The sequence below is a fragment of the Hydra viridissima genome, unplaced genomic scaffold (assembly GCF_058129835.1).
Source record: "Hydra viridissima isolate aposymbiotic clone 2 unplaced genomic scaffold, HvirCarnegie_v1 scaffold_16, whole genome shotgun sequence".
In the NCBI taxonomy this organism is placed as follows: domain Eukaryota; kingdom Metazoa; phylum Cnidaria; class Hydrozoa; order Anthoathecata; family Hydridae; genus Hydra; species Hydra viridissima.
The window spans coordinates 5194601-5310284 of NW_028324315.1; the positions used below are offsets into that span (position 1 = coordinate 5194601).

A 115684-nucleotide genomic window follows, 5' to 3' on the forward strand; every position below is an offset into this window, starting at 1 on the left:
AGTTTGGAGGAAGTCTTAACATTAAAATTTTCAAATTTATTTCATATTTCTGTTTTTAAAGACCTAGTTAGTCTAAATAAAACGGGCTCTATTATAAAAAAAAAAAATTTCTAAAAACTGTTTTAAAAAACCTCAAAATCACAAAATAACAAAAACAAATATTTTTACGCTATACTTATACATTTTTTTTTAAATAAAATTTTAAATCTTTTCAGTAAATAATATGTTTTATTGAAATTTATGTTATATAAAACTTTGTTTTTCAGATTAAAAGTAAAAAAATTATTAAAATGTCACCGAAAAAAAAATGTTAGAAGTAATAGATTGGATGAAATATTTTTAGTTAAAAAATTTATCATAAAACTTCCAGCAAAGAAATTTGCAACTGCTAAAGAGGAAATTCAATATTATCTCTTTCTACGAAAATTAAAATGTGAAGCAAAATTAAAGTGCTTAGTAGGTTGTCCTAACAAAAGTTCTTCTTTCATACCTAACTGCCCAGTTAATCAGTCTGACTGCTGCATACTATCTAAACTAATGGATCCTTGGATACGTGGTGGATTTAAAGTGCTTACAATGCAAAAGCTAAGGCAAGTTTTTTCAAGCTAAGGCAAGTTTTATCAGTTTAATCCATAAACTTTTATACAAGCAAATATTTATTTTTTAAAGGAATAAAATTGAGAAATTGTTAAAGGAGTGGATGAAATTAAAAGAAAAAGAACAAATCTTGCTGAAGTAAAAAAACAAACATTTATTTGAAGAACAAATGAATAAAGTATTTCGGATTGGGAATAATGAATAATTGAAAATAAAAAGTATCATAATGAAGAGGATGTCAACAATTATCTATAAAAAAATTTTTAGATTTTAAATGCAAAAAACCTTTAAGGTGAAACTTTTAAAATTAGATGTGCTGAAATATTAAATATTATACATGAAATATTAAACATCGTTCAACTTTAATTGCGAAACATAGTAGAGCGAATTGCTTGCGTAAAATGGGTAAATACGAGTTAGCTATTGAAGTTGTCTCCGAAGTTGAAAAAACTCAAACGGAAGTTCTGGGGAGCATTCATCCGTCGACATTAGCTACAAAACTTAATTGAGCAAAATGCCACAATGTCATGGGTAAATACGATGATGCTTCTGAAATTAAATATAATACAGCCCATTGGTATGTGAGGGCGTATTGTTTTTTATTTTTATGTTACTAATTTACTGTCAGGTGGGGGGGGGGGGGGCTAATATCTTTTTATTACATATTTTAGTGTGATTTAGAGTGACGAAGATAGTGAGACACCAGCGATGCGAGTGTGATAGTAGCGCAATTGTAGTATATGATAAGGTAAGGTAGGAATGTCAGTGTGTAGCGCAGATGTTATAGGAGCGCAGTAGGAGCGTTAGACTTTTCAATAACAATTATTAACGCATATAATAATAATCATGATATTGCTTTAATCGAAGTGCAAACAAAAACAAAAATACCCACAACTGGTTTTTCTTCTCTTTCTTATTTTGCTTAATAAATATTCTGAACTATTTCTTATCAATAAATATTCTCTTAATATTAAGTTATACAAATGACAATACATTAATACAGATATAACGCATATTTTTTAAAGTCACTTAAATATCTTTTCATACCAACTCTTCTTATAAGATTCTCTTTAATATTTCCATAATATCTTCTCATAAAATTCTCTTTAAATCTTCAAAATCTCTTTTCTCAAAAGATTCCTTTTGAAATCTTCAAAATTGTTTTTTCATAAGATTGTAAGGAGAATTACTCATAATCTCTTGAAACTCTTTCTTAATACTCAGAAAATCTCAGAAAATAAGACTCTTCATAATATCTCCCCAAAAATCTCCCTCCAAAACTGTGAGATTTTCTCAACCGTTCCTCTTCTATCTGTCCGCAGATGTTATTTTGAATTCTCGCACAGACAATAGATTTTTTTTTCTTCAAGTTCGTTTAGCACTTTTGGTTCAACTTCTGAGTAATGGTTCTTTAAAACAGGTTTTACAAGTTTTCTTTTGATTTGTCTTTGTCTCAAAATGGCTACAGAACTTTCGAGAACTTAACTAATTAAACTCATGTCATTGTATTTCAAGTCGTGTTTGCAAAAACAGTTTTAAACATTAATGGTGGGACTTATTCATTTTTCATGTAGTTTTACATGTGTTTAACTATATGAAAAATGTTGAACTAGGTATTTTGGCTGACTCGCTCTTTCGTTCTATTAAATGTTACATGTTTGAGTTGGGTAAAAACTTAAAAATAATGTTTATAATTTTCTCATTTTCCCTCCTCACAGTATCATGAAGCAGTTGACTTTTTCTCTGAGGATGAAAAATTGAGAGCAAATGTTCTATGAAGCGATAACCTGTCAACTTTCACTACAAAACACTATAAAGCGCTTTGCAAGGATCACGTGTGTAAGTATGATCACGTGTGTAAGTATGATAAACATCGAACTGTTTTTTGAAATCAAAAGTTCTATAAACGTTTTGCTTAAAACCAACCACGTTAAGTTTAGAAGATTAATTCCTAAACACTGAAGCTCCCCTTCTTTTCTCCTTTTTTTAGATTCAATAAAGTTTAGCAAGAAAAGTTTAAAATTTTTGACATTTGAATCATTTTAAGACGAAGTTTTTGAATAATATGAAAAAAAATATAACAATCGGCTCATGAATCAAATATATGTTTTTTTATGACAAGCCCAAAGTTTGGGAAAAGCATTAACGAAATATACTTTTGGTAACTATTGCACAGTTATAAATGTCAGTTGCCATTTAAATACTAATTCAGCACATCACAATTAAAAAAAAATCCAACAGATCCAGAAGATCTATGCTGAATGTTTACAGAAAATATTTCGTGTAATCATAGTTTTCCTAATTGCTTTGAAGAAGAAGAGCTTAATCAAGAGATGAATAGTGATGAAAATGGGTTATTGAGTTTTATTAACACTTCAGTTTAAATATTTTAAAAGTTTAATAGTTGCTTCTCCAAGTGTCAGGGTTAGCAAATTCCAATTCTTTATAAAGCACTTCATAGCTGCAGATGAACTTACATCAGATGAACATACAACGTTTGATTTATCTTGACTTTGACTATCTAGAAAACCGGGCTTCCTATAACGCGTTGGGAATAAAAGAGCAGTTGAGAGTGGTTTTGTTGACAAAGTTGTAATAGTGTAACTTATGTTTGATGATTCTATAAAGAACATGATGCTTGCAATGTATTGTGGTCTATCAAAAACTATGCTGATCACTGCGTTACGTAGTTTTGTACGACTCCATTTAGCCGTCATCGATAGCTACACAAGAACACACAAATGCAGTTTTTTGAATTTAAAAAGACATTTTTTTGTGTAAATTCTAAGAAAATTTTTGTGTATTGCATTAATATTTTAAAATTTGCTGCATGTGTCTTTGAAAAAATTAAAAAATTGATTTTTGTTTATCATAGCCGATTATAACGTGTATCCAACCTATATATTATTAAGCTCTTTACCATATTCTTACAACCACCACCCCCACCACCCCCACCTCTGTCTTTTCGAAACCTTCATCGGTTTTTCTTATGCAAAATAAGATTTCAATTTCAAGTTAGAATAAATATTTTATTCATCTTTTTCTATTTTTCTCGTAATCTTTAATCGTAGCTTCGTTAGGTTTGACGTCATTGTGGTTTTGTCAAAAGCTATTGGAGCTCACTATTCTAAACATCATCACAGAAGCAGGATGTTTCGTCTTGAACTTTAACCAAACGGTTTCTGGAACTTCTTCTGGCTTTGAGGTGCTAATTTAGCAATCAGTCCTGCTATTTGAGATATCTATCGTAAAAAGTTTTTCATCTAAGAACAAAATTATTTGTTGACCTTTCTTAAGGATGGAGAAAATTTTCTTACTTCTCTAAACTCGTTTGGCTCAAGACTTAATCTTCAGCTCTTATTTAACAACATTTCTGGTTATGTGCCTACTCATAAAGAGTTTCTTGGCCATCTTCCCTATGGATTGGAGCTTCATCAAATTTACCCAGGTGATCCAAACAGACTACTCTATAGTAGTTTGTAGTTTAAGTCGACGGATGATTGCATCCCATAACTTCTGTTCTAATTTTTTCAATTTAGGAGCACCTTTCAATAGTAAGCCACGCATGCAACTTGCCATATTATGTTTTGTAGTTAGAATTAACGGATGGTTGCTTCCTAGAACTTCTGTTCTCCGTTTTTCAACTTCGGAGTAAATTTTTATGACATTGTTATACTTACCCATTTCATCCTGGTTTTAAAACTTGTTTTAAAAACTCTACTGTCGCAATAATCGCAATACAATAATCCTAAACATCTAATGAGAAGAACTCCTTGTTAGTTTGTAATTTATTTAAAACTGTTAACTGTTGTTACAACTGAAAAAGTTAAAGGATTGCTGGGAAATTATCGGATTAGAACGATATATTTCAATATACTCTTTTCAGGAAACATGCGAGAGGTTTTTCTAGATAATAGATTGATGAAGGGCGAAAGGGTATTATCTTAAATGTTTGGCGATTATTTTTTTATATTTTTTCGCTCTCTGTTTTGATGCTTTGGTTTATAAAGCATAATGCGTCTTGCGGAGAGGAAGTTTCTATATCTATATGTATTTACATATACTATATATAAATGTTCAATGAAGCAAATTATTCATAGAGTGACCAAATAAAAAGTAGGTGCGAAAGTGTGTTGATAGTTATGAAATTAACAAACTTTCATATTTTATTATTTAACAAACTCTCATATTTTATTATTTTTTATTATTTAGAACTTGATAACTGTACCTTCAATATTTCTGATTTCTTTTGTGAATAAAAATATCAAAAATATTGAAAACGTATTACTTTACCTTTAGGGCTTATTAAGGGTCTGCGTCTCGGAATCTTTTTCTCGATATGAACCGGAACAACCATAACGAGACGAGAAATGTCCCGGAAAAAATTGACGAATAAACTGTCCCGGAATAAAATTATAAACCGGGACATAAAATTTTCTTTCGGAATTTAAAAAGTGTGTCCCGGATATCATCGTCTCGTCTCGTCTCGAATAAAAAAATAACGAGACGCAGATGCTTAGGGCTTATTATTTTATACTTAGTGATTTTGTTTAAGAATATTGAAAATATAGAAGAAAATAAAGCATTATGAAAATAAAATGCATATTTTACTGCAGTCTGCCACTAGCCACACTAAGTTGTTAAAGGGTTTTTTCGGGGTTTATTGTTTGGGTTCATTTTTTGAGTTCATTTTTTAATTTCATTTTTTGGGTTCATTTTTTGAATCCATTTTTTTGGGTTCATATTTTGGGTTCATATTTTGGGTTCATATTTTGGGTTCATATTTTGAGTTCATATTTTGGGTTCATTTTTTGGTTTTATTCTCTGGATTCTTTATTTGGGTTTCTTAGGGTTACGACAAAAAAGTATTTTTCTTTTTAACTTTTACGTTTTCAGCGCTCACAAACGTTGAGCAATCATGCTAAGATTATCAAAAATAACTCACTTAAAAAAGTTCTTACAAAATCAAATGTACTTGTGCATTTCAGTTTACATACGCAAAATGGTTGAAATGCGTAAATACATGTAAAAATGTCTTTGAAGTGGTAATATATTATACTTTATATCTGAGCCATCTAAATTGACGTTGTTATCATTACTCTTATTTGATGAATTAGATTATTGATCGATACCATAAACTTAAGAAACATTAGAAGGATGAGCGAGATGAATGATGAATAAATAATCAACTTATTTTTTTATTGGAAGAGTTTAGTTTTCCAACTTTGTTATTTGTAGAATTTCAAAAAGTTTTCTGGTTTCTCGTTGAATTACACAGGCCTGCAAAATGAGATTCATAACTTCCTCTCTGGAATTTGATAGCTGATTCTAGGGTATTTTGGTGTGCTGATTACGAATATGTACTTAGTTTTTCTCTATCACCTCCAGATTTTTCAAAAAAGGCACAGATAGAAAATAGCAAAAAAACAGAAGATTTCACATAAAAAAATATATATTTAAAACAGAACATTATTTTTAACTTAAAAAACTACTAAAATATAATAACAACTTAACACTAGTCTAAATAACATTTAAATTTCATTTGTGGAACCTGGTCCTTTTCTCCTGGAAGCTTCGGTTGTGCGATTTTCGCTTAAATTTTCGGTTTGGATCGTCGCGCTTCAATAACCAACAATAGTCCGCCATCATGTTGGTATTCCATCTTCCTTGATACCGAACTTCAAGCTCTTTCAAATCTTGGTGAAATCTTTCGCCTTGTTCTTCGCTAACGGCTCCTAGATTTTCTGGGAAGTAATCAATATGAGAATTTAAGAAATGAAGTTTAATGCTCATATTACAACCCATTACACCCAAATTGGAAATCATTTTGGCCACTATTTCTTTATAGTCTGAGCTTTTATTGTTCCCCAAAAATTTTGTCACCACTTCCTTAAATGATTGCCATGCTTGCAACTCGATATCATTAAGTTTTTCATCAAACTTTTCATCCGACATTAATTTCCTAATATCAGGGCCGACGAAAATCCCTTCTTTTATCTTAGCTTCTGATAAAGATGGAAAAACTGAATGCAGATATTTGAAGCCTTCCCCCTCTTTATTTAAAGCCTTCATAAATTGCTTCATTATACCCAATTTGATGTGCAATGGTGGCAGTAAAACTTTTTCTCTGGGAACCAAACTTTGTTTAAGTACGTTTTTGAATCCTGGGGTTAGTTCAGTTCTTGGAGTCCATTCCTTTTTGGTTCAATGATGTTGTTTATCCCGGCTATCCCACTCGCAAAGAAAGCACGGGTATTTTGTATAACCACCTTGTTGGCCTAGTAGCATGCTTATGATTTTCAAATCTCCACACAACATCCAACCGTGTTGCTCATAAGCTATATTAGTCAAAAGCTTTTCCAAATTTTCATAACATTCCTTTAAATGGACAGAATGTGCAACAGGTAACGAGGCATATGTAGAATTATGCAGAAGAACTGCTTTCAAACTTCTTTTTGAGGAGTCAATAAACAATCTCCACTCGTTAGGATCGTATTCAATGTCGTACATTTTCTTCAAGCCTGGAATATCTTTACAGAACACTAAATCTTCATCTTCAGCGAAGAATGGAAGAAAATCTTTTTCTCTGTGACGGTACCATGAAAATGAAGTACCAGGTGCCAGCATATTTCTTTCTTTTAATCGTGATCCGAGGAGTTCCGCTGCATCTTTGGGAAGATTCAAATTTCTTGTCAAGTCGTTTAAATGTGACTGTGAAAAGAGCTGACAAGCGTCAGAATCTCCATGAAATTCAGGATCAGATTGGTGTACATCCTCTTCCTCTATATCACAGTCAGAATTTTCAATTTGTAGAGCTGGAACCGGGGGCTGCACCATTTTTGAATCGCCAAATATTGCAGGCGTAACTGATGACACGTTTGGATAGTTTATGTCCCTTTTATTTTTTGAATTGTATCCAGTTATGTCACAACAACAAAAGTAGCAATCTTTAACATGGTCGTTAGGCTCTCTCCATAGCACAGGCGAAACGATTTTGAAGCTATTTTTCTGTCCTTTTGACCACTTGCGAAGTTCTAATAAACAAGTCGTACAAATTTTATGAGGTGCCCAAGTTTTGTCTTGGTTACTTAAAACGAGTCCAAAATAACTTTTATAAATATTTTTTACGAAGTCTGTAATACTGTTTCGTTGTTTTATCACCATAAATTTCCCGCAAATATAACAGAAACAATTAGGAGAGTTTAAACAACTTCGCGATGCCATTTTAAAGTTTATGTTGCAAGATGCGCACTTCAACTGTTAAATTTCTAAATCAGTGCGGGTACTTATACAAAAATCCTTTGGTTTATCTTAATTACACCCTTTTCTAATAATATTCACAACAATTAGTTAATATTACCAAATCATTATGTAATAATGAGCTCATTACTAAATTAAGCCAAAATGACCCGTTTTTGACATGTTTAATGCGAATTACTAATACTTATTATGTAATCATTAACAAATTACTAATTGGCGTTAATTTCTATGTTCCCTTACACTAATTATATGAAATAAAAATTGAGCTGAAGTAAATTAATAACGTTTTAGACATTTCAAAAGGTAGGCGCTCAAACATTTTAAAGCAAAATCTTAAATATTCCATATCAAAAAATCCTGACGTGATGGATTTTTTTTATTATTTTTCTCGTAATCAGCACATCAGAAACTGTAAAAAACGTTACTCAGATTTTAAAGAGGAAAACCATTGCAGGCCTGTGTTATTTACTTGCTTTTCAAAGTGTGTAATGTCCAACCAGAAGTTACATGAGTTCATTAAAGCTAAAAAATAATTAGCATGCTTTGTTTTTTTTCGGCAGTCATTTTAATGAAGCACTTTTCATCAAGAAATTATCTTACTTTGTCAACGAAAAATACCGACGTATACACATTTATTTTGCCTGTTGTTGAAACCAATCAAAATTTTGATGTGAATTCAGAAAACTGTGTTTTATCCAATTTCAAAAAAATCTGGTTAACTTTGTTAATACTGAAAGATGAGAAAATTGCAACAAAACTTCAACAACAAAAAGTTAATCGAAGCAGTTTGTTAATCAAATAACATGATCGAGTTTATATAATAAAACAAGAAAGAAAACCCTTACAAAATAAAAGTTTGTCAATAAAAAAAAACGTATCAAATAAAACATAGAATGTCAAGGTGGTAGTCAACATATATGTGGAAATATAAATAGATAAGAAAATAAGCATGGTTTCTTAAAGTGTAAGTTTTTAATTTATTAATTCACTTTTATAAAAGTGTCTTCTTCTTAGTAACTAAATTGTGAACTTTGCTTAAAGCCTTTAAGGTTTTGCCATAATCATGAGTTGTTTAAGAAATTTAATGTTAATTCTCGTTCGGTGGTAAATGCTTTTCTTTCTCGTACGACCCCCACCAAAACTTATAAAGCTGGGAAAGATACAAGTCCTGGTCTGGCTGAAAAAGTTCCATTCACCGAAATATTTCCTTTTCACAAAAAATGTTTTTTTTTTTTAAATGTGATAAAACTGCATTTTTTCTTTAGAAGATTAAGGAAAAAGTTTGAGCTAAAACTTTTTCTTCGAGAAGTTTGAGCTTTTTAACCCTTCGGATATATACTCCCTTTCATATTCCGATTCTCTAACATCTGACATTGAGTATTTTAGGATTAAGGTAATTTTTATTCACCAAATATGTTAACCGAAAGGGACTTCGTCATTCGAACTTTAAGACGTTTAGTAATCTTCACCATGAATTTAACAGCTTTGAAACGTATTTGTAACTTGTTTACTTATTTTTGCGTTGCCCGTTGGTTTTACTCGGGAAATAACAGATGGAAAGCTGAAAGCATTTATTAATCGAAGAACTCTTGTAACTGTTCTTAATATCGTATCAATGGTTTCAGCATCATTTAGAAGTGGTCTTGTGTTATAAAGAAGTTTTGCATGGATTGAAATTATATTCTTTTGAGTTGTCTTTGGTGGTTGTTATTGAGATCTGGTGGTCTGAGTTTCTGATTGTAGAAAAGCTCATTTTAATGGTTTTGATGATCGTACGGACTTCTTTGGTAGCTACAGCATATGGTGTTAAAGCTTGGTCCATTAAACCCCAAAGTATGTTTATGGGATGTATTTGCTTTGTCTTAATTCGCCTAACTTGCCTGCTCATTATTAGCGTAGCAATTTTTTTTTCCCTAGAACTTTACCACTAATTCTCTTACTATATTTGCTCCTTTTCAGAGTTTGTTTATAAATTATTTCTGGGATTATAAATTATTTTTTTAAACTGATTTATTAGTATAAAATTATCACTTAAAAAATTATTTAATTTTCAATCTAAAATTTTTAAAAGCAAATTTAGACTTTTAAGAATTCAACTTTTTGAAAGAAGTTTCAAAAAGATAGTCTTGAGTCTTTTTCTCTTTGATAATTTAACTGAAATATATTTATATTATTGTTAAAACTTTAGTATTTCAATATTATTATTATATTACTTCTAAAACATCATTGTCATAATATTTTTGTTATTATACTTTTATTATTATGTTGTTATTAGAATATTGCTATTATAATGCTAATAATATTATATTATAATAATACTATTATTATATTTAATTATATTATATAAGAATATTATTATTTAAATATATTTTTATTGTATTACTATGATCATAGCGTTAGTTTTGTATCATTTATTAGAATATTGATATTATAACGTTATTGTTATAAGTGCTATAATTAAAATATTTATATCATTAATTTTGTAATGTTATCAGAATATTCTTAACAATATCATAAAAAAAGCAACTAATTTTCCAAAGTATGTTTACGGGATGAATTGGTTTCGGTTTAATTCGCTTACCTTTTCTGCTAAAAGTCGGTTATTTTTTTATTTTTTTCAGCAATTATTTTCTACTACTTTTATTATTGATTTCGCTCTAATTCAGAGTATGTTTAGAAGCTAATTTGTTTGTATTAAATTCTCGCTCAAAGAAGTAATTTACAGTACTTTTGTAAACTATCATTTATACAGCTTAACATGTTTAATAGCAAAGCTCTAAACTCTGATAGAGTCGTGATTTGTTTATTGTTAAAAATAATATATCGCATGTATCCTTCAGATTTTTCGCTTTTCGCCATTTATCCTTTGGATCTACAGCAGTTCCATCTTGTTCTACCATGCCTACTTATACCAACTCTAAACTACAAACTTAATTCATAAAACTAATTTATAACTAATTTATAAAATTTATGTTTAATTGTGAAGTTGAAATTTTTCTCCCATGATTTTTAATCTTTTAATAATTCCAAACGTTTGAAATTAAATTTTTAAAAGATTGTCAACAATTTTTTTTTAGATAATTTAACTGAAATATTTTTATAATATTAATTATAATATTATTATTAAAAATTAATTATTATACAATTTAATTACAGTATTATTACTAAATTATTGTTATTGTAATAATGCTATTATAAAATTATTATTGTAATATTGTCATTAGAATATTGTTGCTAAATCTTTATTATTCTTATGGTATTATTACGATATAATTTTTATATTAAAATATTGTTGTAAAAGCTTTTATTATAATATTATAAAACAAATATTTACATTATTAAATTAAATTTTTGATGTTTTTAGTACACTGATAATATTAATAAACAAAAAATATTGAAGACGTCATTCAATCAAGGCAAGAAAGCGTAGAAAATGTGACTAATGTGGAGAAGGCGCCAAAATAAAAGGAATAAACGAAGTAAGTTATTTGAATGGAAGAGAGAAAAACTCAGAGCCGTTTGTTCCATTTTTACAGTTCGAAATTATTTTTTTTTTATATTGTAAAAAGGCAGAAGGATATGGAGTTTCTAAACCTTTTATAGCAAGTAATTATCTTTGCAAGATCTTTAGACGATGTTCCTCAAGATAAGAACCTTAAAGTCCACCAGCAGATCTTACTTTTTCCTGACTAAACTCATTTCTTACTTCCTTTAATATCCAGGAGATATTTATATTGTAGGCAAGTTGGCCATAGAGAAAATAAAACTGACAAGGTTGACTTTTTATGAGACGTTTCTTTTTAAAAAACATCAAAATCTTTTCTTTTCACCTTATTCGCTTAAAGTTGAACGGTTGCTGAAAAAAGTTGTTTTTAGTTTTAACCTGTTATGTCAGGTATTGGAAAAACTCAACTTGCTCGAAAATATGCTTCGGTTAATCGCAAATGCTATAACAACTTAGTCTGGCTAGAGGCAGACAATAGTAATTTACATATCTCTATAATCTCAACGCCAAACTGGGGTTATCTACAATAAACTCCTAGGGAGATAAACTTAGCCTTAAAACGATAGCAGCCAAACTTCATAACTACTACAAAACAGGAAAAACATTCTTCAAACAGGAAAAACATTTCATTGACATTTCTTGACAACATCGACGACGGAAGTGCTAAAAGGTTTACGAAATACGTTTCTAAACTGCCGAACAAAGAACTTTTGGCACCTTTAAACTGTTTATTGTACTGCGACGGAAAACGCATAACATCTATTATCTACATAAACAACACGCAAGTCTCCTCAATATATCAATAAATATATCAATCTAGTCCGGTAACTTCATTTGAGGAGTTTACCGCCGAAGCGGAGACTAAGTCAGTTGTGACCACAATATACATAGCTTTGACTAAATTAAAAATAAATAAAGAAATCTTAACATTAGATATTTTGAATTGTTTGTCGGATTGCGACGGAAAAAGCATAACATCAGAGTTTGTAAAACAACTTTCAAATTTTACAAGCGAAAAAAATTCTTACCAAATAAAACATGCCATTGCAGTCATGATGAACTTTTCTCTTATTAACCAAGAGAGAGATCTCGATAGATATAAACATCGCAAGTTTTCCATGCACGAACTTACTCAGTTTTCCATGCACGAAATCACGCAGTTAGCATGTCAGACATTTCAAAAAAGCTAGAAAATTTCATTAAAGTATTTTAAAATTTTTATTGATTTTGTAAAAAAGGAATTATCAAGCCTTACAGAACACATTGATTTTGGATTCAATTGGTGCAAATATTTAGTTCAAATGTTTCTGAAAAAGAATAAGAGGTTTGTAAAGAATTTGAGAAATTTGCAAAAGAAGTTCATGACTTGTTGAACGCTAAATGACTTTTTCATTATGATGTCCGTTTTTTAAATGAAGTTGAAATTAACCGAACCAAAACTCTGGAAAGAAATCATCCGTCAACTTTACATAATTGAGCGAATTGTATTGAAAACATGGGTAAATTATGAAGAAGCTATTTAAATTTACTTCGAAGTTGAAAAAATTCAAACAGAAGTTCTTGGGAGCGATCATCCGTCAACTTTATCAACAAAACATAACAAAGCAAGTTGCGTGGCTAACATGGGTAAATATAACAAAGCTTTTAAAATTTACTCCGAAGTTGAAAAAGTTCAAACAAAGTTCATGAAAACAACCTGAGGTCTACTTTTACAACAAAACACAAGAGATCATTCTGCTTGGATCATATGGGTAAATATGATGAAGCTGCTAAAATTTACTAAGAAGTTGAAAAAATCAAAACAGAAGTTTTAGGGAGAAATCATTCGTCGACTCTAATTACAAAACATAATAGAGCATGTTGTATGGATAAAATGGGTAAATATGATGAAGCTATCAAAATTTACTCCGATAAAAGTTAAAAAAGCTATTACAGAAGTTCTGGGGAACATCATCCGTCGACTTTAACTACATAGGATTTTACAGCAGTCTGTTTGGATCACATGAGTAAATATGATGAAGCAATTGAAATTTTCTCCGAAGTTGAAAAATTTCGAATAGAAGTTCTAGGAAAGTTCTGGGTTCTGGGAAGTAACCAACCATTGACTTTAACTACAAAACAAAATAGAGCACTCTGCTTAGTTCGCATGGCTAAATATGATGAAGCTATTGAAATTAATTCTATAGTTGAAAATATTCAAGCTGAAGTTTTGGGTAGCCTTCACCCGTCAACTTTGATTTCAAAACGTAATAGAGAACTCTGCCTGGCTCACATGGGTAAATATGACGAAGCATTTGAAATCTACACCAAAGTTGAAATTATTCAAACTGAAGTTCTGGGTAAGGATCACGTTGGAAAGAGTGAAGAAGAAGTTTGAATTTAATTATAACATTGAACTTGTTTTAACAATTTGTTTAAAAATTGATAAAGAAACTCAAAGAGCAAAGGAGCTCAAGTTATCACTATTGTATATAGGAAGAGGAGAAAAGGGGGGAGCTCTTTTCTCCTCAATAAATTTATAACAACGTTTAGCAAAGTTCAAAAAAATATTGAATAATTTCTACCAATAACTTTTTAAATAATATTAAAGAACTTCAGATTTCATTGAATAATTTTAAAAAGTATATTTTTAAGACATTTTGGATGTGTCTTGTGGAAAAGTCTGTTTGTCTGACATTTTGGATGTGTCTTGTGGAGATATACATATTGTAATTATTGCACAGTTGTAAATGATGGTTTTCATCCTTTATATCACTCAACGGCTAATTCAGCACATCAGAATCAATAAAACTCCAACAGATTTAAAAGATCCAACCTGATAGTTTACCAAAAATATTCCATTAGAGTAAAGCTCTCTTTGTAGTTTGGTTGACGGTTCAGTTTAAATTTTTAACACTTGTTTCTCCAAGTTTGTTTACTTCAACAAGTATTTAAGTGATAATGTTTGAGTTTCGTTAAAGATACAAAATCTGTTATGTGCAATGTTTTGTAATTTTTAACAGTATTTTTAATTAAACACTTTTAATTAAGTTTTTATCTGACTCGGTCAACGGTAATATGGATATACACACATTTATCTTGCCTGTTAGGGAAATCAACAAACATTTTGGTTTCAGAAAAGTTTATTCAATCTCAAAAAGATATGTTGCAGGAATATAAAATAGGTTCATACTTCTGGCTTTTGCTAAAATCCACAGATACAGAAAATAAAAAAATATATATCATTACGCTCAAACCAAAAATGCATGTTAAATAAACTTAAGATTTTGATATTTTTAACTTTGAAACCCCGTGTTGATTTTTCCATTAAGTTGACCTCTCTGTACCAATATTTATACGTGGGATCGTGATACGTGAATGGGTTAGTATAAATTCAATTGAGTTGTAAACCAATTCATAGCTTTTTTCAACAGCGACTTAAATACTAGTTCTCGAATAACCAGAATTCGGATATGAATTGAGAATGAATTCAATCAGGTACAATCCAAATAGAAATTAAAAACCATTTTCCAAACTGAATTTTCAAAAGCTTTCTTTTCAGTTTCTGGGTTATAAAACTGCAGTAGTTTGTCGAAATATTTCACACCTGTTACTGGCTCTTCAGGTTTACATTTAAAAGTGGGTTTTTTGTTGACCAAGTTGGATAGCAATATTTGTTTGCAGTTAGAGCTATATTTTGGAAGTTATTTTCTGATTTTGAAATTGAAGTCTTGAAGAAACTAAAGTAAACTTTTTAACGAATCGCATAAGAGAAAGTGTATCAGGTGATGGAAATCAGAGGTGGAGGGTTTTACAGTCTTCTTTTCCGTAGATTTATATGCATTACATGATGTCAACTTTTGGATATGAAGCAGTAAAACCGCAAACACTACTAATTCATGCCTAATGATTCTATAAAGAACATGCTGTTGGCAAACAATGCACTGCAGTTTATCAAAAACTGATTATCGTTTTGGGTAATTTTACGCAACTCCATTTAGCCGTCTAATAATCACTGATGTTGTGACACATGATCCACCTTTCTATTTGAGACTGACGATTTTTTCTATTTGAAACTGACGATTTGCAATTTTTTCTTTCTTGCAGAATAGGTTTTATTGTATGCTTCGCTTCTTCACTTCTAATTGCTCATCTAACAAATTATTGTGTTGGTTTAGGAACATTCTAAAACTATCTTGATTAAAAGAGATATTTTTGTCTAAATTCAAAGTAAACTTTGTGTTTTGTTTTAATGTTTTGAAGCTTTTTTGGTGATGAAAAGAGCTAAAAATCAAAGCTTTCTGGTAAAATATTTGTTAGAAAAATTCGTCAAAAAAGGGCCATTGAAAGTGAAGAAAAACAACTACACCGAATAGTGCTGGGTAAGAAGAAAAAAACGTGGACAACTATGGGTTTTCCCCTGCAGTTTTCAATTGTCATTTAAACACTTGTTCTTAAAAAACCAAATTAAAACAAATCCTTTTGTGATGTTAACAGATTGACTTCCTCGCAACACTTTAAAATATAAATATAAACACTGAGTTCATAAATAAATTTATTAGATTTAATTTGTTCTGATTTGAAAACCTCTTTTTTACACCATTTTTTAAAATTTAACAAATAAATTAAAAAAACAATAAAAGTTTATTTTTGCTGCTAAAATAAATTAATGCTGAAGATCGAAGAGAAAAACAAAAGAAGTTTAGACTGCAATTAAAACCGAATTTCGTGTTGCAGAATACGATGATATGCTTGCAAATCTAAAACCTCATAGTGTCCAGTTCTCTGGTTGTTATAATACAAACGATCGTTGAGAATCTTTTTCGGATCGAACCCCTCTGCTTTTAATTGAATCTTTTTAAATTTGAAGGTACTAGTTTGAGAAATATTTTTTTCTGATGACAGCCTTATGAATTGAGGACGAGCATAGTTTGGTAGTTTATTTAAAAGTTCAGCCCTCAGAGCGTTTAAATCTACAGTGAAATCAGGATCAGCAATACAAGTCATCGCGGCTTTTCCTTCTATTCCTAAATAGTAATAAAATAGCACGTTGTTAACGAAGTAATCGTCTCTCATTTATTTCTTTCTATAAAAACATTCCGTAACTTATTCAATATAAATTTTTTGTTGTTGAAATGAAAAATTATATCAAAAAATGATAGTGTTAAAAGAAACCCGAATCTCCTTTCTCCTTCTCCCCCCCCCCCCCCCCAAACGTTTTTTAGGGAAAGAAAAAAGATTTGGTGAAAAATACTTAAAAAAAAAATGGAATGATAGAAAATCAAATAAAAACATTTTACTTCTATTTCAATCACTGCAGTTTTAATTCAGCAACTAAAAAAAGTTCACTTATAAACCTGGTATAGTTACGCCATACACAACAACATCTGCCAACCTCACAATCTTACTGATAGCTGCTTCTACTTCTGTTGTTCCAACATTTTCACCTTTCCATCTAAATGTATCTCCCCCCCTGTCCTAAAAACAAGAAATATCATCGATTGTCATCATCGACGCGAATCAAGAAAACTTTAAATTTCACTAAACCAAAAAAAAAAAATTACCTGGAAGTAGAAGTAACCCTCCTCATCTTGTACAAGGATATCACCTGAACGGAACACAGAATCTCCTTTTTCAAACACATCATGAGCAATCTTCTTTGCTGTAGCTTCTTTGTCAAGATAACCATCAAACTGATGAACAGGATCATCTCAAAGAATGAGAGGATTTACATTGTCTACACAATTAATCATCAGTTTTGTAATAAGCAGAGTAAGATTTAAGATAAAATACTTTAATTTACTTTTCCTGCATAAATTATTCAGTTTTGTCTATAATAGTTTAATCAGTTACTATTATTATTGCAATTATCATTTACATATTCAGCATAATTTATTCAGCATAGTTGTGATGTAAAACATGCTCTTGTACAAGTTTTTTTTCGTAATTAAATAATGTCCATAAGGAAATAAAAGACATTCAGGACAACTAAAAACAAAAATGTAATGTGTATGCTAATAATTATGCAAAAGTTATAAAGTTGCAATCCACTTCATCTGATTACTGAAGCTGTATTTGGCTGTAACTTTTCTTTGGTTGATATATAAGGAGCTAATTTTGTTCACAATTGGGCTCAATAGTAGTGTTGCTGTTGTAAAGATCTTTTTGCCAAGAGGATTGTTTTTAAAAGCTTTAATGAGATTCAAAAAGCAATTGAAACTTTCATCAATGATTATACTAATAATTATTTAAACTTTGGTTTTAAGTTCAAAACTATACCAATATCTGCCTCTAAAAAGTTGATGCATTTTATATTACTTTATATGTACAAATGCATATATTTTTTATGTACAAATTTAATAACATAAAAAAAACTTGAAATACATTTGAAAATCAAAACTTTACTTGTGAATTAATTGTGGCACAAAATTTTCTTTCAATCTGAACAGCTCAACAACAACAACAACAATCTGAACTAAAAATTCATCAGTTGATCTTTAGCTTTACTTCTAGTCACTAATTATGTTCTTAACTCAAGAAAACAACAAAGTGAACAATTATTTTTGGTTTGAAACTTGCTGCCTTAATATACTTTAAAATGTTCAGAACAAGTTTGAAAAGTGAAAGTTAAAATACATATTAATGCATGGTCAATTGATGTGAATCAAAAAAATATTTCTTATGCAACTACAGCAAATAATGTTAACAAAGGGGCAAAAAAAACAATGGTTAATAAAAGACTGGAGAATAAATCTAAAAGTATCTAAATGTAGATAATAAACTTAGAAAAAAGATTACATCAGGATCTGAAGATTCCTCTGTTGACTTAAATGAAATAAATCTATAACAGTTATAACTGATGTTAAATGATGATAATGTTAAATACAAGCAAGCAGGTTGGTTTATTTGTTTTGCCTCCTGGATGTTAAAAATATCTTGAACAATTAAAACATATTTATGTACTATTCAAGCCTTTTTGTGTATGCTTGAATATTATACAGAATTAAAAGTTTTATAAAAATGGAACCGTGTTTATGAAAGGGGATTTAGAGGAGGTTTTACAAGAAAGCTTTCCATTTACAGCAATATTTTAAAAAGTGCAAAAATAGCTAATTGTTGTTTAAGCAAGGTTATGTTTACTGATTTTGCTGACACATTTTCATCAAAGCCTGATGCAACTGACAACATGATTATTTGAGAAATTTCTCTCAAATCTAAAAAAAACAATGCTGCACAGTCATTAGAATTTCGCTAATAGCTTATAATTCAAATCTTTCATTTAACTACATTTAGTTTATTAATCCTTGTGATGTATTCTTTTACTTTTAAATGTACCGCTCAGTACACTTTGTGGTTAGACGGACCAACACAACTCTTGTTTACCTAAATTTCATTTCATTTTTGGTGTTTCAATGATTGCAATCTAATGTTGAGCATATATTTATAGACACCATAATTTTCTTAAACTATTTACTAATTAAATTATTGACTTCAAAAACTTTAGCTTTTTTAAAATGAAGATGGTTCATTGACTAAAAAAAAAAAGAAATATCTAAAATACTATCTGCTTACCTCTGAAAAGAGATTATTAGCAAACTTTTTTACTTGTTTGCATTTTTGTTGTGCTTATTTGAAAACTAAGATTTTTAAATATCTTATTTTTTAATTTGTTTTACCAAGTATAGACAACTGACAGATTTTTTATGACTTGCTTTTCACAAAGAATACATCCTAATACATAGTTTCAAATAAATTTGAGGCTAACAAGGATTCCATACCCATTTGATATTGAACCATTGCTTTCTTGGTTAAAAACAACTAAATGGCTTACTTCTCACTTTTCCAACAAGTTCCCCTTCTTCGCCTGGTGAACAAGCAATTGCCATACCATTTTCATCACGTAATATTTCCCCAGTTTCCTCATTTACTTTAACTAATTTTATAGGATAAAAACCAGGGGCAATAACTGAGTTAAAACCAACAGCTCCAGTCCTGTTATCAATGTTAATCATGTTGGCATTACCTATATAAAACAATCTGATAAAATAACAATGGAAAAGCTAAACACAAACTTAAAAAAACTTAATTTTGAAAAACAATCACACTTATTGACACCAAATGTTAATATGCACCTTCAGTAGATGCATAACATTCACCGATGACTTCTATGCCAAACCTTTCTTTAAACTCTTTCCATATCTGAGGCCTTAAACCATTTCCTATAGCTAAACGGATGTAGTGGGAGCGATCATTCTTAGAGGGGGGTTGAGCAAGAAGATAGCGACAAACTTCCCCAATGTAGTTAAACATCTAAAAAAAATTAATTTTTTATTTGTTTTAGCTTACTTAAAAGAAATGCCTCCTTCACTTTTTTTAATTTGATTTGGTTACTTAACTAAAAATTATCCTATTAAAAACTCAAGTCTTATGGGTAGAGTAATTTCCAAAAATTTGGAAATTACTCTACCCATATATACTTCAGTCATGTATTTTACAGTCATATGTACTAAATCATATATACTACAGTAATATATAATGCATTTATATGGACATTTCTCATATATTCTATAGTCATATATAATCTAGCATTATACACTACAACCATACATAATACATTCATATATACTATAGTCATATGTACTGCGGTTATATAACATGTTTTACACAAATACATCCCTTAATAACTGGTGTTTAAAATAGTAGTTATTACAAGTTCCCAAGATTACAAGTCAAAAAATATATACAAATAAAATTTCATGAAAAGTAATACAAAAATAAAACAACCTTCTAATTATTTTTTATCTAAAAGATACACATTCTTGATAAACCAGATTTAAGTTTAATTAACAGACATCTTGTGCCATACTTTTTTAGAACCAGTAGAACTTCTTCTTTCAAGTGAAAAAAAATAAAACTACTCTTTGAGAAAAACTTGCATTTATAAGTTTATAAGTTTATAAATATGGAACCTTATAGTATACCTTATATATAAAAGTTGGGCTTTAAAAAATGAAAATAATAGTATATCTAGTACATTTCTTTTGCAAAATAAAAAAAGTAAAATAAGTGTAAAAATAGTTTAGCGCTAAACACACTGCAACTCATCTTTTGTGTATTTTTAATCAAACTTCAATTATGTATAATTTCACATTTTTACAAACACTATTAATTACACTTCTTATTTTATCAGAAGTGTAATTAATAGTGTTTGTAAACAGATATTAAATGGCATTTTAAAAAAAATTTTCATAATATATTATTTATTTGTTTTTATTTGTTTATATTTGTTTGATTTTTTTTTTTTCTTATGAGGAAAATAATCTTCATGTCAAAATACTTCTTGATGGGCTCAGCTTGGATAAGATGAGCTTTATTTTTGAGGATCAAAGTCATTCAAGTTATATGTGGTTTGTCTTCAAGTTCCATGACAACTCATCCTTTCTATATTATAGATGGAAAAAAAAAGGATGTTTTTAAAAACAACTGTTCTGAATTAAGAACGCTTAGGTCACTTAACATTGAAAATTGTAAATTCAAATAGATCAAAAAAACTTCAAGTTAAAGAATATGCTAACTATATAGACAAAGTTCTTCTATTGGTAATTGATGATTTAGTTGTTAACCCTCTTTGAACTGTACCTAATGCAAGACACAACAAAACATATCTTCAAAAAATTACAAAACTAGCCAGGAATGGGTCATTTAACAGTAATGATTGCAGAAATACATTGAAAAATGGGTTGTAATAATGACTTATTTGAACAACATTAGGACAAGATATTGAGTTTTTTCATAATAACTGGTCAACCTTTATGGAAGATTATTGGATGACAGTTACAGTGATGTTACATATATATCAACATGTAGATCCTTTCTGCAAAGATAAGAACATTGGTTTGAATTTCTTCTGTGAACAAGCAGGGAGGGGGCAATTCAATACTTTTTTTTGTGTGTGTAATGATGTAAATACTTCTGGATATTTGCTGGATAATAAAAAACATTTGCCTTGAATTTTTTTTTTTTTATTACAAAAACAATAATCTGATGATAATTCATCAAAATGACATTTAACAAATCTTCGTCGTTTACACGTAAAATGCGGATCAACTTTCCACAAGTTTGCTAGCACTTTAGCTTCCATTTTAAATTCTTCATAAGTCTCGAAAAATTTTTAATATTTAAATTTTCTAATGCAGAAACTGCTGTACTTAAATCCACAATCTTTTTTTGTAAAATTTTAGATACATAATTGATTTCAGTCATGATTTTGAATTAAAATACAGTAATAAATACAAACTCAAAATTTTGAGTTATGTCGACGTTTGGGCCCTTTTTCGATGGGCCCTTAGGCTGTGCCTACTCTTGCTATAGGGTAGCTACGTGCCTGGTTTAAAGTCATATTTCCTTTTTTCATAGGTTTTGATATTTTTTTATGAAGATAGTTTATAGAGTAAATTATTTTCTTTTTAGCTAATGCCCCTGCCATAATTATTATAAATTCAAACTTTAATTTTTTAACATTTAATCTGGTTCAACAGGGGTGTGGATAGAAAAAATGTAACATTAAAATACCGTTGCTCCATGAAAAGCACATTCGCTAAAGAAGCGACTTGCTGAAAATTTCTTGGCTACAACAACAGTGGCACCTTTGTAAATCATCATTCCAATACCCCCAACACCACCATTAGAATGATACAAGGGGAGTGCAACATAATTCACATCTTTATTGGTCACTTTAAATGATATAGCCATACCATTCACCATGTAATAAAATCTTAAAAAATAGATTGACTTTACAAGAAACAACATCCAAATCAAATTTTACAAACATCAAATACTATTTAACAGCAAACAATCTTCTGGGAATAAACACAAAAAAAGTTAAATGTTGAGTTAATATAAAAGTTTATTTAAAAACTAAAATAAATTAATATAAAAGTTATTGTTGTGAAAAATAATTTTAAAAATATTTCACTGATTGTTTGTAGAAGCAGATGTTTTTTAAAACTTTATCATAATGAATTTCATTCTGTTATTAAAAAATCTATTAAACCTTTAAACATCTATGAAAAAACATGCTTTACCTGGTATGACGTATTACAGCTGGTTTGGGTAATCCGGTTGTTCCGGAAGTATACATATAAATAAGTTTATCTAAAGAAATTCCAAGTGTTTAAATTAGAGCTTAAAATTTGATTTGCTAAAATAATTTTGACATAGGGGTTTATTTAATACTCTGTTCACTTTTGCAGTGTAGATATCTGATAATATGGGTGTTACCATATTGGAGATTTATTTAGAAAGATTTAATTTACAAGGAAATTGATGAAAATAACACTTTTACACATTCAGGCAACAATTTACAAGAAGAGAATTATCACAAATAATATTTATTCAAAACTGGCATATAGGTAAACTAGGATATATATATATAGGGCTATATATATATAGGGCTATATATATATATATATATATATATATATATATATATATATATATATATATATATATATATATATATATATATATATATATATATATACATATATATATAGGGCTACCATAGTCCTGATTTTCATCAGGACTGTCCTGATTTGAAGGGTCTGTCCTGACTGTCCTGATCAGGTGCCAAAATGTCCTGATTTTAAAAAACCATAACAAAAAAGAAAAAAATATCATTTTGACAAAAACTAAAAAATAAAGCAAAGAGATATGTTGACTTGGCAACTCCAACTTCTCCATTCAATTTTTACTATTTTCTTGCAATTTTAGGCAGTGCTGGCAGAAATGGCAGTGGTAGCAGACATGATAAGGCAGTACTTTACTTTTGTTTTTGCTGGTTTGGTACTTTCCACTTTTACGAAGTTTCTACTTCGTGACAGAGGGTTTTTTAGTGTTAAACTTTTACTTTAACTTAAAGTAAAAAAAAATCCCTTATTAAAGTCAAAATGTCGAAAAGAAAGTGCCATTTTAATGAAACTCTGAAGAATGAATTTCCTTTTCTGAAGAAAGTTTATGAAAGTGGTGAAAAAAATAGATGCGGAGATTAAAAAGGACACTCTAGTGAAAAATATGACTGGTTTAAAAGCAAAGAAAAGAAATAATTCTTGTAGTCATTACAAAAATGTAAAATAAAGCTGGTTTTTAATGTTGTATTTTTTGTCATTTTCACTTTTAGTGTGACGAGCTTTTGTCCTGATTTAGACTTTCTGCTTATTTATATTTGTCCTGATTTGACAGGTTAAAAAAGACATGATGTCCTGATTTTTTCAAAATTTCATATGGTAGCCCTATATATATATATATATCAAACACACATCGTAAATAGTATGAGAAGTAGCAAAAGGTTTTTAAATAGAGGTTTTTGACCCCTCTTCCTGATCTTGTTTTATGTTTTTCATTACCTCCCCTCTCCTAAACCCTGTACTACACCACTTCACAAAATTTTATTTGTGCCAAAAAATAAAAAAGTGAAGAAATGCAGAACACTAATTTATGGTATATAAGTAAGCTAGGTAATAAAAAAACTTGGAAACAAATAAAGTTGATTGATATAATAATTTACCATAAAAAGAAATGTCATCTGGTCGAGGAGGGTGAGTTGTAACAGTTGATTCAATTAGCTTTACTAGATCAGTTGATTTAGATTTTTGCTTTTGTCTTCCAAAACAGAAGTGATCTAGTCTTTTTAACTGATCTTGCAAAGCCTCAAGAGCACCTGAAAAGATCTGGAAATTGATTCTCTTTAAAGAAAATTTTAAAGAAAAGAAGTCAATGTACTGATTTAAAAAAACAAAGTAGTAAATGAATGTGTATTTTATATATTAGTCACACGCTTACCTTGGGTTTCATTACTATATATAATTGCCTTAGCATCACAGACTTTTATGCAATGCAGTAAACTATCATTTGTTAAATTAAAGTTTATGAGAGATGTTATAACACCAATTTTTGATAGTCCTAACCAAAAAGCTACATATTCAGGTCTATTTTCCATAAATAAGGCAACAACATCTCCTTTCCGATAACCACTATTGTAAAATATATTTCCTATTTTGTTTACTAAATCACGTAATTCAGAAAAAGTGTACTTTATTAATCCGTCTGAAGAAACAACAGCAATCTTATTTGGTTTCTTTGAACAAGTTTCATCGAAGATGTCAGAAGTAATTTGTTCATTTCGAATAGCTTTGCGAATTCCTTTTTCAAGGCCAGCAACAATTCGAACCAATCTAAAAAAAACAAGACCTATGTATCATTTTTTGTTTCTTACTTACATATAAACTTACATTCCATTATAAGTTTGTAAAACTTAGATTTAAAGCTCTATATAAACTAAACTATACAGCAACAAGTTCTGCTTCTAATAATCTTAAGCTTACACTTTTACAGATGAGAATGCAAAAAAGTATATAAAATTCAATATTAATTTGACAAAACACATGGATTATCTAACAAGTGTTTATAAACTTTATATAAAATTTTATGTAAATTGCCCTCAATTATTTATACCCAGAAAAAACTTTATAGTTTGGGGAAATTTTTTTCTATATACATTTATTTTTAAAAATAAGCTAAAAACACATCAGTAAAAACAATTAGGGGGGTTGCATTTTCTTGACAAAAGTTTCAAAGTTTATTAGGATAAACATGGGTATTTTATGATTTTGTAATTTTAATTCAGCAAAAAACTGTTTACAAAAACCATTAGTTCCAATTAACATGTGCATAATTTCTTCTCTCGCATCTTCTTTTTTCATTTTTAAAACAAATTTTTATTTAATTAGAAAACTACAGCATTAATTTGAAATCATAACACTTTCTCAAAAGAAATCTGTAATTAATGTTATAAAAGAAGAAATTAAACAAGGAAACTTTTAATAGAAATAAATAAAAGAGAGGGAAAATATTTTAATGCAACTTTTTTCACCAAAAACTGTCTGATGTCTTCCCTCATTTCTTTAGACTTTGTCAACTCGCCTGACAGCACAGTAACAAACTCTTCTTGTGAAACAAAGTAATCACTAAGGGCTTTTGAAAAAATTTCGCTATTAGTATTGAACTTTGCCTTTGGTATTGTTTTTATCCTTTCATGTTTTTCAGCCTTTAAAATATAAAAATAAAAAAATAAAAGGTAAATAGTACTTTTTTACCTTAATTTTATGTCAGTTTTAAAATTGTATATTCTTACTTCAACAAAGGAATCACAAGAAGAAAGCCTCAATCATCTTCAAAGACTATATGACAGTCAAGCAGTTAGCGTTTTTGAAATTGCAGAGAGAGTTTTCAAAAGGTAGATTATTTCAGATTGTTGAAGTGAAATTTGGAGGTAGCTGTAATCTTTTTGTATTAAATTGCTTTTCTACCTTAGTTTTTAAAAATAAATTAAAAACACATCATTAAAAGCAATTAGGGGGTGCATATTCTTGGACTTTTTCCAATCCTAGAATAGTGGGGAATTTTGATACCATTTCAGGGAAAATTTTTTAAAAAGAGAATACACACAACTTTAAAATTTTTTAATTTCCTTTCTGTACTTTTTTGAATATTAGTATTACTTAGCTAATTAAAGTATTTATTTTTATCTTGATTGCACTCTAAAAGTTATTTTTGTGACATAAAGTAGCTTCTTAGGAAAACTATTGCATCTAAATTACAATGTGTCAAACCAGTTCTAGAATTTGTAAAAAAAAGTCCAGTTGAAATAAATGCACTTTCAGCCTCAATACTAGATGAACAAATAGTCAAAAGAGCATTATAAAGCATACTTAAAGATCTTTTGTAGGTACCTTCAAACAAGCTCAAATTCTTTTTGTAAGATTGAGTTATCCCAATCAACTTCAATGTTTTTCTTCTGTTTTTAAAAAAAACTTTTCTAACTATACAGCCATAGATTTTACTTTTTCTTGAAACAATTCATAAATATGATCAGATTTGATTCTTCTTATTGAAACTCCAGCTGCAAAACAAGCCAACTTTTCATTTAATGCTTTCTTTAATATAGAATCCAAATTTGATTGACTAAATAATTTCTTATTCAGTGGCTCATCTTCACATTCATTTTGCAAAATAATACTATGAACTTTTTCTTAATGTCTTTTCAATCCTACTATAGAACCACTTTTACGTAACAATAATTTAGGACAATGTCTACTTTTTGCTTTGTCTTTCAATGTTGTTTTGATCAAGATTCAATCAACATTCAAAAGTTAACAAAAATATTCAAGCAACTAATTTGTCAAATGCTTTAAAATTTTAAAAAATTAAGCAATAAAATTATTCTTTTCTGGCAACACCCTCTAAAAGCAATCAAGATTTGGGAGACCCTTAATGTTTAAAAGAACTTGTGAACAAAGTAAGTGGTCCAAAATTTCAATGGTGAAAAATAAAGGAACTGCTATTGCTTATGCAGTAAGATTATAATTGTAACCATGGATTGGTTTGTTGAAGTGTTAAAAAGAAACTGTTATTGCAATTAGTTTTGATTCTTAAGACAACATTTGTTGTACTATCTATGTTATACAAGTATACATGTTATACTGTTTTATTTTTTATCAATAGCTATAAGCCGCTAAATAAAAATTAACCATATAGTTTAGTATTTGAGTAAGAATGACTAAAGGCTTTATATTTAAAGATGCATAGTAAATCTTTGTTAATATCCATAGCTTGATTTGAAATCAAAAGCCAAACATTAATAACAATTATAACAACAGCAAAAACAACAATATCAAAAGTTATTGTTGCTAAAAATGCTTCAAAAACTTTTTAATAGCATCTCTTCTACTGACTGAAAACAAATAGAAAAAAAAAAGACATCAAAAAAAGGTTTTTAACAGAAATAAAAATGTGTAAACAGATATTATCATTTTTAAAATTTATATTGACAGACTTTAGTGCCTTTTTGTGCTGTATCATCTTAAAGCAGCTTCCTTACCAGCTGTAACAGAATCAGTTCTTAAAATTTGAAAAATTTATTATAAAGAATTATGTTGGGATTTTTACACCTGATACCTTTACTTCCAAAACAAATTATCTATTCCTTGTTTCCTCTAAGTTTGAAAAGCAATTATTGATGAAGGCAAACTAGAACTATTGAAAAGGTTCGACAATTAAGTGTAAAAGACAATAATCAACCAAAAAGATGTAATTCATTGTGTGATATGTATTGACAATTTTAACTATGACTAAAACAAGGAGCAAAAGGTAAAAATTTATAATATTGTTTTACATAAATCTTTTTATATGCCAATAAGAATATCTTCCAGAATCAAAAATTCATTAATGGTCATTTTACAAAATACTGCGAAAAAAATATAAATAATATGGACCAAAAATAATGAAAACATAAAAATTGAAACTTTTGATTAAATCACCTGATTGGAATTCAGCGAAACAACATGTTCGTGGTAAAATCTCTACTTTAATTTTTGTAGCAAAAAAAATTTTGGCTTCTTCAACAATCGACATTTTCTGTCATCGGAATCTTTCTTTGAGTATTCTAGTTCGAAATATTTCATACTAGAAATCTATAAAGCTAAAGGTTTCCTATCCTCTCTGTTAACAAATTTTATCCATGTTTTTTTGAATCTTCATTTGTTGAAAAAGTGAAAACAAGAGTAAATGATTTCCTTTATAAAACAAAAACTACTCGCATAGTTAAAAACTTAACAATCTTGTAAATATTTATTTATTTATTTATTTTTTTGTAATCTTTTAACCATTTTTATTATTTTTTATTTCATTCAAAAGGTAAAAATTTAAACTGGTTTTTTATTTTAAACAGATGTTAGTGCGTAATATCATCCCGTACATTTTAACACATTTTTGATTCAAAGAATTTTTTTAAAAATCATGAAAACCTGAGAATTTGTGACATCTTTGTTGCTGTTTTTTTCTATTTTTAAAACAAAGAAATAGAAACAAAATCATCATAATAGTTTTTTATTTTTCAAATAACGAAAAACCTTTGACACCGCTGTTTTTTTAGATTTTTATTCTTTTTGATCTCATTTTTATCTCATTTGACTTGCAAAATCTGACGTTAATTAGATTGTCGAAATTTTATTGCTCAAAATTATTGTACATTTTGAATTTCTCAATCATAATAGTTCGTGAAATAAAAAAACATTTTACAAATAAGTCTTTGTGATAACTTCTTAGGCGATTTTCGAGGATTATTTCATCGTTGTAAAAATGGATGCACAATCAGCATGGAAAAAGTCGATTTATTCAAAAATATTTACCGCTTCAATTAAAATTTAACCTCAAAATCCTAAATCTCTCCACTTCTTGCACTTAGGTTTTTTACTCAGAGATTTTAAAGCAAATTGTAGAAAAATATTGATTTAAATGATTAAATTTATGTTCATTCTAACATCTTGATGTTCATTTTAATATTAGATTATATTTTGTTGATATCTTTATATATTATATACTTAAACTATATAATATAATTTCTGGCGGTTATAAGCAACATATTTTTCCTTTGAATCATCCTTTTCAATTGCATTTTTAGTTTCGATTTGAGGCAAGGAACAAATATTAATTTCAATTTTAATCTATGAAAACAAACTGAGTTTTAAAAAGACAAGAGATCCTTATCAACAATTCGAGTTCTATACGAGCTTTGACACTCTCGAGTTCTTTGATTCAATTCGAGAGATTTGACACTCTCTTGTTATAGTAATAATATCATTGTTGTATGCAAATCTATTCGTCAACAATGACAAATATCATTTCTTTGGATTTGTTCTTCTCAAGATGGATTGCAAACTCAAATATTTGATTTCACAAGTGTTTTGTATAACTCCAGTTACTCTTATTTAACTGTCCAGGATTGAACAAGTCCATTCAAAAAGTTCCTCTATAAAACACATGCTTTAGAGAGGGATAAATACGACAAAGTACTTGTTGTAGTAACTTGCTCGCATTAGATTTCCACATGATGAGTTTTCTACCGTTGCAAGACATAAACGATTTAGACATCAATACTTTCTCAATGCAATTTTTTGTTGTAAAGAGGCGCAAAGTTTGGGTTAAGTTAAAAGTTTAGTGACTTTATCGTCGATTTAATTAAAAGATTTTAGTGATTAAATTTTTGGCAAGTTTGTACAAGGTGAGTGTGTTCAAGTGAGTGATCTGTTTGGTTTATCTTTACACGTTGAATCTCATAATTGTAACGAAAAACTAACTCACAGCTTTATGTAGTGAGACAGATTTCTGAACAAAGGTCACTAGTATAAGCAATCAGCTGTGTTTGCTATGGTGTCATATAAAAGTCTTCTTTGTCTAGAATGTTTGTATTACAGCCTTATTAATTTTTGTGAACTAAAAAGGATACAGTTATCTAATATTTTTGACGGTTGCTTCAAACAAAATTCATACGTCGATCTACTTGAAAACAATTTCATACCATTATTAAAAAGTTGCATCTTTGTTAATGGTCAAACAACTAATAAATGACAATTAACGGTTTTTGGGAGCAGGCTAAAGCAGGCCCGCCGTGAGCTTTTGTGATGCCCGATCTGAAAGTTTAATGGGTGCTCACTCCTCCTCCAATTATTTAACAAATTAAAATCGAACAAATAATTTCAAGCTATTTTATTTGTTTGTTTTTTTTTTTCATAGAAAAGCACAAATTAAATCTAATTGGTCCATTTGTAAAAATAAATTGCACCAACGTCAAAGTTTACAACACAAACACACTTTGCTTGCCTTCTATGTGGCAAAGTTTCAAATGAGTTCCCCATATGATACTTTATTGGCTAAATCAGATTCAAATATTAAATAGCATAATCGCTGATAATAGTCAGCTTGCCGAATTCATGCCTTTAGACCCAGAAACGGTTGATGTCAGAAAGATTTAAAGTGAAACATACAATCTTGGAAAAATTGAATGTAGCCTCTTCACATAAATATCGTTTAGAATGTCAAGAAGCTTCTCACTGATTAGTATATATCTTCTTATTAAAGAAAAATGCCAAACTTCCTTGGCAAACTCCTTTTTACTCAAATCTACTGGGAAGAGCTTGTTGAGATTATTGGCTTTTATACATAGTTTTTCTGTTCGAGATAAGACCCAGCAAACATTTAGTCTAAAAAAGACGTCTTAAATACGTCTTTTAGACGTATTAGACGTGTTTTATACATCTAAAAGACGTCTTTTTTAGACTCGATGTTTGCTGGGGAGCATCCCGCCATCGGAAATTGCGTAAATGCGTAAATTCCGATGTGAGAAATAGTTTATAAAGGTGACTCCGATGTGATGCGATGGTGAGGAATGGTATCACATCGGAGGTGCGATGTAGTCCGAGGCCGATGGGGAGAATTTCACGCACTCTCCGATATATTTCGAGATTTACGCATTATTGTACGATATTTTCGCGTAATTTCACAATAAATCGTATTTAAAGTGTAAACTCGTAATATTGTGGTATTTCCGATATATTTATTTATAATTACGAAGTTTTCGCAAAATTACAGCAAAATTTTGTAAGCCATCACAAACCATCGGAAAATATCGGAAAATAAAAAGATTAAATCACATCGGAGTCACCTTTATAAATTATTTCTCACATCGGAATTTACGCATTTACGCAATTTCCGATGGCGGGATGCTCTATTCGAGATTTCGGCTCTCACAATTTAAAAACTTCACAAAAGATAAATTTCTGTCGAATTATTAATGCCCGGACGAAATCCAAGCAAGTCGAGTACAAAAATAAAATAATTCGTGAGCACACAGTTGCGAAGTGTAAACAAACAAAAATAAGTCAGATTATAAGATCCGAATTTATCATAGAAAAAATGTGATTAATGATTTATTTGAAAGTTACCCACTATCATTTAAATAAATAAATAAAAAATTTATTGCATTTTTTGTGTGCTTTAAGTATGCATACTCATATGTTCGCATGCTTAAAACAAACGAAATTGACGGCAAATAAATTCGGTAACTCGTTAAATTTATGATTTCGCTTGTAAATTCACATTTACGATGTACTATCTCACAATGTTGCTGATTAATTGTTGATCTCTTTTTTTGTGATATGTGATGTCACTTTTAATGTGATGTCCGGTACAAACTACTTCAACTTTACTTCAACTTCACTCCCCTCACCCACCCCTACACATAGTATACTCATTGGCGTTGGGCTTAAGATTTTTGCTACAAATTAAAAGATTTGTTCTAAAGTAGGGTGAAAGATTTTTTTTTTTTTGCGCTATCTTCATTCATAGAAACTATGAGCACTTATAACTTTTGTGTCATATACTCTTTTAAAATGAAGCTTGCACAAAAAAATGTGCGGTAAAGAAAATATACACGTTACTATCCCGTTTTAATTGCATTTTAACGATCTTACTAAAAAAGGAATTTAACTTACAAATTTGTTTTTTGCGTTATGAAATCCGTATTTTGCGGTAAAAACTTTGTTTTTTGGAGTACTTTAAAATTGATCATAATAAAACTTTTATAAAAAAAAAAATGTGATAAGTTCAAGAAACATTGTTATCTTGCTTTTATTGTATTTTAGTTTATAAAAAGGAAAGAAATTTAGTTTAATTTAGTTTCTCTAAATATTCAAAATCTTACTAAAAACATAAAATTTACGTTTTTAGTAAGATTTTTTTTTAATTTAAAAAAAACAACATATTATTGAATACAAGCTGGTCTTCCACGCTTCTTCTTTTTAGCAACAGGTTCAGATGATCTTTTGATTTTAATTTCGCTTCTTTTAAGGAACGATTTTACCCAATATTCAGTTGGAAGCTCCTTTTAAAAACGGTGTCGGAAGATTTAAGAAGTTTTCATACGTCAGAAGCAGCCTTAATTAAATCATCCATATTAGGATCACCCTAAAAATTATATGATACACCAAGCTTTCGGAGGCAGCATAAACGATAAGGTTTCTTCGGAAACTTTTTGCAAGGCTGCCTTCAAAGAAAGAATTTCATACTTCTCATGTTTTTGAGTCGCAATTATTGCTTGTTCTAATTCAAAACTGTCACAATTTTCCATAATTAAATTGCTTAAACTACTTTAAATAAACAAAAAAATTACATTAAATCTGTTGTTTTTTTTACCGCAAAAAAACAGATTTAATGTTACATATTTTTAAAGTCGTTTAAATTTAAATTTTAAATTTCAGTCGGTTGAATTACCAAATAAATTCCAATTGACGAATCCAAAATACGAAAGAAAAGTTTGTTTTCTCAAATATTAATTGTCATCTTACAAGCTCATATCTATAAAGTGTAAAAATGGTAATCTTGAATGATTGCAAATTTCGTTTTATCGAAGGAAAATTTTAATCATTAGAATTTAATTATAGTTAAATGACAAATATTACATTTTTGTTCAGAATGATTTTGTATGGATTTTTTTAAAACATGTTTTCACACGATTTGAGAGCTTGTCAGAGCTTTCAAGTACCCTAAAGTATTTTTCCCATAAAAAAGTGAATACCGTAAAAAATCACCTTGCAAAAAATAAATCTTTTACTTTTGTTCACTGAAGATTTTTTTTTGTTAAAAGTTTTTTGTTTTTTTTAAAATTGAATAAGCAATAAATAAATAATAAACTACTTATTATATTATCATTTTTAAATTAAAAGATGAATTTTGTTCTAAAAAAATTACTAAAGATTTTCCAACTTCTTGACTATGTGACAATACAGTTTATACCGGTATTAAAAATATATATTAGAAATACTATACTAACAATATATATTAAGAATTCTTAAACAGTAATTTCAAATTAAAGTTGGACCCTTTACGATTTTTTTTTCTTACGGTTTATGAGTAAAATTTTAATAATGTCAACTGAGCCATACAATCATTTTCTTTTTCGATGAGGTCATTTTTCAATATGAGTTTAAACATTAAATAAATAATAGAGGTTATTTTTGTGGTATTTGCAATTTTTTTATTTAGCCGTCTTAAGAGTCGAACCTAGCATTACCTGTGCTTAATTTCTTTTGCACACTGTTAACATCTCAAATTACTTTTCGTGGGTAAAAAAAAGGCGAAGCTCCGTCCGTAACAAATAAAAATCATATTCGCTGCACCTTGAAAGCTCTTTCTCGATGCAATTCTTTTGTTATAAGAAGGTGAAAAGTATCAGATTTTTTCTAAAAAACTGTCAAATATACGAGGAAATGATTTTAATGGCGTTCACAACTAATTTAAAGAAAATCAAGAAAGTTATTTTAGGATTTTTCATCTGAGAATGCAACAGAGTTTGCTGATTACAGTTGCAAAATTTGCAATTTTTTCGTTATTTATTATATAAATCAAAAGTTGTGAAACTTGATTTAGATGGAATATCAGTTAAATTAGCTAATAAAGTCTTTAGGAAAAAATTTTGCTGGAAAAAACTCCCATCCGTTACGACAATCCAGCCATATTTAAATGTTTCTTTACGGAACGGTTTTTTAAACAAAAGAGAAAAGATGTTTAGTTTTTTATTAAGTTATATTTTCATACCTAATATTAACTATTTTACCAAAAATATTTTTACAAAGGCGAGAAAACAGTTTTGCTCTTGTGTTCCGTCCGTAACAATTTGTTATTGTGACAAATTTTGAAGACTCCTAATATTTAAATAAAATATCTCATCATGTTTTTGTAAAGAGCTCTTGGATGAATTATTTTCAAAGTATTTTTAATTTTAGCTCGCTTCTAGGATCAGTTGCCAAATGATTCTGATTCGCCGTCCATACCTAAAACCACTTTTCAATTTTACACTTTTTAAAAGTACCAATCGTCTATTGACAAGTAAAACTCATTAAGTGACACTGCAGTTAATTATACTTAATGAGTTTCACTTGTCAATAGACCCAATGAAAGCATTCATTTTATTTTTCATTGAAAGTAAAAATTATTCTTAGATTTTAGATGTTGTTCATTAGTAAAGCGTTTCTCACAGATATTAAATCAGTACATTTTTCATGGTTTTAAATTTTTCGTAGAATTTTTTACTTGACCGAGATATACGAACGTTTGTCCGTTTGGCGTTCATTATCGGCCTTCTGATAAATGAATGGAGGCCTCTTGCCTCGTCATGAGTTTTGAAAGTATTTCTGACGTAATTTTTAAAAAACTTTTAGCTTTTTCTCAATTGTTAAGAGTAAACCCATGATCACTCAAATGATCTGCTACTTTAATGTTTCTCTTGCTGCTTTTCGACCCTTTTTTTTCTATTTTAACTATCAAAACCTTTGGAAACCTCTTAAAACCTCTTAAACGTGGCTAAATTCGTCCCCATTGACGTTTTTTATACTTTGTCATGAGTTTTGAGAAGGGAATTAATCTAAAATTTCCGGAATGTTTTAAAAGTGAAAAAATATAAGTTTAAAAGTGCGCTAAAAAAAGTCAATAAATAAGTGAATTTCAGAGCATTAGTTGCAAAAAAAAGCTGGTTGTCTCATTCATTACCTTCTCGGAATGTTTTAAAGAAATAATTGAAAAAAAAAACCCTTAAGCGTTTTTCTAACTATACAGACTTTACACATAAACTGCGGGCGCCTGTCTCAATTCTAGGGGCGTCAATAAAAAGAACTAATTATTAATAACTATAAAAATTGGTTTTATCGATTAATTGAAAATTCATTGTGTTTCCTCATGAATCATTTCATGATGGTTTTAAATGACATCAATGTGGTTTTTTTAGTTGCGAATAAATGGACTGGCGACATACAAACCTTAGTTAGGAAATTGGTAGAATTTTCTAAAATAGTAGCGGTATTTGTAATTTGAAAAAAGCTATTTTTGAAGTAAACTCATTTTATTTTATGGGGTTTTGAACTTGGCCCCAGGTCACACAAAGTTTAATTGCAATTCACAAAGGCTAATTTTTCAAAAAAAAACTTTTTGTTTATTAATTTTTTAATTTGAAAATTTAAATGGCCAGCAACTTTTAACAAAGATTAAAAAATACTGAGAAGAAAAAGACAAGTTTGCAGTCTGCAGCAAACTTAATCTGCCTTCCTAAAAATATCAAAAATGACTCATTGGGTAAACAGATATAAATAAGCGATTTTCTGCAATTAGATAGATATAGCATATTTAATTTTTTATAACTTATGAAATTAGCCATAAAATCTTTTGCGAGTAACATGTTTTCAAGTGCATAAAAGAATTCAATTTTCTGGGAACTTATAAAAACTCGAATATTTTCAGGGAGGTTGTTAATAGGTTCTATTGATTGTTAATAGGTTGGTAAGATTGATGTCATTTGTTCTTCAATACTCTTTATCAACGACAAATCTTTGAATATTTAGTACTAACTTCCATCAGTTTACCTAAGTTTATTGGAAACTTAACAGATAACTAAATTAGCACTTAAACTAAAGTTAGCTCTTAAGCAGTAAAAATGAAATACAAAGTTTTACTTTATATCTCTTGGTAGAGTCTTCCTGTAAATTCTCCATTGCTCACAACAGCCACACGACATTTTTCAACTGGATTCGCTTTATCCAAATACTAATGTAAAATTATCCAATATCTCGTTATATCATTCAGAACAATCCAAATTTTTATCATATTAATTTGTAATTCAGGATTTAATTTCCGAATCGTCATTACATATCGTCGGTTATTAATGAGTAATTGTTAATTAACATTTGACACTTGTGAATAATTATTTCTCCTTTCATTTTCCCAATCGAATTGTTTTCACTTAAATGTTAAATGTTTTCAAATTAATGAGTTTTTAGGTAGGACGAAAAAATATATGTTAAATAAACATATCCAAAACTAAACACAATCAATCCGAAAAGTTTACTGGGTCAATAATCTCTTCTCCGCTCATCTTTTTTTTTTAAAGCAAATGGAAACGTTTTTTTTTTTTTTTTTGCTTTTTTGTTTTTAATTTGGTGCAAATCTTTAAAAAGGCTTGAAAAAAACCAGAAACTGAAAAATGGGTTTAAAATACTATTTAAGAACAAAATTGCTAATAAAATTCGAAATAAGCTTTCAATTTTCGAACGCTACAAACTAAAGTAGTGAAACGTGTTTTCTTGGTCCTAAGGAGCGAGTTTTTACTAAAATGACGAAAATTGTAGCTAATAAGCAAGGAAAATAGTTAAATGAATTCTTGATATAGAAATGATCAATAAATAAAAAAAGAGCTCTAAATCTTGTTTAAGATTCAATTTCTTTTCAAGTTTTAGTTGTTATTTCATTCCAAAAAACGTGTTCTACGACATATGTGAAAAACTAAAAATTTTATCTGAGATGAAGTGACGGCAAAATCAATATTTTTCGTGGAGAAGAAGCCTTGAGCTAAGCATAATAAACACTACTCACGATGTCACAGTTCGCAGTTGTACTTTAAAAAGATTGTTTTTAATTAAAACAAGGAAGAACACAAAATTGATTTACGAAGAGATTTTATTATTTATTGAAGTTTGTATTTCTGCAACCGCCAGTACCTAACTTATCATTCCCCTAAATATGATATATGAATAAGTCACGCTTCTTCTAGACGAACAATTTTATTATTTCAAATATTCTTTATTCTTTGTTAAAACAATCAGCAGATACCTATCTATTTAGTGCACATGTAGTTAAACTTATTCCCCAGACAATAAACTAAAGGTAAGAAAATTAGGCGTGAAATATCTATTTAAATCATGATGACCAACAATCTTAGTCAAGGAGGAACGATCTAGGAGGGACTTCTCAATCCTTTATCAGGGAATCCGTCAAAGATCGAGAACAAATTATCTCCCCGAGAATTTTATACTTTGTAAAATTTCCACTTGCTCAACCTTTGCATCAGGAACAAAGCAAGTAATTGATCGTCAGTTAAGGATCAGTTGAACATTTATATTAACATGTTAAAAGTTTATCTTGAATAGTAGTTTTTCAGTCAATGAGTAAAATTAAGAGGAGAATTCGGAAGGATCAAAATCAATAAAATTGATTTATACATAATGCACTTCTTGTGGGGGAAATAAAAGGCTGGGAAACCAGGTCGTACTTCAATTTAGAGAGTGTCACCATGAATAAACCACATGTATTGAGCATGCGTTATGCTACTGGAAAATAACTTTTTCTAAGATAAACCAAGTCTTTTAAAATTTATTGATCAAGTTATTATTGATTGACCATTTGCAAAGTAATCAATTGACAGTATCCCTTTATTTAGGTTAATGGGTAAAATAAACTATTTGACATTTAATTGCAGACTTAAAAATGAAGTAAAAGTTCACAATCCTCATTGTAAGGCCATTTAAATCTTTTAGATTTGTTTGACCAATACTTAAAGACTTTAATGCTAATTTTAAAGCAGATGGAAACGTTTTCTAATGTACGTAATTCTATTGTAATCCAGAACTCAATACTTATCTTAAAAAAATTTCTCGATTCAATGTCGAGGTTATTTACAAAACATGTCAACCAAAGGCTCTTAACAAACGATCTCAACCAAACGTTCCTAACAAATATCTGCCGCAATGGTAACTGGAACAGTTTTATTTTCGAACTCTAAAATCTAAAGAGTCTGAAGAAATTAAATCTATTGCTAATGGCGCATTTATAACAATTAAAAGTAAGCAATAACAATTAGTAACATACATTTGCTTTAACTCATAATCAAACACACTTAAGTTAAGCATGTTTTGTTGACCGTGTTTAATGATACTACAGAAAAATTTTTATTTAACAAGAGAAGTGCAAGAAACGGATTTTATAAAGGCCCTACAATCTCTAATATATAAATCCCACACTCTAAAAAAAACTCCGTTAAAAATTCTAATGAGTAACTCTGTTAAAAGGTACCACATCAGGATTGATAATTGAGCTTCAAATTTTTATTTCATTTATCGTACTCTTTTATTATGTTATGTTTGCGCCATATGTAGCAGGATGTCCCGTAAAAAATCATATTCCAAATTTTCTGGCTCCCCCCCATGAAACATTTTCTTACTAGTTATTTATACAACCACAAAGAATTAAGGCTTATTTCGAGGTACTTTAGAGGTCCCCAGAGTACCTGAATTTTAGCGTGGTAAAAAATAATATAAAGTCAGTATACGAAAATCTACTGAAATCACTATTTTCAACACAAAATTTCAAACACACAGTTCACTACCGACAACTTGTTAACACTAAAAAATACAGTTGTTTCTATTTGTGTACACATCAGTATCAGATAGTTATTGCAGGTAGAGAGACAAGCATCCAAAGTATGAGCAAAATAGCATTTTTGCAACATTTCGCGAAGTCAAAATGGAAAAGGTTTTCTCGACTGTTTTTTTTCATTACCTACAATTTATATAATATTAATAATGTTATATAATATTCTGTAGTTCATTAGTTGTCAGCTTGACAAGATGGCTAACAATTTTTTTCAACCACCTGAACCGCGGTTCAGGTGGTTGACACTACTTAAAAAATTTAGAAAACTGTTTCTGTGTTTCGTAAGTGCCACGATTGTTGCTATTCTCAACCGAGGCAATTCCACGTTTAGCACAATCATTGATGCAGGCAGATTATTGAATGTAAGCAGAGCTTGCTTTTAAGTTTCTGTTTGGCACCACTGTTTGATAGGGACAGACAAAAAGCTGTCATCAAGTCCAACTGTGTTGAAGATTATGCGAGAGGTATGTAAAGCAGTATTAGCAGAGGACAGCTCTGTCAGGAAATCATTCCCACATTCTACTATTATGTTATTCACAAGTATTTACTTCTCACTGCATAATTAGCATAATTATAATGCTATCTGCATTATTTTTTTGTGTAGAGAATATGGCAAGAGTTTTTCTCCATGAGGTTTTCGACCTTCGTTTTAGCCTTCGCTGAATTTCTGTTGGAATCTCCCAGGAAGTTTCTGCATCTTGTATGTCTTGTAGACTTCTTGAATTATTGACTAGGGAACACCAATTTTTTTCGATATCTTGAAGTACTTTGGCTTTGCATCGATCCCCTTGATTACTTTTTGATCAAGTTTTAAACTTGACGGACGTCTTTCTTTCCAATACGCGACCTAACTTTAACTTCACGGTTTTGTGACAAAATTTTTCTATTGAACTGTTTTTGCTTGCGAATTTATAATTTTTAAACCGCTCGTCTAAAATGAATTTTCTTATATCTACTTGTGAATACATGTTCTTTGTTTACAATCAACTTTTTTCAAGTTATCTCTACATTATTTAAAGGGGAGATAAATTTGCTTTAAATTAATAAAAGAAAAATGATCAAAATTGATTAAGTGGCTCTCGAAATATTTAGCAATATGGGGTCGTAAGTAATCATACATATTTTGAGTATGTAAGTAATCATATATGCGTGTGGAGTCATACACTATTCACGTTTTTGACTTCGCATAAATAATATATATATATATATATATATATATATATATATATATATATATATATATATATATATATATATATATATATGATGATATAGTAATACACAAAACCATAAAAGTAAATAAAGTTCGTAATATATCGTCATAATCCTTAGAGATTAAATAGCGACGGTATGTATTATAATCGTCATATCGAAATTAGGAATGGTATTGGTTGTTTGTTATTGAGCCCCTGATAATGATTAATTGTATCATAAAGTGGTATAAGATGTTGCGCTTAATGCATTCACTCCAGAACAGCGATAGTTGCAACTACTTATACTACCTATAATCCTTTAAGTCTATATCAGGGGTGAAAATAATCAACTACCAATCATATTTTGAATTTCGATATACGCGTAATATAATTCACACGGGGGTATTATAATACATACCGTCGCTATTTAATCCTTACGGATTATGACGATTTTTTACGAACTTTATTTATTTTTATGGTTTTGTGTATTACTATATCATCATATATATATATATATATATATATATATATATATATATATATATATATATATATATATATATATATATATATTAGATATCAAATCATTTATTAACTTTCTTTACAACTGACAATGATTTTGTCGATTGTTGTGAATGCACGTTGAATGCAGGGCGTTCTGCATTTCAAAAATTCAACGACCGTCAGAGAAAAAAACATGGATATATTTTGTGGATGTTTTCAAAAAAATTCGGGAGGTGGGGGGGGGGGGGGGTGGTTTGCAAAAGCAGAAAATTGCAAGTATCTTGGGACATGAGTAATGAGCAAATTGAGTTATTAGGGTTATCAAGGCCGATCAAATTTAAATATGTTTTCAGATTACTGTTGGGTATTAAAAAAGATAGTCTAGACATGAAGCACTCCAGATGTTACCGCAAACGAATCCATGAATCTTTCAATGTTATTCTTGTTAAAAATGTTAATCTTTCAAATGTTTATTTTTACTGTTTTACTTCAGACTTTTGTCTTGTCATCATTAAAAATATCATAGTTCTTTTATATATTTCTTAGTTCTTATATAAGTTCTCAGATATAATTGATATAATTAACTCTTTTTCCATGCTTTACACTTTAAAAAAAGGGGTATTCTTTATAGAAATACAAAAATAAATAAAAAATAGTAGTAAATAATAACACGTGTTCGTGTATTAAAACATTTAGGTTTTAGAACGTCAGTTTTTGATGCGTAACCAACAAGTAATCTCAAAACTAGATTTTACTACGTGGTTCGTGTTTTTTCATTTCTTAATCTATAATAGAGTTCGCTAGATAATATTTACCACTTTATGTAAAACTGGTGTACATTTTACGCAAAAAGTTCGTTTTATTTGATTCTTGCCATACTTCATTAGAATGAAGAATGATGAGGTATTGAACTTTTGGTCATTGTCTCACCTACCACAAATAAGTGTATCACCTGTGTTATGACCTAAGTTTTATTAAAAATTTCGTCTCGTATTGCTTTATACCGACAAAGTTCGCTAAATGTAATAGATGGAGTAATATTCTTTAAAGCAAGCTCAAGGTCCTCATTTAACACAATCACTTTGCCGGAATCTAATGAGTTGGCTGAGTGCATATTTTGTTCATAGTTATTTATTAACCTGCGATAACAATTCATCTGAGCATCGGCAGCTAGGGCGTAGAAATCAGCACCAGTTAAGTTCAATGGACATTTACTTAAAAAATTTTCTAAGTCAACTTTAGCGCACAATTTCATCTTTCGAGTCACTGCCTTTAAAATACGCAGGCGCTCTTCTTTAGATTCGGCTAAACCAATGTAAATTAATTTATCAAAACGTCCAGGGCGTAGAAGAGCTGGATCCAGGAGATCTGGTCGATTTGTTGCTCCAATTACAAATATATCATTATTGCTATGAATACCGTCAAGCTCTGACAGTAACTGAGACACAATGCGATCCATTACACCCCCAGAATCACCGGAACGACCACGGTTTGGGGCCAAAGAGTCTAATTCGTCAAAGAATATTATGCACGGAGAAACGTCTCGAGCTTTTTTAAAGACGTTGCGTACGTTTTCCTCGCTCTGCCCTACATACATGTTAATAAGCTCCGGACCTTTGACGCTGAAAAAATTTATTGTGAACTCAGTAGCAATCGCTTTTGCAAGAAGGGTTTTACCACAACCTGGCGGCCCATAGAATAACAAACCGGATCGTTTTAAACCGGAAGAAAACAAATGTGGAAACTTCAAAGGCAACTCAATTGTGTCAAGAATGTCTTGTTTAACGTCATTGAGACCACCAACATCACTCCATGTTACTTTAGGTACATTTATCGACGGACCTGCTTTTCGTTTTCTAATACTCTCTAAAACCGCATTTGAAACCTCTAATACAGTAGCAGAGTCATCTTTCAATAAACTGAGTTCTTTTATAAACGCAAGTAAATCGGACAAAACAAATCCTGCAGTTTTTCTGGAAAGGTCAACAACTACACTATCTTCCAAAAGCCAACTTTGAGTAAGCATTTTTAATATATGATAACGCTGTAATTCATCAGGCATTCCTACAGTCACATGATATACAAACTCTGAAAATAAGCGAATACCCATGTCCTTACTATCGTAGGTACTTCCGATTAGAAACAACGTAGTTTTTTCTGATTCATGAAGATTCTTGATAAATGTCTGAATGATCCTTCGCTCCTCATGAAATCCTTCCTTGTCTTTTGCCAACAAATGAATATTTTTAAGATAAAGAACACAAGGAGAATTTTGCCTAGCAAGAAAAAACATTTTTTCGATGCGTTTTTCAGCAGCACCTAATGAATCACTCCCCAGTTCAAAGCAGTTTTCTTCAATAAAGTGCCAACAATATTTTTGACAAATGCTTCGAACAAGTAAACTTTTTCCAACACCCTGGGGACCTTCTAATAGCAAAGTTACATCTTTACATGAAAATTGATTTATGCTTAAAAGAGTCAATATTTTTGAGAGTTCTTTTATTGGTTCAGCAAATGCCTGTAGGTAATGAGAATCACAAAAGTATAATGATGGATAACGGTTATTTTTATGGCTACAAGAACACAAAGGTACATAACTATTGATTGGGGTGCTTTCTGAAACACTGGTATGGGTTGAGTCAACAAAAACCAAATTGGTTTCCCTCCCAGAATGGTTGCAACCTTGAATAGATTTAACAACAAACCATAAAAGTGACGGGGCATATGCTTCTTTATCAGTTAACACTTGTATAGAAAATATTTCCTTTTCACTGACTAGTCTTGGATACTTAAAGTACTCTTTCACTAGAGCATCAACAGTTTCTGTACTAATTGTACCAAATGGGCATCTTACTGGAGAAAAAATGCATTCATTTGCATACCGAGTGCTGTCTGATTCATTGAAATTTTGCAACACAACTACATTCACCTGAAATTCTCCATTTTCTCGTTTTTCATTGTAAAGCTTAACATTTCTTTGACATAAGTTGAAAAAACCTCCTGGAGAGAGGTAAATAACATTATCAGCATATTGATTTGAGCAGCAAGAATATTCACTTTCGAAAAAGTTTAACAAATTATGCTTATCACATCCAATATGTTGAGAAATCTTTACAATAAAAGCATTTTCGTTCTCTTTGGAATGATCAAATTGATTTTTTACTGGACAATTGTTAGGCAAAGCCAATTGATTCTCTATCTTTTGTGTAAGAAAGGATACATGATTATCATTTTCTAGTTTTACCCATGACTTATTTAATAACTTCAAATGAAGTAATGTAGCTGAAGTTACAAAGGCCTCACGAGAATTAACTAGTCCTGTATCTTCTCGAACGGTTACCATATTAAGATATCAGAGTCCAAAAGCAATATGAGAACTTGAGCTAAAAATATATCATTATACATAAACATGCATCAATATCATTTTACAAGTAAACATATGAGCAGTAATGTAAGCATGCATGAATGCATGGCTGCATGTGTGTGTGTGTGTGTGTGTGTGTGTGTGTGTGTGTGTGTGTGTGTGTGTGTGTGTGTGTGTGTGTGTGTGTGTGTGTGTGTGTGTGTGTGAAATACTTGTAAATATTAAAATATTTGCATATATTTTAATATGAAACAGGATGTAAAAACATACAAGATTTAGTTATCCATCAATAATGGGTGAAAATTGAAGGCAACTGCAACTGTTTAGTAATAACAAACACATAAAAATATATGACACTGACTTAAAAATTTAGGCCATATGCAAAAAATTGGTTCTACAATTTTACTTAGCTGACTTACTAAGCTGATGACATCTTTCTCCATTTACCAATTATTAAACTTTTAAATCAGATACTGAGAAATAGGAATAATATTGAGTTCACAGAATGTTCTGCATAATTTCAAACCTTGTTTGGTCTTTTAAAAACAGTCTAGTTTATAACAATAAAGATTGTATTTCAAACTCTTCTTTTCCATTTGTACTGCAATAACATTATAGAATATATAGATCATCTAAACTGATGGAAAGTCTATTAAATAATGAAAAGAAAAAATGAAAAAGTTAACAAAAGCAAAAAATTCTAAAATGCATGTAAAAATATAGAAATAACAAAAATAAAAGATGCTTGTATGATAGAAATTCTCTGAGTAACTTAAAAACTTGAACTCATAATCATTTTTCTGGTAATCATTGTAATACTAATATATACAAAGTTATAAAGTATTGGGGGTCAAAATTAATATTTCAATCTATCTGATCATATTCTATGCCATAAGTTGTTAATGACATTATCTTGAAAAAAATGGTATAAGCTTATTTATGAATTAGTGGTTTTATATTTATTGTATATTTGTGACATTTTTAAAATGTAATCACTTAAGATTATATTTAAAAAACATACTAGTGCATACACAGCTTGGCATATACTAATAATTAGATATATATTTAAAGTTAAGCTGTGAATACATTTATATATATCTTTAAATGGAAATAAAATAGTAATTTAATGACAATCCAAATATATTTCATTTTGTATGCCATCTTCATTTATTAAAAAATAAAGCACAATTTATTTGACAATGCTCAAGAGCACATCTAAAACTATCCTCAAATATGCCTAGTAAAAAGAACTAGTAAAAATAAATAAAAAAGACAATGAATTATTATAAAAACCTCTTCTGATAAACATTTGTATCATGTGTAAATTATTTATTAAACAATGCTTCAACTGCCTTTTCTACTGACCACCCATGTGTTGATAAAGCTATTCTGCTACTTTCTGCATCAAAACCCATATCCATTAACTGCTGAAGTTTCAACTGACAATCGGTATCTAATTCATTACTCCCATTTGCATATGTAATTGTCCAGTGCTTTGCAGTCTTTAAAAATACTTCTGGTTGCTCTTTATATTGTTGAGCAACAACTGCATCTTGGGGATCATCAGGCTCAGGGGAAGCAAGCAATGACTGAATTGATAGCAAAACTGTTCTTAATGTCATGGCAGCAGCCCATTGATCTTTTAAAACATCTAAACAAATAGCACCAGTAACTGAACTAATATTAGGATGCCAGATTTTTGTTAAGAACTTGATCTTTGGAGGATTAAATGGATAAGTCTCTGGAATGTTTATGTCCAGCTTAAACCTTCCATTTTCATATGGTGTGTCAGGAGGACCAACAATTTCACCTTTCAGTCTGGTAAAGTTTGTACCTTCTACTAACTCTACTTTGATGTTATTTTTTGAAACTTCTTCACTGCGTATAACCTCTTTAAACTCTCGTTGAATTCTTGCAATCGCAATATTTGACATTTTAAATATATATGTAAATGTATATATAAAAATTATGATTAAAGTACATATATTTCTATCTAGAAAAAAAGTTATTATATACATATATTGCATAACATACAGATAATCTACTTTGTAAGATGGTAAAAAATTTAATATAGCATTAAATATCTGGGGGTTAGTGCTGGAAGGGCACATGTCATAGTTAGTCATATGTTATATATGGCTAGTAGATATCTTAAGCTAAAACTAAATAACGCAAAGACATAAAATAAAGCAAATCAAACTAAACATTCTAAAAATAAAAGCAGTGATATCACTCAGCCCACCGCCCCAACCAATAAATAGATGATATATAGTAAGAGAATTAGAGTTCATGATTTACTTGGAGAAATTAACCTAATAATTAACAGATTTATTTCATACAACATAAAACACCTGGTTCATTATAAAGACTTTATTATTTACATTTACATCTCAGATCTGTCAACCTTATGTCTTTAGTATTTTTTTTCGGCGCAGACTCAAAGATTATTTTTAAGAATAGAGGTAAGTAAAGTTTAGTCACAATTAAGCAATCATTTGCACGGTAAGCGAAAAGTTAATTCGAAAGCTTTTAATATATGTTAGAGTCTGGATCCAGATCCAAAACCTGATCCAGACCGCGGAAAACGCGCGAAAAAATAAACGGATCAAATCCAAAATATAAAAATGCGAGATTGGTGCTAGATTAAAACAGCTTGCTTGAATGTGTCGTAGATATTGTTATGTTAAAAAAAATTGATATTGAAAAATACCATAGATCAAACTGATTAATAAAACAAAATATATGTAGAAATAATTGAAACTTAGAGTAAAAAGATTCTATAGCGTGTGTTTAATCATATGAAACACACATCTTCGTAACGTTACGAATTTTCTTAAAGAAATTGTTTAACAATTTTAGAAACACTTTTGATTTTTTTTGTAAAGTACGAAAATAAAACCAACTTAACAATATAAAACAAATATTAAACTTAAGAATGTATGTTTTCATAATTTTCATCTCAAGACTGTGTTTAGGATTTAATTGTCTAAATACAGTCTTCAAGTAAACCTAGATAAATCTTACGATTTTCAAGACCAATGTTTATGTTAAGGTTACAGACGATAAAAAACATATCCATTTAACTATTTTTTTTGTATTTTGTATTTCAAAAGGTTAAGTTACTGTATAGTTTTGCCTGAGAGGAAGATTTGATGATATTTGTAATTTTGTTATATTCATTAACGTTTATATTTTTGAATAAAAAATGGCAAGAGATCCAAACTATCAGTAGAAACATGATTGGAAATTTTTACGTTGTGGCAAGAAACATATTCAACGAGAATAGTTGCAAAAAAAATTCAAACTTCTACTGATAGGTTCGAAGAGAAGTTGGTAAACGGATGACGAAATGGCGTGTGACGTCAACTGTAATACACGGTGGAGGTATTATCATGGTGTGTGGCTTTTTGTTTGTGATAGCACTGGTGATATTGTTAAAATAGACGGAATAATGACGAATGAAGTGTATTTGAGCATTTTTAAAAATGATGCCATTTCTTCAGGAAGTTGAATCATTGGAAAGCCATTCATTTTTTGAGAAGATATAAAGCATTCCTCAAAACGTTGGAGGAGTAAGAAAATGATAAAGTAATTGAAAGAATGATTTATCCTCCCCAATCACCCGGTCTTTCCTCATATTCAACTTTTATGAGATGAATTTGATAGGTCAAAAATTAATGCCTAAGAGAAAGAGAGAGACAGAGAGAGAGAGACAGAGGGACAGAGAGATAGAGAGACAGAGAGAGACAGAAAGACAGAGAGAGTGAGAGAGACAAAGATAGAGACAGAGAGAGTGAGTGATATGTAGCAGATTTTCAAAAATACGAAAGTTTGTTTTGTAAAATTTCACGAATATGTAAAGCGGTTTTTGCCGTTTAAGGTGGCTACATAGATGAGAGCAAGTTATAAGTGTAACTAAGTCATTTTTTTAATTTATATTTAACTAATAATAATAATTTATGCTATACAGTGATGATCATAGAAATGGCACAGCCCATAAGATCTCCTTTTAATTGCATTTTATATCGTGTTTCAACGTATTTAATTATAGTAGTATTGAATTATTGTTTGGGCGTGAATACGAATATGTGATAATAAAAACTTTTATTGTCAAATTTCATTGTGTGGGTGTTATATGAAATAACACATGCGTGTGGAGAATCCCATTTATTGTTAAAAATTTAAGTTATTCAATAAAATTTTTAAGTGAGAACTAGGAAAAGATTAAATGTACATTAGAAATGTTTTTTGTAATGTACATTTAGTTTTCTAGTTGTAACTGAACATGGGGAGAAACAAACGATTGCTCTGCAGCAAAAAGGAAACTTTGTATATGGTATTTTTTGTGTCAACTAGGGTGCTTTAGTAAATTAGTTCAAAACTGTCGTAAACATGTTAAAAAATACAATACCGCTGATAATAAAGTTCGAAAGCCACTTCCAAGAAAAACTTCAACCAATAGGAATCGCCAAATTTTTAGAATGTCTAAAAAAGATCCTTTATAAACTTCTAACGAAATAAAACCGAAACTGAAGAACATTATCACGTGGTTGTGTCCAAACCAATCGTTGTTATTTACAAGAAGCCGGCCTTTGAAGCTGTATAGCAAAGAAGAGGCCCCTTCTTTCAAAACAAATTTAGCTAAAATGATGAAAGCTTATAAAAATGGTCCTAAATAAAAATGTTTTCTTATGTAAAAACGTTTTATGGATTGATCTACTTTAATTGCTTCCAGTCTGATGGGAAGGTATATGTTAGGCGTCCTATGAAGCAAGAAAACAATCCATTGTATACTCTAGAGACGGTGAAGCACGGTGAGGAAATATTAAGGTTCGGGGAGCTATATCCTGGCATGGTATTGGTCCGCTTCTCAAAATTGAAGGAAATTTGGATCAATACAAATACAAAGATATATAACAAAACGTAATGGAGTTGTATACTGGTGATACCTTTCAACTGGATTTTGATGTACGACGACGACCCCTAACATACTCTGAGGTGGGTTAAGTTAAAAAAGACAATCAGAAAAGACGTACACAAGATGACTCGTCAACCCTTCATCCTTCATGTAAATAAATGACAAAGCAAAAAGTAGAAAAGTTAAAAAAAAAACACAAAAAAAAAAAAAATAGGAAAAGACGTAAACACGAAGAATTCTCAATCGGCCATATGAGTAAATAATGAATAGGTATCGCAACGGAAAACAAACAAAAACTATAAAAGCTCAAAAAAAAAAGAGTTTTACAGGTCGGAGATGGATAAAAGGAGACTGAGTTCTAAAGAGAAGTAAAAGAGAGTTTTAAGAAAGTTTTTTATGAAGACATTTAAAGAGACAGAATTTTTTGTGATTGAAAAATATTTGGATAATTTTATGAGTAAATAAAAGAGAAAAAGAAGTAATTAAAAAGAAGCCAGAGGAAATATAAATCAAAGAAAAATAACCAGAAGTTTTTGGCCGCTTCAAATAAAGAAGAGATATTCGTTTAAAAAAATAAAAATAAAAAGAGGAGAACTTGATGAAAAATAAAGAACACTACAAGTAGAGTAAGAGAGTATTATTTGTATTTTATAAGTGCTAACCATTAGATGCTAAAAAAAAACGCTTATTAAGTTATATTTTATAATAAAATATACTGAGGGCGGTAAACACAATATTAATCTTTTAACGATTAAACCTTATCCTTATCCATTCCTAACCAAACAATAACCCACACCATCAACCTTGATCCTAACCTACACATAACCTTTGAACCCATACTTCCCTAAATCCTATGCCTTACTACAACTACATAATACAAACGACTAACAAATAAAACACTCCATTTTTAAAAACACCGCCCTCACAATACTATAAAATCTTTAAAATCTTGACTTGAGAAAAATAAAATTATTATTCTAGAATAGGCAACCTAGATTCCAAATCTGAATCCAATTGAGAACGTATGAATCCCCTTGAGAACGTATGGCACAATATTTGAGTTGACTTGAGAGAGAAGTAAACCTAAAGTAACAAACAAAAAATAAATAAACCGAAACAAACCACTAACTTTAATGAATTTTGGGAGAAAATGAAAAGGTCTGGACTCTACTGTCGAATGATTTCAAAGGCTTGTTAGCAGTAAGCCATCAAGATGTGTTGCAGTTATAAAGAATAAAGACTCAACAAAATGTTAATGTTAGCTTTCATCTTTTGATGTCGACTTTTAAACAGCACATTTTTTTTGTTTGATAAGCTGTTTTTATGATCACAACTTTTCGTTGTATTTTGTAAACTTTTTCAATATTTATCGTTATCAGTTCAGTTAAAAATGATTTTTAAATTAACTTCAGTTAAAAATGATTTTTTTAAATGATTTATAGCAAATAAATGGAAATAAATAATTCAATATTTTTTATATTTTTTATTTCCCTAACAAACAATGAAATTATATTAACTCCATGGCCTACTTTATTTATACGGCCGGATATTTTGCATTTTGAAAAAAAAAATAGAAGGCCAGTTTTTTCATAAGGCGCTTTTAAAGGAGCAACTGGAGTTTCAAAGAATATGGTTAACAAATGTTGTATTGTGAATTGTCGTTCAAATTATGATGGTGAAGTATCTACAGTAGTATTTTCGTTTCCAAAAAATGAAGAGTTGAAAAAAAATTGGATTAAATTTGTAAATAGAAAAGATTGGACACCTACAAATACTTCCGTAATATGCATCAAACATTTTGAAAAAAAATATTATAAGAAAGGTAATCAACGTTTTCGATTAATAAAAAAACTAAAGCCTATTCCAACTATTTTGGATTGCACAAATTTCCCTGAAGAAGGTCCATCACAACTTATAAAATCTTCTAATTCGTTAAGAAAATCACCAACTAAAAGAATATTTCAGCCAGATCAATATGGACAGTTTTTATTGAGTGATTTGATTAATAACTTTGATGATATTACTGAAAGTCTTGCTCCAGATGGTTTTTCATTCTTGAAGTATGATGATCATGTAATTTTTTATAAATTGAGTCATAGTACTTTATCTATTCCTGAAGTTACAGAGTGCATTCGCATAAACAATGAGATGCATGTTAAACTATTTTACAAAGGTTCACCCCTGCCATTGCCTCAGTGGTTTCGTCATGGAAGAGATTGTTGTTTATCTCGTAAAAGTATGCTTTATAATTTTCCTACCTACATTAAATCACAAGCTGAACAATTTTCATCTATATTGACTGAATTACAGCAAATTAAGTATATGAAGAAACCTATTTTTTCAGCCAATATTATAAAGTATTCACTGATGTTACGATATACTTCTACACAGTCATACCAACTTTTGCGTGAAGAATTGCCTTTACCATCAATATCTTTACTTAAAAAAACTAGTGGAAATATTGATGCTCTAAGTTGTGCAAAACATTTGAAATTAGAAGGGAAGATATCTCAAGACATTTGCTTGATTTTTGATGAAATGTACTTGCAAAAATGTGAAGAGTATTTTGGTGGAGAGATGATTGGTAGTGATGAGTCTGGAGAATTGTATAATGGAATAGTTTGTTTTATGATAGTTGGCCTGAAACAAAACATTCCATATGTGATTAAATCATCACCTAAAAAAACAATCAATGCTAAATGGTTGAAAGAAGAAATTTTTGAATGTCTTCGTATTCTTACTGAATGTGAATTTAATATTAGAGTTATTGTGTGTGACAACCATTCCTCTAATGTTTCTTGTTTTAAAAAAATCCTTTGTGCATCAAATCAACAAGCTGAAGATTTGTTTTTTATTTACAATCTAAAAAAGATTTACCTTTGTTTTGATGTTGTACATCTTGTTAAAAATATCAGAAATAATTTGTTAAATTGTAAAAGATTTTTATTTCCAGATTTTAAGTTTGATGGATTTAAAGATCCTATAATTGTATGTGGTGGAGAAATAAAATGGAGCACCTTCCACAATATTTATGAAAAAGACCTTTCTCTTGATGCTGGTTTGCGTAAAGCACCAAAAATAACAATGAAAGTATTACATCCTGGCAATTTTAAACAAAACGTTTCTTTAGCACTTGCAGTTTTTGATGAAACTACTTCTGCAGCAATTCACTCATATTTCCCTGATCTTAAAAGTAGTGCAGATTTTTTGACATTGTTTTACAAGTGGTGGGTTTTATCAAATTCAAAAAGTCAGTATTCAACGTGTAATATTTTAGGTAATGCAGTTGTTTCTGGAGATAAAAAACCTGAGTTTCTTAGGGAAATGGCACACTGGATTGAAGCTTGGCAATTGCAAAAGGTACCAAACTGTGAGAAGTTTACTTTAAGTGCTCAAACAGCTGCAGCATTGATAAGAACACTTAATTGTCATGCCTCATTGATTGAGGACTTACTTAATGACGGATATAACTTTGTTTTAACTGGGAGGTTTCAAAGTGACCCATTAGAACGGAGATTTGGACAATATAGACAAATGAGTGGTGGAAGATTTTTGGTTGGTTTAAAAGATGTCACTTTCTGAAAAAATATTAAAAATCAAAAGTATAGTTAAAGAAAGTATTAACTTTGATGATAGTTTGAAAGTACCACTCGAGTCAGAAAATAATTTAACAGATTTGAAAAACTTTCTTCTTGATATCGATACAACTCAGTGTATTAAGAAGTAGGTGCTCATATTGCTGGATATATAGCAAAGAAACTAAAAAAACGCTTTGGTACATGTTGCCAAGAATTTTTATGTCGTGCTAATATTGATGAAAGCAATCCTGATCATACTTATTTAACAATTATTTCTAGGGGTGGTCTCACTATTCCTTCACCATCACTTTTGGATTATGTTTGCACATCGTTTGCTATAATTGACTACTCTTATAACAAAATAAAGAAATTTAATTTACATGCACGACAAGCTTTAGAATATTTGTTAAATCACTTTTGTGACTCTTTTCAGACTTTTTCTTGTCCCATGCATGAGAAAACTGGGATAAAACTTGCTGGAAGAATTGTTATCAACATTTTTCTTAATAATAAAAGAATTATCTCTACCAGCGAAGTAGCTGTTGATCATGTAAAATCTTTTAAAAAGAGAAAATTTATAAAAACTAAATAAATTATATATAATACAATTATTTTTTATTTTGATGAAAAAAGAAAAAGATTTAAAGATTTTATATAAATATTCTTGTTTTTTAAATTGTGTCTGTTTACTTAAATTCTAAGTTTTAAAATAAAGGCTTGTTTTGATATCTTTTTATTTATTTATTTCTTATATAATATGCGTTTAGTATCTAAATTTATGAATATAAACTACTTTTGTTGACTTTTTAAATTTAGAAAGTAAAATACATTTGCAAATATTCAAAAAGTCTTAAGTTTTCGAAACATTACTGTTTTGAAAACTGGCCTTCTATTTTTTTTTTCAAAATGCAAAATATCCGGCCGTATAAATAAAGTAGGCCATGTTAACTCTAAAGAAGAAAACGTTAGGTGTGCTATTTCTGTGATAATAATAATAACAATAATAATAATAATAATAATAATAATAATAATAATAATAATAATAATAATAATGATGATGATAATGATAATAAGAATAATAGTAACAATAATAATAATAATAACAATAATAATAATAATAATAACAATAATAATAATAATAATAATAATAATAATTTTTACTTTACTTCAAGTGATTTCCTTATTTAATTTTTCTCCTCACTTATGAGACATTGAAAATGCTAAAAGCTAGTGTCATTCGAATAATGATGTCATTCGAATAATTATGGGTAAGTGTACAAAATATGTTTTATAACAATTATCGCTAACGATGTTTGTTATTTACGAAAATAAATATCATAATCGATATCGTTTACATGACACTGTTTTCTTTTCGATCAGTTCTCTAAACAGTAATTTTGATAAAAATTTCCATAAAGTATTTGAAATGATCTATTAAGAAAATTTATAGGCTGAATGTAATTTTAATGTTTTCTTATCTAAGTGGAAAAAATTCTTAAACTAATTCTTCGCAACGGAAAGACACGATAAAACTTTTAAATACTTTAATATAAATAAATACCTTAATATAAATAATTTAACCAGGTGAATTTAACTAGGTACATTTAACAAAATATAGTACATCCGCAGCGACGGCTTGCGCTGCGTACATCTTAACCAATTACCACCAAAAACCTAAACCTAATCATGGACATATAAAAGATGGACGTACAACTTATTGTTTAACATCAAAGAGGCCGCAGAGCTTAGCGAACCGTGAGAGTTTCCGACTAATTTTAAATTTTCCGCCGTCAACAGAAAACCAATTAAAAATGGCTGCCAACAGATTTAAATTCGAAACTCTTTTCACATTGTATTACTTTCATAACTTTTGTTTAATAAGACTTTTTAGGCTAAAGTAACTACTTTCACGTATAAACAAGTTGCTAAACAAACTACACCAAGGTAAAGGAAACTAGTTCTCGGTACGAACAGGTTTTATCATTTTTTCAAAATGAACATTTGTAAATTTAAGAACTTTTTTCGTGTAAACAAAGTCTGTCAATCATTAAATAAAAATTGTAAGGATAATTTGTGACTCGAAAAAGTTAACAAAATATAAAAAAGCGAAAATAGAATTTTTTTTTGCCCAGATCTGATTTCATTAAATACCTTTGTCTTTCATTCACCAGTCTTCATTGTGTATTTATTTGCCTCAAGTACTCTAGAAGTTAAATATATATTCCACTATGCATTATCTTTTTAGTAGGTTTGTCTTCTAATGAGCTTTTTTGATGAATAATGATGATGATATATCATCATCATTTTGAGGAGCTTTTTTGTAATTCATTAGAAAAAGAAATACTTTTTAAAAAGTTGTTCAAATTTGCAATCATCTTGCAAAATATCCACAGATATTTCATGTTTTCGTTTTTCATATTTTATATATTTCATTTTCATAAAAAACCCATTAGTATTTGTCAAATAAAATTAAGTTTATATATAGCTGGTAAATCATATTATGTTAATATTAAATAGCTATTCTTGCAGTTTTTACCAAGTTCTTTATAACTGTGAAAAATGGTATGGTGTTTAAACCGGTTGTGGTTTGGAATGCTACATATTTTCCCCATTACTTTGGATACCAACAAGGACATTGGCTAATTTAAAAAACTTTAAGAAATTACAAAATTCTCATAAAATTCTTGAGCATCAGCTGTTGGGTATGGTTTATAAAGTTTTTAATTCAGACCCCTTATTTCTTTTTCAATGATGACAGACCTATATCTAGTAAGTTCAGGTAGATTTTGAAAAATCCACTATTCCAATAAAAACTTTGGTAAGACTTAACTATTGCTAGTTTTCTTGCACATAGTACAATTTAAAACTGTGAAAAGTCTTGGCTTTTTTTATTTGATAAAATAAAAATTAAGGGGTTTATTCTTTTGAAAATTAACTGGAAAATTAGCAGGTTTTACAGAGATGAGATCAATTAATGATGCTCTAAATGAAATTTGTTCCTATAAAATTAAGCTTAAAATTTTGTTCCATTATTTTCATCTAATAAAAGGAGGTTGATGTGACTGATTAGATGAGACCAAAGTTTTTGACGAATCCGTCAGACTTTAAGAGAATTAAATTTCTATTGTTTAAAACATGCATGGTTCCCAAAAAAGGAAAAAAAAACAATAACGTTGCACGTCCATCTCTTACGCCCATAGCCAAATCTAAGAGCGTTTTTTCAAAAGGACGTCACAATTATGACGCTCCCTTTAAAGAAAAGCTTTTAAATTCCCAGAAGTAGAAAAATTATCCAAACACCGCTAACACAATTTATGTGACAAAAACGAAACACTACACTCACATACAATAGATACATAATATATGTATTTATGATGTAATTATGCATATATTACTGTACAAAATTAGCACCTTTATCATCTAGAAAATTTATTAAAATTTGGAGAAATTATTAAGCTATGCCTTGCTTTAAGCGACTTTAGAATTGAAAAAAATGAGGTAAAAATACAATAAAAAAAACTGCATAGTTGTGACAAAATAGAAGCACAGAAGCAAAAATTAGAAAAAGAAGAATTTTTAAAATAAGGAACTTAAATTATTTATTTACATTTTTATTTGAAAAGTGAGGATTTTTCGGAAACATCAATCTGAACAGCTATATATAAAAAAAAAAAAAAAAAAATCCACAGAATTTTAACGGGTTCTGCTCTGTACGAAAAAAAAAACACCGTTTTTCGCATTCGACAAAATTTTTTTTCCTTATCGCTATCTTGATTAACCAACTTGGTTAACCGGTCGAAAATGTGCACAACAAAGTTTAAAAAGTTGCTTAAACCTAAATAATTTTATCTCAATGCTTTTTAACAGGAGCAAACTCTTTCAAGATATTCCTCGCAATATTATAATTATTGCCAGATACCATAAGAGCTTTTTTTATTGCTTCAGCCGAATAACCTTGGGAAATTAATGATTGGAAATCACGGTCTTCATTTTTTATCCCAAATTTTAGGTTGTTGCAGTCGGGATCGGTGTTAAAACTTCCATTCTCAACAGATGAAGAGAGTTCATCTAATACGTTATTCCCTCTGCGATGGGGAGGAACAGGTGGTGGTTGTCCCTCATCGTCAAACTGAGTTGAGGGGGAAAAATCTAAAGTTAAATCATCATCAGATACTAAAGCTCTTGATGTTTGGGAATGACCAGGAACCAGTTCATGAACAGTAGAATTTCCTGTTGAAACAGTTTGAATTGGATTATTGTGCGGTGCTTTTATATCATGACTAGAAAATTCTTTGCTATCTGGCAAAACCTCTTCAGTTGTATCAACCAAAGTCTCAGCGGATTTAACTATAAAATCGGTATAAAAAGTATTACCTTCATTAAGTTTCATAGATTCATGGAGCACTTGTGAAAAATCTTCACTGGAACATCCATAAAGTGTTAAAGGAGCACAGTGTGTTTTTTGTGCCGAGAGTTGATTATCTTCTAAAGAAGTTGTATCAGAGATTTTCCTTACTGAATCTAACTCGTCATTTAAACTTCCGTGAACTGTTTGTTTATTCAATTTTGGCGGCAAAGATGGAAATTTGCCTACATCAAAACTGCTACATGCATTACTTTCATAATCTGGTGGTGAAGGTAAGGGAATATTAGGTGCTGTACTACCATTGTCAATACACACTGCCAGTTGTTTGATTGGTGGATCAAATTTTAGCTGAGAATCAGAGCACAAATTGTTAAGACATTGAGCAGCGTTTTGTCCTACATGATTTGATTTTGGGAAAAGATAAGGATCCGGATTAAAAATAGGATTGTAATGTTTAGCATTAAATTGTGTATCATTCGTTCTAACTCCCAATAAGGATGAACTTTTATCATCAAAATCAACTGAGCGATCAAGAGCATCATTTGATTTTACTCGCCTAAGAGAAGATGTTTGCTTTAAGATAGATTCATTCAGCTGGAAATCATCATTTTCTGTTAAAGAATGCCGATTAATTGATTTAGACAAAAATAGATGATCTGGTTGAGAAAGAAGTTCTCGCTTTCTAATTGGAACTGGTGGGATTTCTTTATCTAGTAAATGTTCAGATCTTAGTAAAGATGAATTTCCATTATAGGGTTTAGGCTTCTGAGGCTTAACAGACATATCAGACATATTTTTTTGCTTAGACTTTGGAGAACTCTGAGGAGTATGGCTAGGGGATATGCTTGGTGAATGATGAGGAGAACATCTAGGACTTCCTCTAGGTGTTGCTGACTTAAACCATATCTTATCAAAAGTAGGAGCTCTATCTGGGACTGGAGGTGGACTTAATATAACAGGAGGGTTACTGGTAGATCTTTGAAGTGAAGAAGCTTTTGTAGATCCCACAAACAATACTGTATCAGTAGACTGAACTCCAACTCCACTAGGATGTTGAAGCAAAACATCATCATGGGAGTTTTTACTGTGTGACCACAATGGTGCAGAAGGTGCAGAGGTAACCTTCCAATGCATTGCTGCATCCTGTTTATTAAACAAACAATTAAATAGCAGGAACAAACAAGAAGTCTATACATGACAAAGGCGCTCGAGGTAAAACAAGTTATGCAAGATGTTAGTATTTCATGGGGTGTTCAAATTATGCAGCAGCTTCGGCTGGGTAAGACGAGGAGGTAGAGGCGGGGGTCGATGATCCTAATAGAAGAAAGAAGAGCTTGTTAACCTAAACACCTTTGCCACGTTTTTCTACAACAAACTCTTGTGATTTCGATGATCAATACTTAAAATGGAAAACTCTAGATTTTAAAAAATAATTACGTAAATGAAACTGATTCTAATTTTTTCAGCAAACCATTCAGAACATTTATTAACTTAATGAATTGATTTTTATAATAAAATTTAAAACCAGTTTTTTTTTAATCTATAAAAAGTTAAAACCAACTTATTGTAACAAAATATTGTAAAAGCCAAGTTTTATGCAAGTTTTTAGAAAAAAGTTCTTTTATACTGCTGGACATTTTTTCAAACTTTTGTAGTTCAATTAAATTTAGTGAGATCTGTACCAATATGAAAGTTAAGGCAAAAAAAATATGTTGTAATCGAAGTTTAAAGAAACTTAACACAAAATCTACAATTTAATTTTTTAGAAAACTTTACTTGCACATAAAGCTATTACCATTTCATTATGCCTAGCTTCAGAATTTTCATTGGTCTTTTTGTCAACTTGGTTTATTTCATTTATCTGTTTATGATTTGCCTCATGTAATTGTTTATGATTTGTCTCATTTGCATGTTTTTGTTGTGGTTGATGCTGTTCTAACTTTGTAGGAAGTTGATGCTGTTCTAACTTTGTAGGAAGTTGATGCTGTTCTAACTTTGTAGAAGGTTGATGCTGTTCTAACTTTGTAGAAGGTTGATGCTGTTCTAACTTTGTAGAAAGTTGATGATGTTCTAACTTTGTAGAAAGTTGATGCTGTTCTAACTTTGTAGGAGGTTGCTTTAATCGAGGAGCAAATGGATCAATGACAACACTTTCTATTCCTTTGATGTCAGATCGACAAAAAGGACAACCTGAGAAAAGAAACTTAGACTTGCAGATTAGTTAATAATTTTCTCAATATTCTTATGAAAACTATTCTAAATCTAAAATATCACTATGTCAAATTAATTGAAAATACCTTGTCCCCCCTCTTGCCAATGTTGGAGGCACAAATGACAAACCAAATGGCCACATGGTTCAATTTTTGTGTCTTTATCATTTTCAGCACAAATCTTGCAAAGTTGAAAAGTGGAACCCATCTCAACATAAATTTCATATTGCTCTTCTGTCACTTGAATATGCTGTTCAGCTGTTTCCACCAAAAAAGGATGAAGATCAGGATTGAAATCACTTCCATTAGGAAATAAATAACTAAAGAAATAAATTAATAATTATTAATAAATTATCAATAAATCAAAATACTACTAAATTAATTTAACTTTAATAATACAGGGTGGTGCCAGTAAATTAGGACAAAATTTGATGCCTAATAGATTAAATAAAAACATATAATGAGATCTTTATCTGATTCTGATTAAATGCTTATTATCTTTCAAAATCTACAATAGCTAAAATCATAAACATAATAATTCTCCTATAGTATCATAAATTCCGTAAAAATAGTTTCCTTATTTTACATGTTTGAATTATAAATATGTGTTTTATAAAATGAAGTTTATATTTTATGGTACATTAGTTTTGATTTACATAAAATTATTTTTTTCAAACAAAAAATGTTTTAGATATTTTTAAAAAATCACATACAATCCATCACGTGCACCATCAACTAAAGCTTGCATCAATGTTTTATGCTGTGGAATAGTTTGCAGAATTGTCCCTTCAGTAGTTACATAACCAATTGCCCATTGTCCCAAACGTGTACACGACAAACGAAAAATGTAACTAGAAATGCATTTTAAAAAAATCTAGCAAATAGTAAAACACCAAAAAAATGAGTACCATTGTTTATGTTAAAAAATCTTATGCACCTATATATAAATTATATAAATATATTTATAAATTTATACAAACTAATCTAATCTACACACAAAAGCAATAAATATAAGTTTCTTGTATTCTTTAAATTAAAGCAAATGATATTAAATACATATCTATCATATTAAGAATATTTATATATTATGTTTATTATAACAAAATTATAGTAAAAAAAACATTTTAACAATTAAAATAAAATTTTATAAGATGGCAGCAACTGACCTTCCTGGTTTATGGATGTACTTTGTAAGAGTCTCCTTTACTTCATCATATGTTAAAAAAGCTAAATACCCAGGGTGAGTGACTGCCAATAAATTCCAATTTTGAATAATACTGGACCAAGGTGCAAAGAGTCTTGTAAATACATCAAATTCAAATATTGAAACATGCTCATTTACAACAAAATCAATTGTAGTTTTTAGGGCTATTGCTTCTATACTTGAAGATATTGGATGTATTGCCTGCAGGTGCTCCCGAAATGTTTTCCATGATACAATTGTTTTACTAAAATCCAAAAAGGATTCAATAATTATGAAAACTATTTCTTTACTTAATCTAAGTATGTCTTATGCAAGATTAAGATAAATAATAACTAAAAATAGAGCAGTATTTGAGAAGGAGAAAAAACTAATGAATAAAAATTTTTGGATTATATTACTAGCAATTTGTTAATTATTGATTTTAACATGGAAAAAAAATAGCCTAGTTACTCAACTCATGTCTTAAGAGGATACAACATCAAGCTCTCAAAGCATTAACTAAACTTTTGTTAAATTCAAATAATACTAATTGAATTATAACAATAAATAACCTTTGTACAATTCTGCCTCGTATATGTAAGTTGAACTTGTTACTAGACTATTCAGATGAGGACACTTCAACCCAGAATAGAATAACTAACTGAGTCCATTATACAAACCAACAACAGGAAAAAAATTATTGAAGCAAAAAATATCGACATTTACAAGAGATAATTTGATCTTATAAATGTAAAAATTTTGCCTAACTAACATAGGCCTTTAGAGTGTTGTAAAAAAAAAGTTAAAAACAATAACAGTGGACTCAATGTAAAACTAATGCATACCAAGCTGCCTTCACTTTTATACATAATATATTTATACAGAAATTTAAACATAAATCATGATTCTACCATTAATAACCACAGCCAAAGACCATGTAATTTATAAACTGGTTTGTGGTGCTCACCTTCCAAATGCTTTGCTCCAGAACTCTGCTGCATCAATTTTAGTTATTTTGAACTTGCTACCAATATAAATACCATTTGGAAACAATGATTTCAAGTCTGCTAGCATATGGCTAAAAATAAGACTGAGTTTTGTAAGTTTTCTACGAGAATTATCACGTTCGTCAAATATCCTATCTCGACTTTCTTTAAATAGTTTTACAACTAACTTGCATTTACAGTCAAGATTCTCAAGATATATCTTAAAGTATTCGTTTTCATTTAAAATATTTATTTTATCTTCATAATTCTGATATATTGATTTTAAGTGTTGATAAGTGTCAGGCAAAATATCTAACATGAATGGTGGACTGTTTTTTAAGTTCAATTTAGGACTTTGACACAACTTTCCAACTTTTTCGATTTGCTTCCATGCCCTATCAAATGATTTTTTATCAACATTAAGCCTCGTTGATGCAACAGCTAAAGAGAGTGTATCTTGTAATTTTGAAAACCATGATCGTGGACTGGAATTCTCCGCTTCATCACCATATCCAGTCGCCATTTTTTATGAATATTGCTAGACCTCAAAAACCCGACATTATTTTATTGAATCTTTCTCCACCGTCGATTACATTTACTTTTAACTGAAAACAACAAGCCGAAGAAAAAAGTGTTCTATGAGCCTCAGGAGCTGAAAAATACCGATTTAATTTAGACAAGAATTGTAAGCTATTTGAGCTGAATAAGCTTTCGATGCTCATAAAGAAAGTATTAAGGTGGATTAAATGAGTGGGAGGATTGGAAAACAATGTATTGGCGTTAAACAGATCGTTAAATTTATCAAAAAAATAAAAAAGTCTAACAAACGTTTTTTTGGTGATAAATACGTCCTTCTTGAGTTTTATGCCTCAATCCTTTTCAAAATTAGAAATGATCGAGTTCACATTAACAGACATTGTAAACAACAACGTTACACATTTATAGATACTGAAAACACTTTCATATATGTATTAATTTGCATATGTTTTATAACATTAAAATATTATTATACATACGAATTACAAATAATACTGTATTAAAATATGACAGAAATAGATTATTACTTAAGTTGGCTTAATATAGTTTACATTACACAATGTAAATATTTTATTTTGCTTTCGATAGAAAGCTTTTAACCGCTTGCGATGTTGTAATTAAAAAATATGCATTAATAATGAAGATAAACAATTGTGTGTGTGTGTGTATATATATATATATATATATATATATATATATATATATATATATATATATATATATATATATATATATATATATATATATACACATCGTGTAACGTAAACCATATTAAGTCATTTAAGCAATAATCGCTTTCTGTGTTGTTTTAATATTTCCCGAATGATCTAATACCTACAGGCCAATAAATTGATATGATTGATGCACACAACCGTCTATATTAATTCTTAGGACAGATTTTTTTATAAAATACTTAAATTTTTTTTTTTATTACTACCTTTATTTTTAAGATTGAAATAAAAATAAAATATAAGCATTTGATAAAAAAGGTGGCCATGATTATTAAAGAAAAAAACGATGATTAAAGAAAAAAACGCTGAAAATAAAAAACATAAACTTAATGTGTATTTTCATTTTATCTCAAGCCTGTGTTTAGGATTTAATTGCCTAAATACAGTCTTCAAGTGAACCTTGATAAATCTCACGGTTTTCAAGATCAGTTTTTATGTTAAGGTTATAGACGATAAAAAAACATATCCATTTAACTATTTCTTTGTATTACATTTTAAAAGGTTAAGTTACGGTATAGTTTTGCCTGAGTGGAAGATTTATAACATTAGCAACTTTGTTAGTTCCGAAGAGAAGAGTAATTGTTCGAAGAAAAGTTGGTAAAGGGATGACGAAACGTTGTAGAGTGCAAACTGTAATACACGGTGTAGGCAGTATCATGGTGTGGGGCTTTTCTGTCGGTAATAGCACTGGTGATATTGTTAAAATAGACGGAATAAAATCGAATGAAGTGCATTTGGGCATTTTTAAATATGATGCCATTTCTTCAGGAATCATTGGAGAGCCATTAATTTGTTGAGAAGGTCCAAAGCATTCCTCAAAACGTTGTAGGAGTTAGAAAATGAAAAAGTAATTGAAAGAATAATTTATCCTCCCCAATCACCGGGTCTTTCCTCATTTGGAACTTTTATGGGATGAATTAAAAAAGTCAAAAATTTAATGCCCAAGAGAGAGTGAGAGAGAGAGAGATGAGGCAAAATCTTAAAAGTGAGTGGCATAAAATAGATTTTCAAAAATACGAAAATTTGTTTTGTAAAACGCCAGGAATATGTAAAGCGGTTTTTGCTGTTAAAGGTTACATAGATGAGAGGAAGTTATAAATGTAATTTATTTTTTAATTAACTTTAACTAATAGTAATTGAGGATAAACATGATCATAAAAATGGCACACCCCATAAGATCACCTTTTAATTGCATTTTATAGTGTGTTTCAACGTATTTAATTTTAATGGTATTTTTTATGATAACTTACAAGTTGCGACTTTGTAAATTCGGCAATGTGATATTAAAAATTTTTATTGTCAAATATCATTGTGTGGATTTTATTATTAGTGGAGTAGCATTTTTTAACATGTCGAAAACATGTTAAAAAATGCTACTCCACTAATAATAAAATTCGAATGCCACCTCGATTCGGCGATCCTATTGGTTTAAAAACTTCAATCAATAGGATCGCCAAATTTATTAAGATGAAAGCAAGTTAAAAGTATAATTCATTTTTCGTGTAACTTAAATCAATACATTATATATTTTAAGTTTTTAATTTTCCCCTTCTTTTGTAAGTAAGAAATTGAAAATGTTAAAAAGAATAGTTAATTCGAATAATTAATTTTAAAACTATTCGAATAATTATGGATTGTAGTGCTTATTGGAAAAAAGCACTTGAATTCGGAAGAGGGTTTTCATAGCACGAGTGTAGTGAGGCCCCTAAAAAAAGCAACCAAACGTTTAATACAGTACCTAAAACACGAAAAGATATTGGAGAACTTCTTGACACCATTTCGATAAAAAGTAAAAAAATAAATTGAAAAATGATATTAAAAATTTTGAAAAACATTTGACCATCTTTGCCGCTCAGAGAAAACTGGTACAATCAGGCGAAATGTGAAAATGTAAAACTGCTTTGCAGCGAAGATGACATCGTGGCTTGAAAAGAAAATAAATCGTTTTGATTCTCCGCCGAAAATAATAAAGTACTTGAAATTATGGCACTAGAGGTTTTGCGTGACATTTTAAAAAACATACAGTCAGCAGTTATCTTCAGCATTCTTTCAGATAAAACAGCTGATGTTTCCATTACAGAGCAGCTAGTTGTTATATATATAAACGATAAAGCGTAAGAAAAAAAGTTAAATACAACTGGGAAAAAACGTAAACACGGTGACACATAGACAGCTAGTTGTTTGTTTCTGTAACCGTTTCTACAAAACTATGGCTAGCTAATGGAACTTTGGATACCGAGATGATATCACTGGGGTGAAGTATGCAAAGTCAACATTTGACTTCATCTTTTGTTGCTATCTAGGTGAATGTCTTCTAAAACAAACAAACAATCAAAGCGAGGCTTTTAAATATCAAGATATATCAGAAGCGGAAGGGCAAAATTTAACATCTTCAGTTGTTAATGTTCTAGCAAATTCCCGAAGCTGCACAATATATGAGTTGTTTTAAGAACGTGCTATGAAATGGACACAACTTGGTGCCACTGATTCCAATCTTCTGAGAAAACGGAAAACCCTAAAGGGAGAACTAAACTCACAAAGAACCTTCAATGATGCATCAAAAAAACGCTACCGTCTAAACGCTAAAACGCTAACATTTTGAAGCTTTCGATTTTACGGAACATATTGTTGTCAGCTTTATCAAACAGAATTTTGATCAATCATTCTTTAATTGATAACAATAGATTCCCAGCTGAACAACTGAGGCTGTCTTAGCCATTGTAAGGTTAATCTGAAGAAAAAATTTTTCTCGTCCCTTCTTAGTCAAGAACCTTTGATTCCCTCAATTACAAAAATCTGGTTACGGCTCTGCTTTTGGTGGCATCTAAATTCTTTTGAATTCTTCTTTTAATTTCATATTTACTATTCCATATTTTAAAGCAAAGTTTTTAGTTGGCAGTTTACAACTTAGAATATTCTTAAGCTAACGAGTAAACTTACCAAGCGAATATTAATTCTTTCCTAGATAGTGTGAGGTGGGAGAGTAAAATAAAACAACGATCGAAAAAAACGAGATGACTCATCAGCTCTTGCTTAGAAGAAAAGTTAAATACAACTAGGGAAAAATGTAAACACGAAGACACATAAACGTTAAACCGTAAGAAGAAAATTTAAGTACAACTTTAGGATTAAGAGGGATTAGAGAAGAAGAAAAGATGACGAAGTTTTAAAGAGAAAGTTTTAAGAAAGTTTTAAGAAAAATTTTAAAGAAAGAGAGTTTTTGTGATAAGACAAATATTTTGATGAACAAGCAGTTTTATGAGCAGTATAATAAAAGAAGCAGTTGAATAAAAGAAGAAAAGAGGAAGATTTTAATATCTATTAAAAGAGAATAACCGAAAGATTCAAATAAAGAAGAGATATTTGTAATAAAAAGAAGATATAAAAAGAGGAGTAATTGATATAAACACTGAACTCTACAAGAGGCGTAAGAGAATATTGAATGCTGTTTATTACATAAATATTGTTGAGAATATTGTTTGTGTTATATAAACGTTGAGTAAAAGAGTACTAACTAAGGGGGTGCGTATCGTATCATTTCTGTATCGTTACGGAATGATAACCGCTATCGTATCGTTACGGAACCGCTAACGTATCGTTACGGAACGTATCGTTATGGAATGATAACCGCTATGATAGCGGAAAAAAAGTGTCACCGGATTGACGAGAGTTCCGGTATATACCGAGATTTAAACTAACTACAATATCGAGTAAAATTTTTTTACCGACTTTTTGTTGCAGTAATTCCGATGACACTTTTTTTTTCCGCTATCATATCCGAATAATAACAATACGGAAATGGAACGATACGCAGACCCTTAGTACAAAACATTACACACTAATAGAACATTTGTTGAGTTTTATTATATTACAGAATATACTGAAGACGGCAAACACAACCTTAGCCATTTAATGATTAAACCCTGCCCATTCCTAACCAAACTATCCCCAAACCTCGCCCTTTAACCAAGTACTCCCCACGTCATCAATCTTCTTCCTAACCTCCACATTTACCTTTCTACTCAACTCTAAACCCAAACCTCCCATTACCTTTTCCCTCAAAACAAGCACAAACATTAAATAATTATTAAATTAATTCATTAAAAAAAACGCCGCCCCTCAGGATAGCAAAAAATTGATTGAAAAAAAAAAATTCGTTCTCGTTTTTGCTGATTATAAACTGCTTTGAGGCAACAAAAAAAAAAGAACTTTTAAAATAAATATACGTAACTATAACAATGTAACAAATACGTAACTATTTAGGGATTTAGAATGGCTGTCCAACTTTCCGTGAAGCGCAATGGGCGCAAAGAATATGGTATTTCAGAGGTAAATTTTTCTTTTTGTATAAGTATTAATTTACAATATATGAAGCAGACATCTTTTTGTGATTTTTTCAAATCGACATTTGTTGGTATTTTTTTCGGTTGGAAACAACGGTTTTTAAATAAAAAAAATCCCCTCCCGCCATCCTCATACATTTCGGTAAGATCCACCTTTGAACGTTAAGGTTTGACCAAAGAGCGCGACTTGACCACATATAAGCTTCAGAAGAAATGAAAAACCGGGGCTGGTTGGATACAGGGGTAAATTGATTCATTTAGAATTTTCCACCAGAATTTCCGAGAATTCACATAGAACCTTTCAACTTAACCCATTCATATTCCAGTGTAGGAAGGGGAGGAAGTGTAAGCCAAAACTTTCCATAGAAGGGTTCCGAATTGATATTTATACATTAAAATTATAGAGATTTTTATGTTCTTTTAATTTTGTAACTTTTGTAACTTTTCATATGGCGCAAAAGAAACGAAGGAGAATTGTTTCTTGATTCACTTTTGATGTGTGTGCTGTGGCTATATCATGCTAAAACCATACCTTTGGATAGTTCATCACAAGCGTTCTAAAAAAGTACTCTCTCACGATGCGATAACGAGCACTATTTTTACGGCAACTTATTTTTGATGACGGCAACTTATTTTTGATGTTCGTTGCTCTACAGTTCATTTAAATCTCAATATTTTGTTTATAAAAGTCTAAAAACATTTAGATTTAGTTAAATTTCCCAAATTTTACTGATACTAATAAAAAAAAATTGATTTATTTACATTAAACTAAGAATTTATATATTACTCAAATCCTTTCATTTTCTTTGCCCCACCAAACTCTTTATTAAACTAAACTTCATTAGACTAAACTCTTTAAGCATTAACTACAACTTGTATCCAAGCTCTTACAATTTGTGTTTTCCAATAAATGACTTTTTTGGGCATTTGTAGGTCATTTTGTAAACAAAAAGCTGTTGGGGTCAGTTGGTACAATCATCTATGCCATTTCGGGTAATTCAATTCAACTGTAACTTAAACAATATCACAGCAGATTATAAAAAGCAGGAAAATTTTCTTTAAATATTGAGATTTTTAATGAACTTGATTTTATACCTGCATTTACAAACGAAAGACCAAATTCGGAACCCTTTTATGAAAAGTTTTGGCTTATTTTTTTGCAATCAAATTCTGGCTTGTTTTTCAGAGAAAAACAAGCCAGATATTAATTGCTCAAAAGATTTATAGCCATATCGTCATATTTTCATCTTCACTACTGAAGATTTGAGACCATTCAAAAAAGCTGAAGTATAAAAAAGAGTAAAATGAAAAGGGAAGCATATCAATATTAACAGATTCACCAATTACGAGTGTTTCTAAAAAATAAAACGGATTTGCAAGCAATAAAAATTTAGATATGTAAGATAAAAAGAAGAAAAAAAACTTAATAAATTTCAAAATTGTGATAAGAAAAAAAGCCAACTAAAAAAGTATATGAAAAAAAAGATGTTTTCAGTAGCGCAACCAATTATAAAACAATTATAGCTAACTTACCCCGGTCTCCCCTAACTCGTTGCAACCATAGCCACCGAGAGAAATTTCGAGCCTTGGGGAAGTTTTCTTAATATGCCCTATTATAACCAATTATATACCCAGGACCAAAAGAAGCGTGCTCTGGTCATTGAAAATTAAAAATGAAAGTTAATTAAATCTTTTAAAAATTATTTTAAAAAATTATTTGTAAACACACGGGGCCCATCGAATCTTCCCCGTCCACCTCACCCTCTCGACTAAGGGTCTGCGTATCGTTATTATTTTGAACCGATAACGATATCGAACGATAACGATATCAAACGATATGAGTTTGTCTATGAAACGATAATATCGGTTTAGTTATCGTTTGAACCGATAACCAAACGATAACTTATCGGTTGAAACGATATTATCGGCTTTTTTTATCGGTTTATTGGAATACATAAAAATAACGAGAATACCGATATTTATCGGTATAATAACGATATTTTTTACAATATTCCAATTTTTTTTTATTAAAATGTCACATTTTAGTTCAAATATATCATAAATCTTCAAGTCGAGTCAAGATGTCGTTTTGCCTATCTTTACCGGTTTTAAAAGTTAATCCTTCCCAATTGTATATATTATCTAAATGTCTAACTTCACAAAAATTCTGTAAAGAAAAAGTGCAGCAACACTGTTCTCCAAATTGAACCCCAGGTTGAAACTCTCCCCACTCCTGATTTTTTTACATTTAATCAATCATATGCATTAGTAAACACAATGTATGTTGTCAAAAAAATCTGAACTAAGTGTTAAATATGTATACTTCCAAAATTAAAACGCATAATTTTTGGCTTTTTTTTTTCCAAAGTTTTAATAAAGTCAGCCATTGTGGTAGTCAAAATAACCCATTAATATATATATATATATATATATATATATATATATATATATATATATATATATATATATATATATATATATATATATATATATATATATATATAATATATAGATTAAAGTACCTTTGATATACTCTCTAGCCAGTGTGTGTGTGTGTGTATATATATATATATATATATATATATATATATATATATATATATATATATACACACACATATATACATATCGATATTATATAATATACTTCAGGTAGAATAATGTATTTGATAGAAAGTAATGTATTTCAGGTAAATAGGAGTACTATTAGGCGAACCTCTGATATGTATCCAGACAAATAATTAGCCAGGGTCAAATACTAGCAGAAAAAATCTATGGACTCTGCTATTTAAATCTTAGTATAGATTATTTATATTTATGATTTTATAATTTGAAAATAAGGTTAAAATAAGATCAGTTAAAACATTTTTTCTGTTTATGTTATTTTATAGTTTGATTCAATATGTTTTTTATTGTTTTTACTTATTTCAAAAACTGTTATAAAATTCTTTCTATTAATTTTAGAGGAGTTTCTCATGATTGTTGCAAAAGTAAAGCTGTAACCATTATCGTAGATATTAGTGAATCACTTGGAGATAAACATGCAGAACAAGTAGCATCTGGATTGTTAAAGCATAAAATGGAGAGTGAAAGCATTGTAAGTGTAGAGCAGTTCAAGATGTCTACAGGTGGAAATATTCTCTCTGTTACAGTTGGAGTAAATGAAATTAAGTCAAAAAGAAAGAAAGTAAATCATATCTTGTTCCAAAAAATTATGGAGCTATCAAATTCATTAGAACTCTCTAAAAATAAAACCAAAAAATCATGTTCTACTTTCCACATTAATCTAACAAGTGCTGTAGAATTGATTGTTAATGTTAAAATGACTGAATTGCAGGAAACTCTGAATATCTTTAAATGGTGGTCAAAACTTCTTAAAAGTTATTATTAACGTTTTCGATCCAAAAAATCATTATTCTTCCTTTGAAATATATGAAGATTCTGGTGTCAAGCAATCCTATATTCTAGCCATTGTGGAGATGGTCTTAGAGGATAATGGCAATCTCCAAAAATTATTGACACTTCTTCAACTTGAAGAAGTAAACTTCAGTATGCCATTTGACCTAAAGTGTGTAAATAGTGTTTTTAGAACTTTCAAGTCACTCTGGGAAATATGCCTGTCTGTATTGTGAAGGAGAATGCTCCCTTGAAGCAGGGAAACTAAGAACGTTGGGCTCCATAGACTTATGTTATGATCAATATGTATATGGTGGAAAAAAAAGATTGAAAATGCAGGAATACAAAAATGTAATAAATCCTCATTTCCTTTACTTAAAAGAAGATCAAGAAGCTTTTCTTGAACACATTGTTCCTCCACCTGAGCTTCACATTAAGATGGGAGTTGTGGATAAACTTTATACTTTGCTTTAATATGTTTGGCCAGCTTTTCAAAGCTGGTTGAAAATACATTACATATTAATGAGAGGGTACCATGGTGTAGGTTTAGATGGAAACAATGATAATTGATTTATGCCCCTGTTAGATATTTTGGAGAGGGATGTTACCTTAACTGCAGCAATCAATATTTTACCAATAATGAATTGCTTGCGTAAGTTTTCGTTATTGAAATCAGCTGTGTTTGGTTTGGAAATGGGTACAGATATTTCTGTTAAAATTGAAGATTTCAAAAGTTCATTTTCTAGTCTTCAACTATATACAAAAGATATATTTGGCTATGACTTGACAGTTTCATGGAAAATACATATTTTAGTGTGTCACATTCTCACCTTTGTAGATTGCAATAATATTAGCTTAGGTAGCTATGCAGAACAATGTGGTGAATCAGTTCATCACAAAGTTAAAAAAACTTGGATGAACTATAAAAGAAACATAGGACAAAAAAGTTATGGAGAAAAGCTAAAATCTGCTGTGGTAATTTTTAATTTAAACAAGCATTAACTTAAATATCATTTGTGATACAAATGTATTTATATTATAGTTTTTTTGTAAATGAAATAAATAAATATTAATGGGTTATTTTGACTACCACAATGGCTGACTTAATTAAAACTTTGGAAGAAAAAAAGCCAAAAATTATGCGTTTTAATTTTGGAAGTATACATATTTAACACTTAGTTCAGATTTTTTTGACAACATATATTGTGTTTACTAATGCACATGATTGATTAAATGTAAAAAAATCAGGAGTGGGGAGAGTTTCAACCTGGGGGTCAATTTGGAGAACAGTGTTGCTTCACTTTTTCTTTACAGAGTTTTTGTGAAGTAAGACATCTAGATAATATATACAAATGGAAAGGATTAACTTTTAAAACCGGTTAAGATAGGCAAAACGACATCTTGACTCGACTTGAAGATTTATGATATAATTGAACTAAAATATGGCATTTAAAAAATAAATGAATTGGAATATTGTAAAAAATATCGTTATTATACCGATAAATATCGATATTCTCGTTATTTTTATGTATTCCGATAAACCGATAAAAAAAGCCGATAATATCGTTTCAACCGATAAGTTATCGTTTGGTTATCGGTTCAAACGATAACTAAACCGATATTATCGTTTCATAGACAAACTCATATTGTTTGATATCGTTATCATTTCTTATCGTTATCGGTTCAAAATATCGGTTCATACCGATATACCGATAACGATACGCAGACCCTTACTCTCGACGGCCATGGTTGTATATTGAACGATACAGATAATTTTCGTCAAGGGGAAGAGGAATTGGAGTTTCCGATTTCTATTTAGGTCTTTACTTAACTAATAGAGTTTAAATAATTAAAAAAAAGGGTGTTTTCAAAGCGATAATTCTTTTTATTTTTATTTAAGCTGTTATAAATCATTTTAAGCGTTAAAGCAGCCTTTTATAAAATTTTTCTCTCAACCAAAGTTAGAGTAGAAAAAAGTATCGTAGAAAACGTAAAGAACTTTAGTCGAGCTTTTAAGTGTCGGATTTGCTCCCAAAGGTGCAAACTTTATCCAAATAAATTAGTTCTCTTTGTTTTTAGACATTAATTTCATATTACTTAGTAAAAGATTAAAAAAGCGATAATACTAAACACAAAATAAGGAAAGTTTTTTTTTTCTTTTCAACAAAAAATTTACAAGTATGCAATTAAAGCCTCTTGGTTGCGTCACTGTTTGTCTCCTATCATATTACTAACGATTGAGTAATTTTAAGTATGTCTAGAATTCTATTGCAGCCACTTAAGTGCTTCTAGAAAAATGACCAAATCACCCAAAGATTTCCATAACTATCTAGCAAATCATGTCGTTAATTTTATTATTTGAATTGAATTCAGAAAAGAATTTCAAAAAGTATAGGTTGGTCAATATTGATGAAGATTCTCATCTTCTTGATGTTCCTCTGCTAACCTCATCACCTGACGCAATAAGTATGAATGATGGATCTGCTAGAAAAGTGTAGGTCTCTGAATTAAGCAGCTGCCAGCAACTCAGTGAAAATGAAAGGATTTCTTACCAGGATCTATTAAGTATTGGATAAATACTCCATAAAGTTAGCCTGCAGACATGTACATGGACTAGGAATGGTTTGTTTAAAATAGATTTCTAAATTACAATCATGGAGCAAATTCATTATTGTGAAAAAAAAATTCCACAAAAATTGAACAAATGACAAATTAATAAAACAATTAGATTTGATATGAAAATGTGTAAAATCAATTTATAACTATTAATTTTGCATGTATATTTTTAATTGAAAATAATTTTACCTTTGTGCCCATTTTTGATTTTATATTGAACCACACTGTTGAATTATGGCTTTTGTAATATTCTAAATGCTTAAAGAAATATTTATATAAATTTCCTAAAAAAAACAACTTTCAAAATTGCATTTAGAGATATTTGTCAGCATTGAGTCAACATTTAAGTTAGCATTAAGCTAGTTTGAACTGCACATCAATAAAAAAGATTTTGGATAAATAATATTTATTAACAAAAGAAACAGTTCAGTTTAAAAAGAGCTATTTTTTGATCATTACTACTCCAGCATCTTCATCTGTTTCCAATCCAGCTTCTTCTAGTAACTCTTTTTTAGACTTGGGATATCCCTCAAGAATTGTATCTAAAATATCATCAGCCATCCTTTTCCGCTTCCTCCAAATTGTCAACAAAGCATCTTTTTTGGTTTGAATTTTTTTCACCTCATCTTTTAACACAACACTTGAATTGTTTTTTAAAGAAAAAATTTTTTCATTAAGAGCCTCATTCTCTTTTTCTAAATACTGAATTTTGCTCAATGCTTCATTGGTTGTTAACAGATTTTTTAAGGTTGTGGCTTGTCCTTCTAATGACTTAGACTCTTGCTGAAGAGCAGTAACCTTTTCTTGTAAATCTGTAATTTGTAAATCTAGAGCTTTCAGTTGGCTTTCATCATACTCTTCATGCTCATTCTGAAGAGGCGCATATATTTTTTGTTTTCCATAAGTCTTTTCAACTATCTTTTTCTCTTCAGCTAATGTTTCAAGAGCTTTAACGACAGCAGCTTTACCAAACTCTTTGTGAAGGTTATTAAACACATCAATTGCACTGTAAGGTCGGTTTTGTTGCTGTAAATATTCTAAAATAGCTGATTCTGGGGACTTCTTTTTACTCATAGCAAATTTTATAGAGATCTGTAAATATAAATAATAATATGTATATTAGGGTGGTCAATGAAAGTTAAGATTAAATTATTTCAGAAGTAATTTTTACACAGAAAATTTTACATATCAAGCTACATTTCATAAAATAGAGAGTATACTTGACAACCAAAAAAATACTGTAAATAAAACTACTTAACAAGTATACTAGCACACTACCTTACTAACTTTACTTTATTAACATACTAGCACAGCTTTTTTTTTTTTAGCTTTTGTTTGAAAATTTTCGGTTTTCTGCTCCACTTGTTAAAGAGTTTTTTTGATAATTTTAGTGTTTATAGTTTATAGATTCTTCAAAAACTTCAAACAAAAACTATGCTTAGATAAATTCTTACCTAACCGCAATTTAATATAATAGATTAACATTATAAATATTTAAGATACTATAACAACTTTATTATGCAGCGTGAATAACAAGGATAGCTTATAAATTTGACCAGAAAAACATTGGGGCTATGCATTAGTGCCAAAAACATGGCTGAAAATGTGTTTTTGTCAATCTTTTAAAGCTCGTAAAACATTAACAAAAAAAGTCTGTAATACCAATTGCATTTAGTGGTTCCTTAAAATAACTTAATTTTGTTTTGAAAACAGTTTTTTGCGAATAACCTTTTTATTTTCGGTTGTGTCAAAGGCGGAAGATTACCTTCATAAAGTTATTTTTCGAATTCTTTTTTATTACGTCAATCTACGGAACCAAAAATAAAAAATCCAAAGAAACATCTGGGACAGTTTTTGGCTTTATATTAGTAAACATTCAACATAAAGTCAATTCTGCGGTCGATCCGATGCCCCAAATCACAATAAGATCTGTTTATTTAACACCATTTTTAAGAAAATTTTATAATTGACCAAAACTTTGTTGTGCAATATACCGACGTCATAAATTCGTCGTCGGAAAGAAACTTTAAAATCAGTGGGGAAAGAGGACTTTTTACGAAACAGTATAAAATAAACGAAAATTAAGGGAAACGGTATAAAATAAAGAAAATGCTGTTACTTTAAAAAAAAACAAGAGTCGCTATATGATTAACTTAAAATTTTACCCTTCTGTGGGGCCTACGCCCCATCTTGGGTAAAACGGATATCTCAAATCTTGACTGCGCTCTACCTACACTACTTCAACCAGACGCTACTCGACTTTCTCCCCCCCCTAATTTAATGATTGATTCTGATAGAGAATTTTATGCTGATTAAGAATCGTATAAAAACATGGGTCTCAAAATCAATGGAAAGTGCTCTAATTCGAAGTCAAAGTTGTAAAAAATCCCACTAAAAACCCTAATATTCGCCATTTTGAAAATACTAAGTTAATGATCTTTTAGCTGACAAAAGCAAACATTAATAGCATGGTTTTTACATTAAAAAATTCGTTAAAGTATGTTTATCTTGCGCAATTTTTTGTGGCAATGAAAATAGCCGTTTTTTGATTTATTAGAGAATAAACTATATTGCAAGTAATGTACTTTTGTAATAAATTTAAAAAAAAAATTCAACAGTTTTGTTTCCTAAAAGAAGAACTTATGAAACTTAGTACATAGTTGTTCTATCACATGTAAAATTTAGAAAATGTAACCTTCAAACCGTTTTTTTAATAAAAAAAACCAGCGTAGGATACAATAATAATTATTCATCAATTTTTCTACATTCTCAAATTCTACGTTCAACCTTTATTTGAAATCTTCCATTAATTTCATTTCGTTATAACACTTTCGTTACAATACTTTAAAATAATAATGCTAAGGCTTAAGGAAACCAGGTCTGTTTATTGCGCAATGTAACGGTAATTAATTTTCGTTAAAAATGAAAGCGTTTTGAAAAAAAATGGCGAATATTAGGGTTTTTAGTGGGATTTTTTACAACTTTGACTTCGAATTAGAGTACTTTCCATTGATTTTGAGATCCATGTTTTTATACGATTCTTAATCAGCATAAAATTCTCTATCAGAATCAATCATAAAATTAGGGGGGGGGGGGGGAGAAAGTCGAGTAGCGCCCTTCAACCATTTTGTAAAATTCGTCTGTTAAAGATATTTTTAATACTTTTTGGTTGCCTCACTTTGTGTCTGTATTTAAGCAGCATACTTAAAGGAGGCCCTTTTTGTTCGCCATTTCACTGCTTCAAAAATCCTAAAAACACTTAAAAATGGAAATTTTATACTGCTAACGAAAAACTTATACTGTTGCAACGGTATCAAGCATGTTACAATATCCAGTTACAAGAAGCGCAAACAATCAGTCCCAGCTCTCTCAAAATCTGCTGTAAGTAACTGATAAACATCTTAAATTTTTATTAAAATCAGCAATAAATTTAGTTATTCTAATCATTAGAAATGAATTTAACATTTCTTGATTATTAATACTAAATTTGTTGGTGTTGTTAAAAAATGTTTCTGCGTTTTTTAACCTAATTTTAATTCTATTTAGTATGACAATACACATATTGTGTTTTGGTAGCACAACACCAATAAAATGAATCTAAATTCTTTTTTGCGAGCAATAAAATTTATTGGTGAACCTCAAACTTTTAATTTCCCGCAATAACAATTGCTTTTTGTTCTTTTAGCTTTTGTTAATCCTTTGGGGATGACAGATGGAGATTGCTTTTGAGTTACAGCAATCTAGTTTGAATTAATGATGTAAAACACCAGAAGCGAAGTTTTCCAGTAAATTTCGAAGTTTTTTAAATGCATTATTTGCAAAGAAAAAAATTGCGCGATGAAAAAATTAGATACCGTAGATTTCCCTAATTCCGAACAAAATCGTACTTAAAGTTGAATAACTCCGCTTGCTTTTTGAATTTCGTATTAATTTTTTTAAATAAATAAACTGGAACCTAAACTGAATCGAACCATATAAAGCAACAAGTATGTTTATTATAAAAGTATTGTTAATTTTTAAATTTAAAAAGTAAAGTTTTCGTTCGGAATTAGGAACACGTGTTCCTAATTCCGAACGTACGTATCAAATCCCAAAAAATGGCATTCAATTTAAAAAAGTAAATAATTTATACTAGCGTAAACTAGCTTAGAGTTAGGTAAAAAGATTTTTAAAATTTAAAATTACTTTTATTTTAATGTAAGGGTATAACATTGTATTGGTGCAGAGTGTGCATTAACTATTTATTAGATCCTGTCTTCCATTACTTTTTTGTCAGTTAAAAAAAAGACCTTCACAGTCACTGCCTGTTTCTGTCGGCTAACCAGAAGAAATCTCAGTTATTAGTATCAGGTTGGTTGCAGCCTTAGCGAATGCTTCCCCATTAATCAAATAGGAAGCTTTTTCTATTAACAAACGTTAAGATAAACAAGACGTTTAGAAATTCAGAAAAGACGTTTAGAAATTTAGAAAAAAAGTTAAAAGCGTTTATTTTATAAGTTGATGTCGTTAAAATTCTATTGTTAAATATTGTTGTTACTGACTTTTGCAAAAAAAAAGTGCATTCCAAAATCTGTTCGGAATTTGGGAAACGTTTTAATTATGCAAAAAAGTACTGTTTTTAAGATATCTTACGAAGTTTTGCTGATTTTTGACTTTTTTTTCTTCAGATAAATAATCACCATCAAATTCTACATCGAACAGTACGCAATTTAAATTACCTTTTTTTTTTAAGTCCGTTTTATATTGTTGGTTTTTTAGGGTTTTAAAAAGTCTTTTGCTTGCAATTAAAAAATGTAATGGTATCAATATACATTTTGAAAATATATTTTTCATATTCTCATTACCCTAGTCTTCCAAATTATTAATCAGTTTTCTTTTTAAAAATCCCACAAAAATAAAAGATGTAACAATAATTGAACTAAAGCTTTTCGGAATTAGGGAAATCTACGGTATTACCGTTTTTCATTCATGCTCTTGGACCATTTTTTTCGATAAGAAACAAACCTTTTTCTGAAAATGTTTAAAATTTTTTAATATTTAAGATTTTTCTTCGTAAAGCACATCAAACTTTACACTCTTCTTATTTATTTATTTTTTTAAAATCTAATTTAAACTTTGGTAAAGCAGTGCAACAAACCTCCTGGGGCCTTTAAAATTACAATTTCGGATTTGAGGTCAAAAGATTTTTTATTAATTCCGAAAATTTTTTGATTTTAATTCCGAAAAATATAAAGTTTGGTTTTAAAACTTGACGCGTGTTAGGAAAAACTATACGGAGTAAAATCGGCGCAAACCGATCGCCGGAGCATTAAAAATTAAAAACAACTTTAATTTTTCAGAATTTATTTTTCTTTTTTACATGAGATACAAATTAAAAAAAACAAAAAACAACAGTTAAAAAGATATTCAAAAAGTTATTAATTGAATAAGAAAATATGCAAATATTCAATAAAAAAAAAGATCACTTTTAATAGAAATTTGTTAAAATTTTACATAACCTAACACTTTTTTTTACATAAAATGCAGAAATTAAAACAGAACCCGTTACAGTTCTCTTTGGAAGAACTGTTTCATTGCAGAACTAAGTAACAATTTAGATTCGCGCAAGGTATCACATCTCATTAAAATTATTTCCTAAATTTGTTGCGTTCAATAACTTAATTTCATTTGGCTGCAGGTGGTACAAGTTGAGCTTCATCCTCACTCTTTTTCAGCAGGGTTTTTCAATGAAAAAAAGTTTGTGAATGGTTTGCGCCAATTACACCCTAAGCAATTTTACACTATATTTTTTAGTCACTTTTTTATAGCGGACTGATAAAAGTACATATTTGGGGATTTTTTTTAAGGCAAAGGTTAAGGGGTTCGCTTAAAAAATTGAGTTCGAATTTTTTTCCCAAACCAAAAGGCTGATATTTTGAAGTTATAAAATTATTGTAATTTCTTTGAAAACTGTTACTTATAAAAGTAATTCTTTACTACATTATAGGAAGCTGGATAGAAAATCCTTCTATTATGAGATTATTACGTTCGTTCTACAAAAGGATCCAATTTTCCGTTTGGGTTTAATTCCATTCTGACAATTATCACTTGTTACGAAACTTAAAGCTTGTTGAGTAAGTATATCGCTGCAATTATCCGTCCTATTATTGCCGCAGCTCAATTAATATATTATAAGATCTCCCTAAAAAAACTGTTTGCAAATTTAAAACAATAATATAAACAGATTGACCTTAAGTTTTTCAAAAAAAAAACGTTCGCAATAACTATTGATTCTCGATACTATTTTTAGAGCGTGGGTAAACAAATTCCTCGAGTAATTAATTTCATTGAAATTCATTGAAATTCAATGAATTTCAATGAATTTCAATGAGTTTCAATAAATCTCAATGAATTCCGTGAATATCTTAATGAACTTCTTTGAAAACCTGACATTCTTATCTTAATCACAAGATTATAATAGTTGTCAATTTTTAAATAAAGAGTTGCTAAAAACTTAACGTTTATAAATAATTTTAAAAAAGGTTGTTAAAAATTTAATATTTATTTGAGAGCATTCTATTAACGCGTGATGCCCAGTCTTCGTTCATCACGCTTTAAAACGTTTCAAAACTCAACACAATTCAAAAAAATGTTTTGTTTTTAGCAAACGAAACAAATTTAACATTAGAAATGAGATTTTCTGACAGTTACGCCTTACCCTGTTTTATTTTTTCAATGTTTTACTTTGTTTCAATACTAAACAAGTAATTAAGTCAATTCATTTCGTTATGATAGGGTCTCGTAACTTGATATACAAACTGGTTTTCTATTTGCTTAAGTTTTCGCATGATTACAAAATACAACTCCTTGTTAAAGTGGTATAACTTACGTTTGAAATGTTGATTATTAATGACGCATTAGCCAGCGTTACGGAAAACCACCTGTAATCATTATTCTTATAGAGACTGGTAATCAATGGTGGAACCAAGCGCGTTTCTGGAAATATCGCAATGTTACTGTAGTCGTTAGTTTTAAAACAGAAATTACGCAATAAATTTTTCTATTGTTTTTAGCAGGCGTCCGTGAACCACCTGCTAACTGCAATTTCTAACGGTATAAATTGATTGACTAACGCAGTTAATGTTCCCTTTGAACTTGCAACCTGACGCGGCTCATGAAGAAGAAAATCTCCAAATGAGTCCAAAAAGAATTTCACAACGCATAGCAGTTTCGTTGAATTAGATGTTTCATTTGTCACAACAGATCGAAGTTTTTCTTTATGTAAGCTCATCTTTTGTTAAAATATCGTTGGCATGTGAAATTCGATTTAAAAGAATTTATTTTTTTGGAATTTTTTTTTTTTTTTTTTCGAAGTAAACGAACAAAACAGTCGCATTATGTTTACAAAACTCAAATATGACGGTTTCAACCTTAATTTGTTAATAACATTGATTTTCTTTTTTTTTTAATGTTAAATCCTAACAATGGTATGTTTTATTAATTCCCAACATTAATGATCTATTTTTACATGTTCAAGTTTTATACAAATGTACGATGAAATAAAGCGGTGCTCCGCCTAATCTGAAACAGTAGCGTCGCGTGCTTAAATATAAATAAAATTTGTCAATCTCTGAAGAATATTGGAATAAGTTGTTACGATAGCTTACTAAGATAACCACAGATGGTAATATTTTGAAAGAATATTACAAAATACTTATTTTTCCGAGTTAACAATTTAAACAGAAAAAATTCTAAAAGAGAATGTTTTAGTTTGTAAAATCTGTCAGTTTTTTTTTTTTTTTTTAGCTTAACATCTAACCTCACTCATTTTGTAATGATCATTGTTAGTATAGTAGATAATGAACGAAGAGTGTTTGACCATTTCAACTACTTCTCTTTAATATAATTGTACTACTGACTCCTTTGCCCTCATAACTATGCCAAAGGAATAGCGTAATTAAAATTCGAAATTTTAATGCTTAAAGTACATTTGAGAAGCTGGTTTTCATAAATGAAATCCCAATATATCTAGTTCGGGGTGTGGGGGTGTGTTTAAAATAGTTTTTTTTTTAAAATTCTTTTGACGAAAAGATAAAAGTTAAAAAGCGTTTTCAATCATTTTCTACTCCAAAGTTGTATTGTCTAGAGGATTTATGTAACTGTATTTTAAATTTTTTGCTTGAAGCAATTCGAAACAAGTCGACAGCTGTAAAGTTGCTCTTTTACTTTTAAATTTGTATTTTAACTTAAAAGCACACTTCATCCGAAGCTCTCTCAGCTTTTTCTAATTCACACGAATAAGGTAAATTCTGTTACTCTTTTTATTATAATACCTGTAACAGTGGCTATTTTTAGAGTTCTTGTGTTGTCTTCTTGCTGTAGTTGTAAGAGAGACTGTGAAGTGAAATAATGAAAGAATGCGAAGTGAAATGATTTTAAGAAATAAGGTTATGTATAAGTTGGCTTGTATAAATCTAATTTAAAAATATCAATTTAATGTTGCATTTAGTAAAAAGTTTGAACAGCTCAACAGTTATCAACAGCTATCAGTTTTAAATGTATTTGCTGTTCTCAAGTCGGTCCTTCTTGTATAATTGTTTCGTCGCAACTATTTTAGGTAACTAAATTTCCTCCTCTATAAAGTTTTTAATTTTGTTGCTATGTTTTGCTACTATGTTTTGCTACTATGTTTCGTTTCTACGGTTTGGCTGAATGATGGGATAAATTATCCTAATTTACCTTTTTGTATCTCAAACAGCTTAGTCTAAGTTAAATCACTCAAATCAAATTTTTTGAATATTAAAAATCGATATGGTCAATTATTAGCAAGACGAACTTTTTTAAACAAATTTTACTTATAATTCCTATCCTGATCTCACAAAGTCTCCCAACTTTAAATCATGACATTTAAGATAACTCTAAAATTCCAAGAATTTAAACAAAATTCTGCGCGGGAAATTTTAAGGTGAAACTAAGGATCTTTTTAGTGATCATGCTCTTAACTATTTGGCAAATTTTTCTCCGAATTTTTAATCGCAATTACATAAACTATACTTTTATAGGCTCAATTAATAAAGGCAATTAGTATAATTATGCTTAAACACAAATTACATTAAGATATTTAAGACAAACGATTTCTAAGTCAGCTAAGTATGTCTGAGATTTAAAAATGACCTAAAAGGAAATCTTTTTCAAACTCTTTTATGATGGATTGCTGAATTTTTTCTCTGCAAGATTTGCTCTTTTTAACAAGGTTTAAAGATTAATTTAAGAATTCCAAAGTGTACATCAGCAAGGTCTGCCTGAAGTTTTAAATGATTCTCTATTAAAGTATTTAGTTAAACATGAATATCTGTTCCTCTTTCATTGTATGCATCTTTACCAGAAGTTGCCAATAGAAACATCCAAAATGATAACATCTTTGTAATTTCAATAAATTATAAATTGAATAAGTTATACCTGAAGATAATTTACTTAAAAGAAAAAAAGAATCAGTTTAATGGTAAATTTCATGTTACAGATGCTTTCTTCACAAATTCTCTCTATTAAAAAAAAAAATATATTAAATAGTAATTTAGTGCTTTAGCCATTTTGGTTTTATGCACCTCCTCCACTCTGCACATAAAGTTTTAAATTTTAAACTCAAAACAAACAATTTGGAATAGAAATAAGTTTCTCCTTGTAAAGTTCACTAATTGGTTCTTATAAAATTTAAAATTTACACTTTGTTTAATGTCAAGTAATACAAAAGAAAAATAATTAGTAAAACAAAAAATCAGTAAACATAGATATTTTAGAAGTTTAAGTCACTTTTATTCTTTATTAAATTATTTAAAAAATAGATCTAAAAAAATGCTAAGAATATTTTACAGTTTTAGGTACAGAAGAAATTAACACAACACCCACCTTTAAACCTAAGTATAAAGAAGAATTAATGTTGATTTGAAAACTTAAAGGCACATAGAGTTAAAGTTTCCAAAGGTATTTCTTTTAGTTTTAAATCCTTTTTCTTTTCTCCAATTTTATATCACAAATTGATTCAAGTTAGCAAAAAAACTATTTACTAACATTGCTGAAAAAAAAATTATTTACATACCTTTTTGGCCTGAACTCTTGAAAACTTGGAAGCTTCTGACTGAATGTTAGCAATCTATTTTTTTTTGTTTTGGAATTTTCATTATGGAAATCTACTCATAACTGAGAGAAAAAGGAGGTGGTGGTGTGGTTGAAGACTTGTGGTTTTTAAATTTATGTGATTAACTTTTGAAACAAAATTCTTATCCTAAGTGATTGCAGGATTATTCTCCTTGAAATCTTTTAGTGTTTTTAGATTAAAATCTACTTCTATACATTTAATTTATTCTAAATTCTTATCTAATTCTAAATTATATTTTTGGTTCTTATTTAAAAATTGAAACATTACATTAGGTACTTAAATTTTAGTGACTATTAAGGATCACCTCAAGAGTAATAGAGATGGTCATGATTTCAGCAAAAAAAATTCTATAGAAATTTTTTAAATTTTTCTAGCTAATTAGTCTAAAAGATTTAAGTGAATATAAGTTAAAGGTCTTAAGGATGTTTTAGCTGCAAGAACAATTTTATGTTTAGCTGAAAATCGTCTTAGTATATTACATTTTAAATAATTTTTTAGTTGTTGATTATCTTTGCACTTATTTAATAAACTTATCTCATTGTTCACTTATTTCAATTTGTTTCATTTGCTTTCTCATGAGAGCTCTGTGCAGGTTGTAATTTTATTTGTTTTTATTTTATAGTTTGGATTGCTTGCTCATTTTGTCTACTTATTTACATTTTAATACATTCAGAAGTACACTTTTATTTTAGAACTGTCAACTTTTAGAAATTTTTGATTTTTGTTTCTTCAGACATTGCCTTATTTTTTTTTAAGGAGAATCCCTTCAGATTATTAAGATTTAAATATAACTAATTTAGATGCAACTTGAGAATTTTTTTGGCATCGTATCATTTTCGTTTCAATTTTTATTAAATTTATTCGGATATTCTACAGAAGAAAACACCGATCTTTCAGAAAGTAAGACCTCCCTTGTACAGTGGCAGAAGAAAAGGGAGTAAAGGAGAAGCAGCGATGGTAGAAAAAGAGGCAATCTTAAATAATTACTCTTCATTTAGTTTTACATTTATAAGATTTATTTCATTGTAAAGTTTTAAGTTTAATTTCTCAATTACTTTATTAAATTTAGTTACACATTCTTAAAGGTTTAAAATTCTTTTAACACTGTTTGTTGGCAAATGTTGTATTTAGTTTTTACATCAGCCTTTGTTTAAACTTTGTATACTTAGTTTCTTTATGTAGTCGTCTGTTTGTAGTCTGTAAAAGTATAGTTTATCACAGTATAACAGTTTATTTTATTTGTCATTATATTAGTTAAAACTATTGGTTAACAGGGTGTAGGAGAAAAAGTTTCAAATTTTTTGCCAGTCAGAAATTCTTTATTTTGTTTTTGGTTTTTCAAAATGTTTTTTCAAATGTTAAAAAGTTTTTTTCTGGAACTGCTTAAAATCTGCTTCTGTTTTGCTCTTATAAATCTGTCTAATGTGAAATATTGAAAATAGTTAAGCCATAGAAATCATTTACTCAGCAAGAAAATGCGAAGAAGTTCATCTGAGTTCTTGACATTTTTAAAGAATTTTCAGCTGAAAAGTTGTTTTTTAGATTTTGTACTTCGCTATAGTTTATTAAAGTATTAATTTGTTAACTAAAAGTTTATTATTTGTAGCTGTCATAATATATCAACAAAATGTAAAAAAAAAAAAAAAAAAAAAAACTTATATAATGCCTTTGTACAATTGGTGGATAACTAAAAACTTTATAATTTTAATTTTTGCTTTTTAAAGAAAGTTTTGAGTGTGGAAAGACTTCTTTCCATGAAAAAATTTACATTTGCCCTTGAATGGTTTTTCTGAGAAATATTAAATTTTGAATTTTTTATTTTATTTTGATTTCCTACATTGATAAATAAGTTTGAAATAGTTTTGCAAACAAGAAATCAATTTTCCTTTGCACTAATTTAAATTCTTTTCCTTGCTGTGTGATCTTCACAAGTTTTGAAGTTTTTATGAAGGTTTTTGTGTTTGAATTTTTGTTAGGTGCTTCTGATTGTTTTGATTCAATTTTGAACTGCCCTGAGTATATTGTAAATTTTCAACCAATTTTTAGATGTAATTTCTTCAATGTTTTGTTTACAACTCTTGTTTTATTTTCAATTCCCTTGTTTTGTTAGATTTTATCAGGTAGTGAGCATATTGAGCCATTGTTCTGTGATTTTCTGACAGTGCATAAATGGATGAGGTTGAAGCCTGTAGTCAAATAGGGACATTCTGCTTGTACTGAACTATTGTTTTATTTATGAAAGCTGTAAAAGATTTTTTATCGTTTAAAAAGTTAACTTGAATTACCTTCAAATTACTGTATATCTAAAAAAAAATTGTGGTTTCATGTGTGTGCAACTGAATCTTTTTGTCAAAGTTTTTTTTAGCTATTTCTATTTTTTAACTAGACTCAACTCCAAAATACGATCTTAAAAAGCTAGATCAAATTGATGTTAACACTGCAACTTCAAATGTCTCAATAATACTCCGGATAGTCTTAATGTTTAATGCTAAATAAATTTCTTTTGACACAAATTTGAATGTATAAACATACATTAAAATAAGAAATTATATCTTATTTGCTTTAGCTTGCTTAGTTTTATTGATGCAGTAACTGTTTTTAATTAGTTTTTATAAGTACCTATATCACAGATATATTTGAAATGTATAACAGGGAGAAATGCGAAACAGTTATTCCGTTCATTCCTGGAAGTTCATTTTCTGAAGGTACATTATTGAAACTGTTCTTTGATTCATTCCCTAAGGGATTTTTACTGGAAGTTAAAAACATAACAAAGTATTACAAACTCATATTTTCTCTTAGTTTTTGAAAGCCTCATGAAGTTTATGGCTAACTAATGTAATTATTCCATGAGATGACTAATTAAGTCATCTATGTCAACATTTAATAAAATAAGATTTGTTAAAATCATTTTCCTATATCTCCCATGTAAATGGTAATTTTGTATTAATTTTGATTTAGTTTTTTTCTTTTAATTCAAAATGTGTTCTCTTTTAGTTTCAACCAAATCTAATTCTGATTCTGAGTCAATAGACTTGTCAAATGAACCACATCTGATGCACAGTACATCTACTAGTGCTTTAAGTGACTTCAACTTTGCCGTTCCTTTATCTTCATTTGTGTTGTCACGTAGCAATGCACATCAATATGCTTATCACATTAATCCTCTCCCATCATCAGAATTTTCAACTGTCAAAAGAAGAATTTACTGCACTCCCAAGGGTGGAGTTTCTTCACCTTTATATATGAAACCACAAAATTTGATGGAAAAAATGAAACATAGGATTTCTTGTAATGATCAATTTAAAAATGTTGTGAAACCTGGAGTTAACTCGGGCTTACAAGCAAGCTCTCAAAGTATGCATTTCGGTACCAACCCTATCACTGAATTGAAGAAAGCTCTTGAGAAGGTATTCTAAAATCTTGTAAAATTTTAAAATGTTATAGTTTGTGGATGAGTATAGTGTTTATTAGCTCTGAGTTTAATATATTTTTTTTATACATGCAACTATTGAAAAGCAAATAAAATGATCATGCTAGTGTAAAATTCTTTTCTCTGACTGTCTTATTACTCAGATAGGTAATGGTTTTAAAGCTGTGTTATGTTACCTAGTCATACAGTTATGCTTTATAAGATTGTACTATTAACTTTTCTGGTTGGCTACTATTCAGATTGTGCTGCCACAAAGTCTAATTGAACAGTCTGACAAATCAAGTCTGGTACTCAGTTCTGCAGGTGCTGTTTGTAAGCCTAACCATCAAAGTTGCAACTTTAAAATTTATTTTGTCTTAAACCTGTTTTATTAATCTATTTTTGGTAAGACTTTCCTGTCTGATCAAGCCATGTTATATATTGAAATAAAAGCATTATTTTTAGATCAGATTTCTCAACCAACCACTGAAAAAAATATTTCTGAAAGGTATTAATCTGATTATTTTGTTAAGACAAATGCAATTTATCATATTCAGTCTGAAATAAAATTTTTACAGTGAAGAGTTCCTCAACTTTATAAATTAAAGCCTACTTTAATATAATCTTTTTCGTGCCTCTTCAGGAAATGTTCAATATTAAGTAAATAATTAGACTATTTTATTTTTAGTATAAACAATACTGACATTTTCAATGCATAATTATTTCATAGCTTCAGCTTAATTTTTTTTTTTTTTTGTTTTAAAAAAGGATGTTTGGGTTTTTTTAGTTTTCCATATATAACATTAGCAATTTAGGATATACTAAAAATCAGGTTTTTTAAAATCACATTTCTACTTAAATGTAACATTACTGTAAGATACTACCATATCTACTATGCTTCATTCTCATGATAAACCATATATTTATAGTAGGTTTTTCTCTCGCACTTCTCTTTGTACATTTAAGTGCTGATCCTTCTCTCAAAGCTGAATGTTGTCAGAAGTTTCCAATTACCACTACGATTAGTGATAACTTGTTCAAATGTCTATAGAAGATTTCCAATGTGCTGTTGATGCTAAAAATGATTCTTTTGTGCCCTGTATTGTCAAAAATGTGTTGTCAGCAATGAGATGTAAATATAATTGATATCCTTTTCTCAAGTCTGCATTTGACATTTGGTATGTATGTTTTTGGACAGAATTGTTTCTAATTTTAATATAACATGTCTTTCTTAAATTATTACTTGGTTGGCTTTGCACTTATCAAATCTATTCTGGTCATCTTTATTTTACTTCATTTCACTGATGTTTCAGAATACTTTTGTTAAGTATAACATTGTATTAATGCACCAACAGAAGTGCCAGCATCTAAAAGAATGACTGTTTTTGTAGAGACTAGGTAAGTTAAAGGAACTATCATTTTACTTAGGAAAAATTGTTATCATAGTTTGGTTCAATGATTAATGTTACATTAGCAGATTTGAATCAGTGATACTTTGGTTTATTCTATTAGCATATCTATAGTTGATTTTGCTGACATTTTATAAAAATGCTGATTGAATCTGAACCTGGTTACTGATGACCTTATAATCTGAATCCCAGAATGTTGCCTGCATCAAAGGCAACCAAATTTCATTATCAACCAAAATTTGTTCAATATGTTGTTGATTCACAAGACTGCTATTTTTCAAAACTCTAATGGTAACTCTTGTAGAGGAGTTGCAAGAAAATTATTGATTTATCATTAAACTTAATTAAGGAATAAAATGTTCTGTCTTCTGACATGTCCTGTTAGCACTGGAGCATGTTTTTAACAGTTTTTATCATCATCGCTATTTTTATTAGTTCTTTTTATGGTTGTTATTATAAAATATTATTACTACTACTACTACTACGGAAAGTGGTAAGTCTCAAGTAATGTCATAAAAGTTTCTTGTGAACAAGGTCTTATTAAATTAGTAATAGTGATCTTGTATAAATGTTGTCTGCATTTGTTGATGTTTAAAACACAACATTCAAATATCTTGTTCTGCTTGTACATTCTTTGAGTCACAATGTCTGGATATTCTCATGGGTTAAACAGTAATTATGCAGGAAGGACTGGTGCTGTTAGGATAACTGGTTCTATGCAAACCTGTTTCTCAGTTTTATTATTTTGCCACCTGTATTCTACAGCTGCTAAGTAAATCTTTTTTTGCCAATCTTATATTTACAACATTAATTTTTGATTAGTTATTTTAATAGTTTCTTTAAAATGCCACCATAGCTCTGGAAAAATCCTAAATAATGTCTTAAAGCATTCAAATTTAATTTTGGAAACAAAATTTCCAGTTTCATTATCCTGAAATAGGAAATATTTTGTCAAGCCTTTGGGAAAAAAGTGAACCGAAAAACAGTATTATAATTATATCTGATTAAAATGATTAACTGTTGGTTTATTGATTTTCAGACTAAATAGTAATAATAGTAAATAATAAAAAAAAAAGTAAGTTACTGGTACCTAATGACCATAGAAGTTATATTTTACACTTGTAATTATTAATTATTTGTTATTACTATGTATGATTGTGCACTGTAAAAATTCAATATTTGCTACTAAGACTACTAGTTCTGTGGTTGACATGTTACAAGATTTTAAAGATTTAAATAAAAGTCTTAAAAGATAGCTTTAGGAAATTAGGTTAAATAATAATTAAAGCACTAAACAACTTTTTAGTTCCAATTCGAAGCTCCCATGTATTAGTAGTCAAGATCAAGACCATCCTCAATGTTCCTCAAGATTAGAGAAAATTTCTTCAAATTATCCAATGGAATCACCACCTAAAGAAACAGCAATTAGGGTAACTAACAATTGTTTGAGTTTGTTATTGCTGAAAACTTTATGCTAGAAGATGGTGAGTAATATTCTTTTTTAATCACAGTAGAAATAGTCAAATTATTACCACAGCATGTCTAATAGTTGGCATGACCTTAAACACTAAGAAAGCATAAAATTGCTTAAATGTAATTCCATGTAAATTTTTTAGAATACTAGGTGTAAAATGAATCTTGTTAAGAAAGGAGAAAAAGTATTTGCCATTTATTTTGATGATTGTTACTATCCTGCTGTGGTCTTAAAAGTGAAGAGGCAACTTAATTTGTAAGTCAACTTACTTTTTTTTAAAGCTTCTCTAGTTATATATCCAAAAGCAATAGGACGAACACCATTTTTGCTATATTTTCTCATTAAGTTAATATTTTTAAATGAAATTTTGCATAAGCGTGTCAAATTATACTACAATTATGAAAAACAAAACAAAAATTCCCTTTGGGAGTAATTACTCAAAATTTTGTGGAAATGATTGGCTCAAGTAATTGGACAAACTAAATTTAAACAATTTTGATATAACTTAGACTATTCTCACTTTTTTTTTCTGAAAGAGTTTTATAAAAATAATCAATGATCAATAATTTGCATTTGAGCATAACAAATATTTAAGCAAGGCAGCGAAAAAATTGATTATACAAGTATCTAATAATGGTAAGATTGCAACATTCTGCATTCAACAGTTGTTTATAAATAAAAAGTTTTTCAACAATGGAGTCACTTCCATGTTTCAACAGAGTCAGGTAGATCCGCGCAAGAGTGCAAAAGAAATTCATAGAGAATTTAGACAGTCACATCAAATTTCTTGCTCTTATGCAACAGTAAAGCGTCGCTTAAGACAAAACAACCTTTTTGGCCATCGTCCTATTAAAAAACCTTTTGTTTCTACAAAAAATTAAAGTGTACGGTTAAAATTTGCTAAAGAACATCTAAATTGGACAGCAAACCAATGGCCAAAAATACTATCAAGTGATGAGTCAAAGTTTAATGTTTGGTCCTGATGGCATTAAATATGTTCGACATCCAATAGGTCTTTGAAATGATGTTAAGCACCAAGTTCCTACAATAAACCATGGTGGTGGTTTAGTAAAAGTTTGGTCATGTTTTAGCTGTGATGCAGTAGGTCCAATCTATTGAGTTCAAGGCGCATTATGGCCCAAAATATCTATAAAGGAATAATTAAAGATATAATGATGCTACATGCAAAAATTTTGTTTTGTTTTACAATTGTATTTTTAGAAGGTTTAACTGTTGGTTTGTATGATATTTTAATATATTAACATAATACTTTGTTAATTGCTTTCAAAAGTTGTGAACTAAACCGAAAAAAGAGACTTATTGTAGGCAGGTTAAATAAGTATTCTGATAGTAATAAAAATATTAAACTATGATTGGAATAAGACTGTCAGAAAAATATGTACAATAACAATTTATTGGTAATAGTGTTATAGTATATTTGTATAATAACATTTGTATTATGATTATGCCTTTGACTACTTTTATATTCTTTTATTTTTTTAAATTTACTTTATTTACTTTTAAGTTACTGAATGAAAATTATGTAAACAGCATAATGATGCTGTAAGTATTTCTTTTAAAATGCTATCAAATTAATTTTATATATAACTTTACATATATAACTTTAAAGAAGTAAAAGTAATTGGAAAGAGGGGGAGCTTCAAAAAGAAAAAAGGAATTGAAGTTCAACTAGCTGGATACATGAGCTACAGTAATACAATGAGACAGATGAAAGAGATAAAAGAGATTCAAGTGAAGAAGAGTCAGTTTCTAAAAATTAGAAATTCAGCAATTATCTAGTACAAGCTTAAAGCACTTTGTATCCTAGACACAGAAGATACTCTTGGCTATGACATTCATGTTGCTCACTGTCATAGCCCATTTAATTGTAATGTTAGGAGTAAGCAACTGGCACATGGAATAAGTTCATCCTCAATTTAGTGTTAATTACCCACTGGCACAGTGCTGTTCCCTAATGACAACAGAAAGGAGAAGGTAGATATGCTGCCTCTTATTGTACCTGGTGTTGAAACAGAACCAAAGTGTTTTTTTAAACATACCTCCAGCACTAGGTAAGTACAGACAAACAGTTTACAGGTTTATGTATTCTGATACAATATGCTTTTGCTTGTAGGCATCTCATAGTAACTTTTGCTAAGAAGGTCATCCATGTTATTAGGCACAATCCAAGTTTCAGATATTCTTTTGTTTAAGTTATTCTAAGGATATTGGATTCATATTTGCCAAAAGACTTTTGACAAAAAACATTCGGTAGATATTGCTAAGTTTACAAGCTCAATTTTGTTGAGACAAATTGAAATTCATCAGCACATAAGACTCTCAGAGCTTGTTGTCGTCATTCAACAAAACTTCTAAGTGCAAACAAACATTACCAAAATATAAACAATCAAATACTTTTTTTAGTTTGCTAGCTTGAGTGCTGGTGCCATTGCTTTTTTAAATCTCTTAAACAAAAAAAAATCAATGTGAAATGGTGCAAATGTAAACTATTGTAGGAGCATTTTTGTGAATTACACAACACAGAAAGAGAGTTCTGAAAATGTTTTTGTTGTTTTTATCTTTTTATGAATTTTAAACTAAATTTTAAACTTCTTTTTGAAGCTATTATTAAATAGAGGAAAACAAATTAAATTTAATATAACAAAAATAAAATTACGTTAACTTTTGTTGCCCAAAATTTAATGATTCCTTAAGGTTGTGTTAAAATCTCGACGAAAGATAATTTAAAACTGTAATTAAAAATTATATTTTTAGTTCTCTGATCAAACTAAAATCTGGTAAAAAAAGTTTTCTGTTTGTTTATCTGTGAAGTATACATTTAGGCATCTTTCCAGGCTTCTTATGTAATTATTGTACCTATCAATGATTGTTTTCTATGCCATGTCTGAATAGCATAATCATGTCATTAAACAGGATTAAGTTAAAGCATTGGTACTAAAGAATAGTTACTAGATTGAATTTATTGATTCCAGTTAAAAGATGTTAATGATCAACTGCATATGTATAAGCTAAAACAGACCATCCATCTTCAACACTCAACTTTTGTCATTGCTACACAGGCGTTGATGGTATTTATTACCTCTAACTCTAGAATCTTATTTGAGATTTTGAGTGCTATCACCAGAACACAGAAAGAATTAGTATAAATAATGCATATTTTAAACTGGTTAATTTCTTTGCTGAAAGAGGAACAAAGATTACAGCAATGCTGATAAAAAAAATCAAAAAAGATTGATGGGTAAGAAAGTCACACTTGGGTGTGCATTACTGAGAACTGAATTATATATGGACTATCCCCAACGTACTATATAAATGTATCTTATACTGTAGATATCCTTAATTACAGTCCCTAATTATGAACAGCTTTAGTTCACTTTTTGCTACACCTTTTATTATTATGGGATTTTTAAGAGGAAAACTGATTAATAAAATGGAAGACTAGGGTAATGAAAATATGAAAATATATATATTCAAAAATATATTGATACAATTAAATTTTTTAATTGCAAGCAAAACACTTTTCAAAACCCTGAAAAACCAATAACATAAAACCAACTTAAGAAAGAAAAAAAAAAAAATCTAAGTTGTGTACTGTTCTATGTAGAATATGATTCTTTATAGAAAAAAAAGTCAAAAATTAGCAATACTTTGTAAGATATCTTATTAACAGCACTTTTCTGCATAATTAAAATATTTCCCCATTTCTGAACAGAATTCGGAATGCACTTTTTGGAATTAGGAACACATGTTCTTAATTTCAAACAAAAACTTTACTTTTTGAAATTAAAATTAACAATATTTTTATAATAAATATACTTGTTGCTTAATATGGTTTCATTCAGTTTCGGTTCCAGTTTATTTTCTTAAAAAAATTAATATGAAATTCAAAAAGCAAGCAGAGTTATTCAACTTTAAGTACTATTTTGTTCGGAATTAGGGAAATCTACGGTAAATATCATAGCTTAATTGTCTCACATTCTAGAGATTCTTTATCAATCTCTGTATTTTATTTTCATTGTTTTTTCTTTCAATACTGAATATTATTATATTTCTACAAAGTTCATCAAAGATCATTCCAAAGTTACTCTCTAACTTTTCTAAATTGAGTATTGTAGGTCCTTGAGTCAATAAATCTCAACAGTTTTAATATCTACTCAAGTTTACAACCAACTGTTTTATGCTAGGTGTTTATTCGTTTTAGAAACAACTTCCAGATATTAGTGTTCCTGTTTTGCTAATCTTTTGTTATTCATTAGGGGTGGTAAACGATTAATCGATTAAAAACCATTAATCATTAATCGATTAATTAACAGACGATTAATCGATTAATTTTTTTTTTTAATATAACAACTTTGGGTTTTTTTGTTTCAAAGATTTTTACGAACATTTACAAGCGTTTTTTTAACGAACAAGACTTGTAAGTTGATTTGCCTTTATTTTCCAGCATCCGGTCAAATATTATTATAAACAAACAAAAACAATGCTTTTTTCATAGTGCCGTTTCTTAACCACCATTTACAATGACGTTTGGAAAAAACCGCTCTGAAGTTTGGAAACACTTTTTATTGGAAAATAAAGGTAAATCAACATACAAGTGCAAACATTGTTCAGTTGAACTTAAATTCCATTCATCAACTTCAAGTTTCTTGTATCATTTAGAGCACAAACATAAAATTCATTTGACAAAAGCTATTTCAGAGAAGTCTAAAAATATACAGCCAAGTATTGCTACCTATTGTAATAATATAGGTAGCAAAGCTGAAGATGTATTAGCTCGTTTAACTGCTGTTGATCGTATCCCTTTTGCAACTTTGGCCAATAGCAAAGATATTAAAAATGGCTGGAAAGCTCAAGGACTTAAAATCCCTGATGATCGACATGCTATAAAGACAATTGTTATGAACTACGCAAACTCAATTAAGTTAAAAGTTGTTCAAGAGCTTCAGCAAAAAAAATTAAAAGGAGAAAGGTTTTCAATTTCTCTTGATGAGTGGACTTTGGTAAAACTAGAAGGTATTTATGTCTCAATGTACATTGTTCAGACAAATGTCACTATGGTCTTGGAATGATTAGAATAAATGGTTCTTTGCCTTCAGAAAGAGCTATTAATATTGTTACTGAGAAATTAAATGAATTTGGCTTAAATTTGATCAATGATGTTTTTGGATGTGTTACTGACAGTGCATCAGTAATGAAAAAAATGGGACGAGAAATGGGAGTTATACACCAACTTTGCTACTGCCATGGAATTCATCTTGCTGTATGTCATATTCTTTATAAGAAAAAATGCTTAGAAATAGAAACAACTCAAGAAGAAATAATGACTGATGAGATTGAAAATGAAACATCTGATTCTGACCCTGATGATGAAAACAACACTGAAGAATGCTGGAATGAGGAAAGTAATAGCTCTGTTTCACAGGAAATCTAGTTTAATGAGGACTATGGCATTATCATATGGAAGGTTCGTAAAATAGTCAAACTTTTTAGAAAATCTCCACTTAAAAATGATTCCCTTCAAAGTATTTGTAGAACAGATTTAGGAAAAGAACTCAAGCCTATTTTGGATACTAAAACAAGATGGAATTCGCTAATAAGTATGTTAAAACGATTCTTAAAATTAAAAAATGTTATTGCAAAGGCTCTTGTTGATATATCTAGAACAGATTTAATTTTAAAAGAAGAAGAAATAAAACACATTTCTGATATTGTTCAGGCTCTACATGTTGTAGAGTTAAGTGTTATGGAACTAGGGAAAAGAGACTGTGATCTGATAAAATCTGATAAAATTATTTTGTTTTTACTACAAAATCTTAAAGAACAAAATACTAACATTGGTCAAAAATTATTTACTGTTGTCTCGGAGAGAATTGTTGAAAGAAGAAATTGTAATATTGCTGGTTTACTGTGCTTTTTACATAACCCAACTGACTATAAATCAGACTCAGAATTTCCAGATAATCTTTTGAAATACCCACCTAAAAATAAAATTGCTAAAACTGCTAGAGAAATATACCTACGTTTATTTCTACATGAGGAAGTAGAAGCAGCATATCAGTCTGAGTTCACTTGTAATGAAGAACCATTAAGAAAAAAAACTAAAGGTGAAGAATTAGCAGAAATAATTGCTAATACAGCTTCAGCAGCAGGAAAAACTAAAGGGATAACTTTTAAATCTTCCCCTCAAGAAGTTTTGACATGCATTAAATGTGAAATTGCAGTTCTCAAAAGCACTGGAAACAGGCCAAGTTCTTTAGAAAAGATTTATAATGCCATGCTAAGTCTTCCCCCGTCTTCTATAGAAGCAGAAAGAAGTTTTAGTGCAGCTGGTTTATTTGTTACTAATTTAAGAACTAGCTTAAACGATGATACTGTTGATAATTTATGTTTTTTAAGATCATTTCTGATTAAAAGAGAAATAAAATCATAAAAAATATAAATTACTTTTTTTTAAGTTATAAACACATTTTTTTAAAAATTAATCGAAAATTAATCGATTAATTTTTCGAAATTTAATGGTTAATCGATTAATGTAAAATACCAATTAATCTACCAGCCCTATTATTCATGGTATTATAAGGTTTTGATTTTGTTTTTACTTTTAGAGTGACTGTATCTTTTGATGATGGATCAGGAGAGCTTGATGTTCCATTAAATGAAGTTATAAACCTTCAGCTTTTTAAAAAATGGCTTAAAGTATCTGTCAAGTTATCTGATGGCAGTTACTATGATGGTGACATTTATGCATCAGATACGTAAGGATTCCTTTTGTTTTGATATATCTCAAAGACTTTTTAACAGCAACCTAACCTAAAACAACATAGAACTGCACACTGATGTAGTTATGAGAGGAAAAAAGAATCATGGTTCTTTTCATTTATGTGAAACATGGTTCTTTTCATTTATTTTAAACGGTTGTTTAAGTATTTTAGTCTCAACTTTATTTATTTTTTTTTTCTTGTCAACTCTCATTTTTAAAATTATTCAAATTTTTGAAATTATTTTAAGAATTGAACCATGATATTATAATTTTGGATTTTACTGCTATATTTAACAGTCAACTTGTTAATTCAAAAATTGAAATTGAGAGGGGGTGGGGAATGAAAAGTTTTATAAATGTAAAATCATTACTTTTTAATCTATGAGCAATTTGTTTTACCAACAGTTTTAACTTATTTACCGCTTTAGTTTTGCAGTTGTAGTGTGGACAACAAAAACTTCTGCTATGTTAATTTTAGTGTGAATAATCAACATTTCTACTGTGTTAATTTTACTGGCAGTCGAATTGTTCAAAGAAGTTTTATCTGTTTCAAAAAAGCTCATGTTGATGGATTGCTGACGCATGACTATGAAGAAATAAAAAAGGTCAAACTATAAAATCATTTTAAAAAATTTTACTTGATTAGATTTTTATGAACAAAGTTTTTAGAATTTCATAAATTTTCATTATCGATCCACTGTCTAAAAGTAAAGAAAATGGGAGGAGATTAAGATAGGGTCATTAGTTGAATAAGTTTTTGTAATCTTGAACATCACAAAACATTCAAAGAATATTGAAAATAATGCAACAACAAAGCTGATAGTGAGACATTGTAATTGCTGAAAATAAAATCTTTTTAACCATATGTCCTAATAGAAATTTACTGCCGCTATCTTTATCTCTAAAGAGATATCTCAACCTTTTTAGAAAATGGTCTGAAAGTTTTTATCTGGAACAGAAAAAGATGGCAGCTTTTCTGAAATACAATAAAAATTATCTAAAGAATTGTTTTAAAATGGCGTTACAGATTTATCATTAATGTCATCAGAATTATTATTTACTTTTTTTTTTAAGAATATCTTGTAACATGATATCTTGTGACATTTAAAAAAACTATATTAAAGGTGATAACAAGGGGGATCAAGCGAAAGTATCCAACTGAAGTTCCTCTATTGTTAAGCAGCTCTATAAATGAGGAACCTCCTATTTTTCAAAATATGCTATTTCTGATTACAGCTGCAGGTGACTTTTCAATGGCTTGAATATTTATTGTTTGGACAAAGTTTCCTTAAATATCTCGCACTTTGCATTCTTTATCATTTTATAACATCTAAAACATAGCCAGATATAATCATGGAATTATAAACAAATGTATATTTATAAATAATATTGCTTCTCGTTAGAACCTAATCGACAACTAGACGAGGGTGACGAGCGCATTGATAAAGATTATATAACCAACCTTATATTGTTAAATGGTGGTGAAATCATCACAGATATTCACACTACAGAGTTTCAAAATTCTACGAATGTTGTTTGCATATCTGATGGTCCATCTAATTCACACATTGTTAGTTTTCTATTTTAGACTTATCTAGACTTATCTCTGGTGCGGTTTTTTTTTTGGTTTTGTCATTCATAGTTTTCAATTATTGCAGTATTATTTTTCACCCTCAAAAATTTGAAACAAAAATCATCTCTATAAAGCATACTGTCATTTTCTAGTTTCTTTATTGCGTTGTTGTTGGGATCCCTGTTCTGCATTATGAATGGGTTGAAGTAAGTCTAGAAAGAGAAGACCGTCAGAGTTATCTCTTATATGTGGTTCCTGCTGGCGTAAATCTGGAAAATGAAATTATTGAGCAAGATTACTCGAAACGACAACCTTACGACTGCTTGAAATCCTTAAGGGTGAGTTTCGTTTGTTTTTTTTTTAAGAAAAGAACTTGTTGAATGGGTGTCCTGCAATTTAGAACTTAGCTCTTAAAGTATGCAGTTCAATGAATAAAAGCCATACGAAAGACTTTCCTGACCATCCAGGAAAAAAAAAGTGTGCAAAGTGGGGCGTACGATTGATCATATGCCCACTGCATCACGTATTTGGCAACATGGCACATTGTATCAGGTCATATGTTTAAAGAACAACAAAATAGTTTAAAAGTGTTGGTTTTATTTTTATCAAATCTTTATTTAGGAATAATCAAGTTGATCTGTTGAAAATTTTTTTTCAAGAAATTTATTTTTAAACATTTTATGACATTTTGCTTCAGGGTTTTGAAGATTTTCTGATTTGACTTACTCATTTGCGTTTTGTTGGTTTACGGTTCGATTTTCTGTTCATTAAATTTTTCTCTTATCTATTTGAAAGATATACGTGCATCAAGATGCCAAAAAAGACACCAAAGATTTTGATTTAGTATTATCAAAAGCAGGCTGTATACGAGTTGCACCAAGAATAATTGTTACCGACCGAACTAGAATCTTAAACTTTAGTCGGCTAAAAATAGATATTATACTAATATTAGCCAAAACGGTCCCAAGCGTTATATGGGATGTATCTGCCTTTAACAATATTCCAATCCTCACTTACAATTGGCTCGTTGCATGCTTGACAACGAACCGAAAAGTTGATGTCACTGCAAGCCCGTTGTTCTCATATAAAACCCTTTTATCATCACAAAAAAAAATAAAGTGGAAAATGGGATCTTTATCTCAAGTCTGAAGTGAACTTCGATCATTTTCAAAGTCGAAGCGAAATTAGGGGTTTTGTTTCTGAAATTGAAACGTGTTTTTATCTTAACTTTTCAAGATTATTATACATTAAAATATGACAGTTTTGTTTATTTGATCAAATAAAGTAAAAAAAAAAGAAAAAAAAGCGCACTTTTTTGAAAACTTTTCTTTATTACCAACATTTCCATTTAACGCTCTAAATATATATTTTTTCAGTTAAAATATCCAGCTGTAAAAGGCGCTTTAGTGTGAACAGTAATCTTTCTGCCCACTTAAATCTAAGCTCGGGTACGAGAGTCTAAAATTCTTAATTGGCAAGTGGAGGTTTTTCTAAAGCTCGTATTTTGAAGATTCTCTTACATGTTTTGTTATGATATTTTGTTATGATGTTTTATCTTATTTCAATTGAAGTGTTAACATTTTAAAAGCGAAATATTTTGTTATTAGAAATGATTTTTCCTTACCTAAAATTCTCAACAGATGATCACGCCTTAAAGTTTACGCGAAAGTAGGAGGCAAGTATCTTAAAAGTCATCCTTACAATATTAAGAGTAAATCTTATAATACATATACGTTTTTGATCATGAGTATGTAATAGGAAGTGAATGAGTAGCTCACACCAATCATCCTGAGAAGAAAGATTCTAAAGGAATTATCTTGTAAATTACAACTTAATCATGTGAACTTTTCTGAAATACCTGAAGGTGTAGAGTTATTAATTATGACTATAACGTCAATTAGCCAAAATTTCTTTTAGTTTTGGTGGCCAACTTAAAGAAAACATTTTATAATAAGCCCACTGTTTATGTTCAAGGTTGTTGTCACTCATTTGGCTGTCAATTGGTGACAAACGTTAAAAGACATTTGAAGTTGATAAAGCTTATGTGAATAATTTATAGTGTGCAGCACACGTGCCATAATTTTACTGTTAGTTTTGTTTCGCGGAATTCTTTTCTGCAGAACAAAATCGTTAAGTTATTGACAAATCCTCTACTGGCAAAAGTGCTAACTATATTCAAATTAACACTGCGTTGAATTTTTTTTGTTAATGCTGTACAAATGCAAGATTTCATGTTGCATTTGTACAGCAACATTTTAAGCGAAGAAAATTAAGCTTAGTTCTCCTGAGGTGAAAATGGCTGAAATCAAGTATAAATTGCACTGAGAACATTTAAGGCATGCATTTATTAACTAATCCATAATACGCGAACATAACGAATCCATGCAAGATTAAGGGAGAGTTGCATGCCAAAACAGTTTTCATAAATGTGGAGTGGAATTCGAAAGTATCAACTATAAACCATTGGGTAGTGTGAACCATTTTAATATCATTAAAAACCGACAAAAAGAAGAGAAAATCGGGGAGACATCTGAGAAAATATCTATTGTCTGAAATGCTCTAGAAAGACATCCCCTATTTGGTATGATGGAGAAAGAAAATTATTCTACTAAAAAAAAAAGATTAGTGAAAATTATGTTGAAATGGGTAAGAGGATTGCTGCAGTAAATTATAACATTTCTTAGTCTGACTTGTTTGCGATATATTCGGCAATATTAGCTCTCAACGACTCTTTCACCGAATATTTTCTTCAACCTTTGCTCATTTTTTCATATTTCATCCAGTGTGAGCACAAAATAGCTCAAGGACTTAAAAATATCACAGACAAGTTTCAAATTCATGAAAAAATATGTTTTGTACAAAAGTCAATCTAAGCATTATATTTCTTTATCACTTTATTTCTTAAGGTGGAAAACACCTGAAATAATTTTTTTGAGTAAAAATTTTATAAATTTGACTTCATACACATAAAGTGTAAACAAAATTAACTGAAAAAAAAACAAAAATTTTTTTTTGGGTAAAATGATGGCAGGTGCCAAAAACACCAAAATATTGAAAGACCCCGGCCAACGTATCTAAAGATGTACACATTTTTAACAAAGATTTTTTAGCATACTTGTTCTAAGAAGGTAGTTCAGTGATATGAGCGAAGCAGATTTTTCATATTAATTTTTAGTAGGCTAATATATTGGACCAAAGTATATGTAAAAAATTTGACCGAATTTTATGACTTTCTTGACGTATATAAGGACTGGATTCAACTTAAATCACAGAAGACAATCAAACAAATTCGTACTTAAAGTTTTAGCTTAACACAAATTTTACTTATTTAGATATGCTGGCCGGTGTCTTAAAAACTCTTTATCTGAGAAAAACAGCTTTTAAAAATGCTAACATAAAAAACTTCAAAATCGTGTAAATAAATATGCAAATCTAAATATAATAAAAAAAGTTAAATCTTAAAATGCACAAGTTTGATATGGGTTTTGCTCTTTTTCAAGAGATTTGTGATATCGACTCTTCTTTTTTCCACGAATTACTTGTCTGCGTTTTTTGCTCGTTCTGTGTTTTTACATATGGCTAAGTAAAATTGCTTTTGGTTAATTTTTCTACATCCTTCTCACAAATACTTTTCAGGTCTTAAATTCATTTTTTTCTAAAACAAAAACACTAGCTTGTCTACCAAAGTTAAAATGTGCAACTGCATCAAAAGTACCAAATTGAAGGTGTGTTAGCGAGACATTATGGCCTTTAGGTATACGCTCCCATATTTTCATGTTAAAAGATTCATTTTAATTTTGGGTTAGGCCACGCAGACATTTTTTTAAAAGAATGTCACTACTTAATTCATCATAAATTGGCTTAAGTTTCCGAACAATAGATATTGGTAAGCCAGGACCAGGTCTGTGTGTTGAGGTTTGGTTTGCTTTGTCACAATTATACCAACACCAACTATTTGAACCTTCTGGACAGTTAAGAAAATGTAAATTTTCTTTTTTTGATGAAGCAACATGATAAAGTGTAGCTCTTACAGCAGACTTCAAGACGCTAGACCTTTGCTCTTATTTTCATTTTCAGAGAGAAACAACTTAGATGACATACATTCTGGACATCTAAGGGTACAGACTACAGAATTAAGTATTTCTAAATTTATAAAACGATATCCAGCAAATATATTACTAGATAACTTTGGTCTTAATGACGAAGTTTTGTTTATTTTTCTAGCAGAAGCACATATTTCATCAGAATTAATAAAGTTAAAATCAAATGATTTCTCCATATTTACATTTACATCTTCAACACTTGGACTAATATTTATGTTCATATCTACAATATTCGATTCCATATTTACATCCATATCAACATTATTTACAACTAAGTTCTTTTTTACATTAAATACTTTTTTCCTTTTATTATTTTTAGTTCTTTGTTTACCTTTGCAACCCTTAGCCATTGTAGAAGATTTATGATATATTTATGAGCTTTCCAGTAACTGTTTTTATACTAAAGTTGTTTTGAACAATGGAAAATAAAATTTACCTAATAAGGTATACTTTTCATATAAAAAAATAGGATTTTGGAATATTTTTTAGTAAAGGTAAAAAATAGTGCCGTTGTTATGGCGGTTGTTAAGGAAGCTTAAAATATTAGGGTTCAGTAAAATCTATTTTAATGAAGATCTATAGTGAGTTTTCAAAAATGGTTTTCAGATTGTGAATAAATATTGCACAAAACAAAAAAAAAATTTTTTTTTTTTTCAAAAATTTCATATTTCTGAGGGGTTTTCCACCTTAAAGAAAAAAAAAAAAAGACCGAAATTACAAAAGGTCGGGAAAAACCGTTTATAAAAATCTTTGTAAAAGATCAAATGAAGCTTTCAAAACTCAGATCTCGGAGGAATATCAGCAATCATTTGTCAGAATATTGACATCAGCTGTAAAAGGTAATGATAGAATGGTTCTGTCTCCGGCAGCAACAGCAACAGAATTTAGATCTCCGTCAGTTAGAATGTCTTCTTTAGAATTTATTCTTACACATCACAATTTCGTTGTGTGCTTTCTATATCTCAAAAGATAAGAAATCTGCTAAAGTTTTTTAAGAGATTTTAAACCAATAATTAATCGCGAAACTTGAAACTTACTTTAAACTTGAAACTTGTTTAAAAGTCTGCTGAGATATCTTCTAAGATAAGAAAAGTTCGTCCGTTCTTTAATAGATTTAACATGTAAGTTATCTGAAAAAGGGTTTTGTGGGAAATATCTACATCTTTAGGAAACAAAAGAGTTTTAGTTAAACAACTTTGCTCGATGCTTATTTAGTGCTGTAAATTTGTTTGAATGTTTCGTTAAGTCTTGAGCAAAGAAAAATTTTAAAAAAGTCTTGCTTAAATTTTTTTTCGTAGATATTTAAAGGATAAAGTATATAAAAAAAACCCTAAAGTTTGAACAAAGGAACAGCTGAAATTTCCAGAATTAAAAATGAATGGGAGAACATACCTGTTCAATATTTCCAATACTGGTGTGAAAGTTTTTGTTGTAGAAATTTGAACTGCTTAGCAAATAATGACAATCATACAGTTTATTAACATACTCAAGACTTTCTTTTATTATGATCATGAAAACAGATTAAATTGTTTGCTTTAGAAAATTTTTTTTTTTCGGAAGCAGTCAAATTCCGCAAGAGCTGTTATTTTGGCGCAACCCTGCATAATTGGTGGTAGGGAGCATTACGAATGTAAACATATATTTTGTAGCCGTCATAATTATAAGTAATTGGGGTCATTTAATTTTTTTAGCGACTTGAAAAATTGAAACTGCACGGCTGTGGTTGAATAACAACTTTAGAAACTTGACGTTCTTTCCCAAATTACCTCTGGGTCTTTGGTATCTACATTCGTTCTCAGCAATTTGATTATGATTGTATTTCTATAAACGTTTTCTGCTTTAAAATGGTTAAAGATGATTGGTTTGCCATTGGAATAATTTTCTAAATAAATTCCAAAATGCATTTTTCTCGTATCTTTACTGTTTTGCGGATATTTTAAAATAATTTCGATGAAAAAAAAAAAAAAAACACCATATTTTGGTAGAGAAATTAATCAATAGTTCCTATGATCATAAGACAAAAGTCTAGTTAAGCTTGACTTTTGTCTTAAAGGCTAAAACTTCAGCTATCATATGTTGTTCTTCATCATTTTACAAAATAAGTGACAACACCTAGTAAAAAATCATTTTAGCACACTAACTCAATCCTTAACGACTCATTTAGGCCGCCATTATCTTTAGAGAATAATCCATAACTAACAAACCTTGATTGTAGGTGTCCATCCTGATGGCAGGTGATACCTTCAGTGTCTCTAGCAAATATTGAATATTTTGCCCAAATATGGAAGTCTGATTAAAAATTTTAACAATACAAGTTTAAAGCTATAAATTTGCATTTTTCAACAAGGAAAATAAAATATTCATACTTTGATACATAATTCAGACTCTCAGATCTTTGATACATAAATCAGAACATCATTATGACTCGTTGTGACAAAACAAATCATTTTTTTCAAACTTATATCCATTTACTTCGGAATTAAAAAAAAAAATTTAAATTAATTAAACTTTGAAAGTAGAAGAAAACCATTTGTTCAGTTGGAGTAGATGATAATTCATTGGCTCAACTGTTCATTGTTTGCAATTCACAGGTTCTTCCTAGAGTTTATTAGCTAGGGTAAGGTTGCCAATATTGTACCCCCTAAGACAAAACTAAAAAATGTAGGTAACCTACTAAGTGAAAACATGGATTTTCAATTGGATTTCATAATTTAGGGATTGTTTGTTGTAAAGATGTTAAAAAAGTTCAAAATTTAAAAAGCGTTAAGTCTCGAAGAATCAAATTAAAAACAAAGCGCTAAGAGTACAATTAAGGAAACTAGATCCTTAATTGTACCGTTGTAATCCAATATTGTACCACTTTCTTGATTTCAATTACTTTACAGCTTTGCAAATATTTTATGATTTTAGATTTAAGGGACTTAAAGAACTGATTAAATGGAATGGTTTTTATAAAATCAGCCATTGGAAATATTCTGATATAACATAACATAACACTAACTCCCCATAAAATAATGAAATTAAGTTTTTTATTTAATAAACTCTATGCCACTTGAATTTTTTTCTTCTGGAAAATGCCGAAAACAGGTATCACCACATATGGCACATTTTTTATTTAAATTGTATGTTTACCAATGGGTTAGCTAAGATTAGAATAGAGGAAGAAGGTAGGTATTAAAGATAGTTATACTAAATAATGTAAAACAATATATACTATATCTGTTTTAAAAACAACCACACTAAATATTGTAAAATAAAATACATAAAAACATTATTTTTGACAAAAGTTTCAGATATATTGTGTCTGTTTTTGATTAACACCTGCACAGCCAACATGACACCAGCCTTGACATTGGTAAAACTGAATTAGAGAGTTCATTTTAAGGACTGCTTGTCAATACAAGAGTATTACTGAAATTTTTCTTTTTTTGTTTAAGTGGTGAAGTTCGTATTGTAAGTATGAATATTTTTCTAATTGGAATCTCAAAAGGAATTTGTTAAACTTTACACGCGTTTTTTAGCGGTCAGAATGGTTGCGTCGCACAGTGGGACGAAATCCCGATTTCGTGGCCAAAATTCCCAAATTACCTATATAAGGGTTTTCGAGGTCGCTGATTACGAATCTGAGGTCAGACAGTCTCGTGGATGTTGTGTATTAATTGTAAAGGTACAAGAGAAATTTAAAAAAGCCTTTCATCAGATTTTCCAGTCTCAGTAAGTTTTTGTTTATAAACACTTTGACCGCTGCTTCCATCACATCCCCATTTACAGTAAAGTACTAATTTTTGCAGAATTTCCGGATTTAGAGTATCAATGCCATCAGCCTGAAGTTGTATAATTCTAGATGTGGTATGATCAAGTAAAGCCTGTAGTTCAATTTGTGCGCACGACTCACTAACAGTTGTGTACACAACTGATGGATAAAAACGTTTTTTTGCTTTTTCTACTTCAAGGTATAATGGGTATAATTTGCATTTATGTGCTCTAGCAACATTTCTTGATAGTTGATAAGAATGCTTTGATCTCCTTTCTCGATCATTAAAGAAAGTGCTTCATCTGGGGTTAAAGGTACTTCATTTTGTGAACTAACAGCGGATATATATTTTGAGGCTCTTGTTGGGATTGTTAATGTGACATCTTTAACAACTTGAGCAGCATGTACTTGACCAGAAGTCCTTAAACTCATTTGAGCAGCATATGCCAATTCTTCTGTAGAAAAAGTAGAACGTACTTCTTGAGTCTTTCGCCTCTTTGATCTTTCACTAGATGAAGCAAAGGATTGCGAAGGTCGCCCACATGTTCCTTTTTTATTATCACTCTTCACAATCTTCTCAGGTGTTGTGCATTCAGTATTGGATAATTTTGAAAATTGTACGGTGCCCTTCAACCACTCTTCATTTTTTTTCAGAAAAAAGTCTTCCCATTTTCCTGCTGCTCTCCATCTCGATCGAAAATTTGAAAATAACCGTGATAATGACATTTCATCCTCTCCTACTTGTATCACATGTTTCGTTTTTTTGAAAATTGCATCTGTCAAGACATCAATGATGAATTTATATTCATTTTTTAAACTGTCTTTCACCATAAAGAATATATCTTTTCTTGAAAATTCCTTATTTGAAGATTTGGAAGACTCAAGAAGACTTTAGAAGATAAAAAAAAAAACAGTAATAACTGCTGAAAGTTCTTTGAGGACTATTTTATAAAACTTTGAGATTATCATAAAACGGAATGAGAAGTAACTTTTAAAGCATATATTTAAAATAATAAATTATTGCATTAAAATGTAATTAGTGCCATTAAATAATGTTAATTCACTAATTTCCATGACCATTAATGCGTGGTGCGACATTAATCTATTAACATAGTTTAATGTCGCACCACGCATTCCTCCATAAAAACTAGTCTCACTATTAAAATGGCACTCAATGGCAGCCAGTTTTTTAATATGTTATATTTAACACTATACACAATCAGTTCCTTGTCAAAAGAAGGTGGATAACGCCGTTAAATTTTTAAAACGACATTAGAAAATCGATTTCAGATAAAAAATTTACAATTTTTTATGTTTACTTGTCGCGCGATTTAAATATGAAAAAAATTAAAATTAGCAATAACAGTGCATAACCATATATTCTACTTGCTTCCAGAAAGTGATTCCATTTTGCCGAATTCCAATTAAAATAGTTTCTTCAGTTTAACAGCAGTTTAAAACAGGCAAGAATTTTTCGACTTGTCCACTTGTTTAGTGCGTACCGAACGGAGGCTAAATGTCAACTGACGCCCAGGCCACCCTAGAGCAGGTATATACCTGCCCTGTTCGGAATTTTGTTCTAGGACTATCTGTAAACAAGATCTGAACGTAAAAAGACGAAAATATAAAACTCAAAAATTTGACTTTTGGCCACGAAATCGGGATTTCGTCCCACTGTGCGTCGGTACAATTTAGGACATGCCAATTTATGCAACTAATCTGAGATACAGTTAAGTAAAAAATTTGACAACTAAAAATAAAATATTTTAAATTCTAGCTATTTATTTTGAATTTAGATAAATTATGTTTTAACATAAATACACTGAACAAATCAGATCTACTTTTTTTAGTGAAATACGCTTAGCCATAAAAACCTAAAATAAGAAACCTCCAATAACAAACCAACAAGAGCTTACTCTGGCCTTAATGCAGTTGGATGACAAAAAAAAACAGTTGACTACTTAATTTCATTCAGCAAAGATAAAAAATAAATTAAAAATTTTTCTTGTTTAAATTAAAAATTTTTCTTGTGGGTTGTAAAAATAACGAGTTATGTTAAAAGTAAGGGTCTGCGTATCGAAACATATCGTATTATGATACGATACGATAAGGTATCGGAATGTGCATATCGTAAGTTTTTTTATATTACGATAATATCGTACCCAAAAAGTTTGCACGATAAAGTTTCGATATTTATCGATACATTACGATATTTATCGGTCAATTACCTAAATATCGTAACTCAAACGATAACGATACTTATCGATTCATTTCGATATTATTTTTTCCGACTAAAAAAATAATTTTTTTAAAAACCTAAATACTGTCATAAAATTGCTGACAAGTGCACTATTTAATGTAAAAAAAAGAAATAAACAAAACTTTATTTGTAATTTTGATTTTTTAATTTATTCAAGACTTAAGTTGAAGCAAAAAACAGCTAAAAACAAAAAATAATTTTTTACTTGATAAATTGTTGACGTGACATGTTTAACACGTTAAGGTTTGTGCCTGTGACTTAATATAAGAAAAAGATTAAAATTTAATCTCAAAGTCAAGGTTTATTGAAATCACTAAATCACTATATGGCAAATTTTATAAACTTTAAGCAGTAAAATAAACCAATGACGCCACTAAGGCAATGAACCAATTTAAGTTAGTCATCCATTTCAACTGCTGATGTAAGAGTTGAAGTAGGAAGTCCCTGACTTGAAGCAGCTGAATTCTGAGAGTTATTGGTAGAAGCCTCTTCAAACAATTCCTCTTTTTCATCCCGACTGGTTAGAAGCCATCTTTTGATCTGGACCTTAGGGTAGTTTTGCTGAATGTACAACAATTTTTCAACTTGTTCAGGCTGCAATTTTGTTCTTTTATAAGAGACAATTCCACCACCGGCACTAAAAGCTCTTTCTGAAGATGCTGAGGAAGCAGGTACACATAGCCATTTTTTAGCAGCTTGAGCAAGGAGAGGAAATTTGTATTTATTTGCTCTCCAAAATTCCAGCACGTCCACACCAACAACCCCTGGAAGTTTTTGAAATATTTCCCATTCAGTGACAATGTCCGACTTTGGAGGTGGAGCCGGACCAGAATAGGAAGTCATAAGTGCAGGAGCTTCTTCCATTCCAACATTATAGAAAGGAACATCTTCTGAAACATGACCTTGGACTTCAGCATGTAACCGTTCATTAAATAATGTTGTTGCAGCAATCCATTCCTGATAAGCATTGGATTGAGTAATCAGTGCCTCATAGGCTTCATCAAATCCACCCAGTTTTTTCAGAGCTCTTCCCTTGTACAAGGGATTAAGCAAGTTGGCAACGGAGTAAAAAAGGTTTTGACAACCAATGTCCGGAAAACGAACATCCAAGTTTTCCACCAGCTTTTGGTGAAACATTTGTGCTGTTGGTGATCCCGCACCAGCCTTGATGAAATCCAGGCATTTGTGCCTCAGTGTGTAAAAATGTTTGAGATAACGAGGTGAATGCTTACTTCTTTGTCTGCAGAGAAACATTCTGAAATCTCAGCAACTCTCCTCAGAATAGGCAAAATTTCGTCATAAAGATTGAATTCATCTTCTGAAGGAATGACTGGAGCTAGTTTGGTGTCATCTTTTCCAGGATTGTCTCTAATGGAGCTGAGGATACGACGCATTTTTACAATGCTTTCCAACATCATAAAAGTTGAATTCCAGCGTGTTTTCACAGGAGTGATGATTTTCACAAATTTCAACTTATCCTTGCTAACAACATCACTGTCATCAAGCAGCAGCTTTAGCTAAAAATTAAAATAGAATTATAAGAAACATAACATAAAAGTTGATTAGTACTATTTACTATAATAAAAAACTGATATTAACTATGTTATGTTTTTACTTTTTAAATGTTAACATTTTATCAGTTGAAAAATTTTGTCACACAAAGTGTACTAAGAAGTTTATATTGCGCTTGTATTGTATTAAACTATAAACTAAATTACTATAAAAGCGAAAAAAGATGTTAAAAGTAGTAGAAAAAGGCCGGTTCTGGCGCATTTCATGCTAAGCTAGGATTGAAGCAGAATAATTTTCTTATCATGCGCCAGAACCGTCATGTAGTAAATCGTTGATGAAAAAGGTCGGTTCTGACGCATTTCATGCTAAGCTAGGATTGAAGCAGAATAATTTTCTTATCATGCGCCAGAACCGTCATGTAGTAAATCGTTGATGAAACAAATCTCATAATCTAAAACATGTTGTGTTTTTTAGATGTGTAATTTCATGATGAAAGTATATCATGAAATTTTAATGAGATTTTTTTTTTTGATCATTATAGAATTAAATTTAGAAAAGGGATGCTTGAAAAGGGTGAATTTGGTCCTAGAAGTAAACCAGATCCAACAGATTCATATTTTTTACCGTTTTTGGCATAAACTCCTTCTTTTAAGGAGCTTCCACTTACCCACGGTGTTAAAAACATTCCTGATCCTGCAGCAGTCATTTTCATTCCTTTTCCGTTCTTTTTCAAGTAAATGACACCTTTTCCAGCAATTTTATCGACCATGGCAGCTCCTGCAGAAGATCCAACACCTGCTAATAATCCGGTAGCTAAAGCAGGAACGACTCTCGTCGCAAGTGTGCTACCTAGCATCCCCAAGAGTGGAAGCAAAGCACCGATAAATCCACCTTCTATTTTGGAGTTGTAAGATAATTGTTTTTTGCTCAGTTTGAGGGCGACTCCGGTTCCGTTGGTGTACGCTTTTGTAATTTTATTCAATTGGGCTTTCGTCACTGCAAGAATGTGTTCACCGTCTAGATCTGAATGAGATAGTCTTATATTGACGTCACTCTTTTCTCGAATCGCTTTTTTTATTTTATCAGCTTGTCCTTGTGAAATGTTTAGTTGTACTTTATGGTAGTTGCTCATTTTATATACATAGGAAAATATTTATTTCACTTCTCGTATGTGATATCGGATAGCAATGTTTTCGCCGCGAAAATCGATAAGTTCTCCGTCTTGATCAACGATTTTTGTAATCATCGTAGAAATCGAGCTCAATTTTACAGGGAGGTAAATCAAATGAGCAGGTCTTTCAACGATTTTATAACCAGGTGCTACTTTTGGATAAAAGGTGTAAATGGCGGTTGATTGTTTCCCGTTCACATAGGAGGAGCCAACCACATTGTTGAGAACCCTGATGGAGTTGATCGTTGTAATTCTAGAAATGTCGTCAGACTCGTATTCCGAATTGGGATCCAACTGTCTTTTTGTAAATCCCAGTACGGACGCGATACTGTTGTCCACGTTAAAATCCAGCATATAATTTAAGCCTAATTTAACGTGTTTTTAAAGTGTGTAAGTTACCTGTAATTTTGATGTTTTCAGCATTGTAACTGATTTTATATGTAGAAATGAAACTAGGGCTTTGGGCTGTGTAATTTTTTATCGTATCTGAAACAGATTTTTGCAAATAAGTGTTAATGTCAGAAATGTCATAGCTCCCTACTGGAATGACGATATTTTCCCAATTCGCTCCATTGTTCATGCTATACCTGAAAGAATTGTTTGTACTGATGATGTTTGGAAAGCTGTTATACGTTTCAAGGCCTAAAAAAGCCATTTCATACTTCTTCCCATCAACAAAAACGATTTTATCTAAAAAATCTGTAATGATTACGCTTGAATGTCCATCAGCGTCGATTGTAATGCTTGTCATTTTATAATTTGAGATTTTTTATTTAGATCTTTTAAAAAAAAATCATTCATTGGGGAAATAAAAAGTGTCAAGTCCACTTCTATATTTTCCTTCATCCTTCTTAGAGGACAGATCAATCACAGCAAATCCGTGAGGTTCAGACCAGCATTTCTTGCAAAACTTTTTAAATTCTTCTTTCCCCATATCGCTAGAAACATGATCATGATAAATGTGGTTTATATTCTTCGAATCCTGTGGAAACAAGCAAATGAAATTGGTGTTTTCTCTTATGGTTTGTCTAGGTAACATAAAATAATTTTGTGCTAGATAGAAACAATCCACGTTGGAATGTCTTCCTCGGATGTAATATTTTTCGCATTTGTTTTGCTTGTATAACTGCAAATCGTCAAAGATCATCAGATTGTTTTTGGAGGGATCGAGATCTTCAGGTTCTGGCACGTCGTCTGCTGTTTCGAAAAATTGACATTCCATGTCTGCTTTGTCTCCCCATTTTTTTGAAATATCTTCAATCACGCATTCTGGGCTCATGTTTAATCTTTCTATTTCACCTTGAACTTTGAACAAGTCGAGAATGATCTCTTTTGGCAATCTTTTTTCAAATGACCTTTTCAGTATTTTATACTCTGGTTGAAAAAGGGATTTACCAAACACTTGTAAATGGTTGTAATCTAACCAACCAGGCTTGAGTAGTAAATTCAACAGCAACGTTGTTTTTCCACAGCCAGACTTTCCAACAATGATTCCTCGTATACTTCTTGGTAAAAGTTCATTGTTGTTTCTTTTGCTTTTGCCGGTATTCCATGACAAATCAGTAATATCCATTTTTATATTAAAAAATTTATATTTAAATAAAAAAATGTACTGCGTCAAATGTAAGAGAAACACAGAGACAGAAAACTCGCGTCATGCGATAAGCAAAAACAATAGAAATATGCTCAAAGGAACTTGCTCCGTCTGCGGATCAACCAAAAACAAATTTGTTTCGTCTGCCAAAGGAGGAGACTTGGTTGAATCGATTAACAAACTCTCTAACAAAATCAAACTTCCATGGGCAAAGTTTCCAGGAGAAATGCACGTCCCAGGGATGAACTTTGCAGGACCTGGTACGAATTTAGACAAAAGGCTAACTTCTACAGACATGTATCAAGATTGGAGCAAGCCGGTGGACAGAGTGGATAACGCAGCCTACCATCACGATCTCGCTTATAAATATTTTAACGACAAGCAAAACAGAAATCTAGCAGATCAAATGATGCTTGAAGAAATGAACTCTATACAAAACCCTACTCAGAGAGAAATTAACGAACGAAAAATAATTGAACCCATCATCAAAGCCAAAGCCAAATTCGGATTAGGAGTGAAAAAAATCAAAGATTTTTCCACAGATTCAAAAAATCTGAAAAAAAACCACCGGAGAAAATAAAATGGACAGATCAGCTTGCAAACGAGCTTCATAAACCGATGATTCAGAATTTTAGAAGAAGAAAAGTATTTGTGAATAATAGGGATGAAATATGGGCTGTTGATTTGGTTGACATGCAATCGTTTTCAAAATTCAACAACGGGATTAAATATTTGCTCATGGTGATTGACGTGTTTTCAAAGTATGGATGGATTGTTCCATTAAAGAGTAAGACTGGAGTTGATGTAGCCAACGCTCTTAGCAAAATATTTGAGAAAAGAAAGTGTATGAAGATGTGGGTAGATAAAGGAAAAGAATTTTATAACAAGCATGTAAAAGCTCTAGGTGTGTCGTTATACTCTACTGAAAATGAAGAAAAAAGTTCTGTTGTCGAACGATGGAATAGAACGATGAAAGAGAAAATGTTTAAATACTTTTCAGCTAACAACACCAATAGATACATTGGCGTTTTAGACAAAATGGTAGATGACTACAATCACACCAAACACTCTTCCATTAAAATGACTCCAGTTGAAGCGAGCGATGAAAAGAATAAAAGCAGGGTATGGATGAGCCTCAATGGAAAGTTGCAAGCAGAAAGACGAGAGCCTAAATTTTCCATGGGTGATAAAGTGAGGATCGCCAAAAAGAAGTCTCATTTTGAAAAAGGATACACACCAAGATGGACAGAGGAGGTTTTTACTGTATCAAAAATTCAGTACACAGACCCGCCCACATATAAAATATCAGACCATCATGGTGAAGAGATACAAGGTACCTTTTATGAACAAGAAATGCAAAAGACCTCTCAAGACGTATTTAGAATTGAAAAAGTCATTCGCAAGCAAAAGAGCAGATCCTTAGTCAAATGGCTAGGATATCCTGATACGTTCAACTCTTGGGTGAACAATAAAGAATTGATTTCTATGCAAAAAGGATCTTAAAAATCGAAAGATTTTCATTGATCCTAAAAGGATTTAAATAATTTTCTTTTCTTTATAAAAAAAATGTCATTTACTCATAAGTATAAAAGAAATGTTCAGGAATTAGAATGGAACGGTTTTGAAACGGTGTTGAAGCATATGGAAGAAAGAATTGGATCTTTAGAGAAAAGAAAACAGAGTCATAGTATTATAACCAAGACTAAATTGGAACACCCTCCTCAGTTAAACATAAACAACCAGTACGAGATTTTTGCTCAAAAGGAATTAAAATTTCAGCCCCTTTCGCACAAACAAATATCTTTATCCATCGGGTTGAAATTAGACAAAGGTATTGCAGTCGTGACGTTGACGAATAAATTAAAAGATCAGCTTAGATATTATAAAAACGATATTATTCTTTCAGATTCTGCAGATGACATTATTATAGAAGTAAATAGTAATAGTGAACGCGATGTCACCGTCAAAAAAGGAGAGTTGCTTTGTAAAATATCGTACATCGATTTGAATTAAATACTTTACGTAAAGAAAATAAATGGAAATAAACAATAAACTTTATCCAGATCTAGCAACGGCTCCATTCTATGAAGGTCAACATTACCGACTTCAAAAAATAGGAGAAATCCAAAAGGAGATTGAATTGGAAAAGGAAAAAAGAATGACTTTGAGCAAAAAGTACCATCGAGCTGTAAGAATCATCTCTTTTGCAGATGATTCAATGCAAGCCTTATGTATCGCTCTTGGTGCTGTTGGAGTAGGATTTTTAACCACCATTGCAGCTGCTCCTGTTGCGATTGCTTGCGAAAGTGTGGCTCTAAGTCTTGGTTTTTTATCTATCGTTGGAGGTCAAGTTAATAAAAAATTGGCTTTAAAAGCAGAAAAGCATGAAAAAATAAAAGTGCTTGCAGATTCAAAACTAAACACCATAAGCGATCACATTTCAAAAGCGTTGAAGGATGATGTTGTGAGCGATTCAGAATATGAATTGATTTTGAATGAACTTCAAAAGTTTAAGTCTATGATGAGTGAGATAAGATCCACAAATAAAAATGCTATTGACGAAGTGACCAAAGAGTCTTTGATCAATGAGGGAAGAGATCAAGCGATCAAAGCCTTTAACAACATGTTTAAAAAATCATAATGATTTTCCAGGATTACACAAGTGAATTTAAAATAAATAAAAACGTCAACTCGGGGTTTTTATTTAAGTTTTTTCTTGTGATTAAAAAAATGTCATTTTTTAAAATACTAGACCCTAAAAAGAGGGCTGAAATTATTAAAAATATTAATGAGAACAGAAAACAAATCTATGAAGAAAGCCTCAACAGAAACATTTCAAATGTCAATTATCAGAGTGATTTGAGTCAGTTTTATAAACCTCTCATCGAAAGCAATGAAAAGATGATCAAGAGTATTGAAGAAAAAGTGAATAACGAGCCTGCTCATGTGGATGAGTCTAATCCATTAGGAGATGAGTCTAATCCATTAGGAGACATTTCATCCCGATATTTAGAAATGTATAATACGCGATTTAAAAAAAATATAGTTAAAAGAAATTTCGAAATTAGTAAAATTGGAAAAAAAAGGTTCTTTGGAAAAATGGAGGTGCAAGTAGATGGAAATGATATCATTGTTGGAGGAAAGAGGTATGAAGGAACAGAGGGTCTTTGGAGTCTTATGACGGAAAATTATTCTAAGAACAAATGGAGCGATGTGAACGATGAAGATTTGGAAAATTATTCGAAAATTTTGTTCGACACTGGAGCTATTTACACAGAATCAAATCCAAACAGAGCAAAAAGCTCCAGACTAGCAAAATACACGGAAATTATAAAACCCATTTGGGATAGATTTAAAAGTCAAAATAGTGTTAAAAGAACAGGTAAAGGAATCATTATTATTCCAAGCGACCCCGATGCTCTTGTAGAACAGCTTGAATTGAGCATCGCTGCTGGTCATGCTGGAAATCAGACCTCTAAAAACGTAGCTGTCGCCATTTGTGATGAATTGCTAAGACAAAAAGAGATAAACAAAGAGCAATACAAACATCTACAAAGAAGTATATATCAAAAGATATAAAAAAATATTTACCCATTTAAAAAATGCTAATCATAAACAACAGAAGATATGTTAAAAAGAACGTTTTTGGAGGAGGAATTGTGGATACGATTAAGAATTTTTTGAGAAGGGCTGCTACCTCTAACGCATCAAGATCTTCTTTGAGCCTGTTAAAAAAGGCGGCAAAGAGCGAACTGGGTAGAGAAGCCATCCTGGCCGCAAAATCTGCTGGTAAAGAATTGGCTACTTCAGCTATATCTACTGTCAAAGATGTTGCTATTGACAAGGGTAAAAAAGCGATCGAAAAAGTGTACTCAATCACTGGGACGGAGAAACCAGAGATGCAAGCCAATAGGGGGAGTCCAGCCGATAAGATCAATACGTTAGTGAACGACGTGGTTAAACCCATAGATGATTTGCATAAATTGTTATATGGATCGTCCATTAAGAAATCTACAAGGAGAAGAAAAATGACAGAAGAAAATGCAGTTAAAATTCAGAATCTTGTTCGACTAGGGAGTGGGATGCGCACTGC

The 115684-nt window shown here is 29.8% G+C and overlaps 6 protein-coding genes, 2 long non-coding RNA genes and 3 pseudogenes across 19 annotated transcripts; 6 read left to right on the forward strand and 5 right to left on the reverse strand.

Annotated features, from left to right (window-relative positions):
* Positions 1–15883: 15883 nt before the first annotated feature.
* LOC149877663 (long-chain fatty acid transport protein 1-like) lies at positions 15884–36047 on the reverse strand. Of its 3 annotated transcripts, XR_016447931.1 has the most exons (11): positions 35737–36047; positions 24182–24573; positions 23907–24059; positions 22426–22495; positions 21914–22115; positions 19474–19651; positions 19173–19364; positions 17747–17816; positions 16906–17051; positions 16699–16819; positions 15884–16368 (listed from the first exon to the last, which is right to left on the reverse strand). XR_016447931.1 is itself a non-coding variant. In XM_090073918.1 (10 exons), the coding sequence occupies exons 1-10, from the start codon at positions 35796–35798 to the stop codon at positions 16055–16057; spliced, it is 1830 nt and encodes a 609-aa protein (XP_089930044.1). In that variant the 5' UTR covers positions 35799–36047; the 3' UTR covers positions 15884–16054. The 3 variants fall into 3 exon arrangements, 2 of the variants coding, with proteins under 2 accessions (XP_089930044.1, XP_089930045.1); XM_090073918.1 differs by lacking the exon at positions 17747–17816; XM_090073919.1 differs by lacking the exons at positions 17747–17816; positions 35737–36047 and adding an exon at positions 27718–27935.
* A 4667-nt stretch (positions 36048–40714) lies between these two features.
* Positions 40715–44225, reverse strand: LOC145181129 (peroxisomal ATPase PEX6-like). 3 transcript variants are annotated; one of them, XM_080056138.2, is made up of 3 exons: positions 44076–44207; positions 43820–43868; positions 40715–43568 (listed from the first exon to the last, which is right to left on the reverse strand). In XM_080056138.2, the coding sequence occupies exon 3, from the start codon at positions 43526–43528 to the stop codon at positions 41150–41152; it is 2379 nt and encodes a 792-aa protein (XP_079912264.2). In that variant the 5' UTR covers positions 43529–43568; positions 43820–43868; positions 44076–44207; the 3' UTR covers positions 40715–41149. The 3 variants fall into 3 exon arrangements, with proteins under 3 accessions (XP_079912264.2, XP_089930125.1, XP_089930126.1); XM_090073999.1 differs by lacking the exon at positions 43820–43868 and having other exon boundaries at positions 43969–44225; XM_090074000.1 differs by lacking the exon at positions 43820–43868.
* Positions 44226–44618: 393 nt separating this feature from the next.
* On the reverse strand, positions 44619–45576 carry LOC149877664 (ubiquitin-conjugating enzyme E2 K pseudogene; annotated as a pseudogene).
* Positions 45577–47771: 2195 nt separating this feature from the next.
* Positions 47772–49943, forward strand: LOC149877665 (uncharacterized). The gene is made up of 2 exons (XR_016448088.1): positions 47772–49093; positions 49449–49943. It is a non-coding gene; the product is annotated as an uncharacterized LOC149877665 (long non-coding RNA).
* A 56-nt stretch (positions 49944–49999) lies between these two features.
* On the forward strand, positions 50000–52704 carry LOC149877666 (uncharacterized; annotated as a pseudogene).
* A 2638-nt stretch (positions 52705–55342) lies between these two features.
* LOC149877667 (E3 ubiquitin-protein ligase CBL-like) lies at positions 55343–61449 on the reverse strand. 2 transcript variants are annotated; one of them, XM_090073955.1, is made up of 6 exons: positions 60772–61449; positions 59788–60069; positions 59335–59472; positions 58709–58941; positions 58207–58601; positions 55343–57554 (listed from the first exon to the last, which is right to left on the reverse strand). In XM_090073955.1, the coding sequence occupies exons 1-6, from the start codon at positions 61311–61313 to the stop codon at positions 55896–55898; spliced, it is 3249 nt and encodes a 1082-aa protein (XP_089930081.1). In that variant the 5' UTR covers positions 61314–61449; the 3' UTR covers positions 55343–55895. The 2 variants fall into 2 exon arrangements, with proteins under 2 accessions (XP_089930081.1, XP_089930082.1); XM_090073956.1 differs by having other exon boundaries at positions 55343–57725.
* Positions 61450–69366: 7917 nt separating this feature from the next.
* Positions 69367–70728, forward strand: LOC149877668 (uncharacterized; annotated as a pseudogene).
* Positions 70729–71934: 1206 nt separating this feature from the next.
* On the reverse strand, positions 71935–74102 carry LOC149877669 (homologous-pairing protein 2 homolog). The gene is made up of 2 exons (XM_090074409.1): positions 72603–74102; positions 71935–72438 (listed from the first exon to the last, which is right to left on the reverse strand). Exon 1 carries the CDS (start codon positions 73485–73487, stop codon positions 72855–72857), a length of 633 nt encoding a protein of 210 aa, XP_089930535.1. The 5' UTR covers positions 73488–74102; the 3' UTR covers positions 71935–72438; positions 72603–72854.
* A 5351-nt stretch (positions 74103–79453) lies between these two features.
* LOC149877670 (uncharacterized) lies at positions 79454–84394 on the forward strand. 4 transcript variants are annotated; one of them, XR_016448129.1, is made up of 6 exons: positions 80157–80438; positions 80578–80694; positions 80902–81009; positions 82265–82373; positions 83171–83223; positions 83349–84394. It is a non-coding gene; the product is annotated as an uncharacterized LOC149877670 (long non-coding RNA). The 4 variants fall into 4 exon arrangements; XR_016448127.1 differs by lacking the exons at positions 80157–80438; positions 80578–80694 and adding an exon at positions 79454–79673 and having other exon boundaries at positions 83349–84392; XR_016448128.1 differs by having other exon boundaries at positions 80229–80694; positions 83349–84393.
* A 718-nt stretch (positions 84395–85112) lies between these two features.
* On the forward strand, positions 85113–98507 carry LOC149877671 (protein hsr-9-like). Of its 4 annotated transcripts, none has more exons than XM_090073951.1 (12): positions 85113–85253; positions 85546–85958; positions 86221–86284; positions 86426–86468; positions 88676–88799; positions 88986–89098; positions 95470–95619; positions 96103–96229; positions 96749–96866; positions 97028–97194; positions 97350–97535; positions 97993–98507. In XM_090073951.1, the coding sequence occupies exons 1-12, from the start codon at positions 85190–85192 to the stop codon at positions 98344–98346; spliced, it is 1923 nt and encodes a 640-aa protein (XP_089930077.1). In that variant the 5' UTR covers positions 85113–85189; the 3' UTR covers positions 98347–98507. The 4 variants fall into 4 exon arrangements, with proteins under 4 accessions (XP_089930077.1, XP_089930078.1, XP_089930076.1 ...); XM_090073952.1 differs by having other exon boundaries at positions 85121–85253; positions 86221–86293; positions 97895–98507; XM_090073950.1 differs by having other exon boundaries at positions 85121–85253; positions 86221–86293.
* Positions 93286–94075, forward strand: LOC149877672 (uncharacterized). Its single transcript, XM_090073954.1, has 2 exons — positions 93286–93442; positions 93524–94075. The coding sequence occupies exons 1-2, from the start codon at positions 93385–93387 to the stop codon at positions 93931–93933; spliced, it is 468 nt and encodes a 155-aa protein (XP_089930080.1). The 5' UTR covers positions 93286–93384; the 3' UTR covers positions 93934–94075.
* Positions 98508–115684: the final 17177 nt, after the last annotated feature.

Excerpts from the sequence above, each read along its gene's own strand:
- LOC149877663 (XM_090073918.1), bottom strand. The coding sequence starts at position 35,798 with ATGTCGTGTGGCTGTTGTGAGCAATGGAGAATTTACAGGAAGACTCTA. Across the intron at positions 22,116-22,425 it reads GCTGTAATACGTCATACCAG|ATTTTATTACATGGTGAATG; the intron begins GTAAAGCATGTT and ends CTATTTTTTAAG. Across the intron at positions 16,820-16,905 it reads AGGGTTACTTCTACTTCCAG|GACAGGGGGGGAGATACATT; the intron begins GTAATTTTTTTT and ends TCTTGTTTTTAG.
- LOC145181129 (XM_090073999.1), bottom strand. The coding sequence starts at position 43,528 with ATGGTAACCGTTCGAGAAGATACAGGACTAGTTAATTCTCGTGAGGCC.
- LOC149877667 (XM_090073955.1), bottom strand. The coding sequence starts at position 61,313 with ATGGCGACTGGATATGGTGATGAAGCGGAGAATTCCAGTCCACGATCA. Across the intron at positions 59,473-59,787 it reads TACATCCATAAACCAGGAAG|TTACATTTTTCGTTTGTCGT; the intron begins GTCAGTTGCTGC and ends ATGCATTTCTAG. Across the intron at positions 57,555-58,206 it reads AAGCTAGGCATAATGAAATG|GATGCAGCAATGCATTGGAA; the intron begins GTAATAGCTTTA and ends TTTAATAAACAG.
- LOC149877669 (XM_090074409.1), bottom strand. The coding sequence starts at position 73,487 with ATGAGTAAAAAGAAGTCCCCAGAATCAGCTATTTTAGAATATTTACAG.
- LOC149877671 (XM_090073950.1), top strand. The coding sequence starts at position 85,190 with ATGTATAACAGGGAGAAATGCGAAACAGTTATTCCGTTCATTCCTGGA. Across the intron at positions 89,099-95,469 it reads GTGAAGAGGCAACTTAATTT|AGTGACTGTATCTTTTGATG; the intron begins GTAAGTCAACTT and ends TTTTACTTTTAG. Across the intron at positions 95,620-96,102 it reads GACATTTATGCATCAGATAC|TGTGAATAATCAACATTTCT; the intron begins GTAAGGATTCCT and ends TGTTAATTTTAG.
- LOC149877672 (XM_090073954.1), top strand. The coding sequence starts at position 93,385 with ATGACGTTTGGAAAAAACCGCTCTGAAGTTTGGAAACACTTTTTATTG. Across the intron at positions 93,443-93,523 it reads CTTTTTATTGGAAAATAAAG|AGCACAAACATAAAATTCAT; the intron begins GTAAATCAACAT and ends TGTATCATTTAG.